This window comes from Coregonus lavaretus (genome assembly GCF_964263955.1).
Source record: "Coregonus lavaretus genome assembly, chromosome: 16".
In the NCBI taxonomy this organism is placed as follows: domain Eukaryota; kingdom Metazoa; phylum Chordata; class Actinopteri; order Salmoniformes; family Salmonidae; genus Coregonus; species Coregonus lavaretus.
In genome coordinates this window covers 14,891,847-15,015,751 of record NC_140003.1, presented here as the reverse complement: position 1 = coordinate 15,015,751, position 123,905 = coordinate 14,891,847, and the positions used below count along the sequence as shown (strand labels likewise).

Sequence of the window (123,905 nt, the reverse complement as noted above, 5' to 3'; positions counted from 1 at the left end):
TGGGGCTCCATGCAAGATCTCACCTCGTGGAGTTGCAATGATCATGAGAACGGTGAGGAATCAGCCCAGAACTACACTGGAGGATCTTTTCAATGATCTCAAGGCAGCTGGGACCATAGTCACCAAGAAAACAATTGGTAACACACTACGCCGTGAAGGACTGAAATCCTGCAGCGCCCGCAAGGTCCCCCTGCTCAAGAAAGCACATAGACAGTGGGGGAAAAAAGTATTTAGTCAGCCACCAATTGTGCAAGTTCTCCCACTTAAAAAGATGAGAGAGGCCTGTAATTTTCATCATAGGTACACGTCAACTATGACAGACAAAATGTAGGATTTTTAATGAATTTATTTGCAAATTATGGTGGAAAATAAGTATTTGGTCAATAAAAAGTTTCTCAATACTTTGTTATATACCCTTTGTTGGCAATGACACAGGTCAAACGTTTTCTGTAAGTCTTCACAAGGTTTTCACACACTGTTGCTGGTATTTTGGCCCATTCCTCCATGCAGATCTCCTCTAGAGCAGTGATGTTTTGGGGCTGTCGCTGGGCAACACGGACTTTCAACTCCCTCCAAAGATTTTCTATGGGGTTGAGATCTGGAGACTGGCTAGGCCACTCCAGGACCTTGAAATGCTTCTTACGAAGCCACTCCTTCGTTGCCCGGGCGGTGTGTTTGGGATCATTGTCATGCTGAAAGACCCAGCCACGTTTCATCTTCAATGCCCTTGCTGATGGAAGGAGGTTTTCATTCAAAATCTCACGATACATGGCCCCATTCATTCTTTCCTTTACACGGATCAGTCGTCCTGGTCCCTTTGCAGAAAAACAGCCCCAAAGCATGATGTTTCCACCCCCATGCTTCACAGTAGGTATGGTGTTCTTTGGATGCAACTCAGCATTCTTTGTCCTCCAAACACGACGAGTTGAGTTTTTACCAAAAAGTTCTATTTTGGTTTCATCTGACCATATGACATTCTCCCAATCCTCTTCTGGATCATCCAAATGCACTCTAGCAAACTTCAGACGGGCCTGGACATGTACTGGCTTAAGCAGGGGGACATGTCTGGCACTGTAGGATTTGAGTCCCTGGTGGCGTAGTGTGTTACTGATGGTAGGCTTTGTTACTTTGGTCCCAGCTCTCTGCAGGTCATTCACTTGGTCCCCACGTGTGGCTCTGGGATTTTTGCTCACCGTTCTTGTGATCATTTTGACCCCACGGGGTGAGATCTTGCGTGGAGCCCCAGATCGAGGGAGATTATCAGTGGTCTTGTATGTCTTCCATTTCCTAATAATTGCTCCCACAGTTGATTTCTTCAAACCAAGCTGCTTACCTATTGCAGATTCAGTCTTCCCAGCCTGGTGCAGGTCTACAATTTTGTTTCTGGTGTCCTTTGACAGCTCTTTGGTCTTGGCCATAGTGGAGTTTGGCGTGTGACTGTTTGAGGTTGTGGACAGGTGTCTTTTATACTGATAACAAGTTCAAACAGGTGCCATTAATACAGGTAACGAGTGGAGGACAGAGCCTCTTAAAGAAGAAGTTACAGGTCTGTGAGAGACAGAAATCTTGCTTGTTTGTAGGTGACCAAATACTTATTTTCCACCATAATTTGCAAATAAATTCATTAAAATCCTACAATGTGATTTTCTGGAGAAAAAAAATTCTCAATTTGTCTGTCATAGTTGACGTGTACCTATGATGAAAATTACAGGCCTCTCTCATCTTTTTAAGTGGGAGAACTTGCACAATTGTTGGCTGACTAAATACTTTTTTTCCCCACTGTACAGGCCCGTCTGAAGTTTGCCAATGAACATCTGAATGATTCAGAGGAGAACTGGGTGAAAGTGTTGTGGTCAGATGAGACCAAAATGGAGCTCTTTGGCATCAACTCAACTCGCCATGTTTGGAGGAGGAGGAATGCTGCCTATGACCCCAAGAACACCATCTCCACCGTCAAACACGGAGGTGGAAACATTATGCTTTGGGGGTGTTTTTCTGCTAAGGGGACAGGACAACTTCACCGCATCAAAGGGACGATGGACAGGGCCATGTACCGTCAAATCTTGGGTGAGACCTCCTTCCCTCAGCCAGGGCATTGAAATTGGGTCATGGATGGGTATTCCAGCATGACAATGATCCAAAACACACGGCCAAGGCAACAAAGGAGTGGCTCAAGAAGAAGCACATTAAGGTCCTGGAGTGGCCTAGCCAGTCTCCAGACCTTAATCCCATAGAAAATCTGTGGAGGGAGCTGAAGGTTCGAGTTGCCAAACGTCAGCCTCGAAACCTTAATGACTTGGAGAAGATCTGCAAAGAGGAGTGGGACAAAATCCCTCCTGAGATGTGTGCAAACCTGGTGGCCAACTACAAGAAACATCTGACCTCTGTGATTGCCAACAAGGGTTTTGCCACCAAGTACTAAGTCATGTTTTGCAGAGGGGTCAAATACTTATTTCCCTCATTAAAATGCAAATCAATTTATAACATTTTTGACATGCGTTTTTTTCTGGATTTTTTTTTGTTATTCTGTCTCTCACTGTTCAAATAAACCTACCATTAAAATTATAGACTGATCATGTCTTTGTCAGTGGGAAAACGTACAAAATCAGCAGGGGATCAAATACTTTTTTCCCTCACTGTAGGTGCATAAAGATGTAGGAATTCAGATATAACATCATTGTTTTTAGTACTACCCACAGTGTTGTTAAACTACGGTGCACAATAGTGATGAAGTTTGTGGAGAAAGTGGAGTCATGTCTTTTGGCCGACCCATTTGTGGTATCGGGCTGGGTGGAGCATTTACATTTTACATTCAAGTCATTTAGCAGACGCTCTTATCCAGAGCGACTTACAAATTGGTGCATTCAACTTAGGATAGCCAGTGGGACAACCACCCTTTATTTTTAATTTTTTATGGGGGGGTGGGGGAGGTAGTAGGATTACTGTTATACTATTCCAGGTATTCCTTAAAGAGGTAGGGTTTCAAGTGTCTCCGGAAGGTACCACTGAAAGGAGTGATTTTGGGGGTGGCTTTAAGTGTGAAGATGGATCAACTGAAGTTGAGGATCCCTGATGTCTATGATGCACGCCATTTGGTGAGACGCAGACCTGGTGGTGAGCGCAAGACTAAGGAGACCCAGTCTATCCTTTTGATATTGAGAGTTTGCCTGATAAAGTCATGCTACGATATGAGTTATTCTGTGACAGCGTTGGTTCCAAATCCGCTAGGATGTTTCAGGTGCCAAGGTTATGGTGATGTAGCAGCAGTGTGTAGGATGAAGATGCCGAGGTGTGCAGGAGGGCATGAGACAAAGGAGTATGTCGTTTCGGAGGAAAAAGTAGTGTTTCAATTGTGGGGGAGCCCATGTTGCTGGGGATCAGAAATGTCCTGTGCGAGTGAGACAAGTTGAGGTTGCCAGGGTTCGAGCAGTGCAGAAAGTGTCATATGCTGAGGCAGTGAGGAAAAGAAGATGATGGGCCAAAGGTGAGGGATCAGGAGAGGAGACCAGTAAGTAGTAGGCCAGGACTGAGTGACCCAAACAGTTAATTTTTTACAAAGTTGGTTTCTTGGCGTTCATTGCTATGGTAATTAACTGTACAGCAAAGATGGAAAGGAAGTCACAGAAGCTAAAAGTAGTAGTTGCAGCAGCAGAAAAGTTATTGGGAGTGAAAGATTTTACTTACTGCAGAAGAGTTACAGGAGGTGTTGAAGGAAGGAGTCCCGTCCTCCCAGGCCGGTGGCCAGGAGTAGGAACGGTTAAGGCAAAGTAGTGGGATAAGGGGGGTGTTTTGGTTTTATAGTTGCAGGGTTATGGGTGGTGCAATTTAACATTTTCCTGTTCCCTTTTCACTTTAGTTTTGTCACAATGGGGCAGAGCTGCCAACTCTCACGCATTGGCCGTGAGACACAGGCATTTGACCCTCTTCTCACGGCACACCTCATATCTCACGCATTGAAAAGTATTGCTTTTATTTTTCTAATTAGTCCATTATATAGTCAGCGTGTTAACTATTCAACTGTGCTCCAAATCGTTTTGAAATCAGAGCATTTGCGCCTGCAATTTAATGTCACGAGTGGAACCTCTATCATTGTCCTATCTTGCACTGTGAACCGCAGCACATTGAAGCATATGATTGGTCTAGTTATGTAAAGGTTAAAAGGGATTGGATGCATGTTTTAAAGAAACGCCCATCAAGATTAGAGTGGAGCTGAATGGAGAGAGAACGTTCTCCGCTGAGTTTCTAAAACTGTAAAAAGAGCAGCATGGTAGAGCTGTGTTATGTACAATGTTGTCAACAAAATTAGGTTGATGTTCCTCCTGTCCCTATTGCAGAATGCAGCCTTTTGACGGCATGTACTAAAGTCAATTTAATCCACACTTGCCCCTCGTTTGGTGATTGGCATTTAGGCTGTGACAAGTAAAAGGCAGAAGACAGACATACCTACACTACAGTATGTTTTAGCAGGGAAGTTTGGTAGGGTGACCTAATTTGTAACTATGAAAATAATTTTGTCAAACAGATTGTGAACCCAAAAGTGTAAATTTGATTCTAGAGGAGTGACAATAAATATATATAATTTGGGTAGAGTGCAGGGGCAGATTTATGTAATGTAGTCTTCAGGAGATTTTACTAGCTATTTACTTTATTTAGTCTGATCTGTGGAACATTTCTCATTCTTAACAATGGGCTAAAATATAGGGTAATTACTGTGCTTGCCAGCAAGAACACTCCTGTTATTCCCCACACTTATTTTATTATTCTATTTCTTCCCAATTTTGCCAGTGTAATCACATATTTGAAATCGGATATGCCTACTTGTGTCTTTGAAAATGAATTATATGAGGCTATGTATTTTTGCAGCCATTCACAGACAGTTTTGAATACGTCATAGAAATAAGCATTGGATATTAAATGCTCCAGGAATCAAATATACTTTTTTACATTTTAGTATTGTGCACATGCTAGGCAGAGATGGTAGGGGGACTCACAACTCATAAACGCATGATATTTTGTCTGTGTAGAGTAAGATGATGGAAAGCATCTTCAACTAGTAGACATAAGGCCCTGTGTAGCTCAGTTGGTAGAGCATGGCGCTTGCAACGCCAGGGTTGTGGGTTCGTTTTCCACGGGGGGCCAGTATGAAAAAATGTATGCACTCACTAACTGTAAGTCGCTCTGGATAAGAGCGTCTGCTAAATGACTAAAATGTAAACATAAACCACCTGAATATTGATATTCATTTGATTTTTCTTGAAGGTTGGGTAATTGAGAAATTCAATTGTTATAACAAGCACAACACCCAGAACTTGGGAAACATAGATCAGGGGTGGCCAACCCTCCTGGAGAACTAGCAGGATTTTCTTCCAGCCCTATTTTAAAGAGATAGTTCACCCAAAATATTAAATGTTTGTGTCCTTACCTTGAAAGCAGTTTATGGACAAGCAGGATGCAATGTATGATTTGGTTACCCACTGCCATCAACCATTAATATTACAATTTCCTATCCAGAGCCTTGGTGTAGTGGTAACACTCCCCGGCACGTGTCGCATACCTGAGAACAGGGATCAATCCCTGCTTCCAACCTTCCCACTGTTTCTAGCATTTGCCTGTCTCCCTATCTCATTTCATTACTGTCTGAATAAAGTGTCACACAAGACACAACCTAAAAAATATAAGCATACTTTAAATTTCATTCCCCAAAAAGTCTTCACATTTTGAGTGTTCATTTAATGTTCAAAGCATCCTGAATACATCACCTTTTTCACCCAGGTCATAGGTCTAAGCCATGTCAAAATATGTAGAATGGCAGGAAATTCGCTTTAAATAAGTAAAATCTTCCTGGGGGTGGACCACCCTCAGCCCCCTGTCTAGGGATTGTGCCAGGGGGCAATGAAATTCAAATAGCAAATCTCACTCCAAGCTTTTATCAAAAGTTGGCAGCCCTGATGTGAAATGCACATTCCGAACTGAGAAAGGCATCAATATGCCAAAAAGCGTAGACGGAAATTCACAGGAAGAAGAAGAAGAGGCAATATTGCCCAGCAATTGCTGGCAACGGAGTGGCGTATGAGACACTGGAGCAATGAGCACATGGGACATGAATAATAGATTTCATATGCAGCATATATTAACTTAACTGAATTCACCTATTTATTCACTCATCTCCTATAGCTTGTTGTTGCCTGTTGACTGCCACATCTGTACTGGAATTTATTAGCTAACAAAGAAGACAGTGAATGTTCCTGAGTGGCCGAGTTACAGTTTTGTCTTAAAGATGCACTATGCAGAAATCTCTCTCCGCCATTTACTGGATGTTAAAATTCTAATAGTTCGCCTAATTTCAGTTCATGTGACGAAACAAGCAAGTATAGACTTGACACAATATACACTACTCGTCATGTGTCAAGACAGAGTGAATTTACGAACGCACCCTAGATGGAGCTGCCGATCAATATTCCCCAGATAATAAAAATTTGTTGATTTTCAATGTAAAATAGTTGCAGCAACCATTGCTGACAACATTGCCTCTCAAAATGTCCAGTGTATCAAGGCCTTTGCATTTTTAAAGTATTGACTGCATAAGGTTAGCGACTCGAAGGAGTTGGATGTTCATTTAAAAAAACTCAGTCTAGCTAGACTACTGTACTAAGTCCGCGCACAATTCCGTGGATGAAATAATCATCGTGAAGTTGAGGTACTTGGCTACTACTGTATCTCCCTTGTATGAGTGTACTGCCTTGACACATGACGAGAAGTGTATAAAGTGTTAAGCCAAGTGAATGTAAGTTTAGGTAATGGATTTTGTGGCAATCGCTAGCTACATTAACGTCGTTAGCTCGATCCCGTTGTTTCCTTTGGTATCTTCAATTGAATCTAGGCAGTCTATCAAGACTTCGCCAGGTCGAGTTTTCATTTGCCTGTAAATAAGAAACAGGTGTAGCTACTATGGTCAGTGTTTTCCTATCTATATAACTAGCTAGCCAGCTAAAGACTTAACTAGCTACAGAAATGCGTTAGATTCATTCTAGCCAGCTATCTGCTGCTGCATAGCTTTATGCTAGCTAGCAGAGCTGGTAACGTGGAGCAATTAAATAACTTACTGTGCGGTTATATCGAAGATAACATCTCTATCCTCCCAGAGAACAGCCAACACAGCCGCCATGATGTTAGGAAAAAACACAGGTTGTTGACTTAACTAAATAGTTGTTACTAATCTTCTCCAGACAATATGGCTAGCTGCTAGCTAGCCAAAGATTGCGCGTCTTTCTTCCTTGTTCCTGAGTCCCTGTTGTCCTGGCAACATTACTACGGTATACACAAGAGACTAGATAGAAAAGCAAACTGCGTTTCTTCTGGGTAAATAGCAAGCACATGTTCCCCTTATAACGCTTTTCTAGGTAATTGTGTGCCATCAGCAATGCAAATACAGGTGGATTTGTTTGTAGTATGTTAATTTGGCAACTTTACCTGTTCATCTGACAGTGAAGTAATAAAGTAACACACAACTTATTCAACGTTTTATTCCTAAAAACAAAATAATCAAAACCAGCCAACAAAAAATGTGGTAATTAATTTCAAATGAGCTTTTTCATCAACAGTGATGTGCAATTTCCAATCATCACATTTTTCAAAACAGAAAAATGCTTAGTAAATTGCATACTGTCACTTGTAGACCTGCCGCCTGGCCTATATCGCCAAAATGGAGTAATTAATATCATTAAACAAACAAGAAAAATAATGACCACACCTACTTAATTTAGTTTCCTTTAAAAAATGAATTCAAAATATATACTACAAAAAAATGAGTCTCTATCCTGATACTATAAGACAATATTCAGTGTGGAACAGCATAATGTGCTTGACTCAGAGTTTTGAGAATTTACATTGTGTGATGTTTTTCTCATGTAAACCTGAAATGACAAAAGCTGGGTTTGAACCTATCCTCTTTGTTCAGAACAGCCTAAGCCCTAAGGTAATGTTGAGTAACATTGAGGTATTGAATGGATTAGCTAATTCTGCAATATCAATATAATGAGAGTAAGATAGGATCACTTTTCTAATGTAGTAAAATACCATATCACCCTTATATTTTCTTCAAATTCAGACTTCCTCAAATAAAGTCCACATAAAGATTTGTTCGTTTAGGAAGGTGTTGTTCAGATGGTAATACATCTGAAAAGTAAGGCAACTTCATGAAATCTTGAAATGGTGTGTCCCTCCCTTATTCTTTGCACCTTTGTGTGAGAGAGAGAGAGAGAGCGAGAGAGAGAGAGAGAGATGCAAAGTGGAGTTTTTTCCCAACGATAAATGCCTGTTTTAAAATATATTTAGATATCAAACAGTAGTAGACTATTACATGAAATATTCAAATAGTCTTCTCCACTTTGGTTGGTTTCCATGGAATATTGTACAGATGAGTTGATTGATCATCTGCCTGTTTTAACCAGCTGTGGAAAATAGAGGGAAGAGCATGTCAAAAAGAATGCCAGAAAACAGAGCACAGCGGCTTAAGATTACCACGAGCTGTGGGACATACCTGTTCTAGATAGAACACAGATCTTCTTGCATTCATCCTCAGTCTCAAAGCGGTTGGCATTTCCTTCACAGCCTCCATACCAGAACTGTGCACATGAATTGGCCTGTTTGTCGTAATACCACCGGATTTTATACTCTCGACAGGTGCCTTGGTCCAAACTCAGGTTACACCGGGAATCAAGCGGCACAGACTCTGACAGAACAACATAGAAGGAGAAGTATGACATTCAGGGCATTAGAAAAGTTGTTAAGACATAATTGAATGTCAGACAGAATTGACCCAGTTTCTTTATCTAAAACATACAGTATTTAGAGATGATGTGACTTTTGATCTAGTTGTGAACATGTTGCAGTGAGAGGTCCTAACCTTGGGGGGAAATGGTATTAGGAATTGATACCGGCCGAAATTGGCCTGAGCTGGTGGATGAAGCTGAACCCGATGTTCCGGAGGATGATGATGATGATCCTGATGATGATGATACTCCAGCTGTGTTGGAGTGGGAGCTTTCCCTTGCAGGGAGGATGGATACTGTCTTGTTAACTACAGCCACAATACCTCCTCGCACATGGGTCCTTATGTCTAAATCTTCACCCTCCTCATCATCCTCCACCTGGATGAATACACACACACATATATTAGTTAGACAGTAACTCAACAACTTTACTGATAAAATTGAATTAACAGAGCAATGACCACAACTATTACAAAGCAATCATTCAATTGCTCCTCTATAAAAACCTAAGGAGAGTTACTTTGTATGATATAAATCTGTCCTGTAAAGGATTACATGGACCTGTACTGGGAGTGGTCCAGCGTTGAGGGGCAGAGCAAAGGTATCTCCACGGCCTCTGATGTAACTCTGGGAACTGGTGCGTCTATTAGGATTTAGGATAGGATCCTCATGATAGGTGTTTCCATAGCCGCTGTCCCCATAGCCGTTATTCCCATGTCCGTTATTCCCATAGGCTTCCTGACCATATCTGTGGTTCCCATAGCCATTGTTCCCATTGGTTCCAAAGCCATTAGCGATGCGATTCATCACAAGGGCTCCATTCTCATCCTCACAGAACTGGCTAACAAGTTTTGACTCCAGAGCTGAAAGACAGAAGAAGAGAAATAACAACCTCAGTTAAAGTGTATGATACAGTGAGGGAAAAAAGTATTTGATCCCCTGCTGATTTTGTACGTTTGCCCACTGACAAAGACATGATCAGTCTATCATTTTAATGGTAGGTTTATTTGAACAGTGAGAGACAGAATAACAACAAAAAAATCCAGAAAAACGCATGTCAAAAATGTTATAAATAGATTTGCATTTTAATGAGGGAAATAAGTATTTGACCCCTCTGCAAAACATGTCTTAGTACTTGGTGGCAAAACCCTTGTTGGCAATCACAGAGGTCAGACGTTTCTTGTAGTTGGCCACTAGGTTTGCACACATCTCAGGAGGGATTTTGTTCAACTCCTCTTTGCAGATCTTCTCCAAGTCATTAAGGTTTCAAGGCTGACGTTTGGCAACTCGAACCTTCAGCTCCCTCCACAGAATTTCTATGGGATTAAGGTCTGGAGACTGGCTAGGCCACTCCAGGACCTTAATGTGCTTCTTCTTGAGCCACTCCTTTGTTGCCTTGGCCGTGTGTTTTGGGTCATTGTCATGCTGGAATACCCATCCACGCCCCATTTTCAATGCCCTGGCTGAGGGAAGGAGGTTCTCACCCAAGATTTGACGGTACATGGCCCCGTCCATCGTCCCTTTGATGCGGTGAAGTTGTCCTGTCCCCTTAGCAGAAAAACACCCCCTTAGCATAATGTTTCCACCACTATGTTTGAGGTGGGGATGGTGTTCTTGGGGTCATAGGCAGCATTCCTCCTCCTCCAAACATGGCAAGTTGAGTTGATGCCAAAGAGCTCAATTTTGGTCTCATCTGACCACAACACTTTCACCCAGTTCTTCTCTGAATCATTCAGATGTTCATTGGCAAACTTCAGACGGGCATGTATATGTGCTTTATTGAGCAGGGGGACCTTGCGGGCGCTGCAGGATTTCAGTCCTTCACGGCATGGTGTGTTACCAATTGTTTTCTTGGTGAGTATGGTCCCAGCTGCCTTGAGATCATTGACAAGATCCTCCCGTGTAGTTCTGGGCTGATTCCTCACCGTTCTCATGATCATTGGAACTCCACGAGGTGAGATCTTGCATGGAGCCCCAGGCCGAGGGAGATTGACAGTTATTTTGTGTTTCTTCCATTTGCGAATAATTGCACCAACTGTTGTCACCTTCTCACCAAGCTGCTTGGCGATGGTCTTGTAGCCCATTCAAGCCTTGTGTAGGTCAACAATCTTGTCCCTGACATCCTTGGAGAGCTCTTTGGTCTTGGCCATGGTGGAGAGTTTGGAATCTGATTGATTGATTGCTTCTGTGGACAGGTGTCTTTTATACAGGTAACAAACTGAGATTAGGAGCACTCCCTTTAAGAGTGTGCTCCTAATTTCAGCTCGTTACCTGTATAAAAGACACCTGGGAGCCAGAAATCTTTCTGATTGAGAGGGGGTCAAATACTTATTTCCCTCATTAAAATGCAAATAAATTTATAACATTTTTGACATGCGTTGTTCTGGATTTTTTTGTTGTTATTCTGTCTCTCACTGTTCAAATAAACCTACCATTAAAATTATAGACTGATCATTTCTTTGTCAGTGGGAAAACGTACAAAATCAGCAGGGGATCAAATACTTTTTTCCCTCACTGTATATATGAATGGTCAAAGCCATCAATCATGTGACACCATTTATATCTATGTGAAGACAAAATAGCGCATTGAAGCCAAATTAAGTCGGTTAAAATGTTGTCTCATGGCGACATACAGTAACATGCACAGTTTGAGCTACTCCAGGAAGTAACTTTGCAGGCTAGCTCAGTGCTACCCCCTCTAATTGAGTAATTCAAGGTGAAGGCCGACCTGGGTACTGCAGGCTGCCATTAGCAACTAAATTATCCTTAAAACTTATTCTGTGTGCGATTTTCAAATAATCGGTTCAAGGACATCCATCTGGTGTATTAGAAGCAATTATTGGTGCCATGCTTGTCTTCGATAACCCACTCCCTTGTTCTTTACAGTGGATCTGTGTTATGCTACTTATTTCTCTCATTAAAAAATGCATATCAATTTATAACATTTTTGACATGTGTTTTCCTTGATTTCTTTGTTGTTATTCTGTCTCTCACTGTTCAAATAAACCTACCATTAAAATTATAGACTGATCATTTCTTTGTCAGTGGGCAAACGCACAAAATCAGCAGGGGATCAAATACTTTTTTCCCTCACTGTATCTCTAAGTCAGTTGTGATTACTATACATCAGCTTTGTATTAAGTAATGTGTGATACTATACACATTTTACATAAGACATTTCTTGTCATTTAGCAGACACTCTTATCCAGAGCGACTTACAATTAGTGGATTCATCTTAAGATAGCTAGGTGAGACGTATGGCCGTGTTAGTCACCTGGTAGAGTGTTGAAGTCGTCGATGAGGTACATATGTTCACTGTCAGGGTCAGAGGCGATCAGATTGAGCTCACGCATGAACTCGTCCTGGGTAGTATCTGAGGTGTTAACAATCCCCAGGGCATACATCTCAATGTTGGCAGCATGGGCCTCCCTCACAGCAATGTCTAGCTTCACAGGTTCCCGTTTGTCTGTCTTTCCATCTGTGATGACAATGGCCACCTTCCTGACCCCAGTACGGGCACTGTAGAAGGCTTCCTGGGTAGCCTTCCGGATGGCAGTGCCAGTGTAGGTGCCCTCACCCATGTAGGGCATTTTCCTGATGGCCTCCTTAACATCCTGCTTGGTCATGTAGCGCGCCAGGTTGAACTCCAGTTGGACATCCAGACTGTACATTACCAGTCCAATTCTGGTGGCATTACGTCCAACAGTGGTACGGTCTACCAACGCTGTGACAAAGTCCTTGATGATTTCAAAGTTTTCTGGACCAACACTCTCTGAGCTGTCAATGACGAAAACAAGTTCCATTGGCATCTCCTTGCACTTGATCCCACATCCTGAAAGCATGAGAGAGATGCTGAATAGCTACTAACATGATTTAATCTATGCTTCATATTTTAGCTTAGATTTGTTATTATCACGGTTAAACAGTCTCACCACAGATTTCCTTGATCAATTTAATGATGTCTTCTCTCTGGAAGTGATAGGAGTGTGAGTTACATTCATTTATCATATTTTTTTTCTATATCACAGCATCAATGATGTAGTATGCAAAGTTTGTGAACTTACTGTAAGGCCGGCTTCACCTTTTATTCCTGGTCTCCCCTGAGATACAAGAAAATATTTAAATTCATGGATTGATCATATACCATGACTTTGAAATGTTGTAAAATATGACATAGACACATTTCAAGACTCACAGACTCTCCAGGAACCCCATGATCTCCCAGATCACCCACTCCACCCTTATTTCCTCTCTCACCCTGCAAGCCACGGTCACCCTTCAGTGAAGAGACAGGAGGATTGCTGTTAGAGACAAGGTCACTGCATCCATCAGTAGACGAGTGCCATGAGGTTAAGCATACATCTTACCTTAGCTCCTGGGAATCCTTCCCCTGAGGGTCCCCTTGGCCCTGTCACACCCTGAGACCCCTGCTCACCCTAAAAACAAAAGATGAACCATAAATCAAAACAAGACCCATAGGGTGGTCATTTAAAAAAGGTCAGATACCTGGAAAAGTGCAACACACTGAAGGTCATAGGTCAGGAATGTACTATGTTAATTAACATACCTTGGGGCCCTGCAGACCTTCCCCTGGGGGCCCTGATGGACCATGGGGTCCTGGCCTTCCAATGTTACCCTAGAAACCAATGATGCTAGTGTTATAGGAGGGGACAGACAGACTACAGACTCTAATCAACAAATTAAGTTTGGCATTGCCATCACTGCTGGACTACTGATATGTGATATGGTACACTACATGACCAAAAGTATGTGGACACCTGCTCGTCGAACATCTCATTCCAAAATCATGGGCATTAATATAGAGTTGGTCCCCCGTTTGCTGCTAAAACAGCCTCCACTCTTCTGGGAAGGCTTTCCACTAGATGTTGGAACATTGCTGCGGGGACTTGCTTCCATTCAGCCACGAGAGCATTAGTGAGGTCGGGCACTGATGTTGAGCGATTAGGCTCGCAGTCGGCGTTCCAATTCATCCCAAAGGTGTTCGATGGGGTTGAGGTCAGGGCTCTGTGCAGGCCAGTCAAGTTCTTCCACACCAATCTCGACAAACCATTTCTGTATGGACCTCGCTTTGTGCACGGGGGCATTGTCATGCTGAAACAGGAAAGGGCCTTCCCAAACTGTTGCCACAAAGTTGGAAGCACAGAATCTTCTAGAATGTCATTGTATGCTGTAGTGTTAAGATTTCCTTTCACTGGAACTAAGGGGCCTAGCCCGAACCATGAAAAACAGCCCCAGACCATTATTCCTCCTCCACCAAACTTTACAGTTGGCACTACGCATTGGGGCAGGTAGCGTTCTCCTGGCATCCGCCAAACCCAGATTCGTCCGTCGGACTGCCAGATGGTGAAGCATGATTCACTGCTCCAATGGCGGCGAGCTTTACACCACTCCAGCCGACGCTTGGCATTGCGCATGCTGATCTTAGGCTTGTGTGCGGCTGATCGGCCATGGAAACCCATTTCATGAAGCTCCCGACAAACAGTTATTGTGCTGACGTTGTTTCCATAGGCAGTTTGGAACTCGGTAGTGAGTGTTGCAACGGAGGAAAGACGATTTTTACGCGGTACGCGCTTCAGCGGTCCCATTCTGTGAGCTTGTGTGGCCTACCACTTCGCGGCTGAGCCGTTGTTGCTCCTAGACGTTTCCACTTCACAATAACAGCACTTACAGTTGACCGGGGCAGCTCTAGCAGGGCAGAAATGTGACAAACTGACTTGTTGGAAAGGTGCCACGTTGAAAGTCACTGAGCTGTTCAGGATGGGCCATTCTACTGCCAATGTTTGTCTATGGAATTTGCATGGCGGTGTGCTCGATTTTATACACCTGTCAGCAACGGGTGTGGCTGAAATAGCTGAATCCACTAATTTGAAGGGGTGTCCACATACTTTTATATATATAGTGTATGTCACTCATTACACTCAGACTGTGACCTCTGTCTACATAAGGAATCTCTGTTTTTGTCAGAGATTAATGTTAGCTTCATACCGGTGGTCCTTGCACACCCTCTCCCGTTGGGCCTGGCAAACCTGCCAATCCTCTGAAGCCAATGTCTCCCTGGGACAGACATATTTACAATCACAAACAATACACATTTCATATTCCCATGCACTAGGTTGTAGCAGATTGACATGCAAAGAGGATTTAGGGCCAGATAAATAAGAAGTACCTTAGGTCCTGGGATGCCAACGCCCTCAGGGCCCTGCTCTCCCTGTAGACCTGGAAGGCCTGGAGGACCCTAAAGGAGGAACAGGGGACAACCAAAACTTCATGAGACTGAGTTTGACTAAACTGCACCAATCTGCAATTAGGACATGGAGATTCATGAGTTTGTAGGTTGGGTTGTTGGTACTACTCACCACTGGTCCAGGGAAACCTTCACCTTTGGGCCCAAATTGACCTAGTGGACCAGGATTACCACGGTTGCCCTGGTAAAACATCATTCAAATAATGAGCATATCATACAGGTGTAGGATCTTAATTTGAGAATTTTCTAACAGCAGGAAAAGAATCCTGCAGCAACAGGAAATGTGAATGATTGTGTGGATTATAATTAATGGATATTTTTGTAGGGATTGATACATTTTTAGTTAGGGCAAATCAAGTCTGACATTTTAAAGTAGAAATTACAAACTTTAGAAGCTTTTAAAACCTTCAATACACTACAAGTTTGCATTTGGGCGACAGGTAGTTGAGCGGTTATAGCTTTGGGCCAGTAACTAAAAGGTTGCCAATTCGAATCCCCTAGCCGACAAGGTGAAAAATCTGTTGATGTGCCCTTGAGCAAGGCACTTAACCCTAATTGCTTCAGGGTCGCCGTCGACAGACCCTGACCGTGACCCCACTCTCAGAGGGTGTCTCAGGGAGAGTTGGGATATGCAAAATACACATATCTAATTCACACATGCGTATTAATTCACACGTGTGAAATAGGACAAATATAAGCACCCACTATTATTATTTCCAGCTGTGTAGGACATTTCCTGCAACAACAGGGTGATCAAAGATCCTACACCTGTATGCCTCACGGTAACTTTCACCACAGTTTTTTGTGATTTATTTGTTGGTAACTGCAACACTTACCTTTGGCCCAGGCAGCCCATAGCCTGTCTCTCCAATAGGCCCAAACGGACCAGGAGGGCCTAGATCACCCTGAGACAGAGAGCGAGATAGGGAAATCACAATGCTGTTTATCAGCCAGGATCTGATGATGCATGGCAATGAACTGTGTGTAACAGTGTTTCTTACGTACATTACTTGACAAGACCTGCATAGAGAAACAGGATGTTAATAGATGTGTATTTCTTACCTTAGGACCTGCAATGGCCCGTCCTGGTAGTCCTGGCATGCCCAGTCGGCCCGGTGTGCCAGGCTCCCCCTGAAAGAAGAATGGGCAATAATTTCACTTGAACTCTTGATACACTACATGACCAAAAGCAGATGGACATCTGCTAGTCGAACATCTCATTCCAAATTCATGGGCATTAATATGGAGTTGGTCCCCCATTTGCAGCTATAAAAGCCTCCACTCTTCTGGGAAGTCTTTCCACTAGATGTAGGAACATTGCTGAAGGGACTTCCTTCCATTCAGCCACAAGAGCATTAGTGAGGTCGGACACTGATGTTGGGCAATTAGGCCTGTTCGATGGGGTTGATGTCAGGGCTCTGTGCAGGCCAGTCAAGTTCTTCCACCGATCTCAACATACCAGCAAGCACAGAATCGTCTAGAATATAATTGTATGCTGTAGCGTTAAGATTTCCCTTCACTGGAACTAAGGGGCCTAGCCCGAACCTTGAAAAACAGCCCCGGACCATTATTCCTCATCCACCAAACTTTACAGTTGGCACTATGCATTGGGGCAGGTAGCATTCTCCTGGCATCTGCCAAACCCAGATTTGTCCGCCGGACTGCCAGATGGTGAAGCGTGATTCATCACTCCAGAGAACGCATTTCCACTGCTCCAGAGTCCAATGGCGGCGAGCTTTACACCACTCCAGTCGACGCCTGGCTTTGCGCATGGTGATCTTAGGTTTATGTGCAGCTGCTCGGCCATGGAAATCCATTTCATGAAGCTCCCGACGAACAGTTATTGTGCTGACGTTGCTTCCAGAGGCAGTTTGGAACTCGGTAGTGAGTGTTGCAACTAAGGACAGACAATTGTACGCGCTTCAGCACTCGGCGGTCCCGTTCTGTGAGATTGTGCGGCCTACCACTTCGCGGCTGAGCCGTTGTTGCTCCTAGACGTTTCCACTTCACAATAACAGCACTTACAGTTGACCGGGGCAGCTCTAGCAGGGCAGAAATTTGACCAACTGACTTGTTGGAAAGGTGGCATCCTATGACAGTGCCACGTTGAAAGTCACTGAGCTCTTCAGTACGGGCCATTCTACTGCCAATGTTTGTCAATGGAGATTGCATGGCGGTGTGCTCAATTTTATACACCTGTCATAAATGGGTGTGGCTGAAATAGCCGAACCCACTCATTTGAAGGGGTGTCCACATACTTATGTCTTGGAATGGCCTAGTTATGCACGCTCAAGTTCTGTTTTTTTGTCTTATTTCTTGTTTGTTTCACAATAAAAAATATTTTGCATCTTCAAAGTGGTAGGCATGTTGTGTAAATCAAATGATACAAACCCCCCAAAAATCCATTTTAATTCCAGGTTGTAAGGCAACTAAATAGGAAAAATGCCAAGGGGGGTGAATACTTTCGCAAGCCACTGTATAGTGTACACTCCCTTTATCCACGCACTCCTTACAGCCTGCAGAGACATTCCTTATACCCCAGGACACTTCAACTGGTGAAAATAAAGAAAAAATAAGCACTCTGTGTCTGTATTGATCTGAGCATGTATTGACGGGACATACAAACATTTATCATCAATAAATTAAATGCAGACACAAGGTGCTCCTTTTAACCTTATTTTCCCGGATAGTCACATGTTGAAGTGTTCGAGTGTAAGGAATGTTTTTTGGACTTTCAAGTCTCTCAGTTGAGCACTTGATTCCCTTTTTTGTTCAAGCTGGGCTGAAGCACTTTTGGGTACACTCTCTTTCTGCAGAGATGTTTGGGCCATTTATGTAATCATCTAGAGCAGGGCTCGCCAACCCTGTTCCTGGAGAGCTACCGACCTCTAGGTTTTCGCTCTAACCCTTATCTAGCGCAGCTGATTCTAATAATTAGCTGGTTGATAAGCTGAATCAGGTGCGTTACAACTGGGATTGGATTGCAAACCTACAGGAGGGTAACTCTCCAGGAACAGTGTTGGAGAGCCCTGATCTATAGTATTTTGGTTGAACTCAAACCAAAAAATTAAGATGTTTACTAAATACAATCTGTAAAATACATTACTATTTTGGTTGAATCAATGACGATTTTTCAAATTCAGAGTTGTCACAGTAACAATACACCTGCCCTGTAGTGATCAGACCGTGTTCGGTCTCAGACAGTGTTATTGTGTTATTCTCACCTTTGCCCCTGAGGGTCCGGTCATGCCAGGAGGTCCATGTAATCCACGGATACCCCTCTGACCCTGGTCTCCCTGGGAGGGGTGGAGCACACAGCATTTACATGACCCCCTCTTGGTGCTTACAGGTTAGTATGACAGAAGGGTAAGGATGTGAAATCTACCTTCTCGCCCTGGGTGCCGATCCCTGCTGCTCCCTCAGGACCTCTGAGGCCAGCAATACCAAACTCACCCTGGCAGAGGGGGCAGACACAAACCATTTCACATTGGCACATTCCCTTTTGTTGTGGTATACTGTATCTATAGAACTATATTGTATCTATAGAAGTGGTGTAAAGGTGAAATAACACACCTTCTGTCCTGGAGCCCCATCCTCTCCTGGAAGACCAGGTAAGCCAGCCAGGCCAGATGCACCAGGCTCACCCTGAAAAAGAAACAAATTGCTTTCTAAAATACTCAGTGGCCAGTTTATTAGGTACACCCATCTAGTACGGTGTCTAACCCCCCTTTGCCTCCAGAACAGCCTGAATTCATGGAAACGTTGCTCAATTGGTATCAAGGAACCTAACGTGTGCCAGGAAAACATTCCCCACACCATTACAACACCGCCGCCATCCTATACCGTTGACACCAGGCAGGATGTGGCCATGGACTCATGCTTCTTACGCCAAATCCTGACTCTGCCATCAGCATGACGCAACAGGAACCGGGATTCGTCGGACCAGGCAATGTTTTTCCACTCCTCAAATTGTCAGGTTTTGGTGATCGCCTGCCCACTGGAGCCGCTTCTTCTTGTTTTTAGCTGATTGGAGTGGAACCTGGTGTGGTCGTCTGCTGCAATAGACCATCCGTGACAAGGACCGACGAGTTGTGGGTTCCGAAATGCTGTTCTGCACACCACAGTTGTACTGCACCGTTATTTGCCTGTTTGTGGCCCGACTGTTAGCTTGCACGATTCTTGCCATTCTCTTTCGACCTCTCATCAACGAGCTGTTTTCGCCCACAGGACTGCCGCTGACTGGATGTTTTTTGTTTGTCGCACCATTGACAGGAAACCCTAGAAACTGTCACGTGTGAAAAGCCCAGGAGGCCCTCCGTTTCTGAGATACTGGAACCGGCGCGTCTGGCACCGATGAACATACCATTCTCAAATGTCGTGTCTACACTTGACACTTACATGCGACTTCTGCTATCTGAATACGTAGGTTGCATTGAAAAGACTGACGCAATCAGGCTACAGAAAGTGCATACAGTGGGTGAGGTCATCAGCACTCTTACCACAAGTCTCCAGAAAACGTGTGTTTTGGGACCGAGAGGCACCTTTTCATTATACCTTTCGAGGAAATACGTTCCTGGCATGTGAGGAACGTGTTTGCTGGACTCATAAATGCTAGCCAGCTAGCTAATATTTAGAAAAACTATTTTTTGTTTGGCTAGAGTTATGCTAACCCGTTTGCTTGCTTGCTGGCTAGATACAGAGGTTAGCTACAGTAGTTAGCTACTGCCATCAGTTGTTGTTGTGTTATTTTCAGATTTTTCCTATTCCACCATTTGTAGAATGCATACTGGCATTTGAATATAGTGCGGGAAAAGGGAATCCGGACACACTGTGGACATGGTAGACACATTTAAATGTAGGTGTAGACACATGACGCGTTCGGAATTCCATGATCGGAACTCTATGATCAGAATATTAAAGCGGCATGAACTGTCAAGTCTAGATATGGCCAAAGTTGCTTAGGTCACCCGTTTTGCCCATTCTAACGTTCAGTCGGTGTACCTAATAAACTGGCCGCTGAGTGTTCACCAGGCTTATTTGAGAAGGCATTTCTTTACTATTTGGATGAGGGTGGATAAAGTATTTGTCTTACCTTTGGCCCTGGCTCACCAACACCTCTCTCCCCTGTAGCTCCAAGCTCTCCTGGTAAACCTTGATCGCCCTGGAAGTAAGATAATGGAAAGTAGCATTTGAAGAAATCCACCATGCCAAAACATGAAAGCTACAAACAACAGCATTTAGAGAACTCCCAAGGCCTCCATCACGGCTTGGCATGGACATTATCTAGGAGTAACACCAACCTTAGGTCCAGGTAAGCCCTCTCCTTGTGGCCCTCTGCCGCCAGGTGGACCCCTGGGGCCCTCCACTCCCTGAGGGATAACAATCACATGTCAGTGTATGTGATGTACAGTACCAGTCAAAAGTTTGGACACACCTACTCATTCAAGGGTTTTTCTTTATTTGTACTATTTTCTACATTGTAGAATAATAGTGAAGACATCAAAACTATGACATAACACATGGAATCATGTAGTACATGATTCTGGTAGTGTACATGCAAGTGTAGTATTATGTTACTTTTAGCCACTCAGTTTACCTTCTCCCCCTGGATGCCGGCTCCTGTAAGTCCAACAAGTCCTGGATGACCTGGAGGCCCGAACTCACCCTGAGGTCAAATATAGAGCGGGTTGAGGGACTAGGTTGGTATTTAACCCTTTATGAGCATATTGGCCTGTCCCACAAGGCACAGACGTCAATTCAACGTCTATTTCACGTTGGTTCAGCGTAATTTTGTTGAAATGACATGGAAACAATGTTAATTCAACCAGTGTGTGCCCAGTGGGATATGCCTTAAAATCAAGATCATTGGTACTAATAGAATCACCAGGCTGAATATCTGCATGAGTGCCTTCCTCAAATCTTGTTTCTGACTACAGAGGGCTAAAATCTGTAACCACCAATAAATGTGCTTGAAAACCTTTACTTCTAACATAACATGGTTGTTTATTGAATCCTACAACAGATAGTGCGAAAATAATCCCACCTTCAACTTCTCCACAGTAACTAGAGATTTAGCCTTTTCTTTCTCAATGGAGCATTCCAAGGAGACGCCTGTATATAATTGCTGACTAAGACATTCAGGCTTGTTTATGAACATTAGGTATTTTGTTGGGTAGACATGGCATGCTTGTGTGGATGGTATTCATTACTGATGTATTTACAGCCCACCTTTTCTCCTTTGATTCCTGCGCCCGTCTGTCCTCTAGGCCCTCTCGGTCCATCCAGCCCCCGGTCTCCCTGCAGAACAAAGACAAGTCATCACCGCTCTCTCCCCGTCACACATCCAGCTGCCACTTGTTCACACATTCACAGCACTATCCTCATTGTTCTCAGTCAATAGTGTAGTAGGGACTGGGAGTGTTAAGTTAGCACCTGTCTCTGTCATGTGAGTAGTATGATATGGTCCTATATGAGTGTAGTTATGTTATTGCCAAATCTTTCATTCATATTGGAATCTGTTTGTGTTATCCCTCTGATGAGTGTTGCTTGCCCTTCTCAATTTAGCAGAAAATAATGAAATGCAGACAGGAACATTAATTGTTGTGGGGGTTGGCCCATCCTATAGAACTGCCCTGACCCTTTTTGGGGAGGGGGGCTTTCCCATAGGACCAATGGGTCTGGCACAGTTATGACAGATGTTTGGTTGCCTCAGGATATTTTCTGTGTTGCGCTCCTTTTCAGGATCTGCCTACTACCAAATGTGCATCAACCACTCAAACTCTCAACAGTGCCTTTATGTCATTTGCTTTCAGGTTCTGACTTGAATTAGGAAAAACATTACTACATACTATGTTCAGGAGGATAGTTTCTACGTTTACGCAACGGATATAGTGTGTTGATGCTCATGTCTCTACATGTTATGATGACAATATATCTAAAATGAAACCCAAGATGAACTCCCAAGTGCTGTCATGAGCTCCCCAAGTGCTGTCATATGCTTTCATGTGTTCCATTTTGTGCTTGCTTGCCATTCTTAAATCCCATGTAAATCCAGGCCCTCTCCATGTGTATGTAATGTTAGAACAGTCTACATATAAGATATCATATACAGTGCATTTGGAAAGTATGCAGACCCCTTGACTTTTTACACATTTTGTTACTTTACAGCCTTATTCTAAAATTGATTAAATTGTTTTTCCCCCTCATCAATCTACACACAATACCCCTTAATGAAAAAGCAAAAACAGGTTTTGAGATTTTTTTAAACAAATTTATTTTAAAAATGGAAATATCACATTTACGAAAGTATTCAGACCCTTTACTCAGTACTTTGTTGAAGCACCTTTGGCAGCGATTACAGCCTCAAGTCTTGGGTATGACGCTACAAGCTTGGCACACCTGTATTTGGGGAGTTTCTCCCATTCTTCTCTGCAGATCCTTTCAAGCTCTGTCAGGTTGGATGGGGAGCGTCTCTGCACATCTATTTTCAGGTCTCCAAAGATGTTCGATCGGGTTCAAGTCCGGGCTCTGGCTGGGCCACTAAAGGACATTCAGAGACTTGTCCCGAAGCCACTCCTGCGTTTTCTTGGCTGTGTGCTTAGGGTCATTGTCCTATTGGAAGGTGAACCTTCACCCCAGTCTGAGGTCCTGAGCGCTCTGAAGCAGGTTTTCATGAAGGATCTCTCTGATGGTTGACCTTCTGGAAGGTTCTCCCATCTTCACAGAGGAACGCTAGAGCTCTGTCAGAGTGACCATCGGGATCTTGGTCACCTCCCTGATCAAGGCCCTTCTCCCCCGATTGCTCAGTTTGGCCGGGCGGCCAGCTCTAGGAAGAGTCTTGGTGGTTCCAAACTTCTTTCATTTAAGAATGATGGAGGCCACTGTTCTTGGGGACCTTCAATGCTGCAGAAAATTGTTGGTACCCTTCCCCAGATCTGTGCCTCAACACAATCCTGTCTCTGAGCTCTACGGACAATTCCTTCGACCTCATGGCTGGGTTTTTGCTCTGACATGCACTGTCAACTGTGGGACCTTATATAGACAGGTGTGTGCCTTTCCAAATCATGTCCAATCAATTGAATTTACACCATCATTATGTTTGCTGACGACACAACGGTGGTAGGCCTGAACACCAACAACGATGAGACAGCCTATAGGGAGGAGGTCAGAGACCTAGCATTGTGATGCCAGGACAACAACCTCTCCCTCAACGTGAGGAAGACAAAGGAGATGATTGTGGACTACAGGAAAAGGAGGGCCGAACACGCCCCTATTCACATCGACGGGGCTGTAGTGGAGCGGGTCGAGAGTTTCAAGTTCCTTGGTGTCGACATCACCAACAAAGTATCATGGTCCAAACACACCAAGAAAGTCGTGAAGAGGGCACGACAACGCCTTTTCCCCCTCAGGAGACTGAAAAGATTTGGCATGGGTCCCCAAATCCTCAAAACGTTATACAGCTGCACCATCGAGAGCATCCTGTTGCATCCGGTTGCATCACCGCCTGGTATGGCAACTGCTCGACATCCAACCGTAAAGCGCTACAGAGGGTAGTGTGTAAAGCCCAGTACATCACTGGGGCCAAGCTTCCTGCCATCCAGGACCTATAAACTAGGCGGTGTCAGAGGAAGGCCCAAAAAACATTCAAAGACTCCAGTCACCCAAGTCATAGACTGTTCTCTCTGCTACCGCATGGCAAGCGTTACCGGAGCGCCAAGTCTAGGTCCAAAAGGCTCCTTAACAGCTTCTACCCCCAAGCCATAAGACTCCTGAGTAATTAATAAAATGGCCACCCGGACTATTTGCATTGATATTTTATTGTGTTATTTTTATTTTTTACTTTCGTTTATATGGTAAATATTTTCTTAACTTTATTTTCTTTCAACTGCATTGTTGGTTAAGGGCTTGTAAGTAAGCATTTCACGGTAATGTCTACACCTGTTGTATTCGGCGCATGTGACAAATACAATTTTATCTGTACCCAGATAATTTCTCTATTGTATTTGTCCTTTTTCTCATGACAAAATCGTAATCATACCTTTGGCCCAGGGAGCCCCTCGCCGTAGGGTCCTTTCTCCCCTTGAACACCTTGTGGCCCTTGAGGCCCCTGTAAAATAAACCAGCATAATCCTTTTTCCAACATTGGGTCAGATGACACTGCCTTTGTAGTTGTCATCCCAGCTCATGTTTCCTACTGTGATATACAGTATCACTCAAAGTTTTAAAAAATCAGTCAGGTTGTCAATGAAACCAAACTACGTAATGTAGTATGCTACAGTAAAATGCTAGTCAGCAGTTTCTGTCCACTCACTGGCTGGCCATGTTCACCCAACCCTGGCGGACCAGGGGGGCCGGGTCTTCCCTGGAATCCCAGATCACCCTGCAAACAAGATATGGCGAGATGTAACAGGTAACGTAAGACAATTCATTAGTTATACAAAAGCAATAATAGAAAAAACGTACCTTTGGTCCAGGAAGTCCAATACCAGTTTCTCCCTGAATTCCTGCTGGGCCAGCTGGACCCCGGTCACCCTATGATAACCAACACGAGAGACACAGAAAAGTTAGCAGCAAACAAAGTCAGCAGCATAACACAGATCCACTGTAAAGAACAAGGGAGTGGGTTATCGAAGACAAGCATGGCACCAATAATTGCTTCTAATACACCAGATGGATGTCCTTGAACCGATTATTTGAAAATCGCACACAGAATAAGTTTTAAGGATAATTTAGTTGCTAATGGCAGCCTGCAGTACCCAGGTCGGCCTTCACCTTGAATTACTCAATTAATAATAAAAATAATAATAATATGCCATTTAGCAGACGCTTTTATCCAAAGCGACTTACAGTCATGCGTGCATAAATTTTTGTGTATGGGTGGTCCCGGGGATCGAACTCACTACCTTGGCGTTACAAGCGCCGTGCTCTACCAGCTGAGCTACAGAGGACCGCAATTAGAAGGGGTAGCACTGAGCTAGCCTGCAAAGTTACTTCCTGGAGTAGCTCAAACTGTGCATGTTACTATGTCGCCATGAGACAACATTTTAACCGACTTAATTTGGCTTCAATGCGCTATTTTATCTTCACATAGATATAAATGGTGTCACATGATTGATGGCTTTGACCATTCATATATACAGTGAGGGAAAAAAGTATTTGATCCCCTGCTGATTTTGTACGTTTTCCCACTGACAAAGAAATGATCAGTCTATAATTTTAATGGTAGGTTTATTTGAACAGTGAGAGACAGAATAACAAAAAAAAAATCCAGAACAACGCATGTCAAAAATGTTATAAATTTATTTGCATTTTAATGAGGGAAATAAGTATTTGACCCCCTCTCAATCAGAAAGATTTCTGGCTCCCAGGTGTCTTTTATACAGGTAACGAGCTGAAATTAGGAGCACACTCTTAAAGGGAGTGCTCCTAATCTCAGTTTGTTACCTGTATAAAAGACACCTGTCCACAGAAGCAATCAATTAATCAGATTCCAAACTCTCCATCATGGCCAAGACCAAAGAGCTCTCCAAGGATGTCAGGGACAAGATTGTTGACCTACACAAGGCTTGAATGGGCTACAAGACCATCGCCAAGCAGCTTGGTGAGAAGGTGACAACAGTTGGTGCAATTATTCGCAAATGGAAGAAACACAAAATAACTGTCAATCTCCCTCGGCCTGGGGCTCCATGCAAGATCTCACCTCGTGGAGTTGCAATGATCATGAGAACGGTGAGGAATCAGCCCAGAACTACACGGGAGGATCTTGTCAATGATCTCAAGGCAGCTGGGACCATACTCACCAAGAAAACAATTGGTAACACACCATGCCGTGAAGGACTGAAATCCTGCAGCGCCCGCAAGGTCCCCCTGCTCAATAAAGCACATATACATGCCCGTCTGAAGTTTGCCAATGAACATCTGAATGATTCAGAGAAGAACTGGGTGAAAGTGTTGTGGTCAGATGAGACCAAAATTGAGCTCTTTGGCATCAACTCAACTTGCCATGTTTGGAGGAGGAGGAATGCTGCCTATGACCCCAAGAACACCATCCCCACCTCAAACATAGTGGTGGAAACATTATGCTTTGGAGGTGTTTTTCTGCTAAGGGGACAGGACAACTTCACCGCATCAAAGGGACGATGGACGGGGCCATGTCCCGTCAAATCTTGGGTGAGAACCTCCTTCCCTCAACCAGGGCATTGAAAATGGGTCGTGGATGGGTATTCCAGCATGACAATGACCCAAAACACACGGCCAAGGCAACAAAGGAGTGGCTCAAGAAGAAGCACATCAAGGTCCTGGAGTGGCCTAGCCAGTCTCCAGACCTTAATCCCATAGAAAATCTGTGGAGGGAGCTGAAGGTTCGAGTTGCCAAACGTCAGCCTCGAAACCTTAATGACTTGGAGAAGATCTGCAAAGAGGAGTGGGACAAAATCCCTCCTGAGATGTGTGCAAACCTGGTGGCCAACTACAAGAAACGTCTGACCTCTGTGATTGCCAACAAGGGTTTTGCCACCAAGTACTAAGTCATGTTTTGCAGAGGGGTCAAATACTTATTTCCCTCATTAAAATGCAAATTAATTTATAACATTTTTGACATGCGTTTTTCTGGATTTTTTTGTTGTTATTCTGTATCTCACTGTTCAAATAAACCTACCATTAAAATTATAGACTGATAATTTCTTTGTCAGTGGGCAAACGTACAAAATCAGCAGGGGATCAAATACTTTTTTCCCTCATTGGTTACAGCTAAAGGGCAGTCCAAAGTTCTAATTCTGTTTACGCAGATCAAACTTTTACATCCAGTTGTTTTACATTTAGATTCAGATTAATGTTAATTGAAATCACACAGAAACATTGCCCTTTGATCTATATTACTCAGATATATATTGATATTATATCAATTATATTCTTCCTACATTTGAATTATAAACAACGCCTAGTATTGCTCAGAAAATACTTGCACAGAGGCTATTTTTGAAGTTGATGGGAAAAAGCTCATATCAAAACTTCTGATCTCAAAGGTAATTACTCAAACGTGTTCTAAATCAAGCAGACCCACTGGGCACACACTGGTTGAATCAATATTGATTTAATGTAATTTGTCGAAGTATTGTGACGTGGAATCAACGTGGAAAATACATTGGATTTGAAAAAAGTAATCAATCAGTACTGTTTTCATCTCATTTCATCCAGCTTTGTAAATATTGAAATGAGGGTAAAACTTCAACTTAAATACATTGACTTAACCTAACAGGTTGTTACACCAATCTCATTTCAGCATAATCATCAGAACTATATATACTTTGAAATTGTGTTGAAAAAACTACATATAATAACATATATAAAAGACAATATCCAAAAAACGGTATTATTAATATCATGAATTTGGCATCCTATTTATAGGGCTAATGGTTACTACTTCTAAACTTCCAAAGATCCAATCAACCATGGATGAATGATAGTATGCCTAGCTACAAGTTGAAATTATGGTGTACTTAGTTAGGCAAATCAATGTCAATGTAGCCTACATAAATGCAACCTCACTCCGAATTTACTTTCACATACAGCTTGTGTAAGAAAAGTTAGAGGAGTTACTTTCAACTATTCAATGTTATTTAGGTAGTCTACGCAAATGAGTATGGAATCAATGTCTAAATGTGTTGAAATGATAGCTCAGCTGAAACGAACACAGCTTGATTGCTAAGCAGGGTACATCTGGATGGTAGACTTATTCTCATTAAAGTGCATTACCCCTCATATACCAGTAGGAGTCACTGCAGGCAGAAATCGTTGGACTATGGTTTCACATTTTATTTCAATACAACTCTTTATTTAGGTTGATAGCATGACGTTGAAACAACGACATTGATTTGAACATGCCATTTTACGATCAACATTGAAATAATATCAAATCAAATATGTCTAATCAAATCTAAAATTCAACAATTTAAACCACACAATCAATATACAGTACAGTATATTGAATATAGGATGAAAAATACTTTTTACGGTTCTATGTGGAATTTTCAACACAATTTCAACGTATACATTGTTCTGATGACTATGTTGAAATTTGATTGATGTAACAACCTGTTATTAAGGTTAAGTCCATTTATTGAAGTTGAAGTTTGACCCTAACTTCAATGTTTACAACGCTGGTTGAAATGAGGTGAAAACAGTACTAGTGGATGAGCTATTATCTGAACTGCACTGTACATGGAAAAGTGGGCAACTATTTGGCCCCTATAAAATAAAACAAGTCAGGACACATCCTGCAGCCAGGCACTTTCTCAGTTGAGTTTCCGACTCAAAGTAGTCCAAAACAACCAGTCTCAAAACAATGAAGAGCTATTTTACTGGAGGCAATGGTTCGCTGCAGAGTTTGCAGTAATTATGAGCTTCACTCACGACTTAGGAGATATTTCATCCTAAATGAGAAACAGCAAAGAAGTGGAGCCTGTCAAGAAGAAAGCTGAGATAACCACTTAAAACGTTTTCCCAAAGCAAGGCAGATCTCTCACAATTTTCTTTGCATACCTCCATACCAATGGAACAATCACATTTTACCTCTTAAAGCAGGTTAGCTTTTTCCGTCATGAATCTTTCTGGCAGCTCTGCAGAATGGTCACTAGCTGGCACAGAAGTCATACAATCGGATTTTAAACCTAACCCTAACCTTAACCCTAAACACACTGCTAATGCTAATGCCTAACCCTAACCTTAAATGAGGACCAAACAGCACATTTTTGTTTTCATGAATCTTTACAATATAGCCAATTTTGACTTTGCAGCTGGCCCATTTAGTGAAAATCGATCAGTTCTGCCTCAAAGACAAGACTCATGACAATAAACGTCAACCTGCTCTTTTAAATGCTTAACACCTTACATTATTAAAACATATTCCTAATAACAGGGTAGACTTTAAACATTGCTCTTTCCATAATCCATCCACCTTTGAAAAATAGTATTTGATGGTGGTGCTGATTCAATTAGTAAGAGATAAGTCACTTCTTGTCAGCACTAGCAAATGATGTGACCTATCCACTCTGCTGCTAAAATTTCATCTGCCAGAAACCTCAACACATACACTCAACACGTACAGTATAACTTACTCATATTATGGGAGCAAAATCTATCTTTGACATTCTAAGTGTTTACCCTTTTGTTCATTTTATCTCTTTCCAACAGACACCTGCATGTTCTTACATGGAGAGAGAACCTTTTACTTTTCATAGCTGTTTTTAAGTGCCTTGACAATCCCTATAGAGGACTGGTAAGGAGGTTGACAATGCTCTAGGCAGTTCCTAGTGTATATTTAGAAACAGGACCCCTGCCATTAACTGAACCTGTATATGATTGTGAAAACTAGCATGAATCCCCACGCTGCTGAACAAATGAAGGTGACGGCACAATGGCACTGGGCCGATATCTTCCATATGTGCCTTTTAGGGGAGACACATGCCCCTCGACTCCCAGGTAGTAGAACGGGTGTCAGGAACCTCTCTTTTAAAGTTCTATTAAAAGGAAGTGTACAGGTGACAGCAGATGTGTGTGATGAAGTAAGTATGAAGTGTCTTCTTACTAACCTTCTTTCCTTGAGGGCCCTCAGGTCCCATGTCACCCTGTGGTCCGGGTAAACCCTGGGGAGGAACAAAGAACACTCCTTAACAAGTGTACATGTCTGATACTGTGCTGGAGGACACAATTCACATCTAGATATAAAGTGAAGTTTACCCAGATACTATTGCTAAATTACTGGGAAAATCTAAAGAGATTACAGCAGCCTGGTCTCATCAACTAGACGTAACATAGTAAGGGTAAATCCGGGACACTCAAATTAGTATGATACTGTATGTTACGTTTGGTATGGTTACCTAAGACAGAAGGTTACTTAAGGCAAACAAAAGTAGGGTGGTTGGTCAGGTGGATGGGTAGGTGTATAACGCAAACGTCTATCAAACCAAAGGTTGCGTGTTTGAATCTCATCACGGAACAACTTTAGTATTTTAGCTAATTAGCAACTTTGCAACTACTTACTACTTTTTAGCTACTTTTCAACTACTTAGCATGTTAGCTAACACTTCCCCTAACCTTAACCCTTTAACCTAACTCCTAATCCTAACCTTAACCCTAATCTTAACCCTAACCCCTAACCCTAACCCTTAGCCTAGCTAATGTTAGCGTTAGAAACCTAGCCACTTAGCTAACATTAGTGACAACAAATTGGAATTCATAACATATCATACATTTAGCAAATTTGTAACATATTTTACGAATTGCAGTTCGTAGCATATTGTAGGAATTGCAATTTGTAACATTTGACATTTTAGTCATTTAGCAGACGCTCTTATCCAGAGCAACTTACAGTTAGTGAGTGCATACATTTTCATACTGGCCCCCCGTGGGAATCGAACCCACAACCCTGGCATTGCAAATCATGCAAATTGTAATTCGTAACATAGCATACGAAATGGATGATGGACATCCACAAATTAATACATACCATACAAAACGTAACATATCATACTAAATGGAGTGTCCCGGAATTTACATTTACTATGTTCTGTCTACTCCTGAATCCAATCCAAGTTGATTACAGACATGATCAACTACATTGTGTGTGCGTGGGAGGGGAAGGGAACACGGAGTGAGTATGTATGCATTTATACAGGAGTTTCACAAAAGGTTAACACTTTGATCTGAATATGTGCATTTTCTAGGTACATGTCGCTGTTTTCTACCCACCTGGAGACCTCTGACACCTCTGGTGCCCATTGGACCCTCAGGACCCTGGGAGTGGACATTCAATGAAACAGTAAAGAAAGGTACTGTATAAATCAGCCTGTAATATGACCAATAGAACAAAAGCAGGACACAGAGAGCAGACAAATTTGATTATTCATACATACCCTGTCTCCTTTAATTCCTGGAATACCACACTCGCCCCTCTCACCCTGTGGAATGGAAATGGAAAGCAATACGTCATATGAAATGAATGTACTGTAGCTACAAAATAACAGAAATATGTATGGCAACTTGAATGACATACCATCTCTCCTTTGTAACCAGGTTTTCCCTGCAAATAAACACAGTATAATAGGTTAGATCGTGAGCAATAGTGATACATACACTGAGTATACCAAACATTAGGAACACCTTACTAATATTGAGTTGCACCCCACCATTTTGCCCTCAGAACAGCTTCAATTAGTCAGGGCGTGGACTCTACAAGGTGTCGAAAGCGTTCCACAGGGATGCTGGCCCATGTTGACTCCAATGCTTCCCACAGTTGTGTCAAGTTGGCTGGATGTCCTTTGGGTGGTGGACCATTCTTGATACACACGGGAAACTGTTAAACGTGAAAAACCCAGCAGCGTTGCAGTTCTTGACACAAACCGGTGCGCCTGGCACCTACTACCATAGCCCGTTCAAAGGCACTTAAATCTTTTGTCTTGCCCATTCACCCTCTGAATGGCACACATACACAATCCATGTCTCAATTGTCTCAAGGCTTAAAAATCCTTCTTTAACCTGTCTCCTCCCCTTCATCTACACTGATTGAAGTGGATTTAACATCAAGTGACATCAATAAGGGATCATAGCTTTCACCTGGATTCACCTGGTCAGTCTATGTCATGGAAAGAGCAGGTGTTCTTAATGTTTGTATACTCTGTACATTGATAAATGCTTAATCAACATACAGCTGTATGATCTTAATTTGAGCCAGTTTGCTGCAGAAACAGGAAATGTGAATTATTATGTGGATTATAATTAATGGACATTTTTGTAGGGGTTGATACATTTTTCGTAAGGGAAAATTCTAAGTGGAAATTACAAACTTCAGAAGCCTTTTTAAACCTTGTATACACTACACATTTGACATTTCCTGCATTGCAGGAAAGTTCTCCTCCAACAGGGTGATCAAATTAAGATCCTACATCTGTATCTATAGATGACTGGATATCTGCATATGAACATCTCATTAAAAAAATACTATGTATTTAAGTGTATCACTCACCTCTCCGCCGTCCCGACCTGGAAGTCCACTTAGTCCTCCCTCTCCCTATAAGGAAAGGAAAACAGGGTATCTATATTATTTACACAGTACACACTGGAGCTATTTCATTTAGATTTCTCATATTAGGAATATATGTCTATACAAGAAAAGTAAATGGAAATGTGCTGTATCTTGCATCTTAGAGAGACATCAGGAACACAGCAGGTATGTGAATCAATTAAATAATTGAATAGAATCATAAGAAATCAAAGACCTTCGATCCTTTAAGACCAGGGACTCCATCTTCTCCTGGGCGACCCTTCTTCCCCTGTGGAATGAAGGAACAACATGAGATTCATTTAACTCTAAAACAAAACATGTTTGACGGAAGGCCACTATCCTTTGCAAATGATCTGCAGCGAGTCAGTGAGAGATAAACCATCACTGGCTACAGAAGTAGGGAAAAGGGAAAGTGAAGCATAGTTTCCCTGAGGGCGTCAGCATTGTTTGGTCATTGCAGGTGGTAAAATGACCTGAGGTCACAAGGGGGGTGACTTTGTGTGTGTGTGTGTGTGTGTGTGTGTGTGTGTGTGTGTGTGTCAAGGATGGACATGTTGCTGCTTGACCAAAAGGTGAGAGGTCAGGTTGCCGTGTGGCACCTGGACAGCGTGTGGTGGTTGACATTCGCAGCTTATCGTCGGTTTGTGGCCATTAAACTAAAGAGAGCAATTATGAGAGCCTTTAAGTCTCAGTGTAAAAATGTAAGGAATCTCTCTGTAGAGAAAGCACCTGGTTAATGATCATGCAACTGTCTTTCAGCACAAGACTGTCAGACGCGGAGGACCCTGACATTAATAAGGCTGTCATCCATCCAGAGAGGGGCCTCTAGTCTGGTCCGATGATGTAGAAGATCACACACCTAGTGTCACAGTTTAAGCCTCTTCCAACATTCTCCATCTCTGACTAGCTGACAATGGAGGTAGTAAGTGTTATTTACGATGGCAAAGGTCCTGTTTTTATTGGGAGTAAAGGCCTTCATAGGCTGCCCCTGGTTTCCATGGGGGACATCTTATGTGGGAAAGGAAATGTCCAATAACTTGCCGGGACAAGCAATGCAAATTAGCAACTGAGGTTTATAAGAAGCATTCATTGAGAAAAACTATCTATCTTGTCCTGTAGCATTTGAAGTATTTTCAGAATGCTGGTAATGAAGATGTAAGAAAGACAGCTTGCTCTGCCCATAGGGGGTTCTTCGACATAACCAAGCAATTACCTCTGATATCAGAACTATGTTAGCTTCCTCTTTAGAACATTTCATGGAATTCAGCACTTCAGGAACAAACTACTTTCTTTGATTTCAAAAGAGAAGTGTTCTGTGATTGGGGAGTGTTTGGAAAGGACAGTGAAAGTACTTACGGTTGGACCACTGAGCCCTCTCTCGCCCTTCTCACAGGCACATCGTTGGGCCAGGGGACACTTCAAAAAGGCAGGAAAAGGTTTCAGAATCAACATGTAACTGTACAGTATACAGTGGGGAAAAAAAGTATTTAGTCAGCCACCAATTGTGCAAGTTCTCCCACTTAAAAAGATGAGAGAGGCCTGTAATTTTCATCATAGGTACACGTCAACTATGACAGACAAATTGAGAATTTCTTTTCCAGAAAATCACATTGTAGGATTTTTAATGAATTTATTTGCAAATTATGGTGGAAAATAAGTATTTGGTCACCTACAAACAAGCAAGATTTCTGGCTCTCACAGACCTGTAACTTCTTCTTTAAGAGGCTCCTCTGTCCTCCACTCGTTACCTGTATTAATGGCACCTGTTTGAACTTGTTATCAGTATAAAAGACACCTGTCCACAACCTCAAACAGTCACACTCCAAACTCCACTATGGCCAAGATCAAAGAGCTGTCAAAGGACACCAGAAACAAAATTGTAGACCTGCACCAGGCTGGGAAGACTGAATCTGCAATAGGTAAGCAGCTTGGTTTGAAGAAATCAACTGTGGGAGCAATTATTAGGAAATGGAAGACAAACAAGACCACTGATAATCTCCCTCGATCTGGGGCTCCACGCAAGATCTCACCCCGTGGGGTCAAAATGATCACAAGAACGGTGAGCAAAAATCCCAGAACCACAGGGGGGGACCTAGTGAATGACCTGCAGAGAGCTGGGACCAAAGTAACAAAGCCTACCATCAGTAACACACTACGCCGCCAGGGACTCAAATCCTGCAGTGCAAGACGTGTCCCCCTGCTTAAGCCAGTACATGTCCAGGCCCGTCTGAAGTTTGCTAGAGTGCAATTGGATGATCCAGAAGAGGATTGGGAGAATGTCATATGGTCAGATGAAACCAAAATAGAACTTTTTGGTAAAAACTCAACTCCTCGTGTTTGGAGGACAAAGAATGCTGAGTTGCATCCAAAGAACACCATACCTACTGTGAAGCATGGGGGTGGAAACATCATGCTTTGGGGCTGTTTTCTGCAAAGGGACCAGGACGACTGATCCGTGTAAAGGAGAGAATGAATGGGGCCATGTATCGTGAGATTTTGAGTGAAAACCTCCTTCCATCAGCAAGGGCATTGAAGATGAAACGTGGCTGGGTCTTTCAGCATGACAATGATCCCAAACACACCGCCCGGGCAACGAAGGAGTGGCTTCGTAAGAAGCATTTCAAGGTCCTGGAGTGGCCTAGCCAGTCTCCAGATCTCAACCCCATAGAAAATCTTTGGAGGGAGTTGAAAGTCTGTGTTGCCCAGCGACAGCCCCAAAACATCACTGCTCTAGAGGAGATCTGCATGGAGGAATGGGCCAAAATACCAGCAACAGTGTGTGAAAACCTTGTGAAGATTTACAGAAAACGTTTGACCTGTGTCATTGCCAACAAAGGGTATATAACAAAGTATTGAGAAACTTTTGTTATTGACCAAATACTTATTTTCCACCATCATTTGCAAATAAATTCATTAAAAATCCTACAATGTGATTTTCTGGATTATTTTTTCTCATTTTGTCTGTCATAGTTGACGTGTACCTATGATGAAAATTACAGGCCTCTCTCATCTTTTTAAGTGGGAGAACTTGCACAATTGGTGGCTGACTAAATACTTTTTTTCCCCACTGTATGACCATGCAGTCCCTGAACTTAATTATGTATTTGTTGAATGAGGATAGTATTTCAATTGCATCAAAAAATAAAATAAAATAAAAAAATGTAATAGTACCTACCCCCTTGTCAGCCAGGTCAGTCTGGGTAGAGAGAAATAAAACAGTGACAACCATTAGAGACAATCATACACCATCCAAAACATACATACATAAATCATGTACATTTACAACTATACTGAACAAAAATATAAATGCAACATGCAATAATTTCAACGATTTTACTGAGTTACAGTTCATATAAGGAAATCAGTCAATTGAATTAAATTCATTAGGCCCTAATCTATGGATTTCATATGACTGGGCAGGGGTGCAGCCATGGGTGGGCCTGGGAGGGCATAGGCCCACCCACTTGAGAGCCAGGCACACCCACTGGGAAGCCAGGCCTAGTCAATTAGAATGAGTTTTTCCCCACAAAAGGGCTTTATTACAGACAGAAATACTCCACAGTTTCATCAGCTGTCCAGGTGGCTGGTCTCAGACGATCCCACAGGTGAAGAAGCCGGATGTGGAGGTCCTGGGCTGGCATGTTTATACACGATCTGCGGTTGTGAGGCCGGTTGGACGTACTGCCAAATTCTCTAAAACGACGTTGGATGCGGCTTATGATAGAGAAATTAACATTACATTCTCTGGCAACAGCTCTGGTGGACATTCCTGCAGTCAGCATGCCAATTGCACCCTCCCTCAAAACTGTGGCATTGTGTTGTGTGACAAAGCTGCACATTTTAGAGTGGCCTTTTATTGTCTCCAGCACAAGGTGCACCTGTGTAATGATCATGCTGTTTAATCAGCTTCTTGATATGCCACACCTGTCAGGTGGATGTATTATCTTGGCAAAGGAGAAATGCTCACTAACAGGGATGTAAACAAGTTTGTTCACCAAATTTAAGAGAAAACGCCATTTGTGCATATGGAACATTTCTGGGATCTTTTATTTCAGCTCATGAAACATGAGACCAACACTTTACATGTTGCGTTTATATTTTTGTTCAGTATAGATTACAAAGACAGGACTCTAACATATTGTATCATATTTCTGCCTCCCCTCAGCCTGCTGTGTGAGTTCAAGTGACTGTGTGGGGGGGGATCGGAATTATGGTTTCGTGCCAAGCGCTGTTTTGTTATGTTGCCCCTTGAAAGAAATCAATGAGTAGACATTCCATTGTAATACCTATGAGCCAAATGTAAACCACATGTTATGATAAAAAGAAGGCTAAGAATATCACTGAAAGAACCTGTCTGCTTCCACTCATAGGTATGTAAGGTGTGACCACAAGAGGCTCTGTTTACCTTATTGGGACAAAAAACCTTGTGGCATACCAGAGTCAAAGTAAAGCCCATGGGATATGCACTCATAACATGCAGATGGTAAGGAGCCAAGTCTATTGAAAAATGTAAGACAACTGTCTGCTCATTGAACAAAAAATACTAAATCCATGGCTGTCATTGATAGCCATTCATTATCTTGCTACAGTGTCTTGCATTTGTATAGCTACAAATTGTGGAAGGTCAGTCATTCAGGCTCCAGCCTTTATCATACTTAAAAAAACATTCCTGAGATGATTTTGGTTACAACATCCAAGATATCCCTAATTCAACTTTGATTACATCTAAATCACAACTGTATCATTGCATCATTGTTACACCCAATATTGTGATTCTTTAGAAGCAATGCAAGGCGGATCATACTCACAATTTCCGTGAGGACTTTCTCCACAATGTCAGTATCCTGTAGATTGTGGAGGTATCGGGAGGCAGGAGAGCTGGCCAACAGACGGAGCTGGGCCACATTGGCTGGCTCATTGGCTGCACGGGTGATGCCCACCGTGAAGAACTTCACCCCCTGGTTCTTGGCGTCGGCGGCAGCTGAGAAGATGTCTGGGTTCCTGGGGTGGGAGATGCCGTCAGTGAGCAGCACGGCCACCTTGATGCTGCCCAGGCTGGACTCCTCCAGGTACATCTTAGTCATGTTGGTGATCGCGTAGGTGGTGTAGGTGCCGTGACCGATGTAGAAAATGGGGGTGATGTGGGACTTGAAGTTGTCAGTGCCCCTCCACTGCTTAAAGGACTGCTCGATTATGACGTGACTGCTGTACTGCAGCAGGGCCACCTTCCAGCTCAGACTGCGACCCGTCTGCAGACGGACAGCCTGGAGCCTGTCCACCACATCCATGGCAAAGCGCTTCTCCTGCTCATGGTTCTCCTTGGCACTTTCAGAGCTGTCAAGCAGAAAGGAAAGCTCCAGACCGCAGTCCTCATCTAAAATGGCTGTGTTCATGTGCAGAGCTGTCAGAGACACACAATTGCAACAAGAGGCTATTCTATTGAAAGATGTCATTGTTGGTTATGAATGTGTTATGAAGTACTTATGTACAGGTAACTGGCAAAATAAAGGAAAGACTTGAGTAAATGAGGAATACAAAATATATTGAAAGCAGGTGCTTCCACACAGGTGTGGTTCCTGAGTTAATTAAGCAATCAACATCCCATTATACTTAGGGTCATGCACACTACCAGTCAAAAGTTTGGACACACCTACTCATTCAAGGGTTTTTCTTTATTTGTACTCCTTTCTACATTGTAGAATAATAGTGAAAACATCAAAACTATGAAATAACACATATGGAATCAAAAAGTGTTAAACAAATCAAAATATATTTTATATTTGAGATTCTTCAAATAGCCACCCTTTCTTTTGATGACAGCTTTGCACACTCTTGGCATTCTCTCAACCAGCTTCATGAGGTAGTCACCTGGAATGCATTTCAATTAACAGGTGTGCCTTCTTAAAAGTTAATTTGTGGAATTTCTTTCCTTCTTAATGCATTTGAGCCAATCATTTGTGTTGTGACAAGGTAGGGGGGTATACAGAAGATAGCCCTATTTGGTAAAAGACCAAGTCCATATTATGGCAAGAACAGCTCAAATAAGCAAAGAGAAACAACAGTCCATCATTACTTTAAGACATGAAGGTCAGTCAATACGGACAAGTTTCTTCAAGGGCAGTCGCAAAAACCATCAAGCGCTATGATGAAACTGGCTCTCATGAGGACCACCACAGGAATGGAAGACCCAGAGTTAGAGTTACCAGCCTCAGAATTTGCAGCCCAAATAAATGCTTCAGAGTTCAAGTCACAGACACATCTCAACTTCAACTGTTCAGAGGGGACTGTGTGAATCAGGCCTTCATGGTCAAATTGCTGCAAAGAAACCACTACTAAAGGACACCAATAAGAAGAAGAGACTTGCTTGGGCCATGAAACATGAGTGGGGGTGCTTTGCTGGTGACACTGTCTGTGATTTATTTAGAATTCAAGGCACACGTAACCAGCATGGCTACCACAGCATTCTGCAGCGATACGCCATCCCATCTGGTTTGGGCTTAGTGGGACTATCATTTGTTTTTCAACAGGACAATGACCCAACACACCTCCAGGCTGTGTAAGGGCTATTTTACCAAGAAGGAGAGTGATGGAGTGCTGCATCAGATGACCTGGCCTCCACAATCCCCCGACCTCAACCCAATTGAGATGGTTTGGGATGAGTCGGACGGCAGAGTGAAGGAAAAGCAGCCACCAAGTGCTCAGCATATGTGGGAACTCCTTCAAGACTGTTGGAAAAGTATTCCAGGTGAAGCTGGTTGAGAGAATGCCAAGAGTGTGTAAAGCTGTCATCAAGGCAAAGGGTGGCTATTTGAAGAATCTCAAATATAAAATATATTTTGATTTGTTCAACACTTTTTTGGTTACTACATGATTCCATATGTGTTATTTCATAGTTTTGATGTCTTCACTATTATTCTACAATGTAGAAAATACTAAAAATAAAGAAAAACCCTTGAATGAGTAGGTGTGTCCAAACTTTGACTGGTACTGTATAAAAATGCCCATTTGCCCATTATTCTGGCTACCATGACTAGAAGAGGAGATCTCAGTGACTTTGAAAGACGGGTCTCAAAGGAGCATAGGGGGTTTAAAGTGTGTGTGTGTGTGTGTGTCTCAGTCAACAAATCTCAACCCATTTGAACACTTATGGGAGATTCTGGAGTGGTGCCTGAGACATTGTTTTCCACCACCATCAAGAAAACATCAAATTATGGAATTTATCATGGACAAATGGTGTCACATCCTTCCAATAGAGTTCCAGACATTTGTAGAATCAATGTGAAGGCGCATTGAAGCTGTTCTGGCGGCTTGTGGTGGCCCAATGCCCTATTAGGACACTTTATGTTGGTGTTTCCTTTATTTTTGCAGTTACCTGTAGGTGCCCTTCAACTAAAGAGTTCCTGTGTTTTCTAGCTTGCCTCATTTTTAAATGACTTGGAAATGCAATCATTCAACGTTATGACAGTCAAGTGAAAATGTCTATGAAGCCAAAAACCCTATCTGAACTCAACTCTTTATCTTTATATTACATCTCTCACATGGGCAGAAAGACCAAGCTAAATCATGTTAATATGACATACACCAAAAATGCCGTAGGATATCAACACCTTGGGAACATAGCAGGTACAGTATGCCACAGGACATCCACTGATAAGATAGATATATATCTACTGTCTGTACCTGTGTTAACCAAATGTAAAAACTTTTACATTTGATTTTATGATGCATGCTCAACCTCTTGTTTAGCTGGAATCTGATTTCTATTGGATTGATTAATTATGGTCACATAAATGAGGCATAATAAGACATCTGTGATCTCACTGTTTAAGCACAGTTTGAAATGGGCAACTTTTGCAATGAGCAACTATACTATTAAAAATAGGATGTATTTATTCATACCTTGTCCATTATGTTTTTGCCCGTTAAGTGCAGTGGCTGCAGCTTGCAGTTGGGCCCCCCTGCCTCTGGGTCTCTTGTTCATTGTTCTCTCCTCATAGTAGTCCTGAGACCAGACACCCAACAGGCCTGCTACCAACAGGAGCCAGGTCACTGCAGGGAACATCATTGTCCCTCCTGCAGAGAGAGACAACCAATAATAATGTTTGGAATTTTTATTTATTTAAATAACAATCTACATGATGACTTCATGTTCAATGATGATGTCATGATTGGTCAACAACATAGAGCATTTGAATATTGATATTTGTGCACAAGATTAGCACACAATGAGTCCTCAGATTAATCTTAATTATAAACTTGGTGGTTTGAGCCCTGAATTCTGATTGGCTGAAAGCCATGGTATATCAGACCGTATACCACGGGTATGACAAAACATTTAGTTTTACTGCTCTAACTACGTTGGTAACCAGTTTATAATAGCAATAAGGATCCTCTGGGGTTTGTGATATATGGTCAATATACCACCGCTAAGGGCTGTGTCCAGGCACTCTGCATTGTGTCGTGCGTAAGAACAGCCCTTAGCCGTGGTATATTCACCATATTCCACACCTCCTCGGGCCTTATTGCTTAAATATAGCACTAGTCTTTAATCTGAAATTATAAGATTTGTCAATTTCCCCCCTCCCCCATTTTTGTATACTTTTTTAAATCACACACCCTCCCTCTATTTTATTTTTAACATGCATATAGGCAGAATGTCCTTTTACTGAGCAAAACGTGTAGACTCACAATCCAAAGCTTTTGCGTGCTGCAGATCCAGGTATCCTTGTTTGTGCAGGTAGCGAGAGAAGAACAGCAGTGATGGAAGGTTCCAGTTAGTTCCCTGAGTGTGTAGCAGCAATAGCAACAATGATAGCCATCCTGAGGCACAGTGTGTCTGTGAGCCCCTGAGCCTCTCCCTCCTCCTTCATAAAAGAGGAGGGAACACCAGATCCAGCAAGACCCCGCCAAGGCTCTGGCTCGGCCCTCAGGGCAAGGGCAGAATGGGGTTGGGTTTCAGCACTTAACGGTTGTGTAGAGATTATAAAGATGCCTCCAAGCATCTAATATCTCTTGATATGGTTGTATAAAGTCATTATTTTTATGAGTGGTGTATATGGGTTACTAATCTGAATAAATCTATTATTTTCAATTTCATTTTCATCCCTGAAATGTAACTCCATCCCTCCTATCTGTATTTGACTAAATAAGAGGTGAAGGGATAAGGGAGGAAGTGTTGTTGTCTTAAAGACCAATAAACATTCCCTCTTACATACCACAGGATCCTACCGTGGTTGTCATGCGATCAGAGTTTAGTGCATTGGGCTCATCTGGTCTTCCTCATTGTGTGTGGAGAATGCCTTTGTCCTGTGGTAATCAATGGGTTAATGACTCTGTCTCAATCAGTCTTAAATTTGTCAGCAAGAGGTTTGCAAGTTGTTTCCATACATGGAACAGCTTATCATAGTTCCTTGCTTACACATAAGTGAGGAGTGCCAGACATACCTGTGTGTCTTAAAAAAAAAAACTTTGGGGTTGTGTCAGTTCTTGCTGATTTTGCTGTTGGTCAGAATCCTCAAGCTTCCACACTGAGATGTCTTCTTTCTTCATTTCAGTGCAGCTAAGCTTTGTGTAATGAGCCGTAGGGAACTAGGGATATGTGAACAATGGTTAATAGCACACTCAGGCTGTAGTGATCATATTGCACATTTTGAGGTTGGGAGGCATGGATATATACACTGAGTATACCATAGATTAGGAACACCTTACTAATATTGAGTTGCACAACCCCCAAACCCCCTCCCCGCTTTTGCCCTCAGAACAGCCTCAATTTGTCGCCCATGGACTCTACAAGGTGTCGAAAGCGTTCCACAGGGATGCTGGCCCATGTTGACTCCAATGCTATCCACAGTTTTGTCAAGTTGGCTGGATGTCCTTTGGGCGGTGGACCATTCATTCAAAAATCCTTCTTTAACCTGTCCCCTCTCCTTCATCTACACTGATTGAAGTGAATTTAACAAGTGACATCAATAAGGGATCATAGCTTTCACCTGGATTCAGACGGTCAGTCTATGTCATGGAAAGAGCAGGTGTCCTTAATATTTTGTACACTCAAAACAAGGTTCCTAATCTGCTGTAAAAGTATGTACCTTGGAGCCACCATATCCCTCAATGACAAACACAATACATTTATATCTGTTGCATATTACATGAATTTAACTATTTATAGTGTGTCTGCGTGTGCTTTAAGTTCTGTGTGACAATGTGAGCGGTAGTAACACAAAGGGTCAAACAGGTCAATTTAGATCACAACTTTTTAAACTAGGGTATCATCACAGTAGATAAGCAGGTGTTAACCTGATGAAGTGCTGCTTGATCTTCCGGAATCCTTTTAAGAGATTACCGTCTGACTACACTCTGCTGCTGGCTGGCCCCTGACCTTTCTACTGGTATGGTGCGAGAGTGGTAGCTGGTCCTGTGCAGACTGGTTGGGGAATCATACAGCTCTACGCCAGCTGTGCTGTGTGACGGGCCGTTTTATTCCGGACCTGCAGGCGGCAAGTAATCAGAGGAGAACTGACACTCAAGAATGTTGCACTGAATAATGGCTTGGCAAACTCTACTCCCAAACCTTCTTTGCACTGACAGGAGAGAAAGACTGAGCTGACAACCCTTTCAATGTATCTTACCGGTATATAATATAATATGAAATATTAATATGAATATACGTTTCTATCCGATGCATTGTTTATCTTGAACATGAATAGACCTTTGGCTCTTTTAGTTAAAATGCCTAAGGAACAAACCTGTGCCAACTATGGCAAGATGTTAAAGCAGCTGAGTAGTGAGTCACTTCTCTTCATGAGGTAGTCTGTTATTTTCTCACATTTCATATCTGTTGTCAGTAAGCATATATGAATCAGAGAGCAGGGTTATGACAATGACATTATGAAGGTACCAATCAGTGAGCAAGGTTATGATGATGTCATTAGGAAGGGACCAATCAGAGAGCAGGGTTATGACAACATCATTAGGAAGGCACCAATCAGAGAGCAGGGTTTGGTTATGACAATGTCATTTTGAAGGGAACAATCACCGAGGTCATTATGTTGATGTCGTTATTGATCAGTCACACATCAGTCACACATTTTCCTCCATACCAAAAGGTTCCTGTTCTCACTTCTCTGACCATACATAAGTGATATTACTTCAGTAGCCAATGTCATGAGAGCCTGGGCTACACATTGCCATTGTTGTCCAATAATGGCTGAAGTTTGGTAGCCTATACTCACTATTCCAGACCGGAGGTAGCTTGTTCTCTCAACTCTAAACTAAACTAAAGTAATATTACTATGGTATGTTCTGAGAGCATACAGTAGTTGGTCTACACATTGCTGTTGTCCAATAATGACAGCCTGCCTATAGTATGTGGTACCCAGGCCTGCTGCAGTGTTCACCTGGCTGACGACACCTACAGTTCATAGTTGCCGTTCTCAGGACCAATCAGTCCCAATTACCTACAGGTGTGAATGAGTGAGTGAATGGATGGGTGGAGTAATAAAAAGTAATTTGTGCTTTGGGATAGAGAGAACACGCTGCAGTTCAAGGGCTTGCCAGAGAAGGGTCTGCCACTGCCAGACTCAGCTGGGCCTTAACCCTTCGTATACCTGAATTCGATAGGATAAATAGTGAACCAGTCCAGGCCTATGTACGACCTACATCACTAAACATTTGGGGGGGATTTTCTCACAAGGTGTTTTTGTAGTGATAAGATGTTGTGCACACTCATGTATTGCTGGCTTGTAGTGGTTATTTTAATAATTTTCATACCCCTTCCTTTTTTGGTATTCTGCGCTTTTCCTTTCTCTCTTTTTCCACATCTCCCCTGCAGGTGACCGTGGTGGGGGCGGGGACGGCACGTTGGTGGATGGCTCCAGCTCCCCGGGGACGCAGGGCGGATACTGTGGCTGGTGGTCGGCTAGACAGGAGCATTTTAAATATCCGAAACAACTTGTGAAAACATTTAAAGCTGTAATGTACACTGCATGTTTTTCTAAAACTGCCTAATTTGGTGATTTGTACTGGAACTGTGCAGGGGAAACTAATAGGCCCAGTGGCGACCCGTCATTCAGGGCAGGTGGGGCTTGTCTGTTTTGCATGTTATTATGGCATTAATACGTGTCACATATCAGTTTGCAAACAATGTAAAAAAATCAAAATATATTGAGTTAATAAAGCTGCATACAAACATGGTCTCTTTTTTGCTTTCTTGAGTAAGGTAGCTCCAAAATGCAGGTGTTCCGCCTATCTCAGTGCTTTCTGTGGTGGGGCAGCCAGTGGAAAATACAGAGCGTAGGTGTTGGTAATGTTCTCTAGTTGCGCCGTAATTGGCTCAGTTGGGACACTACATCACCGCCAACTCTAAGGGTAAAGCTCGATAATTCAAGCCCCTTGGGTGCTGCCACAGAGTTACATTAGATGTGACCATCCAAGAAGGCTCAAGGTCATTGGCCACAGATAAAATTACGTCAAATCACGTTATATCTACAGTAGATTTGATTGGACTGATCATGTCAACATCATACTTTCTAAATCTTAGCTAGCAGTCATCATCATGAATCAAGTCGACAATCTACAGGCAAATCCTTTTTAATCCTTGTCATATGAAGAGAAATAATGAAGAGAAACTATAGATAAAACGTATCGGTACTCATCGGCCATTGGACATAAACATTACACAACAGGTTGGAAATCGCAAATTCAACAATGAGTGGTTTGTAAGGAATCAGTGGCTAACTGCAAGCATTGCAAAGCAATCACTAGCCTGCTATTCAGTGGAGTGGCTGTGTGGTCTGGGATTAAGGGTCTCTTTTCCAAATTTAAAATGATAAACATTCAACATTGGCCATGCTGTCAATGAAGCATGATTTGTGCCGCGCTCAAAACAACTGTTAACTCGGAACTGCGAAAACTTGACTTCAGTGAGTTCAAGACAACCGGGAACTCGGGTGAAAAAACGAGCTCCGACTGGGAAAATCCGGAACTCTGGCCTCTTTCTAGAGCTACGACCTGAAGATCACTGACACCATCATGATTTGACCTTGTTTTTTTCAGAGTTCCCAGTTGTCTTGAAAGCACCATAAATCCAAAGAATGCCAGACTTTGATGACAAAATTTGCCCACGAAGGAATGCCACGCCACCTTCCTGTTCAAGTGAGCACAGCACAACAATGTGAGTCCAAAAATGTATTGTATGCTGCTGCATAAATGATGTAATATGCCAGGGAGATATGTATACTGTAGCTAAGAAAGTAATACAAAGTATATGTTGTGTAGTAAGCTGTTAGTAGCCCATGTGCCTCACCCTAATAATTTGGTCTATTTTCCCCTCTTAATTTATCCTACGGTTCTGACTTGGTGTACAGGGAGAACACTGTAAGAACGGCCCATGTTCTGAATTCTGTCGCTGTACATTTCAGAAGTGCTAAACAAATAGTTACATTGACTACGTCCGTCCTAGCTCGCTCATTAATATCTTAATCAAAATTACGGATTGCCTCTTATCCGCTTGTCGTCCCCTTATATCATAGTTTGTACATCTCAATTGGCAGTAGAAACCACATTTGTTTAAGCAAGTCAGCCATATCAGCTATGTTTTTTTTAAAGGCTGTAAATGAGGCTGAATGAACTGTTTCGCTGCCAGAGAAGGCTCTGCTGATAGCCAGGTGCAGCAGTGGTAAGATGTTGGGACTGCTGTTGGGACAGCTTTATGTAGGCCCTAACGGTTTGTGGGCACCGTTCGTCACCATTATAGTGCAATTAACGTGTTGTGTATTGGCTTTGCTGGCATGCATCCCACATTGTATTTTTTGTTTGCCCCACCAAGATTTACATGCTAAAATCGCCACTGAATAGGCCAATCTAAGGTTGAGGTCCTTCTCCTCATTAAACAAAAGGTGGCGTAATCTATTGAGTGGCCCTATAGGGTAAGGTTACCGCCATAGGACTCTAGTGCCCAAAAGCCAGTTTTAGCATGGGCAGCGCCATTGAGGACTTTCACCATTTCAAAGTAGTCAACTGGGTGGGACTTCCTATGGCAGCGTTTCCCAAACTCTGTCCTGTGGACCCCGTTTAGCACTAACAGTTGATTCAAATAATCAAGGCGAGATGATTAGTTGAATCAGCTGTGTAGTGCTAGGGCCAAAACCAAAACATGCACCCCTTGGGGTCCCCAGGACAGAGTTTGGTAAATCCTGCATTAGTTGGAGAGCGATTTGAGGGGTTGTCCAGACTGTTTTCACACTTGCTTTGACCACCAGATGACAGAAAGAGAACAGGTATGAACTTAACATAACAGTATATCAGGGGAAGGGAGAACAGTAGTGGGTGGCCAAACTGTGGTTTGTGACTACTATGATGTCCCATTGTAGCAAATTTAAGCGCAGTAGTTACTGATTTTATTTTTTGTAATTGTTACCGATTTGGTAACGGAATAAGCTTATCACTTAATGCAAACAATTTATCAGTAAAAACACCCTTATTTGTAGGTCTAAAGTTATGTGACTGTTAACTTTCATTATCCCAAATATGTGGGATTTTGGTAACAGAATGACAAGACCCAGGACCCCAAGGGGTGCACGTTTTGGTTTTTGCCTTAGCACTACACAGCTGATTCAAATAATCAAGTAATCATCAAGCTTTGATAATTTGAATCAGCTGTGTAGTGCTAGGGCAAAAACCAAAACGTGCACCTCTTGGGGTCCAGAGGACCGGGTTTGGGAAACGCTGAGTTAATGACACCAAGATAACGTTTTTTGTAGCTTTGAAATTGGCCACTTGTAGGAACTTGCACATAAAACATCTTATTGGCTTATAATTAAAACTGTTATGGATATAACAACCAGATGAACTGGTTTAACAGTAAACATCAGAACATTTCTTTATTTGAAACAGGTTCTTAGGGAGCACACAGAGGGAAAGACAATCCCTCTACCACTTTAATCATTCCAGCCTTTTTCATCTAAAGAGGAAACTCAAATTAGGATTAAATTAGGATTAACTCAAATCAACGCAGATGCACACAAAACAGAACAGTGTGTGTGTTTGGCTTTGTGTGTCAGATTTGTCAAATGTACTATGAATAAAAGGTTAATTTGATGAATAGATCAGTGAATGATAGTGGGCTTACAGTACCTGCCCAGTTCATCAAAATTCACGGCTCAATGCCACCTTTATAGTTATTGGGCTATCCTTTATTCCACTTCTGGTAATCAAATTTGGAGCCGTCAGTCCAGAACCATTGCCTGTCCTGTGGGGAAGAAGTGTAGTCTCAGCATCAAATAAATCCCATATTCGCATTGTTATTTGGTATGCTTGCTGGAAGCAAGAACTTCTCAAATCAAACATACCCATTTTCTTTCGTCCACCACACATTGCAAACCTTAAAAATCTACAAACACCAAAACAACTTTTAAAATGTGCAGACTGGCACTATTGCTTGAAAAAAATACTTTTTTATACTTTTCACATTAGAAATCCCAATGCATTTCAATGGCCATTGTCTCGAATGTTAAGTCTTACGCCACTTAAGCTAGAAATACCATTCACACTTTAAAAACGTGCAGACTGGTCTGGAATAGGTTGCTTGTATACAGCTTTGATACCATTTATACTTTAAACTATACAGTGAGGGAAAAAAGTATTTGATCCCCTGCTGATTTTGTATGTTTGCCCACTGACAAAGAAATGATCAGTCTATAATTTTAATGGTAGGTTTATTTGAACAGTGAGAGACAGAATAACAACAAAAAAATCCAGAAGAACGCATGTCAAAAATGTTATAAATTGATTTGCATTTTATGAGGGAAATAAGTATTTGAACCCCTCTTAATCAGAAAGGTTTCTGGCTCCCAGGTGTCTTTTATACAGGCCCCAGAGTCTGCAACACCACTAAGCAAGGGGCAACACCAAGCAAGCGGCACCATGAAGACCAAGGAGCTCTCCAAACAGGTCAGGGACATACTTTGAACATCCCACGGAGCGCCATTAAATCCATTATTAAAAAATGGAAAGAATATGGCACCACAACAAACCTGCCAAGAGAGGGCCGCCCACCAAAACTCACGGACCAGGCAAGGAGGGCGTTAATAAGAGAGGCAACAAAGAGACCAAAGATAACCCTGAAGGAGCTGCAAAGCTCCACAGCGGAGATTGGAGTATCTGTCCATAGGACCACTTTAAGCCGTACACTTTACGGAAGAGTGGCCAGAAAAAAGCCATTGCTTAAAGAAAAAAATAAACAAACACGTTTGGTGTTCGCCAAAAGCCATGTAGGAGACTCCCCAAACATATGGAAGAAGGTACTCTGGTCAGACGAGACTAAAATTGAGCTTTTTGGCCATCAAGGAAAAGGTTATGTCTCGCGCAAACCCAACACCTCTCATCACCCCGAGAACACCATCCCCACAGTGAAGCATGGTGGTGGCAGCATCATGCTGTGGGGATGTTTTTCATCGGCAGGGACTGGGAAACTGGTCAGAATTGAAGGAATGATAGATGGCGCTAAATACAGGGAAATTCTTGAGGAAAACCTGTTTCATTCTTCCAGAGATTTGAGACTGGGACGGAGGTTCACCTTCCAGCAGGACAATGACCTTAAGCAAACTGCCAAAGCAACACTCAAGTGGTTTAAGGGGAAACATTTAAATGTCTTGGAATGGCCTAGTCAAAGCCCAGACCTCAATCCAATTGAGAATCTGTGGTATGACTTAAAGATTGCTGTACACCAGCGGAACCCATCCAACTTGAAGGAGCTGGAGCAGTTTTGCCTTGAAGAATGGGCAAAATTCCCAGTGGCTAGATGTGCCAAGCTTATAGAGACATACCCCAAGAGACTTGCACCTGTACTTGCTGCAAAAGGCTGCTCTACAGTATTGGCTTTGGGGGGGTGAATAGTTATGCACACTCAAGTTTTCTGTTTTTGTTTGGTCTTATTTCTTGTTTGTTTCAATATAAAAACTATTTTGCATCTTCAAAGTGGTAGGCATCTTGTGTAAATCAAACGATGCAAACCCCCCCAAAAGCAATTTTAATTCCAGGTTGTAAGGCAACAAAATAGGAAAAATGCCAAGGGGGGTGACTACTTTCGCAAGCCACTGTATGTGAAAATGGCAAGTATTTCTGTTTTGTAGTAAGAAATTAAAGGGGAAGATAAGCATTTCCAATGACAACCAATTAGTAGACAATGCCGACTCATAATTGGTTAAAATCACATGATGCACACCGATTAGATAATTGGAAACACTTATCTTCCTTTATCTTTTTTACTACAAAACATAGAATTGTGCCATTTCAAATATGTTGATATGGTGCTGGAGATGAATATCCCTTCAACTTAGATTGCGTCTGTCAAGGTGTGCTGTAGGTGTAGTGGCGGAATCAATTGCAGGACGCAGACGGATAATCCAACAAACTTGTATTTAGCCGAAACACGGCAAAACGGACAACTCTTGCCCGAAGGCGAAATACGCACGAAGGCGAAAACGAAACTGAACAGCGCACAAACAGGTGCGTAACTCCAGCGCAGTGGAGAGAAGCTCAACCGAGCGAAAACACATCTGACACAAAACAATATTACACAACACCTGACACACACAACGGGAACTAAATAGGACACTAATGACACTGAATGAAAACAGGTGTGACAACACTAGACAGAAGCAAACGAACATGAAACATACAACGGTGGCAGCTAGTACTCCGGAGACAACGAACGCCGAAGCCTGCCCGAACAAGGGAGAGAGGCAGCCTCGGCCGAAACCGTGACAGTACCCCCCCCTTGACGCGCGGCTCCAGACGTGCGCTGACTCCGGCCTCGGGGACGACCCGGAGGACGCGGAGCCGGGCGCGTCGGGTGTCCACGATGGAACTCCGTCAGGAGAGACGGGTCCAAAATGTCTCCCCTCGGCACCCAGCACCGCTCCTCCGGACCGTACCCCTCCCACTCCACTAGATACTGGAGACCCCCCATCCGACGTCTCGAATCCAAGATGGACCTCACGGAGTACGCCGGTGCCCCCTCGATGTCCAATGGGGGCGGAGGAGTCTCCCTGATCTCACTGTCTTGGAGTGGGCCAGCTACCACCGGCCTGAGAAGGGACACATGGAACGAGGGGTTAATACTTTTATATTCAACAGGTAGCTGTAATTTATAACACACCTCGTTCAACCTTCCCAGGACTTTAAATGGCCCTACAAACCGCCGACCCAGTTTCCGACAGGGCAGGCGGAGGGGCAGGTTCCTGGTAGAGAGCCAGACTCGATCACCAGGTGCGTACACCGGTCCCTCACTGCGGTGGAGATCAGCGCTCGCCTTATGACGTCGGAGGGCCAGCTGCAGGTGGACGTGTGCAGCGTTCCATGTCTCCTCCGAGCGCCTTGCCCACTCATCCACCGCAGGAGCCTCGATCTGGCTCTGCTGCCAGGGTGCCAGAACCGGCTGGTAACCTAACACGCATTGGAAAGGGGTTAGGTTAGTGGAGGAATGGCGTAGGGAATTTTGGGCCATTTCGGCCCAGGGAACGTACCTTGCCCACTCCTCCGGCTGGTCCTGGCAGTATGTTCTAAGAAACCTGCCCACATCCTGGTTTACACGTTCCACCTGCCCATTACTCTCCGGGTGGTAACCCGAGGTGAGGCTCACCGAGACCCCCAACCGCTCCATAAAGGCCCTCCAGACTCTGGAGGTAAATTGGGGACCCCGATCAGACACAATATCCTCGGGTACCCCGTAGTGCCGGAACACATGGGTGAACAGGGCCTCGGCAGTTTGCAGGGCGGTAGGAAGGCCCGGCATGGGGAGCAAACGACAGGCCTTAGAAAACCGGTCCACAACGACCAGTATGGTGGTATTCCCCTGTGAAGGAGGAAGGTCAGTAAGGAAATCCACCGAGAGGTGGGACCATGGTCGTTGTGGCACGGGCAGGGGTAGTAACTTACCCCTAGGCAGATGTCTAGGCGCCTTACACTGGGCGCACACCGAGCAGGAGGAAACATAAACCCTCACATCCCTTGCCAACGTGGGCCACCAGTACTTGGCACTAAGACAGTGCACTGTCCGGCCGATACCCGGATGTCCAGAGGAGGGTGACGTGTGAGCCCAATAGATCAATCGATCCCGAACCTCGAGCGGAACGTACTTCCGACCCTCCGGGCACTGTGGTGGACTAGGGTCGGTGCGTAACGCCCGCTCGAGTTCAGCATCGACCTCCCACACTACCGGTGCCACCAGACACGACTCCGGCAGTATGGGAGTGGGCTCCACGGACCTCTCCTCCGTGTCATACCGCCGAGACAGCGCATCTGCCTTACCATTCTGTGACCCAGGGATGTACGTGATCTTAAAAGTAAACCTGGTCAAGAACATATTCCATCTTGCCTGGCGAGGGTTCAGCCTCCTCGCCGCCCGGATGTACTCCAGGTTACGGTGGTCCGTCAAAATGAGGAAAGGGTGTTGAGCCCCCTCAAGCCAGTGCCTCCACACCTTTAAGGCCTGTACCACGGCTAACAGCTCCCTGTCCCCTACGTCATAGTTCCGCTCCGCCGGACTGAGCTTCTTAGAATAAAAAGCACAGGGGCGGAGTTTAGGTGGCGCGCCAGACCGTTGTGAAAGCACGGCTCCTAGACCGGCCTCTGACGCGTCCACCTCTACCTGGAACGGCAAAGAGGGATCCGGATGCGCCAGCACCGGGGCCGAGGTAAACAGGTCCTTCAGCCTCCCAAACGCCCTGTCCGCCTCGGCCGACCACTGCAGACGCACCGGACCCCCCTTCAACAGAGACGTGATGGGAGCTGCCACCTGTCCAAAACCCCGGATAAACCTCCGGTAGTAATTCGCAAACCCCAAAAACTGCTGCACCTCCTTCACAGTGGTTGGTGTTTGCCAATTACGCACGGCCAACACCCGGTCTACCTCCATCTTCACCCCTGACGCAGACAACTGATACCCCAAAAAGGAGACCGACTCCTGGAAAAACAGACACTTCTCTGCCTTCACATACAGGTCGTGCTCCACCAGCCTCCGCAACACTCTACGCAACAGGGCCACATGCTCGACACGGGTAGGCGAGTACACGAGAATGTCATCAATGTACACCACCACCCCCTGCCCCTGCATGTCCCTGAAGATCTCATCCACGAATGATTGGAAAACTGACGGAGCGTTCATCAACCCGTATGGCATGACCAGATACTCGTAATGGCCCGAGGTGGTACTAAAGGCTGTCTTCCATTCATCGCCCCCCCTGATGCGCACCAAGTTGTATGCGCTCCTGAGATCTAATTTTGTGAAGAAACGTGCCCCATGCAACGACTCAGTCATGGTCGCAATCAGCGGGAGTGGATAACTGTACTTCACCGTAATCTGATTGAGACCACGGTAATCGATGCACGGGCGCAAACCACCATCCTTTTTCTTCACAAAAAAGAAACTCGAGGACGCAGGGGAAGTGGAAGGCCGTATGTATCCTTGTCTCAGAGATTCGTCTATGTAAGTCTCCATAGCTTTCTTCTCCTCTTGAGACAGAGGATACACATGGCTCCGTGGGAGCGCAGCTCCTGCCTGGAGGTCTATCGCACAATCTCCCTGCCTATGGGGCGGCAACTGCGTCGCCCTCGCCTTACTAAACGCAATAGCCAAATCCCCATACTCAGGGGGAACGTGCAATGCGGGCACCTGGTTTGGACTCTCCACCGAGGTAGCCCCTACGGAAACGCCCAAACATCTACCCACACACTGAGCAGACCACTCCATCAGAGCCCTCTCCTGCCACGAAATGGATGGGTTATGGGTACTCAACCAGGGCATGCCCAGCACCACCGGATACGCAGGAGAGTCAATCAGAAATAGCTGAATCATCTCCTGATGACCCCCCTGCGCACACATCCTAAGTGGCGCCGTGACCTCCCTGATCAAGCCCGTACCCAACGGACGGCTATCTAGGGCATGAACGGGGAAAGGAACATCAACAGGAAGAAGGGGAATCCCTAACGCTAAACAAAACTTTTTATCAATAAAATTCCCAGCCGCGCCTGAATCTACCAGCGCCTTATGCTGGGAATGAGGTGCTACCTGTGGAAAACGCACAGGCATACAAAAATGTGCAACAGAGAGCTCTGGGTGAGTGGGGCGCCTACTCACCTGGAGGGAATCCCCAGTGCGGGACCTGTCGTCCTCTCCCCTAGGAGGCCATCCCCAGCACCTAGCCGCGGTGTGTCCTCCCCGACCACAGTTGGTGCAAGGGATGGACCCCCTAGCAAGCCGACCCCTCCTCTCTCTAGCGCCAGCACCCCCGAGCTCCATGGGGCACGGCTCGGAAGCGCTGGAGGGTGAAATGGACGGACCCCCCTCGGAACGCCCGCGGGTAGCTAGCAGGTTATCCAGCCTGATGGACATGTCGACCAACTGGTCGAACGTGAGGCTGGTGTCCCTACAGGCCAGCTCCCGACGGACGTCCTCTCGTAGACTACACCTGTAGTGATCGACGAGGGCCCGATCATTCCACCCTGCATCTGCCGCTAGAGTACGGAATTCGAGGGCGAACTCCTGAGCACTCCTCCTCCCCTGCCGGAGGAAGACCAGACGCTCCCCCGCCGCTTTCCCCTCCGGGGGATGGTCAAACACCGCCTTGAAGCGGCGGGAGAACTCGCTGTACGTGATGGTGTCCGCGTCGATCCTCCTCCACTCCGCGTTGGCCCACTCCAACGCCTTCCCGGACAGGCAGGAGATCAGGGCGGACACGCGCTCATGTCCCGAGGGCGCCGGATGCACGGTGGCCAGGTACAGCTCCACCTGGAGAAGGAAACCCTGGCACCCGGCTGCGGTCCCATCGTAAGCCCTCGGGAGCGAGAGTCGGACTCCTCGGGGTTCTGGTGCGGGACTAGGCTGACTGGCCGATGGTGCTGGCACGGAGGGTGGCGGTGGAGGCGTCCCCCAGCCTCGGATGGTGGTGATCACCTCCTGCAGGGCGGTCCCCATCTGCAGGATCTGGTCCCCTTGCTCCCGGACCCTGTCCTCCAGAGTCGCCTGGGCTGCTGCGGCTCCTGCTGATTCCATAGGTGGTGTAATATTCTGTCAAGGTGTGCTGTAGGTGTAGTGGCGGAATCAATTGCAGGACGCAGACGGATAATCCAACAAACTTGTATTTAGCCGAAACACGGCAAAACGGACAACTCTTGCCCGAAGGCGAAATACGCACGAAGGCGAAAACGAAACTGAACAGCGCACAAACAGGTGCGTAACTCCAGCGCAGTGGAGAGAAGCTCAACCGAGCGAAAACACATCTGACACAAAACAATATTACACAACACCTGACACACACAACGGGAACTAAATAGGACACTAATGACACTGAATGAAAACAGGTGTGACAACACTAGACAGAAGCAAACGAACATGAAACATACAACGGTGGCAGCTAGTACTCCGGAGACAACGAACGCCGAAGCCTGCCCGAACAAGGGAGAGAGGCAGCCTCGGCCGAAACCGTGACAGCGTCACAGCTTTCAGCTACCATTGATACATTATGAACTATAAAGCTTGTTGTATCCCCATTAATTTTAATGGCAGAATGCAGGCTTCAACATGCTGAACTATAAATCACTGCCACAGAACTTTCAGAATGTTCAAACTAAAACATTGAAGGCTTAAAACACATTGTATGGCTTATGACGCTATAGTACTCACTGTAGCCTACTGTAACTCCACACCTACAAATCACCCCCAATATAACTCACTAACCCATAGCCTATGCCAACCCTATTACTACCATCACCATTATTACTGCAGTCACTACCACTATTTCACAACCATACATACACCAAGACTAGCTAGCACACATTTTCTTAAGGAAATGTCCTTTCGTTATTATAATAGTGTGCCAGTGGATACTTTTAGAGCACATCTAAAAGATCTTCCAAACCTAGATCTGACTTTATAAGTGACCTTTGATGAGTATCCCAAATATCTTATTCATGTGAGTATACTCTACCTGAACACAGTGGTGTAAAGTAACTGAGTAAAAATATTTGTAAGTACTACTTACAGTGTAAGTTGTTTTTTTGGGGCATCTACTTGAGTATTTATATTTTTTGGCAACTTACTTTTTACTCCCATACATTCTCCCTGACACCTAAAAGTACGTTATATTTAGCATGCTCAGGCAGGACAGCAAAATTGTCCATTTCACGTACTCCCCCTACTGCCTCTGATCTGGTGAACACACTAAACCCAAATACTTTGTAAATGTGTCGGAGTGTGCCCCTGGCTGCCCATTCATAAAAAGGTGCAGTCTGGTTTGCACTGTTTCGCCATGTTTTAGTCAATCTAGTAAACTGGCAATATTTTATTAATGTAGTAGTCCTATGTAAAAGGACTCGATTTTGTTGTTCTGAGCATATGCAATGAGTCTGCCTCAGACGTAAAACAAATGTTTGACTTCCACACAAAATTACTTCTTTACTTATTTTAGGTCTAAGGAAGTGTGTAGGTCACATTCTTTATCGTAGAGCTATGAAAGTTTTTGCATTTAGATCCGCAAGCTCCAGACAAATTCAGCGATTGCTTTGCCCTATGAAGCAGTCAAGCTGGATAAATGTTTTTCTAAGGACCGTCCTTTTGACCTTATGTTGCAGTGAAGTGACAAATGGATGTAATGATGCAGCCGACCTCCAGAGGGAGGCAAACACTTTTATTTGACAGAGGACATTGCCATGGTCCTAGGAAGGTTTGGATGGCTGTCTGATTTATAAAACGGTGGGAAATCAATAAAATAAGTCAGTGCCCGATTTCAGGGACTATCAGTTTAAGATTAATAGAAGGTCTTTGACGTCTAGCATTTACTTTCACTTTTGATACTTAAGTACATTTATAGCCAGATACTTTTAGGGGTCCTGGGTAGGGGGTAGGGGAAGGTTTAGCTTTTCTTGGCTCATTGTGCTCAAGCGACTCCTTGTGATAGGGCGGACGCCTGCAAGCTGACGCCGGTTGTCAGTTGAGCGGTGTTTCCTCCGACACATTGGTGTGAGCAGTGTGATAAGAAGTAGGCGGCCAGGCGGGTCATGTTTCGGAGGACATTGAAAAGCTGCAGACATGAGCCAAGTGACCTAATGCGGGGAGAAAACAAAACAAAAAGTACAAATGTATGTGTATATATGCTTGTGGCCATACACCGATTCAGGGTCGGGCCTGGTTAGTACTGGGATGGGAGACCGCCTGGGAATACCAGGTGCCGTAAGCTCAAAAATATCTATTTCAAAAAAATAATTCTACTCAAGTAGTATTTTATTGGGAGACTTTCAGGAGAGTCATTTTCTATGAAGGCATCTTTACTTTTACCTTGGCAGGGTTATTAGAAAGCACGGCATTGATTGTCACTGCTACGCAGACGATACACAACTTTATATTTCTGTGTCAGAGGATTTTAGGTCCACAGATAAATTAGATTGTATTAGTGATTTAAATACTTGGATGGCTCACAACTTCTTCCAGCTAAATCAAGACAAGACCGAGGTACTTATTATTGGAGCCAAAGCAGAGAATCTGGCCGCACATTTTAATTCACGGGCAATAAAGATTCAACACCAGGTAAAAAAAAAAAAAATCTAGGTTTTAGATTCTGACCAAAATTTATAATCACACATTAAGAATGTGACCAAAACAGCTTTTTACCACCTGAGGAACATTGCCAAGGTGCGGCCGTTTCTATCTCAGGCTGATACAAAGAGACACATCCATGCTTTTATTACAAGCAGGCTTGACTACTGTAATGCTCTCCTGTCTACCCAAGAAAGCCATTGGTCAACTGCAAAACATACAGAATGCTGCAGCAGGGTACTGACCAAGACCAGACGGAGAGCACACATCACACCGGTTTTCAAGGTCTCTGCACTGGATGCCTGCGAGTTTTAAAATTCATTTAAAGATGTATCTATTGGTTTTTAAATCAATCCACAATTGTGCACCCCAATACATAGACATGCTTTTGAGTTATGTACCCAGTATGTCCCTCAGGCACATTTAACCATCCCAAAGCCTAGGACCAAGAGGCATGGAGAGGCAGCCTTTAGTTACTATGCCCCCAGCCTCTGGTATAGCCTGCCAGAGAACCTGAAGGGGACTGAAACTGGACATTTTAAAATATATCTTAAAACACACCTTTTTATCTTTGCGTTTCCTTTTTGTCTGTTTTTGTTATTATTTTGTTTATCCTCTGTTGTGTAGTAAATATTTCTGTTTTTATTTTCATAGTTTTCATGTCTGAAATGTGCTATATAAATAAAGCTTGATTTTATTTACTCAAATATGACAATTCGGTACCTTTGTCCCATCTAGCTGAACAGCTTCATATCCTCCAATCCAGGTAGCAGGTAAATTACCATTCTTGTTCCCCACCACAGCCTGTAGATGTTTGTAATCCGCAAAGCTGTGCACAGATGCCAGGTTTGCTCCCAGTGACACACATTGTAGCTAGAGAAAGAGGTAGACAGGGACAAAGAAATGTCATAATGGAAGTATTAGTCAGCAGTCCAGTCTGCGAATTTGTCTTCTGGTCTCTCAGTCAAATATTGGTCATCGCAACTAATGCCCTTTTAAACATGCTCCTACAGATATTATTAAGTCCGTCTTAACCCATGTCATGCGGGTTCCAATATACAAGAGGTCTGATTCCACACATGAAAAAAGTATTCCAAGCTTATAGAAAATTCCAATTAGATAACTTTCAGGTTCAGTATTTTACACGAGGTGCCTGTAAAAAATAAAAGGTTAATTTTAAGCCTGTTGCTCAATAAAAATAAAAAAAGAACACATTTAGATTGGAGATTAATTCTAAACTGCCACTTGAGGTGGTTTAACTGATAAAATGGCAGCATATCTACTGTGGAGAGACCAAAACGACAGAGTTCCTCAGATAATATTTAGAGACAGGTTAAATCCTGTTGAATTTTATGATAATGATGAGTTTTCAAGGTGATACCGCTTCTCCAAGGACTCTGTAATGCAACTGGAAAGAAAGGTTGGACCAACCATTAAGCATGGGAGTAATAGGAACGCGGCTGTACCCCCACTACTTCAGCTCTTGGTGACCCAGATGGTGGATGGGGACCTTTTTGGACTCCACAAGTCAACTGTCTGCAGGATTGTAGCCAGAGTGTCCAGTGCTATTGCCGGTCTGAAGAATCAGTACATAACGTTCAAGCCAACAGAGGAAACAGCAGCTGGATTTTACAGGAGAGCTTGATTCCCAGGTGTACTAGGGGCAATAGACTGTACACACATTCCTATTCCCAACTTTGGTGGTGAGAATGTAGAACTATTCCATAATCGGAAAGGTTACTGCTCCATCAACGTGCAGGCTGTCTGTGATGACAAAGGTCAGCTCACCAACATCGTAGCTAGATGGCCAGGATCCACCCATGACAGCAGAATCTTTGACAATAGTTGTCTGTGTGCAACGCTGGAAAGGGGGGCATATGAAGGCCACCTACTAGGTGACAATGGATATGCCTGTCGTGGGTACCTTATGACTCCTCTTTTAAACCCCCAGACACCTCAAGAGAGAGAATACAACACCTCTCATATCCTGGCAAGAGGTCTCATAGATAGTTTTTGGAGTGTGGAAAAAAAGATTCCCGTGCCTAAAGGAGGGGCTCTGCACAAAGATGGACACTACACTGACAATCATTATTGCGGTAGCAGTTCTGTATAACTTTGGCAAGAGACAAGAAGACGAGCTACCTGAGGAGGACCTACATGAGGAGAATGCAGAAGATGGCCAGGTGCAACATGCTGCCAATGCAAATGGGAATGCTGTGAGGAGAACCTTGATTGAGTACCATTTTGCAGCCTAAGGTGTATATAATGTAACATTGGTAACATGTAAAAAGCAACATTATATTTTGATCGACACAAACAATTCCTATTTAGGCTATCTGTATTCAAATATATTATTTAGACTTTGTTATTCTCAATACCATACAGGGTGGAACTGGAAGCACCAGAACACAAAAGTGGGGACAAGACTGGAGGACACCAAATTGCTTGGGAAAGCATTGTTTTAATAAATAATTGTTTTAATAAATAATTTCTTAAATAAATAAAAAGATCAGCATTCTTTACACAGTGGGCATTTGTTTCCCTGGAGCACTTTCTGTTTCTGAATTTGCAGTAGCTCTTTTTGTAAATTCAGGACCTCAATCTGCAGTAGATTTTTCTCTCTCCAGCTCCAAAACATCAATAGGAGCTTGGTTCATGTCAGTTCTGGGGTGTTTGCTTGGCCTGTCTGGTGTTTTTGCTGCTGGTGCAAGATCCAGGCACTGCTGTTTCTCCACGGCACAGGGTGTCAGCTCAACTAAAGGAAAGGAAAGACAGAAAATGTACTCATTATTAGTAGGCTATTTACGTACAACAATTGAATTGGGGCTTATGATTAGCCCAGCCTTGGTACGAATGATGAAGTTATGCAACATGCTGTAATGGGCCTGATAACGGTAACATTGTAGTGAAGTAGCATTAACGTTAGTTTTAACGTGCATTATAGTCATTGATATTTACCCGTTATTTATGCTTACTAAATATTGGTGGGTCAAGTTGTCCGTCGTCATCATAGGGGTTAAGGAGAGGGGCAAATTGCTGGGGAATCATCTCGCATATCTTCTGGCAGAGAGGATCAATTCCCTTGGACGGAGGCCCCCCTCCGGTCTGAAATAGCCCCCGCCACATCCTTTTTGGCTTTCGCGTTGAAGTTTTTCCAGCACGCCTTCATCCGATTTGGGTCCCTCTTTAATCCGTGTCGATCCATGAAATCTGTTGCATAAAATGGCCCAGGTGTCTTCCTTTTTTTTGACAGTCGTGTTGTCTGTCTATATATCCTCCAGTACGTTACTAAATTCCTCCATCAGCTCCGACAAGAGTTTTTTTTACATAAGCAGAGAAATGTGAACTTCTTTGACGTGCCATGATCAGGTGGCTAGCGGACAAATAATAAATGGCTAAATAACGTTAAGTAATGACAATAAATTATATTTTATGCTAGCTAGCTTGGTTTATAAACTAGCTAGCTACAGTAGCTAACGAATTCGTTTTCTGTCTAGTACTGGTAAATAACGGATTTTATGTGGTTTTATGCTGAGCCACACTGGCTGCGTTTATACAGGCAGCCCAATTGTGATATTTTAAACACATCAGATCATTTTCAGAACTGATCTGATTGGTCAAAAGACCAATTAGTGAAAAAAAGATCAGAATTGGGCTGCCTGGGTAAACGAAGCCATAGTCCTTTATCGGCTTCTGTACACTGGCAATTGTGTTCAGCATGGTGGGCTGGGAAAGCTGAGACTCTTTGTGCTTATGGCGTTGGGCTTGTCCTGTCTGCAGTGAACGAATTTCTTAAACCTCTCATAAAGTTGGTTTTGAAGCCTAAACTGGGAATTTGATACTTTTGACTGATATTATGATTGTCTGTTTGTTTCATATCTGCAAAGTAGTTAAAACGCTGTCGGTTCCACGTTAAAAGTAGACTCAGAGGGGCTTTCACATATCCTCTTATGATCCGTGCTATAAAGCATGTGTGAAATGCAAACGAACTCTGGCTGAAACGAATCCTGGACCTGAGTGAGTAGTGGGTCCAAGATCCAGGACCAGAGTACCAGGTATTGTGACCTGGCAGCACAAGTCGCCTGGAACTTTTTTGCCTGTTGTAAACAAGTTAGAATGTGGGTTTTGCTAATCCCACCCTGAAACGGTTATTTTCAGAATACGAAACGTATTCTGTAGAATTCTCACAAACGCTTCAGGAAATCAAACCAGGGTACCGAATTTCATATGTAAAAACGCCCTTCAGCCTCAGCAAGCATAATGATGTTGTCACGAGCAGTGCCACATATATTGAGATGAGCAAGATGCAAGACTTCCTCTGTAGCTCAGCTGGTAGAGCACGGCGCTTGTAACGCCAAGGTAGTGGGTTCGATCCCCGGGACCACCCATACACAAAAATGTATGCACGCATGACTGTAAGTCGCTTTGGATAAAAGCGTCTGCTAAATGGCATGTTATTATTATAAGACTTCGCTCTCACACAGTCACACACAATATATGCGCATGTGCTTGGGTTTGCTTCATGCTGCTAAAGCGTGGTACAGTGGACCAAAACAGCGGAGAAGTTGAGCCTCCGCTTCAACGCTCTTAGTTGTTGCGGAAATTGACCCACTATAAAACCCACGAGAGTTATTGAAAACGAATGTTTCTTTACATTATTGGAATTCGGAAATGTTGCAGGTGGAATTTTAGGCAGCGCGCAGCAGGTGGAATTTCCTCTTCTGCACCGCACGATGGGGCTGCGCCTCTCATAAATGCCTGCACAGTGGGTTTGCATGCAACACATATGGAAACGTGAGGCCCATCTAAAGTGGCCCCTAAACACACTCCCAGAGACCAAACAGGATTTTTATGCACAGAAAAAGGGGGACAGAGCAAGACTGGAAGGACAAACCGATAGGCTACTTATTTCAGTACAAACAATTTGGGGATATTCAATGGAATTATTGTGTGAAACCTTGCTTTTAGACATAAAGTAGGCCTATGTGATGAATTGGTTATAATTCCAGGATTCAATAGTGAACCAATTTACAGGCATATAGTTATTGATTAATAGATGTCTTATCATTTTACAGATTTTTGCCATTTATTATGATCCTGGCATTGAATGTTGATCCTGCACCCCATTTAACTGAGCCTTGACCCCGGTGTAGTCTCGTACTACACACGAATGTCACCCTGAAGCTGAATAACTTTGAGTCCCTTCGGTCAGAACAATGAATAACATGTGCGACCTTCTAGCAAATGTGGCAACATTGTAGACTGTAATTGATTAATCAATTTTACTCTTATGACAAATTATTTTTTAAATTAATTTTCGATATCACTCACTGGGTGTGAAATATCATATGTGGATAAAACCTATAAGCTACAATAGCCTAGTAAAAGAGGAGCAACAGTTGTGAGTTGTACTTGTTTGTTTGCTTGCTGAGTTAATTAAATAGGCTACGAAATAAAATAAAAAGTAAATAAACAGTAAATGAATACATATTTAGGACCTAGGTCTTAATCCTTCAACTTTTTAAAACATTTTGGCCCCTGGGAATTATTTGTGAATAGGCTATTTTAGGCTAATCTATGTTAATTTGATTTACTTCGAGAGTAATTGGTTAGACAAAGAAACAACAAAATGCTGCGTTACTGTTTTACTAATGTTGACAATACCTATTAGCTGTCTGATGGACAACGCAATATCAAATCACGCGCAGATGAGACAGCCCGGTCAGTGGAATTATGCAGATTCCAGGGAACGCGGTTTAAGGGTTTTATCCGGAGGGCAGGGGTTGGGGGAGCGACCGTATCTGGCTTTGTATACGCCCCTTTTCATCATCTAGCGGGACAAGAAAGAGAGAGGCAAGCAGCAGCATCCCAGTCCCTAGAGCACCTCCATCTGCCCGGCTTCATGAGGAGCTGGACGGAACAGCCGGGACCCAGCATCAGAATGTGGAGAGCAGTGCTTGCAAAACTTCTCATTATATTGATTTTGTGTACTTTCCGGTGTCATTCACAAGGTAAGAGTATCCTAAACTCATCTAAAAACAGCCTTTATTCATGTGAACCTGCTATGAGATGTTTCTGTATATTTGCCCTCGAAAAGGAAATGTCAACCACTTGTTGCCTAGACAATAACATCTATGAGGTAGAGTGGCTGATTTGTAGTTATTGGGGATGTTTTTTGAGGACATGATTTAACTAAAATGTTGATAGGCAAACAATAATCTTGTTGATAGACAAATTAGATTGTTTGCCTATCTATCAGTCAACAACAAGCCATGTAGCCATGTGTGGCAAATCTACAAACTCCTTGGTCAGTTATTTTCCCAGCCCTACAAATATTTTTTTGGGCAACCAATATACTGAATTAATTAATATAGTTTACAATATTTGAATTCTTTAACAAAACTATTTTACTCTAAAGCATTATTAAAGCTTGTATTGAGCACAAAGCCTCCTTCAGACAGATTTGAAGTTCTTGGAGAACTTTTGCCTGAGTTTTGCCGTTGCTAGGTAACAGAAGCGGACATGTGACTTGCGGACAATATGTGTGGACTGCAGTTACTCGTACAAATACTAAGAGGAACTCAACGCCTTGCCTAGTGCACAACCCATCAAAGATGATAACTAATTATATAGCTGTAATTTAAGAACCCATTTTCTTTCAAATGTTGTAGAAACTAGTCATATACCCGGCTTGATAGATCTGAAAGACTCTTGTGTTTCTCTTGTAGGCCTAGCTATTCCCTAGGCCTACTGCTCAAATTGTAATCTGCTTTCTTTTTGCTCAACCCTTAGTATGTAAGCTCCTTAGTGTGAATCAAGCAACTAATTACGCTGCAGCTGCTGCTGCAAGAAAGCGACCATTTCTACCTAAGGAGCAACGGGTAAAAGAGTGCATGTAAACAACAAGGGGAAAGTACTTGCAACCTCACAAGTAGGCATCCCAGGCTTAATAAACTGTATGTTTCTTCATCATTTTTACCAGCTGTGTTGCGTTAAGCCTATATAGCGTTACGTTCCCAGACAATACAAAATAAGAAAGTAATTCAAAATACATGTAAAAAGCCACACATATTTACATAAAATGTAACAATTTAAATGATCCAGTGGCATTTTGTAGTACATAATATGGAAGTGATCTCTGCAAGCTGAGGATCTGAGCAGTCTTGGCCAGAATTAATTTTAATATTGAATCAAATAAGGGCTTTGTCAGCATTGTCAAGTTAATAATGAGCAGGTTTGTCCCTTAAAAATTAATGATGTACCAAAGATTTGTGTCATCATAGGTTAAAAAAACATTCAAGTCAACAAGTAATCAAAGTCATCTATTTCAATCTATGCCCAATTGCATGTGCATTTCCATGACTAGCAACAGAGCATCATGCACTTCCTGCATCTTTTGCAGTTTTGCATCATGGCACCTGTTGATCTCCTTAGAAATGTGAGGCAGGAATGGTTGATTTATTCCAGATTCATTCGGCATGTGTTTGAGAGGAAATGAGCCTTGAAAATGACCTTGATGCATGTGGACAGGCTACTTTCTCTAATCCATTGAGCCTAATGTCTGATAGGTCAGCTTGATGATTGTTTAATGTGTGACAGACAGTCTTTTGTTGCTCATTATCAAGAGGCTTTGAAAGTGTTGTAAAATGCCTGTGTCAGTATAATGGATAATGTGACACACTTGTGGGATGATTTAATGTTACAGCAATAGGTAACAAAGGAACTGGACTTGGTGGATGAATAACCTCCGTCATGGCTAGTTGACCATCTTTTGCTAGTATGCAGATTGTGGCTGTTCAAAACATGTTTTTGCTGGTTAATTGTATGAATTATGGGGCTAAGTGTCTTTCAAACCTCAATCATTTGCCACAAACAGGCTTGGTCATTCAGGGTCTTATGAAAAACATGCGTAATTGATTTAGAAAAAAATTGATACTAAGTAAACCAGGATCAACAAGATGTTCTGTGTCAGTGTTACACACGTTGTATATTACAGGGGGATTTGGGGTTGTCTAATTAACATTTCCCCTACTATCTCAAATAGGTGTTTTCAGTTTGTTTCTCTCACTAATTGAGTTTAACCTATTATACAGCATGTCACAACAAAAAACACTTGTGGGTTGATGTTGAAATTTCACAAGGCACAAAAAACCCTAGCCAGCATGTGTGGCTAAACCTCACACATGCTGCGGCCTTTTCCGGTTTAGGCCTAAATCCTTGAGCAACGGTAACGCTCTATTAGGGAACAGAAGTTGGGAACAGAAGTTAGCACAGTTGGCTTAAATGAAAGACTAATCCTTTCTCATTATACAGCACTCTCAACCCAGGTCCCAGACTATTATGTGATGCATAGGGTGCAATGTTTAGGCTAACTCAATGCTCATGTTGTGTTGAGTGACAGTCTGTCAGAGGCAGTGAACCCAAATATTTGACCTCCCGCAGTAATGCAGTGTAACATCTCAATTTCTGCTGCTTCCTAGACATTTCTAGTTTTTTATTTTTTTATTAAAATTTTATAAATGTTTTTTTCAAGTATGAATTAGAAGTACAGCTTAATTCCTCACACACTATTTATTGCCTCCTTTTGGACCTATGCCACTGCCAAACTCCCTTGGGCTTTTCTCTGTTTTGTGTGAGGCCATAAGAGCCAAAGTCAGTTGTTCAGCAATTGACTGCTTTCTGTTGCATTGATTTCCATATGAAATAGAGCAGCAGCACTTCACTCTGACAGCATGGACGGATCCAGCACGCCACGCTGCCAGCCGTTTTCTAGACGCACATTCAGAGAGAGCGAGGGGAAGCACCAAAACAAGGCGGTAGTGATGAAAGCGGCTACACCTCTTTCAGGGGCCCCACATGATTGGAAAGAGATGTTTTGGAGAAGGGACAATATCTTTTTTGGGGGGTGGTGTGGGGAGTGGACTTCTATTCCACTTTAGCTATACTGTATTCTGCATTCTGCTATCTCCATAGTCCCTTTGGCGTGTTGACATTTCCAGTTATGAGGTTTCAGCCCTGCTGGCTCTTCAATTGTTCCATTGTGATTTCACAGTGGGGTCTGAGGCATTGGGAGGCGTCATTCTAATGAAAATTCCTCTGCTGCTCCTCTTTGTTTGGCAGGAGTAGGGCTATCTTTCATTGTGGATAGTGTGGGGTTCTCGCCTGCTGTGGGTTTAAGATGGCTAATTAGAAAAGACATGGTCAGAGAGATGAAGAAAAAGAAAACATAAAACTGAACAAAACAGGCAAAACAAAGACACTAACGAAAAAGTACCAATCCTTAGACACCAGATTCTTAAGAGCATATTTGCATCATATTGACCACTTTTCTCTTAACTTTCTCTTAATAGCCTCTATTTTGACCATTGTTATTACATTTTGGCTTTAAAAAATCAATTTATCAATTTATTCCTGAAGGAATAGTTACTCCAATGACAAAAAAAAGGAAGACTATGGCTGAATGTAAGAGCAGCTCACATTCATTGAAAAGTCCACTTTAGTCTGCCAGTCACCTTTCCCAGAACTGATACTGTCAGGAAACACTGGCTTCATTTGAAGGTCTCAGAAGATTTGGTTTCCTTTTGGCAAAGGATGTGGAAAGCTGTTAACCTAATGTATAGCAGACAGGGATTATGATCATCCCCATTGTTGCTCGGAAGTCTTAGGAGTGTGATTCCTCTCTTAGGAGTGTCCTTCCTCTCGTAGGAGTGTTCTTCCTCTCTTAGGAGTGTTCTTCCTCTCTTAGGAGTGTTCTTCCTCTCTTAGGAGTGTCCTTCCTCTCTTAGGAGTGTTCTTCCTCTCTTAGGAGTGTCCTTCCTCTCTTAGGAGTGTTCTTCCTCTCTTAGGAGTGTTCTTCCTCTCTTAGGAGTGTCCTTCCTCTCTTAGGAGTGTCCTTCCTCTGTTAGGAGTGTTCTTCCTCTCTTAGGAATGTCCTTCCTCTGTTAGGAGTGTTCTTCCTCTCTTAGGAGTGTCCTTCCTCTGTTAGGAGTGTTCTTCCTCTCTTAGGAGTGTCCTTCCTCTGTTAGGAGTGTTCTTCCTCTCTTAGGAGTGTCCTTCCTCTGTTAGGAGTGTTCTTCCTCTCTTAGGAGTGTCCTTCCTCTGTTAGGAGTGTTCTTCCTCTCTTAGGAGTGTCCTTCCTCTGTTAGGAGTGTTCTTCCTCTCTTAGGAGTGTCCTTCCTCTGTTAGGAGTGTTCTTCCTCTCTTAGGAGTGTCCTTCCTCTGTTAGGAGTGTTCTTCCTCTCTTAGGAGTGTCCTTCCTCTGTTAGGAGTGTTCTTCCTCTCTTAGGAGTGTCCTTCCTCTGAACTTGAAGTCCAGTGATGCTTATTATTTATTATATTTCTTTGCCCTTTAAAATTTTGTTTTTGTTTTGTTTTGTTGATTAGCTGGTGGACATTGACACATGCAATCCTACTTCTGGGTCAAGCAACGAGTGATCATGGTTTTATAAAACATTTTGGAAGCCTCATTAAACAAAATTAATCACTATTTTCAGTATTATCCTGGAGTTGTCAATACACCCATGGTTTTCTTCTGATATCTACCGTATATTGAAACATGTTACGTATTCGGAGTTGATCTTATAATGATCGTAATGGCATGGCGCATGAGACTGCTGACTGTCTGTTCAGGGGTACTGAGCTAAACCCAAATGTCTTTCAGTGGTGTTACTGTGCTGCTCCGATATGGTATGCACTGTTTGTCTTACCTACCATGTTACAGATGATGCTGAAACCTCCGGGATCATTGCCTCGCAACAAAGGCACCCTTTGAGCTAATGGGGGAGCAATGTTATCATTAGTAAACTGAGCAGGAAAAAGGCTTGCATCCAATTGGCTGCTGAAGGAGTTAAATATGAAGCCCATTTGGCTGGCGTAGTTTAAAAGAAGTTTGGTGGTGTCGGCTAATTATTCTGAGACATGACCTCATGATATGAGAAGCCCATCACAAGGCTTTTAGTGCAGTAGCACAGTCATGACCCCACAACTCAAGTGGAAGTGATCCATCTTTGAAGAGCCCGTTACATAAAAGAGATGATAAACTACTGACTCGCCTATAATAAACTGTCTGCTCACACAAAATGTGTCAACTGAATGGGCTGAGATTTTTCAAGTCAATTCATTACAGCTTATGACTGTTGGAAAAGGAAGGAACATTTCCCTTTTGGCTTTTGGCATTTGGTTCAGTAGTGGTCATATTGTAAGTGCTCTTTTTTCACCTGTCAGAGGTTATTGCTTCGCCAGACTTGTTCTATAATTAAGTAGCTTGGCAGAATCATAATATCAGTGTCCAGCAATACCACTTTGGCCTTGAATAACCGGTGCCCCCGCACATTGACTCGGTACCGGTATCCCCTGGATATAGCCTCGCTATTGTTATTTTACTGCGGCTCTTTAACTATTTGTTACTTTTATTTCTTTGTATTTTTGTATTTAATATTTTCTTTGTATTTTTTTGGTTTTCATTCTTAAAATTGCATTGTTGGTTAAGGCCTTGTAAGTAAGCATTTCACTGTAGTATTCGGCGCATGTGACAAATAAAAATGGATTTGATTTGATAGCACCATGACCCAATTAGAATGGGGGGACACTGGCTGAAAGTTGTGGGGAAGGGGTGCGAATAGACAGCGCTGCTGAGCGGAGGTGACGCAATGCGTCCAAACAGGGCCGGATTTAAGCATTTGGGGCAGTTATATAATGCTATTCTACACATTTTGTCATAAGGCTGAAATATAAAATAGCCCCTGTGGCAATTTCACCTATGTTGTAGGAGTCACAATACATGTATTAATGCATTATGTATTACATAATGATTTATGGATATCCCCCATTGACACATTTATGTTATGTGGAAATTGTTCATGAATCATTATCCAAAAATTTTATTGTCCAAATTTGGAAATGTAATGTTTATTTTGTATTTTTTTTGTATTTTGTGTGTCATTTGATTGGTGGGATGGTAGTGTAAGATTGGAAATCAATGTCATTGCATTTTCATTACTGATTTTATTTCTCACAGTGTTGTTTGTTTCTAGGTCAATGTCTTCAGTTTGTTTTGTAACTGAGGTGTAAAACCTTTCTCTTCAGTACATATTTGACCAAGCAGGGAGTGTGTTGAAAGGTAGTCGATAAGACATTGTAGACCACCAACCACAAACATACACCACCAACCACCACCTTGCATCTCCCTCAGCAAAAAATTTGGGTTTAAGGGTTGCGGTACCACCTGGTACCGCTATTTATTCCAATTACATTTCTGACAAGGAACAGCATGCACATTAAATCAGGTTGTCAGAGAGAGACAATCAGAATTGCACATTCCAATTCGGACTGGTCTGACAGAACGCTCTGTCACTGAACTATGCTGCCTCAGTCAATATCTCCTGGAAAACGTCAGGGATGGTAAAGTGGTGGTACCTTATCTCCTCAGATGCCACTCAGTGAGAACATCAAAAGGAGGCTTGGGATGAGTGTGCTGAGGGTTGTATAACTGTCTGGAGGATGGCTGGCACGCTCATCTCCAGGCCCTCTCAATGCTGTTAACAGCATGCTTCATCAATAAGAGACATTCCCAAACACACTTAACACTGTTTAGTTGTTTTGATAAGAGACGCGAAGAGTTCCGTCTATTAATTGGACATAGTAGACAGGGAAAATAAGGAATTATTTCAAATTTCGGACCTAATTAAAAAATACACATGATCAACTGATTAAGAGAATGGAGAATTATGCACCTGGGGACTGAAGGTATTACAAAAAAGTAACTGAGAATTGGTCCAAAATATGGAATGAAGAGAGCTTTAGTAATAATGATATCTCCTGTATGAAGGTTGTGAGACCGGGCAGTTCTGGTGTGGGACAGGCCGATGCATCCCACAGGACTGGCATTGTGATGGAACGTCAGATTATGTAGACAACTCTGATGAAGCCGACTGCCTTGAGTAATTTCTCATCTGGACTGGACGGCATTATTACCTTCTCCCTTTACATTTCATCAGGATTTGTCAAATTTACTCACATTTGGCTGTTAAATTGTATCGAGAGCTGCAAAAGCATTGCTTCTTAGAAGTATCTTGTGTAAGAATCACCTGGCATTGTCATACTTAGACCTTCACATACATATTCCCTAGTGGCGCAGTGGTCCAAGGCACTGCATCGCTGTGCCACTAGAGATCCTGGTTCGAGTCCAGGCTCTGTCGCAGCCGGCCGCGACCGGGAGACCCATGGGCGGCGCACAATTGGTCCAGTGTCGTCCAAGGTAGGGGAGGATTTGGCCGGCAGGGATGTGGGTTCGTTTCCCACGGGGGGCCAGTATGAAAAAAAACCAACAAAAAAAACATGTACGCATTCACTAACTGTAATTCGCTCTGGATAAGAGTGTCTGCTAAATGACTAAAATGTAAATGTAAACCCTGGATTTCTAATCCCTTGATATTATTGACTCCCGAATGGCGCAGTGGTCTAAGGCACTGCATCGCAGCGCTAGCTGTGCCACTAGAGATCCTGGTTCGAGTCCAGGCTCTGTCGCAGCCGGCCGCGACCTGGAGACCCATGGGCGGCGCACAATTGGTCCAGCGTCGTCCAAGGTAGGGGAGGGTTTGGCCGGCAGGGATGTGTGTTCGTTTCCCATGGGGGGCCAGTATGAACAAAAAAACAAACATGTATGCATTCACTAACTGTAAGTCGGTCTGGATAAGAGCGTCTGCTAAATGACTAAAATTTAAATGTAATATTGACTGTTGTTGCTGATAGGATAGAAACTAAAATGGGATGTGCTGTGTGTCTCCTTAGCCCATGTAACATGTGATGAGTGTCACGCCCTGGCTCGGGGGACTCTCGTATGTTGAGCCAGGGTGTTAGTTTCTATGTTTTGCATTTCTATGTTGGCCAGGGTGGCTCCCAATCAGAGACGGCTGTAGTTCGTTGTCTCTGATTGGGAGTCATACTTAGGTAGCCGGTAGGCTTTCATTCTTTGTGGTTTCTTGTTCTTATTTGGTTTGTGTTCAACCGTAGACATCACGTTATCGTCTGTTGTTTTGATTGTGTGATCATTGATATAATAAATATGTTCACCTTCAACGCTGCGCATTGGTCCTCCTCCTTAGACGATCGTGACAGAAGAAACCACCTCGACTGGATCAAGCAGCGTGACGAGGAGAGAGGATGGACTTGGGAGGAGATGAGTGCGAGTCTGGCAAGAGGGATGGAGGCCTTGGCCACGGGTAGGAGTGAAGCCCATACATTTTTTAGGGGGGGGCTAACGCCGTGGACGACGGGGCAGCAGGAGGCCGCCAGGTTACGGGAGTCACTGGTCACCAGGGGGAAGGAGGATGTAGAGGCACGGCGAGAGGTACTGGCGTGTGTTGCCAGTCCGGGCCGGCCTGTTCCTGATCCCCACGTAGGGCCAGTGGTGTGTGTTCCCAGTACGGTCCGGCCTGTTCCTGCCACTCGCACCAAGTCAGTGGTGCGCTTCGTCAGCCCGGCTCGGCCCGTTCCTGCTCCCCGCACCAAGTCAGTGGTGCGCTTCGTCAGCCCGGCTCGGCCCGTTCCTGCTCCCCGCACCAAGGCAGTGGTGCGCTTCGTCAGCCCGGCTCGGCCCGTTCCTGCTCCCCGCACCAAGTCAGTGGTGCGCTTCGTCAGCCCGGCTCGGCCCGTTCCTGCTCCCCGCACCAAGTCAGTGGTGCGCTTCGTCAGCCCGGCTCGGCCCGTTCCTGCTCCCCGCACCAAGTCAGTGGTGCGCTTCGTCAGCCCGGCTCGGCCCGTTCCTGCTCCCCGCACCAAGTCAGTGGTGCGCTTCGTCAGCCCGGCTCAGCCCGTTCCTGCTCCCCGCACCAAGTCAGTGGTGCGCTTCGTCAGCCCGGCTTGGCCCGTTCCTGCTCCCCGCACCAAGTCAGTGGTGCGCTTCGTCAGCCCGGCTCTGCCCGTTCCTGCCCCCCGCACCAAGTCAGTGGTGCGCTTCGTCAGCCCGGCTCGGCCCGTTCCTGCTCCCCGCACCAAGTCAGTGGTGCGTTTCGTCAGCCCGGTTTGGCCCGCTCCTGCTCCCCGCACCAAGTCAGGGGTGCGTTTCGTCAGCCCGGCTCGGGCCGTCCCTGCTCCCCACACCAAGCCAGTGGTGTGCGTCGTCAGTCCGGCACAGCCCGTGCCTGTTCCACTGGTGCCTGGTTCAGCACGGGTCAGCTGCTTCACGCCGGAGCTAGAGCAATCCGCTCCACCAGTGTGCAGTCCAGCTCCGGTCAGCAGGGCCAGACCGGACCAGGGGTACTTTGGGGGGTTAGAGAGCGAGTGGGGATCATGCCCGGAGCCGGATCCGCCGCCAAGGCGGAGTGCCCACCCGGTCCCTCCCCTGTTGTGTTTGGTTGGCGCGGTCGGAGTCCGCGCCTTTAGGGGGGGGGTACTGTCACGCCCTGGCTCGGGGGACTCTCGTATGTTGAGCCAGGGTGTTAGTTTCTATGTTTTGCATTTCTATGTTGGCCAGGGTGGCTCCCAATCAGAGACGGCTGTAGCTCGTTGTCTCTGATTGGGAGTCATACTTAGGTAGCCGGTAGGCTTTCATTCTTTGTGGTTTCTTGTTCTTATTTGGTTTGTGTTCAACCGTAGACATCACGTTATCGTCTGTTGTTTTGATCGTGTGATCATTGATATAATAAATATGTTCACCTTCAACGCTGCGCATTGGTCCTCCTCCTTAGACGATCGTGACAATGAGAGTCATTTCCAGTGCTTGAGTGACTTTGCAAAAGAGGAAGTCAATACACAAGTACTGAGTAGACCATACAGTGTACAAAATATTTCATTTAGAATTTTCACCAATGTGACAGGTGTCACAAATGTAAACAAAATAATCTATTACAAAGGCAATTAAGATGTAGAGAACTGTTACGCTTGTGGTTAAATTGCTCCTCAATCTCTCTGCAGCTGGTAGGACATGCTCCAGTGGGCAGTTCAGCTGCACCAATGGGGCCTGCATCCCAGGGGAATACAGGTGTGACCAGCTGACCGACTGCTCCGACGGAGCTGATGAGAGAGATTGCCGTAAGTCCCCCAGTGTGGCTTACTTACCTTCTTGCCTCCTCTGGCATTTTAATCAATTTGTAAAATGAAGAGCCTCACTGACTGACAGAATGGCCACAATATGCTTCTTGTTGTCAGAGGTTGATTGCAGATTCCTTGGTGGATTAGTCAAGCTGAAGTTCAGCTGCTATTTCATTATTGTGCTGATATGTTAGACTCACACTTTGGTAATTTCACAATGTCCGAAAAAATGCCAAGGCTGTTTGTGGTGCTAATAGAAAACTAGTTTTTATCCTCCCATTAGCTTTTAGCATTTTGTCTTGTTTGTGACTGTACAGGCTGAGCCTATTTGCCATAGTTCCGTACAAAGCTTTATATGTCGGAGGTGAATTGTCACCATGACTTCATGGGGGAGCAGCCAAGGGTATATTTCACATGTGACCAGCTGGTTCAATTAGGGTGGGCCCTTCTACTGTTAATGAGATTAAAAGGGGGGTTATAGCTGCTGTTGTGGCTGCTAAGATAATGATCTGCTGCAGCAGACTGTTACATTTGGCTAATTGCAAGGGTGTCATTAATGCTTGAGTACATGAGAACATTATATAGGAATGTTTAAGACTACTGACATTTAAAACATTTGACGTTTGACATTTGAGACATGTTTAAGACTACTAGAGACATTTGACGTTTGACAGGGGAAAACGTTATACACCTCTTTGAACAAATGATTTGATGCTGATTCCTTATATTCCTTGAACATTCCACAGATGGGTTTGTTCTATGTCAGTCTAGTATGATTGGCCTGTTCTGGTATGTTAATTTCCTTCTCAGACTACCCTGAGTGTACAGAATTGAGATGTGCCAACGGTGCCTGTTATAACCAGAACCAGCGCTGTGACCAGGTCCTGGACTGCCGTGACGGGTCAGACGAGTCCAACTGCAGTAAGTGTCCACTTCTGGCCATGACGCATGGCCGCGCATTCAACCAGGCCCTCTTCCTGAGCAGCAGGGTTGAGATGAAGAACTTATACAGACAGTCAGTCGCTGAAGGGGTTTTGTGTCTGTTTTCTACAGCACAGCACTGCAGCAGTGGCCTGTTCCAGTGTGGCAACGGAGAGTGTGTCCCTCAACGCTACGTCTGCGACCATGACGACGACTGTGGAGACAGGAGTGACGAACAGCACTGCAGTGTGTACCTCTACCCTCCTCGCACCACTGCGGCTATCTGTCAACCTCGAGTCTGCACCTCTTATCTTAACTCCCCAGATAGATTCTCCCCCTAACCTGGACTTAATCTGACCTTTTCTACATGCTCTCTCTCTCTCTCTCCGTCTCTCTCTCTCTCTCTCTCTCCCTCCCTCCCTCCCTCCCTGTAGCCTATCCCCCTTGCAGAGGGAGCTACTTCACGTGCCCCAGCGGTCGCTGTATTCACCAAGTCTGGCTTTGTGACGGAGAAGACGACTGTGAAGACAATGCAGATGAGAAAGGCTGTGGTATGGACGCTACAGAGTTCCACCTCCCCATCCTCGTACTAGTCCCTTTGGTCAAATCTCTCTGGACACATTTCTAATATTGGACACAGAGCCATGAAAAGGAAACAGTATGCAGGTTCAGTGGAAGCACACATGAATGAGTGAGAAACGCTGCTGTGTATGAACCTGATTCCCCTCCATGGTGGGTATGGGCTAGGAGCTATGCTTGTGCTCCTTTAAGTGTGGTATTCAAATGCCTCTTTGTGGCACAAGATGGCTCAGCCCTCCAAAGAGCTTTAGAATTCCTCCTCACTGCTCTGAAGAGTGTGTGTTTTTAGAGGATGGGCTGCAGAACCCTCCAAGCCCCCATGTGAGCCTCTCGAAGCACTCCCCCCCCCCCACCCCCCTCAGTGATTTAAAGTAACAGTGTTTTCCCAGACAATGAAGTTTGAGTCACGGTGCCCTTGAGTTCAGCCCGTGCATTCCTATGAAGATAAGTCTGCTGTCTTCAATGCATACCTCACACATTGTTGCTGTTTTCGCAAAGCATGATTGTGGCGTGTGTACAACTCCTGTGCTGCTGGTTCCCTCCTTTTTTTTGTTCTCTATTGTCTCTGGTGTGGTCCAAGGCAGTGAATATGACTTTGTTTTCTCTGTAGATGCCATACCACGTGAGTGCTATCCTGGAGAATGGCCCTGTCCGTCCTCAGGCCTATGTATCCCCATGGACCAACTGTGTGATGGGAATGCCCAATGTCCAGATGGAGAGGATGAGACCAACACCACTGCTGGACGCAATTGCAGTCAGTAACAATACAACCAGTTTAACATACACACACACACACACACACACACACACAGACACACACACGCACACACACTAACCTTTATTTTGAAAAGTGCCATTGGGAGTAATGTGTGTCTGTCTGTGGTTATCAGGTATCTGGAGGTGTGCCTCTCTGAGCTGTGAGCATCGCTGTCATGCGTCCCCCGAGGGAGGAACCTGCTCATGTCCCTCTGGATACATTGTCAACAATAACAACAGCCGCTCTTGTATTGGTAAATACTGATACATTCACTCATTGACATTGAAAGAACTGGAAACTCAGGCTACCGGAGGTAGAATATGGGATGTGTGCTTTTGACTCATTCAGTTTTTTCTTCTTTTATTATTGGGTGAAGACTTTAATGACTGTACGATGTGGGGCGTCTGCGATCAGCTCTGTGAAGACAGGATGGGAACCCATCGCTGCAGCTGTCGAGAGGGCTATTTCCTAGAGCAGCACCGATACTGCAGAGCTAACACCTCAAGTGAGTGGCCATGGTTGAGCTTCAATATACTTCAGCATATCAAACCCATTCCTCCAGGCCAGAGGCTTCAGCCCCTCAGCCCAGCCTCCTATCTGCCAGCCCCTGCCCGCCTGCTCTGCTTTCTGGTGCATTGTTGCGCACTGAGTGTTGTTTCAGCCAGTCGTTTGCTTCTGTGCACCAATGAATGGCTATTGACCAAGAGATAGACCCCTCTGCCTTTGAGTATGAGGCTACCAGCAAGGATAGATTTTCTCTGTTAGTAATACAGATCAAATTATCTTGGCTATATGGGTCCCTAAAAATGACATAAAATGGATTAAATTAAAATAAAAAAGGTACTACCATAGATTTAGATTTGAATTAGGTATCAAAGCTGACTGACTAAAATGTATAGTTTTTTTCTTCACTATCTCTTCCACTCATGTGTAAAATCATTAATGATTACTTATAGGTAAAGCCAAAAAATAAATGTACTGAAACAGCATATGACAGGTGCTCCTAACCAGATATTATGAAATGTCTGATAATGTTGTCTTACTTATTGCCTTGTCTGTAGCTGGAGTACCCTCACTGATCTTCTCCAATGGCCGAGACCTGCTGATTGGTGACATCCATGGGCACAGCTCACGCACCCTGGTTCATTCCCGGAACAGAGGAGTCGTTGTCGGGGTGGATTTCCACTACCTCCTGAATAGAGTCTTCTGGACGGATACTATTCAGAACAAGGTAATACTTCTCTTTGAATACTCAGATACTTCATCCAATCCCCATCGTGAATGGTTTCCTCTGGCCCTGTTAAAGGAATCAGTGCATCGCTAGAACTACCTGTACAGTAGACCATAGTTACAGTCCACAAGATAGAAAGGCTTATTGTTTGAGGAAATGCTTGAGTTGTACAGGAACCTGCCCCCCTCAAAGGAGAGGGAAGACTTTGACAGATCTCTTAAGAAATCACCACTGTTAATACTGTACAAATGGCAGACCTGATGGCTCCAACAGGACTGGGTCATAATGAAGGGGAAGTACATTGGGAATGGAATCCAAAATGTCTAATCAGAAAACTGATGCTGTCTGATATACTAGTACGATGTTCGCATAGCTCTGTGTCATTTTTGTAACTTTCTCATTTTCAAAGTGATCGTGCAGTATTTGTTTCCACCATGTTATATGCATTCTTTGGCCAGCTCAAAGGGCTTTGTTCAGCCTCTTGGCTTCTGTATGGTTTGAACCCAAGCCATGAGGCTGAAAAACAGGGACGTACCAGGAGCGGGATATCTGTGTAGATCAGCTACCTCCATGGCAGAATGACAGCTGATTTAAAGTGGGGGGGGGACCACAAACAGGGCATGTGAACATACTGGGGAGGTTAAACTAGCAGGCTACTTCCACATCTTCAGTTTCTCTTTAAACAGGTCAGCTGAAAATCCTGCTTTTTAGACGTCTGGATCTCATTTCAAACGAGCCAGAGCTGTAAAGAGCACTATCCCTTCCTAGGTGCCAAGGCTTCAAGCCTGAGAAACTGGTGCCATCTTTGAATCGGTAGGGTAGAGGTTTCAGAATAATACCTGACCGGCACCACTCAAATGCTACTAGACAGACAAGATGGAAGTCAGACAAGCAACCAAAGACCAACCGTAATAATAGTAATTTCCTTCTAATTTCATGGGTAATGTGGTGACAGATCCCATCCCTGTTTCTCGGTATGTCTCTTTTTTATATCTCCATGTATTTCCGGAGCCTTAACCACCAAAAGGGCTAATCTCTTAACAACAATCCTTTAATTTGTGGGCAGGTGTTTTCGGTGAATATGGACGGTTCCAATATGCAGGTGGTTTTAAATGTATCAGTTGACTACCCTGAGAACCTGGCCGTGGACTGGGTGAACAATAAACTGTATATGGTGGAGGCCAGCGTCAACCGGATTGACATGGTGGATTTTGACGGGAATGACCGGGTGACGCTGATCGCAGAGAATCTCGGAAACCCCAGAGGGCTGGCCGTGGACCCAACTGCGGGGTGAGTAGAGCGGACCTCCCCCATCCTCTATCCCTCCATCCTCCATCCATCTATCTCGCCGTCTCTCTCATGCTGCACCGGTAGGAAGTTATAAGCATGTGAGATTAGTAGATTGTCCTGGGGGATTAGTGAGCAGTATTAAAAGTGATGAGCCTCATTGTAATCCAATAGTACAGTTCAAGAGGGGAGACTGGGCCAGGTGGCTACAGGTAAATTAGGAAGTGATAATAAACGTACACACTTGTTCTACCTTGGTGGGATTTAGGGCTGGCCCACCTGTAGATCCAGAGACAAAGACCATAGAGGATGTACAGTATCTGTTTCAAATTCAATAAAAAAAGGAAATCCGCTTATGTCTCACCTTTTGGTAGCCCTTTCCTGCAGTCAAATGACCTAGTGGCCTCATGGGTGGAATGTTATGAATATTTTTCATAATTTCATAATTAATAAACATTCTTTTTTTTAAGCTGCTGAAAATCCGGTGTTTCTATGTCAAACGGTTTTGTTATATTTCAGTTTTCTGTAATGTACATAAAGTGTAATATTGGGATGCAAACTCAAAATGTAATACATTTCAACTCTCCAGTGGGGAGAACAAGTATTTGACACACTGCCGATTTTGCAGGTTTTCCTACTTACAACGCATGTAGAGGTCTGTAATTTTTATCATAGGTACACTTCAACTGTGAGAGACGGAATCTAAAACAAAAATCCAGAAAATCACATTGTATGATTTTTAAGTAATTAATTTTTACGGACTTTCAGCTCCCTCCAAAGATTTTCTATTGGGTTCAGGTCTGGAGACTGGCTAGGCCACTCCAGGACCTTGAGATGCTTCTTACGGAGCCACTCCTTAGTTGCCCTGGCTGTGTGTTTCGGGTCGTTGTCATGCTGGAAGACCCAGCGACGACCCATCTTCAATGCTCTTACTGAGGGAAGGAGGTTGTTGGCCAAGATCTCGCGATACATGGCCCCATCCATCCTCCCCTCAATACGGTGCAGTCGTCCTGTCCCCTTTGCAGAAAAGCATCCCCAAAGAATGATGTTTCCACCTCCATGCTTCACGGTTGGGATGGTGTTCTTGGGGTTGTACTCATCCTTCTTCTTTCTCCAAACACGGCGAGTGGAGTTTAGACCAAAAAACTATATTTTTGTCTCATCAGACCACATGACCTTCTCCCATTCCTCCTCTGGATAATCCAGATGGTCATTGGCAAACTTCAGACGGGCCTGGACATGCGCTGGCTTGAGCAGGGGGACCTTGCGTGCGCTGCAGGATTTTAATCTGTGACGGCGTAGTGTGTTACTAATGGTTTTCTTTGAGACTGTGGTCCCAGCTCTCTTCAGGTCATTGACCAGGTCCTGCCGTGTAGTTCTGGGCTGATCCCTCACCTTCCTCATGATCATTGATGCCCCACGAGGTGAGATCTTGCATGGAGCCCCAGACCAAGGGTGATTGACCGTCATCTTGAACTTCTTCCATTTTCTAATAATTGCGCCAACAGTTGTTGCCTTCTCACCAAGCTGCTTGCCTATTGTCCTGTAGCCCATCCCAGTCTTGTGCAGGTCTACAATTTTATCCCTGATGTCCTTACACAGCTCTCTGGTCTTGGCCATTGTGGAGAGGTTGGAGTCTGTTTGATTGAGTGTGTGGACAGGTGTCTTTTATACAGGTAACGAGTTCAAACAGGTGCAGTTAATAAAGGTAATGAGTGGAGAACAGGAGGGCTTCTTAAAGAAAAACTAACAGGTCTGTGAGAGCTGGAATTCTTACTGGTTGGTAGGTGATCAAATACTTATGTCATGCAATAAAATGCAAATTAATTACTTAAAAATCATACAATGTGATTTTCTGGATTTTTGTTTTAGATTCCGTCTCTCACAGTTGAAGTGTACCTATGATAAAAATTACAGACCTCTACATGCTTTGTAAGTAGGAAAACCTGCAAAATCGGCAGTGTATCAAATACTTGTTCTCCCCACTGTATATCTGACATGGTACATGTCTTCTTTTTTTAAGACCATAACCATGTGTGTGAGGTGTATACTTTTGTTTCAAAGTAGATTTATTTAAGACTACCAGGAAACACTATGTGACCCTGATTTAGCCCACTGCAGTAAAAAGTTGCAATCTTGGTCGTTTTATAGCTAAAAGGATGAATAACTTCGCTGCTTGGAATCCAGTTTACCAATGTTCTATATTGCGTCCAGTACATAGCAACCTACTGTACTGGTAACCTGTACCTAACTAAACCAAAAAACAATCCTTCACAGGTTCCTGTTCTTCTCAGACTGGGACTCTCTGAATGGAGAGCCAGGTTTGGAGCGGGCTTACATGGATGGAACCAATCGCTATGGGATCATCAGGACTAAATTGGGCTGGCCAGCAGGGATCACACTGGATATTGATGCCAAGCGGGTGTACTGGGTTGATAGCCGCTATGACTATATTGAAACCACCACATATGATGGTCTTCATAGGTAAGCATGCCAGATATTTTCCCTACAAAAGAGCTCAAATGAGATGTTGTTTGGCCAAATGTCTGAAGACCATATGTAAGAACGGAAAACAATTCAGATCTCTGTCAAAATGGGATGGATATAGGCTTTTTATACACCAGCCTTATTTTATAATCTCCCTTTCAGGAAAACAGTGGTTCATGGAGGTGCTGTGATCCCCCACCCCTTTGGCATCAGTATGTTTGAGCACACTGTGTATTTCACTGACTGGACCAAGATGGCCGTGATGAAAGCCAACAAGTTCAGTGACACTAACCCTCAGGTGGTCTATACCACATCTCAGACCCCACATGGAGTGCAAGTGGTACACCAACTAAGACAACCATATGGTAAGCATGTCACTGATACAAATACTCCACTGATCTGTCCCACCTCTGTATGTTCTGTCAGTGACTGAGCGTGTGTGTGTTGTGTTTACAGTGGCGAACCCTTGCGGGGCAGACAGGGGCGGCTGTGAGCAGATCTGTATTCTAAGCCACAGGTCAGACAACCAAGGCTTGGGCTACCGCTGCAGGTGTCGCATGGGCTTTGACCTGCAGGCTGATGGCAAGAGATGTGTTGGTAAGACCAACACACAAACCTTGTTTAGTTTTTCACTATTTACGTTCGACTTTGTCTTTACACATTACTGTGCTGTGTCCTTTATATGTGTTCTTTATACTGTGAGTGCCAATGTGGTGTGACATAGGATGTGTTATCTGGAGGTTTATGGTGGATGTCTTCTTCTCTCTCTCTCCAGCGGTGCGGCAGTTCCTGCTCTTCTCCAGCCAGCTGGCTGTCCGAGGCATCCCCTTCAACCTGTCCTCTCAGGAGGATGTTATCCTCCCTGTCACTGGAACACCCTCCTATTTCGTCGGGGTGGACTTCAGTGCAGAAGACAATGCTATCTTCTTCTCAGACACGGCTAAAGACATAATCTACAAACAGAAAGTGGACGGCACTGGTGAGAGCATCCTGCATTTTATTTAGTTGGATTGATGACTCGATACTGTATGTAGAATTAAACAGTGAAATATTTATGTTAAATATCGTTCTATTTCTGAGTTTGTAGTTCAATTTATTAGAATGTGAAGAAATACTTTTCATTTACTATCATGGATATCTTTTATTTTATTTTTAGTTTACCATATTTACATCCTTACATAATATATTTTTAAGCAGAGATCTCAAGCATGTGATCCAGCCGAGCTTATACCACGGCAGTTAGGGGAGTGCCTTATGGAGCTGGGCAGTGCAATGGGGGAGGAAGGGAAGGAAGGAGGGAGGGAGGTAGAGAGGGATGTAGGAGTGGACAGGAGCATGGACAGCAGTGAAACTATTACGTAACATTTCAAAATCAGGCTCCAGAATGTGATAAAACAAACGCTGGGCACATAATTACTAAAAGTTGTTGAAGCTTCAATATTTGAAGAGTTTATTTCCAAAACGCTATATCCACAAATGTTTTACATTTGTGTTTTTTCATCAGAAATGATTGCTCATGGGTACCTTCATGTGTGTGTAAAATATTACTGCTCTCAGATTTTTCATTCATAGATTTTAGATGTTAATGATTTTGTAATTTTTTGCCAAATGCTATATATCCATTGTTTAGCTGGAATGGAATGTTCGTATCCTGTACATTTGACTGTGCTATGTGGTTGTCTCACCTAGATGTCTTAAGATGAATGCACTTACTTAAGTCGCTCTGGATACGAACATCTACATGAATAAAATGTCAAATGTAAAAGTTTGATCTCATATTGATCTCAAAAACAGATCTCATATTACTGTATTGAAATATTTTTTTACATTTATTTTATTATGTTGATGTTACAATTGTATCATTTGTACATTTCTTTATTAAAAATATAGTTTTTGTTACATTTGACAGTGTAAAACCTAACAGTACTACTTATTTCTCTGAGAGTGAGGTGGATATATAGCATTTAGCAAAAAAACATGATTATTTGTCTCTCTGAAATGAAACCATCAATTGATAGATTTTAAACAAATACATGTCTGTCACTGAACAACACAATGTCATGATTAGATAGTGAAAAAACACACCAATCTCTTTAATAATTTATTTAAACAATAAAAGCTCATTTCCCAACATTTCTTGAAAATGTATATATCGCGTTTTGGAATGAAACTTAATTTATCTTCCAATTTACGACTCGATAGCCCTGTAAAATAAGTTACTTATGTGGTAAATCCATGAAGAAAGAAATTCCAGAATAAAATGAAACCACAAACTGCTCTGATCAGTGGTGTTGTTTTTGCAACATAGGGTTGACCAGCCCAAGTTTTCTCTGTCAGGTCTACATAGGGCAAATGCAAGCTGACAGTCTATTTACTTAAATGTGTTCCTCTTTCATCTCTGTATTAAATGCCGCTGTCACTGCTTTGATCTGCACAGGCAGGGAGGTGCTAGCTGCCAATAGAGTGGACGGCGTGGAGGACTTGGCTTACGACTGGATTTCAAAGAACCTCTACTGGACAGACCCGCGCTACAGGAGTATTTCAGTCATGAAGCTAGCTGATCAGTCCAGGAGAGCCATCATACGCAACCTGAACAACCCCAGGTCCATCGTGGTGCACCCTGTCATTGGGTAAATACAGCTGGGCTGGGATTAAGGAGGAGGGGTCAGGGAGAGAGGCTTGGCGCCACTTCCGGCCAGACTGTCGCAACAAAAATGAGAGAGAAGGATATATAGCAGATATGATAGGGTTCTGTATCTTGTTGATGCATGAAGAGTGTTGACTTTACCGATTAATGCATGCTTTTTACAGCATAATATCCTAATTTAAATGTTTGATTCTATTAAATTAATTAATATAAATGCTAATCAGATTATATTTGTTTAAGATTAATTTAAAGCACCATAGAAAGTCAAAAGGAAACAAAGATAGTGTGAGAAATTGATCAAGTACGCCAAATGTCCCTGGGCAAGCACAATTTAGTGAGGGCATTAGCCAGAACCAGCAGGTCTCAGAGGCCCATGCTTTCATCCTGGATCCCTGCCTCTTCAGAACATGAAAAAGCATTAGCAAACGTAGCACTTATGTCTAGTCACACCTAGCATAATGCGAGAGGTACCGGCTCATTCATAGATTGCCTACGCTTTAAACCCCAAACGTGAAAAAATGAGTCTTTATTTAGTGCTAGTGGGACATTTCCAATAGCTACAAAGTCATAAGGCCTCTGGGTCCAATAGCCTAGATTAGTGCTGCATGAAGGCCGGTATTGTAGTGGACACTAAGAACTTGACTTAAACGGAAAAACCCTGTGGAGCTCTCAAATACTGTCTATATTTCTCAGTTCATAAAATATTTTGAAGTGGTCCTAAAGCCAGAGTCTACTTCGGTTGAGGTGAAAAAGACACTATAATCTTTTCCCATATAAATATATTTTCCCATATAAATGTGAGTGTTGATTAATGTATATGTTTTATTTTGGCAGGTATATTTTCTGGACCGACTGGTACCGTCCAGCGAAGATTATGAGGGCCTGGTGTGATGGGTCACACGCCCTGTCGATTGTAAACACTACACTTGGCTGGCCCAACGGCCTGGCTATCGACTGGAGGTGAGCCAAAGGTCTCAGAGCCTAGCAGGACCAAAGGAATGGCCTCAAAATACACCATTCTTCCTCTTCCAGTAATACTCCGTCAAGAAAACAAATAGCAATTTAATTCATAACAAATCAGATCCTTAGGATTGACTTTGTCACTAAATTGCAACATTGTGCCACCATGTGTATTGAGTTGACATCATGTTTTTGTTCACCCATCTAAGATCCCATTAAGCCTCTTATCAGAATGATCTTCACTAATCCTCGTGACAATATGTTTGTGCAACAGTGTTTAATAATGTCTGTCTGTTCCACTGGTCCTGTCTCCCCCCAGCTCCATGCGCCTGTACTGGGTGGATGCCTTCTTTGATAAGATCGAACACAGCACCTTTGATGGACGAAACAGGCTGTCTCTGGAGCGTATCACTCAGATGTCACATCCTTTTGGTCTCACCATCTTTGGAGGTGACTAAATTTTAACATTTTCTCATGAATTCAATTCGCATGTGGAATGGTATGCAGCACTATTCCATCAATTGTAGATAAAGCTACCCTGTTATTATTGTATAAACGCTTTCATCGTTAAAATATCATTACTACTTGTCAATCCAGCTTGATTGATGATTACCGTGTAATCTTAAACATGAGTTCACTGGTTTTGAGAGATAGAATAGCTAATGTCATAGGTTGTGCCCTGATATTATCAACGCTGGGTCTCACTTTCATGAGCATTCCTGCTCTGCCCATCCAGGTTATGCATATTTCACTGACTGGCGCCTGGGTGGGATCGTGCGTGTGCGCAAGACTGACGGGGGAGAGATGGTCATCATCAGGAGGGGAATCAGCCACATCATGCACGTCAAATCTTTCAACTCCAACTCCCAGACCGGTGAACACCTCTTTCATTGCTTTCCCTGCTGCAGTGTTTATGTTATGGAGGATAGCTATGTGGCCATCACTGTACTCATTAATGATATCCTTTGCTACCCCTCTCAGGTTCCAACTTCTGCAATAGGAATACTAACCCTAATGGAGACTGCAGCCATTTCTGCTTCCCGGCACCGGACTCCCAGAGGGCGTGTGGTTGTCCGTATGGCATGAAGCTGTCGCCCAACCAGCAGACATGTGTAGAGGACCCTTCCAACGAGCCCCCCACGCTGCAGTGCGGTGCCAACTCCTTCTCCTGCACCAACGGGAAATGTGTCCCTCAGAACTACAGATGCGACGGCGTTGACGATTGCCATGACAACAGTGATGAGGCCAACTGTGGCAGAGCTCATAGTAATGCATTTATGTTCTGTTTCAATGGAGTATACTAACTGTTAGTATGTCACTCGAGGCACTTTATTGGGGCATTAGTAATAATGTTTAGTATACTTATACTTATATTTAAGTATACTTAGAATGGCTTGTTACAGTGTTAGCAAGAAGCAAAACATTTATGTTTCATTAATCATTTTTGTTCTCTCTCAGACACCACCTGCTCACCCAGGGCATTCACCTGTGCCAACCAGCACTGTGTGCCCAGTGGTTGGCACTGCGACGGACACAACGACTGCTTGGACGGCAGTGACGAGCGGGACTGCCCCACCCAGACCCCTGGCACCTGCGCGGCCAACCAGTTCACCTGCGCCAACCACCGCTGCATCCCACACACCTGGGTGTGTGACACAGACAACGACTGTGGGGACAGCTCCGACGAGGCCAACTGCAGTGAGTCTCCTAGTCAAGGATCACTTTTATTTCCACGCATTCACTGTAGGAGTAATTCCTCTGTCGTTGACTGTCTTTTTGGGATAGACTTTCAGTCATGATGTGTTGCATCTAACTGTTAGCTCCATTGGTCTCTCTGTGTTGGCAGACCTCAGTGGTACATGCCACCCGGAACAGTTCCAGTGCCCAGACCACCGCTGTATAGGCCCCAGCTATGTGTGTGACGGTGACAGAGACTGTATGGATGGGGCTGATGAACAGGGCTGCAGTGAGTGTCTCTCTGTATTATAGCTGTCTCAACACTGTACTGTATTTAGGAACTAACACAGCTAGAAAGCACCAACAAGTGGCACATAATTTTAAGTCAATTAAATATACAGTCAACACACGCATTTACATTGGTATTTGATATTGCCTCTTATGCCATTGTTTTCATTCCATGTGTATTATACAGTACAATGACTTTGCATGTTCTGAACTGCATCCTCCATCCACACTGTTTGCAATATCTCAGCACACTATGCTGTTGTTTTTTCAGTTTACAACTGCACTCTCTATGAGTTCAAGTGTTCCAATGGACATCAGTGTATCAACTCCTACTACCGCTGTGATGGGGTCTTTGACTGTAGTGATCGCTCAGATGAGTCTGGCTGTCGTAAGTATTCAACCTCTTTGTTTTGAGTCACGAGAAAATATACTGAACAAAAATATAAACGCAACATGTAAAGTGTTGGTCCCATGTTTCATGAGCTGAAATAAAAGATCCCAGACATTTTCCATACGCACAAAAAGCTTATTTCTCTCCAATTTCTGTGCACAAATTTGTTTACATCCCTGTTACTGAGCATTTATCTTTTACCAAGATAATCCATCCACCTGACAGGTGTGGCATATCAATAAGCTGATTAAACAGCATGGTCGTTACACAGGTGCACCTTGTGCTGGGGACAATAAAAGGCCACTCTTAAAGGTGCAGTTTTGTCACAGAACACAATTCCACAGATTTTTCAAGTTTTGTGTGTGCAATTGGCATGCTGACTGCAGGAATGTCCACCAGAGCTGTTGCCAGAGAATTTAATGTTAATTTATCTACCATAAGCCGCCTCCAACGTAGTTTTAGAGAATTTGGCAGGTTGTCCAACCGGCCTCACAACCGCAGGCCACGTGTAACCACGCCAGCCCAGGACCTCCACATCCGGCTTCTTCACCTGCAGGATCGTCTGAGACCAGCCACCCGGACAGCTGATGAAACTGAGGATTATTTCTGTCTGTAATAAATCCCTTTTGTGGGGAAAAACTCATTCTGATTGGCTAAGCCTGGCTTCCCAGTGGGTGTGCCTGGCTCTCAAGTGGGTGGGCCTATGCCCTCCCAGGCCCACCCATGGCTGCACCCCTTCCCAGTCATGTGAGATCCGTAGATTAGGGACTAATGAATTTATTTCAATTGACTGATTTCCTTATATGAACTGTAACTCAGTAAAATCGTTGAAATTATTGCATTTTGCGTTTATATTTTTGTTCAGTATAGGATGACCAGTTTATCTATTTCCTTTCGAGCCCTTACCAGGTAGGAACAACCTCACTCATTGGTAAAACCTCACTCGTATAGCTTTCATTCATCCCAAACCTGCCATCCACACTAACCCTCTGAATGTGGGTAGAATGTTGCAAGAACACAATTGGAGGACAAAGTTTTTGTTGTTTGTAGTTACAAATGTAGAAAATGGGTTTCAGAAATGGTGTGTTTTAATTCGATGTCTGTCGTAAGTATTCAACCTCATTGTTTTCAGTCACAATAAAATGTAATGATCAGTTTCTATGCAGAGTTGATCAACCAACTGGTCTTGGAGCACAGCAGTTTGAGCATTACTCTTAGTGAGGTGTCATCATCTCAGAGGTTCTGTTGGGTCTTCCTCCTGAGCTTCAGCCACACTTCAGTACACTGTCTGACCTTGCCTTCTCCTGCTGTGCCCAGCCACCAGACCCCCAGGGATGTGCCACCATGAGAGTGAGTACCAGTGCCAGTCAGACGGCAGCTGTATCCCCTCTACCTGGGAGTGTGACGGCCACCCGGACTGTGAGGACGGCTCCGACGAGCACCATGTCTGCCCTCCCCGCACCTGCCCCACCTCCCTGTTCCGCTGTGACAACGGCAACTGTGTGTACCGCGGGTGGCTCTGCGATGGGGACAACGATTGCAGAGACATGAGTGACGAGAGAGACTGCCCCACGCCACCTTTCCGCTGCCCCAGCTGGCAGTGGCAGTGCCCGGGCCACAATGTGTGTGTCAACATCAGCAGGGTGTGTGACAACACCCCTGACTGTCCCAATGGTGCGGACGAGTCCCCACTCTGCAGTAAGTCATCATCTCTGCTTCTCTGCCTTTTGGGCCAGCATTCTAATAGTGTCATGTTACGAAAATCTATTTTTGTAATTTTCTAGGTTCACTTGTCACTTGAAATCAAGACATATTCTCCACGGCATTCCTGGTCACAACCAATAGAGTGCTTTAATGTTTGTGAGGAATTTTTGTTATGTGTGGAATCTTGTATTCAAATCATGCATGTGTTGATTTGGTCTGTATTAACTTAAAAGTGATCTATGATTTTCCTTTTTTGCCTTCCTCACTGCTTTCAGACGAGCCCTTGCCAGGTAGGAACAACCTCAATCATTGGTTAAACTTCACGCGTGTAGCTTTGATTCATCCCAAAACCTGCCATCCACACTAACCCTCTGAATGTGGGTAGAGTGTTGCAAGACTCAATTGGAGGATAAAAGAAAATGATTGTCTGTAGTTACAAATGTAGAAAATGTGTTTCAGAATGTACAAATGGGGTAATTTGATACAAAATAGAAAGCCTATAGATATTTTCTGGGGTGCTGTGATGATGCTCTATTTGTAGCACTGTGATTCTTTGAGCAGCTATAGTAGATGCATTCATTCTATTCATTTATCTACATTGCCTGTTACGTATGTCACCAAGGTGTTTCATTTTCTTACCGTCTGTTTTTAAGAACGACAGCTATTGACTCACTCCTCTTTTTACCCTCCTAGATCAGGAGAGCTGCACTGACAACAATGCTGGTTGTACCCACGGGTGCATCCAGGGGCCATTTGGGGCCCAGTGCACATGTCCCATGGGCTACCAGCTGAGTAATGACTCGAAGACGTGTGATGACCTGGATGAGTGTAGCCCCCCTGGGCTGTGTAGTCAGCACTGCTTCAACGAGAGAGGCTCCTTCCGCTGTCAGTGCTCAGATGGATACACTCTGGAGGCTGACCAACGCACATGCAAGGTCTCAGGTGAGGAGCAAGACGGTTTGTGTGTGTGTGTGTGTGTGTGTGTGTATGGTTAACCATAGAGTATTTAAATGGAATTTACATCTGCTGCATTAACATTTTATGCTCTTAGAAACTTTTACTCACTAGCATTTTGATACAAATGCATTTTATTTCACCAATCCATTTGGTCCACAACATACTCAATTATGTTTCCTCTAAACATAATTGGCCTAATTTCAAAATGAGACACATCTTCCGTCTGTGGATTAAGTCCAGTCGACAGACAGAGATACAGTACATCTGATTGGCCCACACAGACATGATAAACTGTCCAGTGGCTGGATAGGACAGGACAGGACACAAATGATCAAAATGGAGCCGGTGTTGGCCTCAGACTGCCGGGCGGACAGACGCACTCTCTCTCTTCTCCATTCTCTCTCCACTCTGCTCTGATTTCCCAAGATAAGACAAATAACATATATGCCACTCACTGACTCTCTCTTTAGGTAATTAGGACATAATCAGCAACAAAGGGCTTGTTTATGAGTAGTACACCTGACATGAGCCCATCTACTGACAGATAACCTGCTAAAAAGCCCTGTAATTCAATCTGCCATTGTTCTCAACAAAGCTGCATTGATCCCCTGCTGTGGATATCTGAGGAGCTCTGTCTATCATGTTTTGTAGTTTGGGAAGTCCTCTGTAGAATGTTCTATAGCTGATGAGGAGTCTCATTTGAATTATAATGCACAGGTGAGAAGAGGATGGTTTCTGTTCACAGGTTCACGTGAGGCTTTCCTGTTAGTTGCCAGCCGAAATCAGATTGTGTCCGATGACATAACCACTCAGCCCAATGTGATCCGGTCGCTGGTCCGCGATGGACGAAACATTGTGGCCCTGGACTTTGACTCAGTGACTGACCGTGTGTACTGGTCTGACACCAGCCAGGACAGAATATGGAGTGCTCACAAAAATGGCACTGACCGGGCCGTGGTGAGTACTGATTACTGACTGTCCTTCCATTTCCCACAAAACAAGATTATCTATTTTTTTATATTCTCTACTCAGGATAATGACCTCCAATCACTTAAACCTGTGTTTTGATTTGACAGGTTTTTGACAGTGGAGTGACAGTGACAGAGAGTCTGGCAGTGGACTGGGTGGGCAGGAACCTCTACTGGACTGACTATGTTCTGGAGACCATCGAGGTGTCCAAACTGGACGGCACCCACAGGACTGTCTTGGTCAGTGAGAACGTGACCAATCCCAGAGCCCTGGTGCTGGACCCAAGGGACAGGTGAGGCTCATTTACAGTAGACATACAGACTGGCAGAGTAGAGGACACATTTGAAATACAATAAAACAAATGTAATCGATTGTAACTATAACAGTTGATCTATTGTGCAGTGCTCACCTCATGTTCTGGACAGACTGGGGGAGGAACCCTCGCATTGAGAAGGCCAGCATGGATGGAAAGATGAGGACAACCATCATAAGCAACAAACTGTACTGGCCCAACGGCCTAACCATTGACTATCCCAACAATCTGCTCTACTTCGCTGATGCCTACCTGGATTTTATTGACTACTGTGATTACAATGGCAACAACAGGAAACAAGTTCTGGCCAGCGATTTGGTAAGGATACATTGCATTTTCTATGGATTTTTCTTTACATTGATATAATTGATATAGATTAAACTAGGGAAACATTAGCATTGCATACAGAACATAATTTACCGATTTACCATTTGTGTGGAATATGATCAATAAAATGCACTTCTTGTCTTTTGCTGCCCTCAATAAAAAGGTACTGCAACATCCCCACGCAATTACCATTTTTGAGGATTTTGTGTATTGGACCGACAGATACATCAACCGTGTGATCCGAGCCCATAAGTGGCACGGGGAGAACCAGACAGTGATGCTCTACAACCTCCCTCAGCCCATGGGCCTGGTGGCAGTACACCCGGCTAGGCAGCCTGCAGGTAGGACAGGGACTCACCACTTATCAATAACCTTCGATGACATATGGCAGGCCAACTAAAAATAAGTCTTAGACATGGTGATATCATAAGCTAGTATTGCCACAGTACACTATTGCCATTGTATTTTAAATGACATTTCAGAAAGGATACTGAACACTGTTGATTTTTTTTATTGTTTGTGTGTGTGTTATTGGATCTGTGTGCAGGTGAAAACCACTGCTTGAGGAGGCTCTGTACTCATATCTGCCTGCTCTCGGCCATGGGGCCCAGCTTCTACTCCTGCGCCTGCCCGTCAGGCTGGACCCTGGCTGCAGACAATTTCACCTGTGCCAGAGGTAGGCTCCATGCCAACCTGAGGGAAACACTCATCACTCACAGTTTAATTAAAAAGGAAGTGAGGTCAGATGGAACAGATAGATTGTAATTCTCATAACGCATAAAGCATGTATTAATGGAGTAGGTATTGGTATGAATGCTTAAAACCTACAAACAGAGAGCTGCTGTTTTGCAAACATATTTATTTGGGCATATCCAGGTCTCAGTTGGTAAAATAAGAAATCTCCTTGAACGCTGGACTCATATTTTAGAGTCTAAGGACTTGTCAACAGTATCCCATTTTAAATTCTGTTGTAAAATCCCTTTCCAGAGGTAAATATTGAGGATCATTAAAGTGTGACTAAGGTTTCAAGAAGACAAGGGACCTTTAATGTGAAATCCAGAGAGTCCTTTTTAGGTCAACAGCGTAACCCATCTCAGGTTTTAGGGCTTGAGCTTTTTCTTGCCATGCAGAACACATTCACCCCTGAGCGGTGAATGATTACCCAAGAATGAAAATGCCCCCGAGCTATCCATTGATTCTAATCTCTGATGACAACGCAAATCAGACTGTGGAACAAGCTTATACCAGCCCATCTGAACCCCCTCCCCTTTCAACCTTCTTTCAACATACTGTGGTATTTTACCTGTTTTGAAAAACGAAATCAGTGCCCAATAGGCTGTATGTCCAATAGGCTATATGTCCATTCAGAGCCACCATGTTTTTGGTGATGAATACTTTTGTTTTCCTGCAGTTGAGGATCCTTTCTTGGTGGTGGTGAGAGACAGTGTCATCTACGGCATTTCCTTGAACCCGGACGACAAGAGCAACGATGCCATGGTCCCTGTTGCTGGACTTCAGAATGGATATGATGTGGACTTTGATGACATTGAGCGGACCATCTATTGGGTGGAGCACCCGGTACGTGTGAGCACTGTCCACACACTTTTTTCATTTACATTTTAGTCATTTAGCAGACGCTCTTATCCAGAGCGACTTACAGTTAGTGAGTGCATACATTATTATGTATTTTTTCATACCCCCCGTGGGAATCGAACCCACAACCCTGGCGTTGCAAACGCCATGCTCTACCAACTGAGCTACATCCCTGCCGGCCATTCCCTCCCCTACCCTAGACGACACTGGGCCAATTGTGCGCCGCCCCATGGGTCTCCCAGTCGCGGCCGGCTACGACAGAGCCTGGATTCGAACCAGGATCTCTAGTGGCGCCACTCGGGAGACACACAAACAGAGACCTGAAGTGATACTACTCTACTGTCCCTAGGCTCTGACCAACCGTGTCCTTTCCCCTCTGTAGGGTGAGATCCACAGGGTAAAGTCGGACGGTACCAACAGGACAGAGTTTGCCCCTGCAGCCATTCTGGGTTCCCCTGTGGGCCTGGCCCTGGACTGGATGACAGAGAACCTGTACTACACCAACCCAGCCACCCAGTCTATTGAGGTTAGCTGAAACATCCATGCTCCTATAGATCATAACAATGCAGTTATTTCTGAAAATGAGTGGTACACTACTGACAGTGAACATCGTATTTAGAAAATAAAGTAGTTATCTTCGTTGGTTTCCCTCTGTCAGGGGTATATCTGATATGTGTGGCATGTGTGTGTTTTGTCAGGTTTTGAGGCTGAGAGGGGAGGTGCAGTACAGAAAGACTCTAATCACCAATAATGGCTCCCCGACTGGCGCAGGCATTCCGGTTGGCATTGCTGTGGACCCGGCACGTGGGTAAGCCCCATTTAACACTGCTGTGACACGGCTGCTCATCCCCACAGTCACTGACCCCCTTCAGCCTGCCTGCCTGACTGCCATCTGCTCCACCCCCAGAGAGAGACCTAGCACTGTTACTGTATACAACATAACACTATACACTCGAACAAGCCACCACCAGGCAAACAGTGCACATGTCAACTATTCACCGTCAGCAAATCAAATGTGTATTGGAATAATTAAGACAGATAGATTTCTTCTCTCTGAATCTCACACATGGATTTTGATTGAATCTGTTGTAGATGTTCTCATATGAGGTGATTGAGATGCTGAGGGGCTGTATTCATAGCTGTGTCTCTCTCTGTTAGGAAACTGTACTGGACAGACCAGGGCACAGAGAGTGGCATCCCTGCTAAGGTGGCGGCTGCAGACATGGACGGCTCCAACCCTGTCACCCTGTTCACCAACAACCTGGATCACGTGGAGTTCATTACTGTGGACATCAGAGAGAACAAGCTGTACTGGGCTGTCACAGGCACCGGAATGGTGGGTCATCATCTCTCCCTCAACCACTATGCCTGCGTCTCAAATGCCACCCTATATAGTTCACTACTTTTGATCAGGGCCCATAGAGCCGATTAAAGTGCACTAAATAGGGAATGGGGTGCTCTATGGTCCCAATGATTCATATGTGGCTGATTCTAACAAAATACCCTTATGTAGTCCACCTCATTGCTTATTATTCATATATTTTACATGTTAAATCTGGTATTAAGGGCAGTCTTGATGTTATTAAAACCCCACAGATTGAGCGTGGCGACCCAGATGGGACTAATCGCATCACAATAGTGACAGGCTTGTCCCATCCCTGGGGCGTTGCTGTTCATGAGAGCTTCCTGTACTTCACTGACCGGGACTTTGAGGTGATAGAGCGCGTGGACAAGGCCACCGGGGCTAACAAGGTGGTGCTGCGGGACAACGTGTCTGGACTGAGAGTACTGAAGGTGCACTACAGGGAGAGTGAGTATCTGAGCGACCTTATGGTACACAGCCAAGCAAATATGAACCCCACTCCATTGAGGTTGATTGAGACTGAAACGTTCATGAAGATATATGAACTTTTTGGAAGCATCAAGATTACCAGTGTACTGGAGTTTTCTTTTTATTGTGTTGAGTGTTTAATCAGTATGCATACATACATATTTTGTCTGTTATGCTTTTTTTGGTAAAGATATAGCATTGCTGAATTATGGCATTGCTTTGGTCTTTTTGATAGCTGTTGGGTAATTATGTGGGAGATGGAGTGGAGTATTAAGATGACCAGTTCCTCTTCCCTTATAAGGAACACTGGGCATTGTGTATGGAACAAGCAGTGTCCCCTAAAACAGAGCAGACCCAGCAAACCAAAATTGGTTCTGTGAAAGTTCCCAGAACGTTCGTGAGGTCATGCCAAATGTTCTCATAACACAAAAACTGTCCAGTTGTGCGGATGATTCTACATTGTTTCTTTTATGGTGCAAAAAACATTCACCTGATGTTAGAAGAATGGTCCCAGAACATATTTTGTCTGTTCTTTTAGGTTCCCAGAATGTTTTATTAGGTTGTGGGAACAGTCTGGTGGGAACTGAGCATATTTTGTGTTCTGGGAACCTATCTCTTCTAATGTTCTGGAAACCTTTAAAGAACTCAGAAAGCCTGTTTTGTTAACATTCTTGCAACATCAAAGGAATGTGTTGTGCATCCTGATACAAACATTTTCTGAATATCAGCACAACAGGACAGTTTAAGTGTTTTGGGAACCTATCTCTTGTCACATCCCCACTATGTTCCCACAACCTAAAGAAATGTTTTAGGAATTTATAAAGAACATAAAAAGGTGTTCTGGGAATGTTCTTGCAACATCAGGTAAATGTTTTTTGCACCCTAAAAGAAACATTGTATAATCATCCGCACAACTGGACAGTTTTTGTGTTTTAGGAACATATATTTTGTGATGTCCCCACAATGTTCCCACCAGACTGTTCCCACAACCTAATAAAACATTATAGGAACCGTTAAGAGCAGACAAAATGTGTTCTGGGAACGTTCTTGTAATATCAGGTGAATGTTTTTTGCACCCTAAAAGAAACATTGTTTTAATCATCCGCACAACTGGACCGTTTTTGGTGTTTTGGGAACATATATTTTGTGATGTCCCCACAATGTTCCACGAGACTATTCCCACAACCTAATGAAACATTCGGTGAACCTTTTAAAGAACAGACAAAATGTGTTCTGGGAACATTCTTGCAACATCAGGCGAATGTTTTATACAGACATTGTATAAACATCAGCACGACTGGACAGTTTTTGTGTTATAAGAACATTTGCTGCAACCTAGCGAATGTTCGGGGAACTTTCACAGAACCAAAATATTATTGGTACATTATTACATTTGTGGAATGTTCTGTGGTGTTTGTTACAGATGTTGTGCACAACATTTTTGTGAATATTAGGAGAACATTCCAAGGATATTTCATTTGAAAAATGTTTTGAAGAAAATACAGATTTTGTTATCAAAACATTATTTGAATGTTTTTGGGATGTTATCATCCTAATGTTAGATACAACTCTAACTAAAACTTAATGGGAATCAAAGCTAATGTTCTGGGAATGTTCCCAGTTTGCTGGGGATACTGTAAGTGACATAGTTTCTGGGAATAGATCAAGCCTTGAGCCTGATTTGGCAACGATGTATCAAAATGGTGTTTGCACCAGATTCTTCCAGTGACGGCTCAGAAATTAGGCACAGGTTATCTCAGTTCCAGGATTGTAATTTGTAACATAGTTCAGTCTCATTTTGAAAAGTTCCTGACCACCCTTGTTGTCCTTGACCTAGGACTTTTAGAAATTCTTAATGGATGTGTAGCTCTATTTGTGCAGACTCCTGTTTTATATGAATGACGTGTTCTAATCCACCATGTGGTCTGCCTCTGCAGTCTCGGCTGGTACCTCCAACGGTTGCAGCAACAACATGGGTGTGTGTGAGCACCTGTGTCTACCGCGGCCCGGAGGCCTGTATACCTGTGCCTGTGCTACAGGCTTCAAGCTCAGCGTTGACAACAGAACCTGTGCTCCATACCAGTCCTACGTGGTCATCTCCATGCTGTCTGCCCTCAAAGGCTTCAGTCTGGAGGGAGCTGACCACTCTGAGGCCATGGTGCCAGTGGCTGGGAGAGGTGGGTGTTGTTCAGATGTAAAGCTACGGCTGCAGCCTTTTCATTAGTAGAGGAAAAACAATACAACATCAATGCCCATGTTTATGTTTAACCTCTCTGGTTGCGTCGTGTAGGACGTAACGCTCTACATGTGGACGTCCACATGCCCTCTGGGTTCCTCTACTGGTGTGACTTCAGCAGCACCGTGACGTCTCAGAATGGGATCCGCCGGATCAAGCCTGATGGAGCAGGATTCCGCAGTGTGGTCACATCTGGAATCGGACGCAACGGGATACGAGGCATCGCCGTGGACTGGGCTGCAGGTAGGGAATCAGCTTTGGGTTCATGTTCAGAGAGCTCAGTTGGAAAGTGTTTAAATGATGCCAGCAGGTAGAGAAAGTAAAGGTCAGCCAGCAGTAGGTATCCAGGGATACTGTGAGTCCCCCAGGCCTGGCCTGTACAGTTAGGGTGCGTCCCAAATGGCACCCTATTCCCTATATAGTGTACTTTAACACAGGGTCTGACTCCAGAAAGCAGTCTGGATTATTCTCAGTCAGGTGACTAGAAAGAAGTGAGGACAGGAATGGAGAGTACTTTAAATGATTCAGTGAATGATTCAGTTTATGGGTATACTAAACAAAGGCTGGTTTCCCAGACCCTGGAAATGTAGTCCAGGAATAGGCTTAATCTGGGTCTAGGAAACCAGCCCCAGGTGACTATTCAAATTAGCAGATTTACTCTGTCCCTACACAAGATCGGCATTACCAGATGCTTTTCCTAGATCATCTAATCTCCATTACCCTTTTACTTATATATGTCAATTTGGCTGTGCTTTTCAGGGAACCTCTATTTCACCAATGCTTTCCTGACTGAGACATATGTGGAGGTTCTGCGCTTAAACACAACTTTCCGACGTGTGCTGTTGAAGACTCAAGTGGACATGCCACGCCACATCGTGGTGGACCCTAAAAACAGATACCTGTTCTGGGCAGATTACGGACAGAACCCCAAGATTGAGCGAGCTCTGCTGGACGGGACCAACCGCACTGTGCTGGTGTCGTCTGGAATTATAACCCCACGAGGTCTGGCTCTGGACTACCAGACTGGATATGTCTACTGGGTTGATGACTCTCTGGATATGATAGCCCGGGTCAACCCTCAGGGGGGAGAGACAGAGATAGTCAGGTACGGGAGCCGCTACCCAACTCCCTATGGCATCACTGTGTTTGAGACTAGCATCATCTGGGTGGACAGGAACCTGAAGAAGGTGTTCCAGGCCAGTAAGGAGCCTGGCAGTACAGAGCAGCCTACAGTCATCAGAGACAACATCAACATGCTGAGAGACGTGACCATCTACGACCAGCGCACCCAGCCCAGCTCGGCCCAGCAGCTCAACAACAACCCCTGCCTGGAGACCAATGGGGGCTGTGCCCACTTCTGCTTCGCCCTCCCCGGGAGCCAGACCAAGAAGTGTGGCTGTGCCTTTGGGAACCTGGGGGCGGACAACGCGGGCTGTGTGGTGTCGCGAGATGATTACCTCATCTATACGACAGAGAGCACGGTGCGGAGTCTGCGTCTGGACCCGGACGACCATGCACTGCCCTTCCCTGTGGTCAATGTTCCCCGCACCTCCGTGGCCCTGGACTTTGACCGCACAGACAATAGGATCTACTTCACCCAGAGCTCAGGGGCTGGGAGCAGCAAGATTAGCTACATCAGTCTGTCTTCTCCCACCTCGCCTCCTGTAGTGGTGGCTTCAGGTAAGATACCTAACAACTAGATTTGTTCCATTACATTGCAACATCAGACTGGAATCATCAGGTTTCAGCTTTTTTGGCTATATGCTGATTGCAGTGGTGTGTTTTGTGTCCATGCAGATCTAGGAGCTCCTGATGGTATTGCCTATGACTGGACCAATAAAAGGATTTACTACAGTGACTACATCAACCAGACTATCAGCTCCATGGCAGTGGATGGGACGCAGAGATCCATCATCGCCCGTGTGCCCCGGCCTAGAGCCATCATGCTGGATCCCTGCAGGGGGTAAGACCAGAAATGCCAAGAATGCTGATACTGTTTCAGTCCTTCTGTAATGATAACAAGAGCTCTCACTCAATATCTTCAATAGATATTCAGCATGTGTTGAATCTATTCTATTTCCATGTCATACAGGTATATGTACTGGACAGACTGGGGGACCAATGCAAAGATTGAACGTGCTACTTTGGGAGGGAACTTCAGGACAGAGATTGTAAACAGCAGTCTAGTGTGGCCCAATGGACTGACCCTGGACTATGAAGAGCAGAGACTGTACTGGGCAGACGCCAGCCTGTAAGACCCTCTTATAATAGTACATTCTTCTCACAAGTCAATCATTGTCAGATTGTATTGATGATAATGATATATGCTGCTTTTGGTTATCAGACAGAAGATTGAGCGCTGCTCTCTCACTGGGGCCAATCGGGAGGTCATCGTCAGCACAGCCATTTACCCCTTTGCCATGACCATGTATGGCCAGTACATTTACTGGACTGACTGGAACACACGCAGTATCTACCGGGCTAACAAGCACGATGGGTCTGACCAGAGGGTGATGACCCAGAACCTTCCATCCAGGCCCATGGACCTCCATGTGCTAGCCAGCAACAAGCAGCAACAGTGCAACAGCCCCTGTCAACAGTTCAACGGAGGCTGCAGTCACATCTGTACCCCAGGTACTAGCAGTTAGGCCCTATTTTAACCCTCAAGTTTCCTGATCAAATAGAAGCAGGCTGTAGCTTCGTAGCTAAATGTAGGGGTTGGACCAAGCTTAATTTGAAAATGTAATCTTCTCTAGCATCATATTGTTTTGATGTGAGTTGGGCTATCATACGCCTCTGTCATACCCCCCATCCGTCTGATGCCTGTCCCCCTGCCCCTCTCCTCAGGGCCCCAGGGTGCTGAGTGTCAGTGTCCCTCAGAGGGTCGATGGTACCTGGCCGACAACAAGCACTGTATCCCTGACAACGGGACCCGCTGCCAGGCAGGCCAGTTCACCTGTATGAATGGACGCTGTATCCGTGCTCAGTGGAAGTGTGACAATGACAATGACTGTGGGGACGGAAGCGACGAGCTAGAGAGAGTCTGTGGTATGGTGCTTAGTGGCCCCAAGTAGTGCCTGTTTTGTTGAATGTTGTTTGTCTCGTCTATCTAGAAATATCTTTCTTTAATATATTTTTTGATTTGTCTTGAATGTGATTGTGATTACAGCTGATAATTATTTATTTATCCCTATATCTGTTCTGTCCTTCTCTTAACCGTCTCTAAAATGCTGCCTCTAACCAGATTTCTGTTTCTCACTGCAACAACTATTTTTCAGGATCCAAGAATGATTTCCAACCTTTTGGTGTGTATGCTTGCAAATCACTAATCTAATGTAGCTATTTAGTAATGCTTGTTTTCTTCTACCAACCCCATCCTAAACTAATAAATTCATCTACTTATCTTATGTCTTGCATGCAGTCCAAGTTCAAATGGCAGCAGCCTTTATTGCCTTGTCAGGTAATTCTCAATCTTGTACACCTGCTCATCTTCACCTGGACCTGTATGTATCAATCGTCTCAGAGTGATACTGATCTAGGATCATGTTCCCCCTGTCCATGTAATCTTATTCGTTGTGATCTAAAAGGCAACTGATCCTAAATCAGCACTCCTACTCTGAGATGCTTGCCCCTTGTCTCGCTGTCCATTGGCTAGATCTCTGATGATGGTGTTTTTGGTTATTTGATTGGCAGCCTTCCACACTTGCGAGCCCACTGTGTTCACCTGTGGGAACGGTCGCTGTGTGCCCTACCACTACCGCTGTGACCACTACAACGACTGTGGGGACAACAGTGATGAGATAGGCTGCCTGTTCAGGTTGTGCGACCCCAACACTGAGTTCCCCTGCAACAACGGACGCTGCATCGCTAAGGACTACGTCTGCAACGGCATCAACAATTGCTTTGACAACGGTACTTCAGACGAACAAAACTGCCGTAAGTCTACACAGCAGGACTTGGTTTCAGGTCAAAAGTTAAAAGATCAGTTCATAAGGATTAGAGACTTTGCAGTGTGGTGAAATAATTGATTTTGATGTGTGACACGAGATGATAACACCTCTTCTTGTCATGTATCTCAGCGGAGCGAACATGTCCGCCAGAACACACCAAGTGTACATCCACCAACATCTGCATCCCCCGCTCCTACCTGTGTGACGGGGACAATGACTGTGGGGACATGAGTGACGAGAGCCCTGTACACTGCGGTGAGTCCCCCAGGCCTGGCCTGTACGGTTAGGGTGCGTCCCAAATGGCACCCTATTCCCTATATAGTGTCCTACTTTTGAACAAGGCCCACATATAGGGCTCTGGTCAAAAGAAGTGTGAAAAAAAAGTCTGAAAATGTATGCACTGGAGAAGAGCGTCTGCTAAATGACTAAAATGTAAGTGCCGTATATAGGGAATATGGTGCCATTTCATATGCACCCTAAATGGGTTTTGAGAGGAGAGTGACCCCTAAATGACCATACGCATGTCTCTTTTTCCCCTTCCAGCCACTTCCACGTGTGCCCAGAACGAGTTCCGCTGCTCCAGTGGCCGCTGCATCCCAGCCCACTGGTACTGTGATGGGGGTACCGACTGTGCTGACGGCTCTGATGAGCCCTCCTCCTGCAGTAAGTACCACAGCTCTCCTTCACTCACCATCCTGTGCGTTCGTGGGCGTGCACGCATGCTTGTGCTGTGGCCGTAGTGTATGCCTTTGTTAGTGATGTGGTCAGTCAGTCAGGCCTCCCATTGTCTGCCACATTCCTCCCTACTGACGCCCACTAGTCTCCTCTGACAAACACAGCCCCTCCTCTTTCCTCTCTTCCCCAGGGTAATTATACAGCCTCACTTTATCTTGTGTTTCAATAGATCACCATAGATTGGAATGTGGAGGAGATGCTATGACTACTTTGATAGCTTCACCGGTTTCATTTAGGTTCAGATATGCATTACCTGTCTTTACTAGTTGACATCAATTACAGGGCGTTTCAAGTAACTGACATGTTTTTTATTGAACACAATGGTATTCTAGTATTCTAATTTTAATCCATTCATGCATGGTTTGTATTTATGTCTGTGACCTTTGATTCTCTCCAGCCACCCTGGTGAGAACCTGCAACACCGACCAGTTCCGCTGTGATGGCGGCAGGTGCATCGCCTCTTCCTGGATCTGCGACGGGGACAATGACTGTGGAGACATGAGTGATGAGGACCAGAGACACAACTGTGGTGAGTGTATTCTAGTGATGCGCGGGTTGACTCATAACCTGCAGTCCCCGCGGTTATATCCGCGGGGTGGGCGGGTTAAGGGTCATGAAATATTGTGTGGATGAAGGGCGGGTGGGTGGCGGACGGGTTGAATAAAGAGAAAACAATACCTTAAAAAATCCATAAACGTATCATTCTTGTGCAATTTATATCTATGGGCTACATTGAGGTTTTCTTTCATTATTTTAGGCTATCTGGCATTAGTGCGTAAGCCTAAGCTTTAGGCGGTAACTGTAGCCTACATGCCAATCGCCAAATGCTTTTGGGAACAGGCAGAAAAAGTGAACGTCATCCATAGAGGCAAAATGGACAATGTCCGAGAATAATTCAATAAGAGAAAAGCTGCGAAATGGAGAGTTGAAAATAAAGAGAAGGGAGGGCCAGAAAAGTAATGTTTCGGAAAGATTTGGTGAAGTGGTAAAAGAGGATGATAGCAGTGCCGGCTATGTTATGTGTGATGATTGTGAGGCGCTATACAAATTCCACATTAAAAAAAAGGGGACTTCAAACATAGCCTACTGTTCAGATGGGTTAAATGGAAACTGAAATCTGGACACTGACTGTAGGTCTATAACCTCTCACACAGCATTAATATTAACTCCTGCATAATTAAGCATTTCTTGCAGTAAAGTGATACACCAAATGTAGGCTAAATCTTAACAGGAGTAGAGAAATAGGATTTCTTTCTTTCAGCATCTTGAGAGAATGCGAATGCGCAGTTAGATACGTCTGTAGAGGTGCTATCTTTATCAGCATCATAAAAGCTGATACTATTTCAACCACATAAAATATGCATCCAAGCCACACTGAAATCTTATCAGAAACATGTTGGGTTGTTTTCACAGCTTTCTATTTCCTTACAACCGGTCAAAAAGATCTCATTTGGAAATTTTGCACAGAAAATCTTTCCAGTTTTTTGGGGTCATTGCATGTTCTCCCTGGTCCATAAACGTCTTTGCTCCGGGAAAGAAGCAAAGATGACAGAGAAAACTTTACAGATGTCAATTAGATTGAAAAATTAATTATATCGATTTATGAGATTATTCTGGTGAGCAAGGGTTTATTTAGTCTTCTAGAGCAACATACTGTATAATGACAGAAGAGAAGCTGCATGTATCTAATTATAGATAAGTTGACAAATAACAAATAGCTTACCAAAATGTCGGAAATTCTAAGGAGAAACATATCTAAATCAGGTAAAATAAATCCTGCACCTCCTACCAAAAAATCGTTCTGCCGTCTCTGACTGTAGCCTACAGCGTATTTTTCTATATTAGCGGGTTAGGGTTGGGTGCAGGCCTCAGATTTTCACTTTATCACATATAGTCGGACGGTTGCAGATGGGTTATTAGCAATTGATATTATAACCGCGATCGATAATAGACAGTACTGTGCAGCCGTCTTCATCGACCTGGCCAAGGCTTTTGACTCTGTCAACCACCGCATTCTTATTGACAGACTAAATAGCCTTGGTTTCTCAAATGACTGCCTCGCCTGGTTCACCAACTACTTCTCAGATAGAGTTCAATGTGTCAAATCGGAGGGCCTGTTGTCTGGACCTATGGCAGTCTCTATGGGGGTGCCACAGGGTTCAATTCTTGGGCCGACTCTTTTCTCCGTGAATATCAATGATGTCGCTCTTGCTGCTGGTGACTCTCAGATCCACCTCTACGCAGACGACACTATTTTGTATACATCTGGCCCTTCATTGGACACTGTGTTAACAAACCTCCAAACGAGCTTCAATGCCATACAACACTCCTTCAGTAGCCTCCAACTGCTCTTAAACACTAGTAAAACTAAATGCATGCTCTTCAATCGAACGCTGCTGGCACCCGCCCACCCGACTAGAATCATTACTCTCGACGGGTCTGACCTAGAGTATGTGGACAACTACAAATACCTAGGTGTCTGGTTAGACTGTAAACTCTCCTTCCAGACTCACATTAAGAATCTCCAATCCAAAGTTAAATCTAGAATCGGCTTCCTATTTCGCAACAAAGCCTCCTTCACTCATGCTGCCAAACATGCCCTCGTAAAAATGACTATCCTACCAATCCTTGACTTCGGCGATGTCATTTACAAAATAGCTTCCAACACTCTACTCAGCAAATTGGATGTAGTCTATCACAGTGCCATCCGTTTTGTCACCTAAGCCCCATATACTACCCACCACTGTGACCTGTACGCTCTTGTTGGCTGGTCCTCACTACATATTCGTCGCCAAACCCACTGGCTCCAGGCCATCTATAAATCACTGCTAGGCAAATCCCTGCCTTATCTTAGCTCATTGGTCACCATAGCAACACCCATCCGTAGTATGCGCTCCAGCAGGTATATCTCACTGGTCATCCCCAAAGCCAACACCTCCTTTGGCCGCCATTCCTTCCAGTTCTCTGCTGCCAATGACTGGAACGAATTGCAAAAATCTCTGAAGCTGGAGACTCTTATCTCCCTCACTAACTTTAAGCATCAGTTGTCAGAGCACCTTACCGATCACTGCACCTGTACACAGCCCATCTGAAATTAGCCCACCCAACTACCTCATCCCCATATTGTTATTTATTTTGCTAATTTGCACCCCAGTATCTCTATTTGCACATCATCTCTTGCACATCTATCATTCCAGAGTTAATACTAATTGTAATTATTTTGCACTAAAACATGCTACATTTGCACACACTGTATATATATTTTCTGTTGTATTTTTGACTTTATGTTTTGTTTTACCCCATATATAACTCTGTGTTGTTGATTTTATCGCACTGCTTTGCTTTATCTTGGCCAGTTGTAAATGAGAACTTGTTCTCAACTGGCTTACCTGGTTAAATAAAGTTGAAATAACAAATAATAAATACAATTGCGGGTGGGTGCAGGTGAACAAACAGCTGACCCGCGCACTAATAGTGTATTCCTCTCCAGTCTATCTCCGTCAGACACTGAGGGATCAGGATGCATGCTGTGGGTGTGGGGGGTGGATACTGGCTCCTGTTGAAGGTCTCCGGCCAGAGTCCAAGGAGCTCACATTCCTGATTTCCCCTGCGTCACACGTTACTTTGTGCCTGTCTCAGAATCCTGTCTCAGGGTGGATCTAGACTCTTATGTCATCCCTCTCGAATGTGGTCTCTGACAATAAGGAGCCTGGAGCGGATGGCTTCAGCACACCACGGGCCTCGGCAGGAGTCTCACTTCAAACAATGGGGCTCAATCACATTAGATGGATAGGAAACTGAAGTCACGGCTAGAGGTCCTGAAATACACTTAGGAATGTTTGGACCGCAAGAAATGCTAGGTCCAGTCTCGGAGTCTTCATCATCAAGTAACTTCTCTAATTTGGTGTAATATCCCTGCCCCTTGGTTTTTTTAGCAAACCGCACATGCTCAGCGTTGGAGTTTACCTGTGTGAACAACCAAGGGCCGCAGCAGAAGTGCATCCCTCGTGGATGGGTGTGTGACGGCGATGCAGACTGTGCTGATGCGTTGGACGAGCATCAGAACTGCACTCGCAGATCGTGTGGCGTCAACGAGTTCACCTGCAGCAACGGCCTCTGCATACGCAGCTCCTACAGGTTTGACAACTCTAACATAACAGTGACATAATTATGACATTTTTCAGATGTCTTGAATGTATCATTGCTGTGTAGAGGCTGAGACTACAGTTTGAATTTTGGGACTGGACAGCAGCACCACCTGGTGTACAGGGATGCACACTGAGTGACTGATGTGTTTGGTGGCAGGTGTGACCGGAGGAATGACTGTGGTGACAGCAGTGACGAGCAGGGCTGCACCTACCAGCCGTGTCAGCAGCACCAGTTCACCTGTCAAAACGGACGCTGTGTGTCCCGCACCTTCATCTGTGACGGGGACAACGACTGCGGGGACGAGTCGGATGAACTAGACCACCTGTGCCGCACACCACCGCTCACATGCCCCCCTGGGCAGTTCAGGTGTGACAACGGGCACTGTGTCCCTCTCTTCAACGTGTGTGACCGGACCGACGACTGCTCAGACAACAGTGACGAGAAGGGCTGTGGTGAGTGCATGATATCTTACAAGCAGTAAAACAAATTAAGTTCAATTGAACTACAATGCCAATATAGTATTTAGCATTTAGTATCACAGCAGGCAGTGTGGTGTTGGATTTATAGTAAATCACCTCTTGTGTCTGTTCTTGTCCTGCACGCAGGTATAAATGAATGCACCGACCCCTCCATGCACCACTGTGACCACAACTGCACTGACACACCCACCAGCTTCATCTGCACCTGTCGCCCCGGCTACCGCCTCATGTCCGACAACAAGACCTGTGACGACGTCAACGAGTGTGCGGAGACGCCCAGCGTGTGTAGTCAGGTGTGTGAGAACACGGTGGGCTCCTACATGTGTAAATGTGCCCCCGGGTTCCTACGCGAACCGGATGGCCGCAGCTGTCGTCAGAACAGCAACATCACACCCTACCTCATCTTCAGTAACCGCTATTATCTTCGTAACCTGTCCACGGACGGAGAGGCCTACTCCCTCATCCTGCAGGGCCTGACCAGCGTGGTGGCCATGGACTTTGACCGCGTGGACAAGAGGTTCTACTGGATTGATGTGAGCCGCAGGGTGATTGAGCGGATGTTCTATAACGGCAGTAACAGGGAAGTGGTGGTGAACGGGGTGCTCCATGGGGAGGGCCTGGCGGTCGACTGGGTGGGCAGGAAACTCTACTGGGTGGACAGCTTCCTGGACTGTCTCAAAGTGTCCGAACTGGACGGGCGCTTTGCTAAGAAACTGGCTGAGCACTGTGTGGACACCAATAATACCTACTGCTTTGAAAACCCCAGGGCGCTCGTTCTGCATCCTAAATATGGGTGAGTAAATCTGCCCCATGAATCATTATACAGTGAATAATAAGTGAGGTTCATTCAATAAGTGAGGTATTTAGTAACCTAAACTCATTTGGTCCCTGTCAGATATGTCTACTGGACGGATTGGGGGGACAAAGCCTTCATAGGCCGTGTTGGAATGGACGGCACCAACAAGACAGCCATCATCACCACTAAGATTGAGTGGCCCAATGGGGTCACCATTGACTACAGCAATGACAAGCTCTACTGGTCGGATGCCCATCTCAACTACATTGAGTAAGACCGTGCTTCTAATTGCCATACAGTCTTGCTTTGTTTCCTAAATGCCTAAAGGCCTCCTGTAATCCTACTCTCCTCTTCTCCTCAGATTCTCAGACCTGGAGGGACATCACAGACACACTGTGTATGATGGGATACTGCCCCATCCATTTGCCCTGACTGTGTTTGAGGAGACCGTGTACTGGACTGACTGGAACACCCACACAGTGGAGAAAGGCAACAAATACGACGGATCCGGCCGCCAGTCTCTGGTCAACACCACACACAGACCCTTCGACATCCACGTGTGTCATCCCTATAGGCAGCCCATAGGTCAGTCTCAGTCTAGGAGACAGTAATCTGAGTATCCTCTTCTCCTGGATCAACATCCAATCCTCAACACTGAGATTGCTATCACTTCCTTATCCTGACGTTTCCTGCCTGTTAGGTCCATTCAAGTGTTTACATTAAGACAATGCTGTGCCTGTGTTTGCCCAGATGCACTGAATGTGATTGCACTGATTCTCTGACCCCCTCTCTCCCCCCAGTGACCAACACCTGTGCAGTGAACAATGGAGGCTGCTCCCACCTGTGTTTGCGCCGCGACGGGGGGCGGGGTCACACCTGTGAATGCCCCGACCACTTCCTGACTATACAGCTGGGGGGCGTGGCTCACTGCCTGCCCATGTGCACCAGTACCCAGTACAGATGTGCGGATAATGAGCGGTGAGTGGTAGTTCACCTTAGAGTTGTACTACTATACACTCTCTTTGTATCATATGTCCTGTGGTATAATTGAGGCATTGGTGAGCCCTGAACAGTATTGTCCCTCCTCCCCTCCACAGCTGTATCCCCATCTGGTGGAAGTGTGACAGCCAGAGGGACTGCAGAGACGGCTCTGATGAGCCCTCCACCTGCCCCAGTCGCCACTGCCGACTGGGCCAGTTCCAGTGCAACGATGGAAACTGCACCAGCCCCCACTTCCTGTGCAACAGCAACCAGGACTGCCATGATGGCTCTGATGAAGATCCTGTGCTGTGTGGTGGGTGGCATTTAGTGCTGTTATTTTTGTTTTCAGAGAACACTCTGAGCATGTATGAAACGTTCTTTGTCATTATTTTATTACATTGTTTTTAACTTGTTGATTTCCCATGACCTTGTGATCGTTGTTGTTAAATATCAGGTATGCATTAATGCACTTCAGTAGAGTTTAAAACTGAATTTACTGTCTGTACAGCCACTCATCAGTGCGAGACCCATCAGTGGCAGTGCACCAATAAGAGATGCATCCCCGAGGCGTGGCAGTGTGACGGGGAGGACGACTGTGGTGACGGCTCTGATGAGGAGCCCACCCACTGCTCCAGCAGGACCTGCCGGCCTGGACAGTTCAAGTGCCGTAACGGACGCTGCATCCCCCAGAACTGGAAGTGTGACGTGGATGATGACTGTGGCGACAACTCTGACGAGCCTCTGGAAGAGTGCAGTGAGTGACGCACACATCATCACACAGAGAATCATGTGGTGAAAACACACACTTAACTATAGGGATTGAGTGTGATTACTACAGGAAGGCTACTGAGATCTGTTCATTCTAAACTGTGTAAAATCACAATGAATAGTTGTTTTCTCCCTCCAGATATAATTAAAAGACTTCCTCAAAAGTGTCTGTCTGCGTGTTGGTCTTTGCTATTAACGTCCTTGATGTGGTCTTTTCACAGTGGGGCCGTCTTATCGCTGTGACAACCACACACAGTTTGACTGCAGGACCAACTACCGCTGTGTGCCACAGTGGTCTGTGTGCAACGGCCACAACGACTGCAGGGACAACAGTGATGAGCAGAGCTGCGGTGAGTCCACTAAAACACCAGCGTCCAGACATAAATCAACCAATGGTTAAAACCCACAGCACTGAATAATAGAGTTTTTGAATGAGGTAACAATGTGTGTTGGGAGTGAATGAAGGGCTATTAGCAGAACATTACATAGTGGGACAGTGGGCGGTAGTGATGGAGAGGGTCTCACCGCCTGCTCCCCGTGAGAGAATTTCTGGATTTATGGCTTGTGTGTGTGTGTGTGAGAGTGTGCGCCTGTGTGCACCTTTGTATGGGCAAGGTGCACACTGCGCTCCTTGTACCACGCACCGATCCACACACACCAGCCCTGGCCCTCCCATCTCTTATCAGAGGCACTCACTCCATTAGTGCCGTCCCCGCGCTAGAGGGGAGATCAGTGCTAATCTGTGTTAGAGAATGCAGCGGTCGGGCCAGTTGGAGGGATAGGAGGGCCTGGAGTTAGCACCACTATCTTTCAAACCACCAGCACTGTGTGATAGAGACAGCTCAACCCAGCTCTCGTCCTCTCATGTCCTCTCTTATAGACCTGGCATAGCTCAGAGCTCACCCACTTCAGGCATGCTGCACTCCCCTCTGCATGATCAGCTCTGCTTTAATTAAAAAAACAGAGGGCACCTCTCAGTTCAAAGCTCTGTGGTCTAGTAGTTATCATCAACGCTATATTAAACAGTATGATGCACAGTGTTGAAGAATTTCTTATTAATCTGACAGTGTCTTGTAGTACCACTGGTTGGTTGGAGCTGTAACTTCATCACTGTCTTGAAATGGTCTCAAAGTAATACTGTAATGACTGTTGATTTTATTTTGATCAACGGTCATTACTAAATGACTAAGGGGCGGTTTCCCGAACACAAATAAAGCCTAGTCCTGGACTAAAAAGCAAATTTAATGGAGAACCTATTAATCTTTATTGCTTAATATGTGTCTGGTAAAACCACCCCTATGCGTTTGCATGAATGCAATGTTTGCGCGTAAAATATTTCAAGGAAGAACTAAGGATAAGGAGGATAAGAACTTGAGAGAAAGTGTAAATACAGGTATGTGTTTTAGCGTTGTCTTTTGCTTCTTATCTCATGTTCCTGTGTGTGTGCCTACTGTGGTTTCAGAGGAGGTGACCTGTGATCCTCTGGGGGACTTCCGCTGTGACAACCACCAGTGTGTCCCTCTGCGCTGGAGGTGTGACGGGGACAACGACTGTGGGGACGGCTCGGATGAGCGCGCCTGCAGTGAGTTATTCAGTACTTCTACTCACCACCACTGTCTAATACTGTATCTAATTAACACCTTCACATTAGATCATCTGGCTGCCTCGCATTGGGACTTCTACACTGAGTCATCATGGACCGGTTGTACAAGTTGGGCATAACAGGGTTGTAACTCTATCTCATCCATTTAAGCCCAACCTTTTTAAGCCCAACTGGTGCAACCGGCCCTACTTGTCTCCTTAGCAGTTATGGGCTAATTCACATGACTCAAAAGGCTGGATACTTGTAGTCATGGCTTTGAGTGTCTTCTAAGCGATTCTAGTGGGGGATTCCAATGTAGCTCAGAAATAGTGAGTCACCAATATGAAATAGGGGTGTTGATGGCAAAGAATGGACCTGTTATTGTTTTATCAGATAACAAAGTGCTCTTGTAAAAGACTTAACACTTCTGTCTTCGGAGCAGTGTTATGTGAGGCGGGCTTATCAGCTGCTAGAGAAACAGCTTGTCCTCAGCATGTCAGCCGGAGGGAGTGAGGGAGTCGGCCACCTCTGCCCTGGAGAATTTAAACAAGTCTGAGAACATGCCAGTTGATGAGGATAATGTATCTGCTTCAAAGAACAACTAATGTGTTGTATGATGACATTTGCTAGTTTTCTGGGGTTGCCACTCCCCTTGTAACTGTAGTGGTAATGCATGGAGAGAGAACACCTCCAGTGAATTCCATCATGAACTCACCACAGAAAAATGACAGCATGATTGGTTGGGTGCTTTGAGATCGTTTGTTAATGCTAATAACAAGTCATAGCTCAGCAGAGCTGAGGGAGTAGAACTATTGAGGGAATAGAACTATAGTATTTGTCAAAGCAGTTGCTATTTTTGAATGGACTATAATAAAACAATCCCAGAATAATGTAGTAATATTGTAATACCCTCTGTCAGCTGTGTCTACATTGTGTTTGTTTGGACTGGGGCAATGACAACTAATTAAGTATTCCCTTATGCAGTGATAATTCTGTGTTCCCCCAGGCCCGCGTGAGTGCTCCGAGAGTGAGTTTCGCTGCGATAATCTGCACTGCATTCCCGACCGCTGGGTCTGTGACCATGACAACGACTGTGAGGACAACTCAGATGAAAGGGACTGTGGTGAGCGTGGGGCTCTTTGTTTTGGCACTGGCTCTGCTTATTAATGTGTGATGGAATACAGCACCAAGCAAAGAAGCAGTAAAACTTCATATTTGTGAGGCACAGGATACACAGAAAGGACCACCAGAATAAATTGACTTCTTCCGTTGCCCATTTCTACTGGTCAGATTGTGAATTCAAGTCACTTCTAGATGTTTATTTACAGTAGTCATGACAAGTCAACACAAGGTCAGAATCTGAGATACCTCAGTACTTGGCATGACTGAAAATGAGTGAGGTGTAAGGAGTGATATTAGTGCCATCAGAAATAGAATTTGAATTGAAATGGTATCATTAATACCTAAAGTATTAATGATGAGTTGTGTGCTGGCATGGCTGTGTTGCAGAGCTGCGGACCTGTCACCCGGGCTACTTCCAGTGTGGCAGTGGCCACTGCATCGCCGACCGCTTCAAATGTGACGGCAACCCCGACTGCCTGGACTACACTGACGAGACATCATGTCGTATGTGTTAAATATCATCATAGATGTGTCAATGGGCTGACATCAAATACAACACTCCCAGTGAGCCAAACTGGTTGAAAATACGTTATTTCAACGGTAAAACCAGTTGAAATTACAGATTTTCAACCGGTTTTACTCACTGGGCTCCTATCTCCTCAGAAGTCCAGAACTATTATGATGTTACTACAGCAGCCTCTACAGTTATCCTAAGTTAAAAAGTTACAAACATGAATTTGAATTGTAATGGTCCATTTGTCTTTCATTTGCAGCAACCCGTTATCCCAATGGCACGTATTGCCCACCGTTCCTGTTTGAGTGTAGGAACCATGTGTGTGTGCAGCCCTACTGGAAATGTGACGGAGACAACGACTGTGGAGACCACTCAGATGAAGAGCTCCACCTCTGCTGTAAGGCCAATGCCCCTTCAATGGTTACACTGTTCTTTTAATAGTTACATTGTTGAATGAGTTTTTATTCTTTAACAATGAGAAATTATACCGTGACATTGAGCCTGGCCATGGCCTGGGCCCGTATTTATCAAGCATCTCAAAGTAGCAGTGCTGATCTAGGATCAGGTCCTCCCTGTCCTTAATAGTCTTAATAGAAGCACAGTTCCCGCTCAGCCCAGTCAAAACTGTTCGCTGCTCTGGCACCCCAATGGTGGAACAAGCTCCCTCACGACGCCAGGACAGCGGAGTCACTCACCACCTTCCGGAGACACTTGAAACCCCACCTCTTTAAGGAATACCTGGGATAGGATAAAGTAATCCTTCTACCCCCCCTTACCCCACCCCAAAGAAAGACAAAAAAATAACATATTGTAAAGTGGTTATCCCATTGAATGCACAATGCACCAATTTGTAAGTCGCTCTGGATAAGAGCGTCTGCTAAATGACGTAAATGTAAATGTAAAATGTATTATGATCTAAAAGTTAAAGCTGATCCTAGATCAGCACTCTTACTCTGAGACGCTTGAGAAATACGGGCCCTGGTCTTGTCTCCCTAGTGGACATCCCGTGTGACCCGCCATTCCGTTTCCGCTGTGACAACAACCGTTGCATCTACAGCCATGAGCTCTGCAACTCAGTGGACGACTGTGGGGACGGCACTGACGAGAAAGAGGAGCACTGTAAGCCAATCACAAGTTACAATACTGTCATATATTGTCCCATCTCCATGGGAGTTTGGAGTACATATAGCCCATCATTGTATGAATATTATGTAGGTTCCATCCCAAATTACACCCTTTTGCCTTTATACTGCACCACTTTTGACCAGGGCCCATGGGGTTCTGGTCAAAAGTAGTGCACCATATAGGGAATAGGGTGCCATTTGGGACGTATTTGTCATGTTACCAAAGGTTATTGTTCATCCGATCGTCCATGTCTTTCACTCTCTGAAATGATTGACATGTTGACATGATGTGTTGTGTTTGTCACAGGCCAGACCCCAACACATGGGCCCTGTTCAGCGGATGAGTACAAATGCAGTAATGGCCAGTGCATCCCTCTGCAGTATGCCTGTGACGACTATGATGACTGTGGAGATCATTCTGATGAGCTGGGCTGCAGTGAGTAACCCACCCAACTCAGTAACCATAGTCTTCCCTCTCCATCTCAATCATCATAAACCGTTATCTTATGCTAAGCTACATGGCTGTTTGTATAATACTGAAGCGAGAGTAAATGTCAACCCTCATAATATGACACATGTATATGTGCTCTCCCCAGATGTTGGCAGTGGGCGCTCCTGCAGTGAGAACATCTGTGAGCACAACTGCACAGACCTGACAGACGGAGGCTTCCTCTGCTCCTGCAGGCCTGGATACAAACCCAGCCAGACAGACAGGAACACCTGTGAAGGTACAGGAAGCATCAGTACAGCCTGAATGTGGAAACACCACTCTGTCTGTACCAATGTCACGCTCTTTTATTACCTCTTATGATTTCTTCTGCTTACGCTATTATTAACCTTTTGCTCTCTCTGTGTTTTTCCTGTTGTTGTGTTTGTGAACAGATGTGAACGAGTGTGAGGTCTACGGGACGTGTCCACAGGAGTGTAAGAACTCCAAGGGAAGCTACGAGTGTTTCTGTGCCCAGGGCTTCCGCTCAGTCAGCGAGCAGCATGGCATTGAGTGTGCTGCTGAGGGTAAGAGCTTAGCTGGACAAGTCATTCCGTTTCGTCCCAAATGGCACCCTATTCCCTTTGTAGTGCACTACTGTACTATATAGGGAAGAGGGTGCCATTTGGGACACAGCATCTGCCTCCTATCTGTTAGTGCTCTGGAGTAGAATGCCTGAATGTTAAAGGGATACTTCGGGATTTTGGCAATACTAGTAGATACCATAGACTTCCAGTCATTGTGCTAACGCTAGTTAGCATTGGCTTGTGAAACTACCTCTAACTTACTTCATACTGGACACAGAGACATAAAAATGTTATCCACGAGTTCATCTGACATCTGGGGAAGTAGATAAAGGGCATCATTGCCAAAATTCCGAAGTATCCCTTTAAGGATGGGACCATATTTCACTATTCTCCATTTCAGGAAACCCACCAGTGCTGCTTCTGCCCGACAATGTGCGGATTCGCCGCTTCAACTTGTCATCGGAGCAGTATTCAGACTACGTGGACAACGCCGAGCACATCCAGGCTCTGGACTACCAGTGGGATCCAGAGGGCATCGGACTCAGTAAGACCTTCAGCTCAACTAGTTAACTAGTCAGTGCAATTTGGCTCATGTGAAGAGCACTATGGGAGTGATACAGTGACTGGGGAGGTTTCCACTTCATGAGGAACCAAACAGAAGCAAATGGGCCAAAACGGGGAGGGACTACCTGAACTTGTCCAATAACAAACACATTTTCGTTTTCCGTTGTAAACCATTTTGTAATGATGTGCACTTCTGAATATGACCCTATTGTGCTCTCAGGTATTGTGTACTGGACGGTCCTGGGCCGAGGATCTCAGTTTGGCTCTATCAAGCGGGCCTACATGACCACATTCAATGACAACGGCAATAACCCAGTGAAGGAGTTGGATCTGAACCTGAGATATGTTGCCAATCCTGATGGTATCGCTGTGGACTGGATCGGAGGGTACAACTCCTTCATTATTGCTTACTATTTTTGCTTTTAAGAATACATTTTTGTATTCAATCTAACAGCTAATCTTGGTTTTACAGTCACATTTACTGGACAGATGCAGGGACCAATCGAATTGAAGTGGCAAAGCTAGATGGGCGCTACAGGAAGTGGTTGATCCATAATGACCTGGACCAGCCAGCTGCTATTGTTTTGAATCCAGCACTCGGGTACGGAAGTGATCAACTACAGTGACATGGGGGGCTTTTTGGTTTGTTCCGAAGAATAAAGTGTGTGTGTGTGTGTGTATCCTTCACAATAAGCAAATATAGTGTATCCTCTCAGATATAACAGCATTGTGGAGTGTACTATATAAATATTATTTAAAAGTCAAAGACATTTGTTAACAAACACTCTGTTAAGCATATCACATTAAGAATCTCCAATCCAAAGTTAAATCTAGAATCGGCTTCCTATTTCACAACAAAGCCTCCTTCACTCATGCTGCCAAACATGCCCTCGTAAAACTGACTATCCTACCGATCCTTGACTTCGGCGATGTCATTTACAACATAGCCTCCAACACTCTACTCAGCAAATTGGATGTAGTCTATCACAGTGCCATCCGTTTTGTCACCAAAGCCCCATATACTACCCACCATTGTGACCTGTACGCTCTTGTTGGCTGGTCCTCACTACATATTCGTCGCCAAACCCACTGGCTCCAGGCCATCTATAAATCACTGCTAGGCAAATCCCCGCCTTATCTTAGCTCATTGGTCACCATAGCAACACCCCCCCTAGTATGTGCTCCAGCAGGTATATCTCACTGGTCATCCCCAAAGCCAACACCTCCTTTGGCCGCCATTCCTTCCAGTTCCCTGCTGCCAATGACTGGAACGAATTGCAAAAATCTCTGAAGCTGGAGACTCTTATCTCCCTCACTAACTTTAAGCATCAGTTGTCAGAGCACCTTACCAATCACTGCACCTGTACACAGCACATCTGAAATTAGCCCACCCAACTACCTCATCCCCATATTGTTATTTATTTTGCTCATTTGCACCCCAGTATCTCTATTTGCACATCATCTCTTGCACATCTATCATTCCAGAGTTAATACTAATTGTAATTATTTAGCACTATAACTTGCTACATTTGCACACACTGTATGTAGATTTTATATTGTGTTATTGACTGTACGTTTTGTTTTTCTTTATTCCATATTTAACTCTGTGTTGTTGTTTTTATCGCACTGCTTTGCTTTATCTTGGCCAGGTCGCAGTTGTAAATGAGAACTTGTTCTCAACTGGCTTACCTGGTTAAATAAAGGTGAAATAAAAATAAATAAAAAATATGTGACTGTGCATTTCCCAGAATCATGTACTGGACAGACTGGGGTAGGAGACCCAGGATCGAGTCTGCCTGGATGGACGGGCAGCACAGGCAGGTTCTGTTGGACGAGGACCTGGGCTGGCCCACTGGACTGACTCTGGACTACCTGAATGGAGACAGGATCTACTGGTGTGACTCCAAGGAGAACATTATAGAGTCCATGAAGCCGGACGGCACCGAGAGGAAGATCATCATGTCAGGAGGTCAGAACCCACTGAGACCTTTCTTAGGTTGCATCCCAAATGGTACCCTGTTCCCTATATAGTGCACTGCTTTTGACCAGGGTCCATAGGCCTCTGGTCAAAAGTAGTGCAGAATGTAGGGAATAGATCGCCTTTTGGGATGCAACAATAGATGTTGCTAACATGCTGGTGATATATTATTTGTAATAACTACTTTATTAACTCCCTTAATAGTTAATGATTGAATCAGACCACGTCTATTGAAGTGCTGGCTAATTAAGTATGGCCATTTTCTGCTTCAGATATTGGTAATCCCTACAGCCTGGATGTCTTTGAGGGGCATGTGTACTGGACAACCAAGGAGCGGGGTGAAGTCTGGAAGGCTGATAAGTTTGGGAAGGAGGACAAAGTGAAGGTGCTGACCATCAACCCCTGGCTGACTCAAGTCCGCATCTACCAGGAGCATAGATACAACCGCTCAGGTTAGAGTTTGTCAAGTCTAAAACAAACACACTGTAGTTTTTTCCTGTCTGGTGAGTATAAGGTAGTTACAGGTCTCTTCTTCCCTCTCTCAGTGCCCAACCCCTGTAAGGACATGTGCAGTCACCTGTGTCTGATCCGGCCTGGGGGCTACACCTGCACCTGCCCCCAAGGATCATCCCTGGTCGGCTTCAACCCCAACGAATGTGACGCAGGTATGGTCTATAAAGGAAATCACATCACCTGTGAATGCAGCCTCCCTGCACCATGCACCATTGATCATTGAAATCATACTCTATACTGTACATGCATGGCTGCTCTGATGTTGTTGTGTGACGTTGTGGTGACGTTGTACGTGGCTTTCACTCCTGCAGCCATTGAGGCTCCAGTCTTAATGCCTCTTGCATGCAGATGCATGAACGGAGGGACCTGCTACACTGATGAGGGGGGCCTACCCAAGTGCAAGTGAGTTCAGCAGCTGGTGTCAGGAAGTAGATTCATTGTCATATTATTATAACATGTAACAACACAGCCACAAGCCATATGAGTGTTTCGTTCCACCCCATGAAGAAACATTTGTTTTTTGTCTTTTCTTTTGCAGGTGTCCGTATGGCTATGCAGGGAGTTACTGTGAGATGGGAAAGTCCAGTGGTGCCCCTGCAGGAGCAGGTACAGTAAAACGTGAGATAAGAAGTGGGATATCTGTATGATACTGAATGACCTGCAATATGGATCTCTTCAAATACGATTAGATTTCTCCCCAAACATGTCAGTCCAAAGTGCCAGTCTTCATACAACTGTCTTCATACAACTTTTCTGAGTAATGGTTCATGATACAGTAGTTCCACAACATTGATTGAGCCAAGTAACATTATCTTTCGTTATACTGTTGTCTCACAAGTCATTATATTATGACCTTGAGATTTGTTTTGACTGAGCAAACACTAAAGCTGTTTTTCTCTCCAGTAAAATATTACTCAGTTCACTAGCTAATAAAAAGCCCAACTCACCATAATCTTTTAACCTCAATTGGTAGTATGTCAGCAAAGTAATAAGTGATACATTGTTTTAGTTTTGGACTACTGATACATGTTTTACAAAAGATGAGTATAAATGTTCTGGAGTAAACTTTGTTGCTTGCTGACATCTTTGTATTTCAGCAGTTGCTGCACTGTTAGCAGTGATTGTCATCATCATCACTGGAGCGTTGGCTGTTGCGGTTTTCCTCAACTACAAACGAACAGGCTCCTTAATCCCGTCCATGCCCAAACTACCCAGGTAGGTTCTCAGCTCACCTGATTTCAAACATCTGTGCTTGCCTCTGTCGTAACATTTCAAACGAGAGCCTCACATGAAATGTGTGTAAATGAGAAACCATTTTCTTGTGTCTTTCCTTTCCAGCCTTAGCAGTCTGGTGAAATCGGGTGACACAGGCAATGGGGTGACGTTTCGCTCGGGTGACAATGTCACCATGGATCTGGGACCTCCACCCATCGGGGTGTCATTCATTGACAGGGCCAAGCATCTGGTAAACTGGATTGTGTTGGTTTAGCACTTAGTGGTGTCACTGCACCTTCAGACTGCACCATCAGCATATTAATCCTGTGTTAGACCCCGGTTGACTTTAGCCCTTTGGATGTCTGTCATTGTACATTATTAACAAGACTAATAGTCAACACATTCCCAGCCAGGGTTGTTTTGCTCTGTAGTTAATAAAGTAAAGCACAAATTGCAGGGCATTGACTTTATACTAAGAGCTTGAAATACATGTAGGTGATAGATAGCAATGCTGTTTGAATCACCTTTGATGGACATGATGAATAACAGTATGTCTCGTTCAGGATGGGAACTTCGCAGTGGAAGCAGGGAGGCAGCCAATCACATTTGAGAACCATCTGTATGCCAATGCAGCGGCTGGATCGTCTAGTGATCCTGCTGTCATCCACGCCACACAGGTAGACAAGACAACACTGTTGCATGAACATACCTAGGGCAGGTTGGATTGACATCATTGTTAAAACAATACTAATTGTTCTGCACTGTTTTACTCCAAACAGGTGACTGTTACTGTTAGCGGTGAGCAGATAGAGAACAACTTTGCGAACCATACAGAGCAGATTGTGAGCACCGTGGACAGTTCCACAGCCAGAGCCAAGCCTGTTCAGGTGACTCTCCCTTCCTGTACTTTTATCATTAGGTAAAGGATAGGGATTATATTGTAATTTACAGCAATTGTGTCCTACATTTACAGGAGTCCAGGTGGAGCACCTTCAAAAGAAAATTGAAGCCAAGCTTAACTTTTGAAAACCCTATCTACTCAGAGGTAAGCCCAATACTGACACCCAATGAGCATTTGGGGGGTGACTGACTCTTTGCTTCATATCTCTCAGCACCTGTTCCTTTTTGAGACACGGCTGTTCTACAGTAGAGAATGGCCCACATGTGTTTGTACTCCTAACTGTTTGAGGTTTGCTTCTGATTCAGAGGTGAACAAATGTTGGGGTTGTGTTGGCCTGTTTTCTGCTAGTCATCCCCTTATTGTTTTTCAGATGAAGAATGAAAAAGCAGTAGGAAGCAATGAGGACAGTTCCTCCACTGACCCCTCTCCCTTTGCCCCAACCACCAAACGCCTGAAGAAGGATCGTCCCAGCACCTACTCACCAACTGAGGACACTTTCCGAGACACGGCGAACCTCGTCAAAGAGGACATCGATGTATGACCCCCTTTCTCACAGATTGGAATCAAAGACACACTCTCCTTTGCACAGAATCTATTTTTATATGTAGCCTGTCTACAAAACTAAGATTGATTTGTGAAAAGAAATTAGACAAACATTTCGTTAGCATACAGAAAATAGGTCTGTCATGACTATGCCTTCAGATATTTCTTATGCCAATTCTTGTTTCATGATTTTTTTTATTGTGATATACTATATGTATATCTTTGCACTGAAACTGCTGATAGAAATGTTATATGTTGTACATTTGTAAATTTGAAGAGTAAGATTTTTGTTGATAATCTATTTCTAACAGCCAGAGAATATTATATTTTCCATAGTGCTTCATAAACAAAACACACAACAGGTGAAGTGCATTGTGAATTAGGACAATGTTTTGAAAGGATAATTAATAATTTTTGCCACTGAACAAAACTGAATATGTATGCATTTCATCTTGCATGTTTATATACCTCATTTCAGGGCTTAAAAAACAAACAAAACAAATACAAACGGATCCAATTCTTACTATAGCTATTCTAAATCTATAGAAAACTATGAAAATTCAGAATATCTCAAAGGATAGTATGCTAAGCATACTTACATGGTACTTAAGATCAAAATGATATACAATGTTCCCTGACTTTTTTGGCATATTTAAATGAAAATGATCATATTTTAGTAAAATGCTTTATGAATAATGATGTCCTCTTTAAAATTAATTTGGAACAATACTTGAATATGGCCATGATTTTAATGTGTGAAGATGTATAATTTTGGACACATCCAGTGACTCTGGAGCTGGTATAGTCCAAGAGCAAAACATCCATATCTGGAGATACAGCATTTGGTCAGGTCATTAAACGAAGAATCTGACTGTTATTTTCTAAACATGGGCTATGAATCCTGTGCTCTTAGATTGATTGTTTTGTATTATGATGAAAATAACAAATAAAGACTGTATCAATGATCATTCTAAATACTGTATGCTCAGATGGTTTTCTAGATAGCAAAGTGGGAGACAAAATGTATGCTGCTGAGACATATATAAGACAATATAATACATTTTTTTGTTTTGTAATACAATCTCGACAGTCTGTTTTTCTTACCTTGAAATACATTGTGATTAACCAAAAATCTATGTTTGAGAAAATTAACTCACATGCATAATAACCTCTTACACACACACACACACACACACTGTATTTTGTAGGCAACACAGGAAGATTTAATCTCCTCCTGAGTGGCGCAGTGGTCTAAGGCACTGCATCGCAGTGCTAACTGTGCCACTAGATCCTGGTTCGAATCCAGGCTCTGTTGCAGCCGGCCGCGACCGGGAGACTCATGGGCGACGCACAATTGGCCCAGCGTCGTCCAGGGTAGGGGAGGGAATGGCCGGCAGGGATGTAGCTCAGTTGATAGAGCATGGCGTTTGCAACGCCAGGGTTGTGGGTTCGATTCCCAGGGGGGGCCAGTATAAAAAATATATATATATGTATTCACTAACTGTAAGTCGCTCTGGATAAGAGCGTCTGCTAAATGACTTTAAAAAAAAAAAAAAAAAAAAAAAAGATGTAATATCAATATTCATTAATTATTCACAATTTGCACTACATACACCACTGATAATCTATGTAGTATCAACATCCCCGAAATGAAAATAATGCATGTAATTCAATCTACAACGTATCATAGATGTGATTGATAAAGGAAAAGGTCCAGTGGCTCGTGTTTGCCACACCCACTTGGTTTGCATGGATCTTTCTGTTGCCTTTGGGGACAGGAAGTAGAACAGCGATGGCGAAGTCTGCAATGAATGCAGGGAGGTAGGACAGGGGGACCCAGATGAGCTTGGTATCCCAAAAGGGTGAGTAGCTGGTGGCGGGCTGTAAGGTCATGCAACTGGTCACTTTGGAGATGTCTCAACTGCCCAGGAGACCCATGGAGAAATCCTGAGCTTTTACATCTGTAATATAGACTACAGGAAATGGATGAGAGACAGACATGAATGTTTCAGCATTGTAATGACATGACTAAACAATTTTAAAAACATACAGTATACAGTATTTACTCATATTCGTCAAAGAAGTTGGGTTCATATGAGTGCTTGACCTCCTCAGGAAGACGGTTCCACAGTCTCTGCAGGTCTGCTTCAATGAGGTCCAGCCTGGTTACACCCGTCTTGAAGAAACCAGGCTCAATGATACTCACTTTTACACCAAAATTCTGCAAATCCTGCCTGAACATAAAAGCAGGCAGCTTAGTTGTTATGTAGCTAATACATGCTTAAATCTATGAATAACTCTGTGGTGAGAATCTACACTGAGTATACAAAACATTAAGAACACCTGCTCTTTCCTTGACATAGATTTACCAGGTGAATCCAGGTGAAAGCTATGATCCCTTATTGATGTCACTTGTTAAATCCACTTCAATCAGTGTAGATGAAGAGGAGGAGACAGGGTAAAGAAGGATTTTTAAGCCTTGAGATAACTCAATACTAGGAAGAGTCATGTCTTAAGTGTAAAACTAACAATGACGCAATAATCCATGTCTTCTGGGAATGCTATGAAGTCCAAACGTTATGGGCGGAGTTAGAAAATTGGCTGTCAGAAGTCTTACAAAGTAAATTAACTTTTAATCCGGCCATCTGCATATTTCAAGACATGGCATATGCGGATGCAGTGAGATACCCGATGGGGTTGGACAAAACTTTTCTCATCAATCATCTTGAAAAAAACGTAAATTATATTTAGAAAGTAACTTAAACAACCCTGTACATTGCAACTGTTCAGTAAAATAAATGTAGAAACAAAGTATTTTCCACTCAGAGGAGGTTTCGACTATACTGAACTAAAATATAAACGCAACATGTAAAATGTTGGTCCCATGTCTCATGAGCTGAAATAAAAGATCCCAGAAATGTTCCATATGCACAAAAAGCTTATTTCTCTCCAATTTTGTGCACAAATTTGTTTACATCCCTGTTAGTGAACATTTCTCCTTTGCCCAGATAATCCATCCACCTGACAGGTGTGGCATATCAAGTGGCTGATTAAACAGCATGATTATTACACAGGTGCACCTTGTGCTGGGGGAAATAAAAGGCCACTCTAAAATGTGCAGTTTTGTAACACAACACAATACCACATTTTGGAGGGAGCGTGCAATTGGCTTGCTGACTGCAGGAATGTCCACCAGAGCTGTTGCCAGAGAATTGAATGTTCATTTCTCTACCATAAGCTGCCTCCAACTTCGTTTTACAGAATTTGTCAGTATGTTCAACTGGCCTCACAACTACAGACCACGTGAGACCAGCCACCTGGACAGCTGATAAAACTGTGGGTTTGCACAACCGAAGAATCTCTGCACAAACTGTCAGAAACCGTCTCAGGGAAGCTCATCTGAATGCTCGTCGTCCTCACCAGGGTCTTGACCTGACTGCAGTTCGGAGTCGTAACCGACTTCAGGGGGCAAATGCTCACCTTTGATGGCCACTTGCATGCTGGAGAAGTGTGCTCTTCACAGATGAATCCCAGTTTCAACTGTACCGGGCAGATGGCAGATGCTGATGTCAACGTTATGAAGAGACTGCCCCATGGTGGTGGTGGGGATATGGTATGGGCAGGCATAAGCTACGGATATCGAACACAATTGCATTTAATCGATAGCAATTTGAATGCACCTTGATGACGTCCTTAGGCCCATTGTCATACCATTCATCCGCAGCCATCACCTCATGTTTCAGCAAGATAATGCACGGCCCCATGTCGCAAGGATCGGTACACAATTCATAGAGTTGAAAATGTCCCAGTTCTTCCATGGTCTGCATACGACAGCGTGTTCCAGTTCCCGCCAATATCCAGCAACTTCGGACAGCCATTGAAGAGGAGTGGGACAACATTCCACAGGCAACAATCAACAGCCTGATTCACTCTATGTGAAGGAGATGTGCCGCCCTGCATGAGGCAAATGATGGTCACACCAGATACTGACTGGTTTTCTGATACACGCCCCTACCATTTAAAAAAAAGGTATCTGTGACTAACAGATGCATATCTGCATTCCCAGTCATGTGAAATCCATAGATTAGGGGCTAATTTATTCAATTGACTGATTTCCTTATATGAACTGTAACTCAGTAAAATCTTTGAAATTGTTGCGTGTTGCATTTATATTTATTTTTGTTCAGTGTACATGTAATCCTAGAGTGATGCCCCCTAGTGAAACTTGTGTCCCATCAATAGTTAGTTGAATTCTGGGAATGTCAAAAGGCAATTCATCTTTAACCAGACATTTTAAATCTACTATAATCCCAGCTGGATGTATGCAGCAAACCTCCATAAATCTTCCATTCCATTTAATCTGCTTGTGAGAAAGTGTTAAAGGATACATGACATGCTTGTGGATGTTGCACCACATATATTTCATTCTATAGGGTTTATGTGGTCTATGTACAGAAGTAGTACTTCAAAGCTTGGGACAGCCATAAATCAATATGTTTTAGTGTTCATTGGAAGGAACTAGATCATACATTAAAGCATGAATATTGTAATTAGGCATCTAATTAAAATCATTTCTGTAATGCAGAACAAACTTGGCTGATGACTAACAAAAGTTTGTCCATTTTCTCATCACTATGTCTATGTTATGGTAGGTATTCTATATGTTTCCTCGACAGCTCTCAGGGTGACAGTGGTTTGAAAATATGCAGATTTATGGGTCAGTTAGAGGGTTGCGAGGTAGTCAAGCACCCCTATCCCGTTTTTATCTCTCCCAGTGCTTGACTCTGACTGGCACCCTATCCACCCCCTGAACAGAACGGTGTTCAGTCTGGGAGAGGCCACAGCCTTCAAATCCGAGCCACCTTTCTCTGTGAGACAAGTGGATATTACATTAAACCCCTTTCGGTCAAGCCGACTTGCCACCAAATTTCCAAATCCGCTATCACTGCCTGTGATAAAGATATCTCCAATAAACCAGGTGATGGCTAAGGCTGTAACTGAAGAAAAAAAACTTAAACAATTGCTTTCTTTATTACATTGCAAGAAATCTATGTTAAAAAACGTTATAAAAGACAAAGAACTTTATCAATCTCACCTGAGAAAAATCTA

The 123,905-nt window shown here is 44.1% G+C and overlaps 2 protein-coding genes across 2 annotated transcripts; one reads left to right on the top strand and one right to left on the bottom strand.

The window, feature by feature from the left end:
* Positions 1-8,442: 8,442 nt before the first annotated feature.
* LOC311143408 (uncharacterized protein) lies at positions 8,443-40,160 on the bottom strand (the record flags this gene model as incomplete). Its single annotated transcript, XM_084179234.1, has 35 exons — positions 8,443-8,450; positions 8,540-8,731; positions 8,906-9,149; positions 9,333-9,634; positions 12,046-12,603; positions 12,704-12,740; positions 12,836-12,871; positions 12,967-13,047; positions 13,139-13,207; positions 13,339-13,407; positions 14,778-14,846; positions 14,959-15,027; positions 15,149-15,217; positions 15,873-15,941; positions 16,099-16,167; positions 18,261-18,332; positions 18,422-18,490; positions 18,610-18,681; positions 20,129-20,197; positions 20,337-20,405; positions 20,633-20,701; positions 21,265-21,333; positions 24,074-24,142; positions 24,347-24,415; positions 24,499-24,567; positions 29,625-29,678; positions 30,784-30,828; positions 30,948-30,992; positions 31,088-31,114; positions 32,057-32,101; positions 32,310-32,363; positions 33,452-33,511; positions 35,271-35,291; positions 36,904-37,496; positions 39,995-40,160. The coding sequence occupies 35 exons, from the start codon at positions 40,158-40,160 to the stop codon at positions 8,443-8,445; spliced, it is 3,747 nt and encodes a 1,248-aa protein (XP_084035360.1).
* A 22,426-nt stretch (positions 40,161-62,586) lies between these two features.
* On the top strand, positions 62,587-119,768 carry LOC311143974 (low-density lipoprotein receptor-related protein 2-like; the record flags this gene model as incomplete). Its single annotated transcript, XM_084179883.1, has 79 exons — positions 62,587-62,695; positions 72,597-72,713; positions 73,524-73,634; positions 73,767-73,880; positions 74,069-74,185; positions 74,824-74,967; positions 75,104-75,223; positions 75,347-75,475; positions 76,032-76,201; positions 77,268-77,491; positions 79,766-79,972; positions 80,138-80,340; positions 80,432-80,572; positions 80,751-80,954; positions 82,413-82,605; positions 83,457-83,582; positions 83,902-84,032; positions 84,319-84,456; positions 84,564-84,848; positions 85,041-85,280; positions 85,429-85,548; positions 85,819-85,935; positions 87,256-87,636; positions 87,918-87,932; positions 88,336-88,584; positions 89,345-89,556; positions 89,676-89,860; positions 89,971-90,199; positions 90,372-90,549; positions 90,756-90,884; positions 91,620-91,786; positions 92,184-92,327; positions 92,500-92,609; positions 92,960-93,137; positions 93,398-93,611; positions 95,570-95,809; positions 95,923-96,111; positions 96,628-97,548; positions 97,666-97,831; positions 97,961-98,119; positions 98,213-98,502; positions 98,716-98,916; positions 99,147-99,173; positions 99,290-99,328; positions 99,562-99,804; positions 99,948-100,073; positions 100,362-100,481; positions 100,951-101,082; positions 104,489-104,690; positions 104,859-105,154; positions 105,308-105,974; positions 106,077-106,247; positions 106,339-106,562; positions 106,778-106,955; positions 107,075-107,271; positions 107,467-107,712; positions 107,948-108,076; positions 109,189-109,308; positions 110,315-110,431; positions 110,818-110,934; positions 111,204-111,341; positions 111,941-112,063; positions 112,376-112,504; positions 112,665-112,796; positions 112,951-113,082; positions 113,483-113,626; positions 113,867-114,032; positions 114,119-114,247; positions 115,395-115,615; positions 115,897-116,076; positions 116,170-116,289; positions 116,449-116,539; positions 116,676-116,755; positions 117,235-117,352; positions 117,476-117,602; positions 117,916-118,029; positions 118,132-118,239; positions 118,326-118,397; positions 118,624-119,768. 79 exons carry the CDS (start codon positions 62,587-62,589, stop codon positions 118,792-118,794), a joined length of 13,863 nt encoding a protein of 4,620 aa, XP_084036009.1. The 3' UTR covers positions 118,795-119,768.
* Between the last annotated feature and the right edge of the window lie 4,137 nt (positions 119,769-123,905).